The sequence below is a fragment of the Nesoenas mayeri genome, assembly GCF_963082525.1.
Source record: "Nesoenas mayeri genome assembly, chromosome: 6".
In the NCBI taxonomy this organism is placed as follows: domain Eukaryota; kingdom Metazoa; phylum Chordata; class Aves; order Columbiformes; family Columbidae; genus Nesoenas; species Nesoenas mayeri.
This window is the reverse complement of record NC_137545.1, coordinates 24,699,089-24,822,934: the sequence shown is the minus strand read 5'-3', so window position 1 is coordinate 24,822,934 and position 123,846 is coordinate 24,699,089. Positions and strand designations below refer to the sequence as shown.

At 38.0% G+C, this 123,846-nt stretch overlaps 2 protein-coding genes across 2 annotated transcripts in view; one reads left to right on the top strand and one right to left on the bottom strand.

Moving 5' to 3' along the window:
- Positions 1-18,225: 18,225 nt before the first annotated feature.
- Positions 18,226-102,474, top strand: CSRNP3 (cysteine and serine rich nuclear protein 3; the record flags this gene model as incomplete). Its single annotated transcript, XM_080346542.1, has 6 exons — positions 18,226-18,282; positions 31,448-31,618; positions 79,225-79,395; positions 92,662-92,921; positions 99,658-99,954; positions 101,431-102,474. Exons 2-6 carry the CDS (start codon positions 31,471-31,473, stop codon positions 102,472-102,474), a joined length of 1,920 nt encoding a protein of 639 aa, XP_080202668.1. The 5' UTR covers positions 18,226-18,282; positions 31,448-31,470.
- Positions 102,475-119,752: 17,278 nt separating this feature from the next.
- GALNT3 (polypeptide N-acetylgalactosaminyltransferase 3) overlaps positions 119,753-123,846 on the bottom strand; it is a gene marked incomplete at both ends in the record, with an annotated part of 11,228 nt that continues 7,134 nt past the window's right edge. The window contains 3 exons of the mRNA XM_080346541.1: positions 119,753-119,875; positions 120,573-120,725; positions 123,281-123,382. Of these exons, the coding sequence (XP_080202667.1) occupies positions 119,753-119,875; positions 120,573-120,725; positions 123,281-123,382 (378 nt within the window). The remainder of the gene's footprint in view (positions 119,876-120,572; positions 120,726-123,280; positions 123,383-123,846) is intronic.

Genomic DNA, 123,846 nt, shown 5'->3' with positions numbered 1-123,846 from the left:
TACCCATTCAGGGATGTGATGTGGAAGTCCTGGCTTTGGGTGTGGGCTCCACACCGGGAGAAACACTTCCAAATGGAGCATCTTTTTTCTCTTGAGTTTTCAGCTACTAGTGATCTGTTGAGATTATTTACTCCAAACAAGATTATTGCTATACCAGTGTAGCAAGCTCTAAGGCCACAGTGGTGCAATTAGATTTTTTACCTCTGCTTATGAGAAAGGAGTTGCCAGGGTAGGGTCTAAGATATAAAGAGATGAGAGAATCTGAAATTCTGTAATTACGGCTGGATGGTGCATTTTGTGGAGGGAAAGGTATTGAAGAAAACACAGATACGTATGTTTGTATGAATTAGACCATTTGGAAAGTATTTAATAGGCTTCTTGCAGGGATTTATACTTCACAGAAAACTAGTACAATAAAAAAAAAAAAAAACAAACACAAACCGACTCAAACCGGGCAAGCAGATATGTTTTTGCTTGCGTCTCCCTTCTCCCTTTTTTTTCTCTGTAGCCTTATTAAGAACACCTGCTAACACACTGAAAACCAATTACACACAAGTTTATTCACTACAGCAATCCCCTGCATTTTATCCACTTGGTTACAGCAAGATCCTGGCGTCCCCTCCATCCCTCCCCCCGCAGCAATCGCAGCTGGACGGAGGCGTGGGAGAAACAAGCGGCCAAGGAGCCCCGTACGCTTTCCCTGCGGCTGGTTCCCAGGCCGCAGCGAGCGCTCCCTGGGGCCGGGGCGGCACTGCGCGGGCGGCGGCCGCCCGGCTTTCCCCGCTGCCTGCCGGGAGGCAGCTGCCGCGGCGCCGCCAGCGCCGGCACAGCGCCGCTCCTCGGCCGCTCCGCGCCCGTGCGCCTCGGCCAGCGCCGCCCCATCCTCCGCTCGGGCGAGGCGCGGCATGGAGCGGCGGCTGCGGGCTGTCTCCCGGGCGGGCAGGTGGTGAGCGCCCGCTCCAAGCCCGGCGGCCGTCGTTTGGCTCAGGACGCGCCCGCGTCTGCAGCCGCCGGGGACAGGTAAGCGGCGCGCGAGGAACGGCGCGCGAGGAACGGCGTGCGGCGAGGGCGCCGCGAGCCGGCGTGCCGGGCGGCTGCCGGGGGCGCAGCGAGCGCCGGGCGCGAGGCGGGGCCCGCGCGGCGCGTCTGCAGGCGGCCCGGGAAGGCGGCGCGCGGCGGCCCCGGCCCAACGGCAGGTGAGGGCAGCGCGCGGCGGCCCCGGCCCAACGGCTGGCGAGGGCGGCCCGGGAAGGCGGCGCGCGGCCGCCCCGGCCGTTGGCAGGTGAGGCGGCGCGAGAGAGGCGGCGGCCTTCGGGAGCCGCGGGGTGTCACCCCGGCTCGGGAAGCGCCGCAGGCAGGTCTGTCCGCGGGCGATGGGGGGCCGGGAGACAAGTGTTCTGGTACTTGCGTTATTCCTAACTGCCAGCATAGCACTGGTAACCTCGGCGGTGGCAGGATTAGTTGAAACAACAGTTTTTCACGTGAGGACCCTTAGGCGCGTTGAGTGTCTGTAACCGCCGAGGAGACTGTGGAGCAAGGGTGCACCCGTTGCTAGCCCGGCAGCCGGGGGTGTCTTCGTGGGGAAGAGCACGAACTCTAGTCGTACCAGGGGTTTGTAAATGGTCCAGAGGGAGCAGCTGTGTGGAAATCGAAGGCGTTCCGGATCCTCGCCTGTAAACTGACCTTCCTGGTGTTTGTGATGCCCGAGGCATACAGGGACGAGGTGAGGTGGCCTGTGATACCCCTTTAGGGCTGCACGGGTTTTAGCTGTTCCCCAGGTGCTGCAGGTACTCCGCTTCCGGCTGTGCCGAGCGGCTCGGAGCCCTTGGTGAAGTGGCCGTGCTGTCCTGTGACAGGGCTGGGTGTAGGGGCTGCGCGGGCAGCAGGTCATGGCTGGTGTAGCCACAGCTGTCTGCTGGGATAGCGGCATAAATGGGGAATGTTGCATGGGCTTTCTATATACTTTGTGGTTCTGGGTAAATCCTGTGCTGCTGCAGGATTGTGCTAGCCCTCCCTGAGAAGCTGTATTCGGAACCTGCCTAGCACAGCAAGCTCTGGCTCTGGATTACCAGTTATTTTTTTTTCCTTCTGATTTAAGTAGGTGGGAAAGGCAAATTGTTGGCCAGGGGCTGGCACAGACTCGTAAAGCTAAATAGGTTGCTTCAGGATGCAGGACATGCTCAGTTTCCCACGTTCTTCCACTTTTACTGGTGAATTGTACCCACCTGATTTTGCAGTGTTCTGAATGAGGATGTATTTCACCAGAGGAAGACTTGTTAACTCACGTCCACCGTAAATGATCGCACATTCACATTTGTCACCTTGGTTTCATCTGTGTGCAAATTGAAGAATGGATTTTTTTACATAGTATGTGTGGGAAAAAATAAAGCTCTAAGAAGTTTGTGAATTTTAATATCTTTACTCTGAGAAATGGTAAAGTAAATAAAGACACAGGAGCACAGGTGCCAGAGTGGCAAACCCTAGGGTGACTTCAGGACAAATTTTGTGCTGTTTAGTCTTGTCAGAGGAAAGCAAGCTGTAATAATTGTTATTTCTAAAATAACGCTTTTAAAAATTTACTAAAAGGAAAGATCTGCCCTTTCTGCATGCCTGTTCTTAACTATGACTTTTAATATATTATTTTTGTGTTTGTTGTGTGAAGCATAGTTCAAGCTAGCCCAGCAACATACCTCATTAGTTAAAGGTGACTTAGTAAAAATCTCTTCTGTCATTTAGGACAGAGAATGCAGTAAAGAGTAGGAAAACTAGAGACCTCAGAGATTGTTTCTATTTATCTTTGTTTGTGACTAAGCATCCTATGTGAATATATTTTTAGATATTTTAGATGTAGCTTTTCAGATCTATCTAGCTTTTATGATAAAATAAGCAGAACTTCCTGCAGTGTGTAGTGTAAGTTTGGCTGAACCTAGAGAAATCTAATTATAATTTGGGTTAGGTTGCCTCAGATTTCTGGAATATAAACCACTTGAACGTAGGCTGGCTGCTTCTGATACTTCACTCTGTGGGATCCCTTCTTTGTGTAGTAGACTGAGAAGTATTAGCAGCATGCAGTGGTACCTTACTGTGAATTTATCATTGTTTTATGTCTTGTGCCTTACTGTTTAGATTTTGGATTGTCAGGTCGTTCTAATGACAATTTAGAATTATTTTCTGACTTTGTGATTGCATAGCAACGGCTGGTGCAGGGGGAGTGGAAATTAGCAATACGCAACTGCAAGAGGTTGTAATTGGGTTGTTGGAACACACATCCAGTATTGTAAATTGTTGCACTTCGTTAACAAATGGCCTTATAGAGAGGCTACAGATCAGAATACAGCCTGGTTTGGTATTTGTCACACTTATAGTGCAGTAGAAGTAGCAGCTCATTTTAACCACAGATAGATGATGCAGCACTCAGTAATACATCAATCTATTTGTTCAGAGTGGAGAAGGGGGTGAATGAAGCTGAATTGTGGTTTGGTTTCTTTTCTAAACAGGTAAATATAAAGAGAGTAATCTCCTACAGGCAGTTGATAGTGACTACTTTAGAGACACAGTGAGCTGGAGGTCTCTGGCAGCAAAGATGTCTGCCTAACAGCTGTATCAATCTGAGAAAAGCAGAGCATCCATATTACTGAAATAATTTGACTCATCGAATAAATGCAGTGTTAAATGAAGGACTGATACACAGAGGCAGAATTATCTAGAAGGTCAAACATTGTAATGCTTTTTTGCTATTTTTAGTATAATTTGTTGTATATTACCTGTGTTCTTATCCCGCAGCCCTTTTTCCTCACCAGTCATCTCTGAGGAAAAGACACTTTTGTTTTTGCAAACTGTAAAAACTTGTCAAATTAATAATGCCATACTATTACTAATATAAAATTTTACCTTGAAAAGTATTGCATACTTAACTGTTTCACTTTGTTGTAAATTGGTTGACTTCTTGCGAGCAATTTAAATACATTTGCAAGTTTCGCTTTGGTGCCTGTTGCATTTCCCAGGTGAGTACACTCTCCATTGGGAGTGACTTCCACTACTCTGAATATCCTGAGTTATGTGATGATTTGTCCAAGCATTTTGCGAGACCTGTGCGGTTCTGTGCCAGGGAATGCAGGCTAGGGCAAAAAAGGGAATGGGCATGGGTAACTTGTGGGCAGCTGCCCTAATCTGTGCTCTGGAGAGGGGGATGAAATGAAGAGTTAATCAAAACTAATTGGTTTCAGTGGTCCTACATTCTGTATAATGCCCTGTCTGATAAGCATGTGTTGTTGGAATAGATAAAAAAATATGTGTTTAAGAACAGATAAAAAAGAATATATTTCCTAATTAATGGTTCTGCAGAGCTACATGGAACTATGAACCAGTCTGCAGATAAGACTTGTATTTAGTTTCCAAGGCTTGTTTTTGAAGTAGTTTGCCATAATCTGATACTTAAGTAGTTATAATGTTAAAATATGTATTTTGTTAAAAGAAAAAATTATTTTAAAATATGAATTGAGACTGCTTCAACATGCAAAAGCAATTATTGTAGATACAGATCTGCAAAACTGCTTTCTTCAGGGTTCTTCCCAACTTCATTGTTATGTTACAAATCAGCATATCGACCAGAGGTCACATCATTTTACCAGCATTTCTGTGTAGTACTTTTAATGTGGTCTTCTTGAAACATTTTATATCGTATACATATCTGACAGGAAAATAAATCTAGCACCTCTATAAGATGATAATGGGGTGCTGAAAAGGGTATTTTTGATAGCATGAGTTTCATGTTATTACATGGATCCTTTGATCAATGTGTTGGATTTTTTTATTCATGCTTCTGGGAACAGTTTGTATTCAAGCGGGAGTTGCATGACTAGGTTTGACACTGATTTTTTTACTTTGCTTTGAAGTGTCAATATCTTTCTCAAAGGAATGATAGTCTGTTGTAGTAATCAAATGTTGCTGTTTGTTACCTGGGGAGAACAAAGATGCAAAGGGCAAATTGCATGTATAACTAACCTTGAAATATTGTTTTAAACAATTCCATTATAAATCTTGCTTTATACAGTCTATCTTATGCAGTATTCATTTTTGTGTGCTTCTTGTCAAATATTTTAGGTTTTGAGTTGTTGTGGGTTTTTTTGTGGTGGTTTTTTTTTTCATATGTGTGTTTTTTGGTTTTTTTTTTTTTGAAAGATCTTTTTATTGTGCTATGTATAGATGGACTGAACAATGTAAATCATTAGGGCATTCTTTGTAGCAAGTATATCTGGAAAAGACATATATACAAGTTGGTATTCTTGCATTGCATATAACTACATCTGAAACACTAATTTGTTTACCTTATTTTCTATTAAATATATATATATATATATATATAAAAGAGAGAAGGTTTTACTGAAAATATGCAAAATATTTGTGGAAGGAGTGTTTTGAAGTAAGATTTGAGGAAGTGTTTAATTTTCAGCTTGAAAATATGCAAGCTTTTTGACATGAAAACCTGGACTAATGGTAATTTCCCAGCAGACATGTTTCTGTTATAGCCTTGCTATGTCATGACTGGCTTTTTTTTTTTGTGCAGTTCCCATGGCAACAAGGATTTTTGATCTGCAAAGCAGAATACTGTATGTGGTTTGAGGGGATATACATTTTCTTTATTACAGAAGAAATCCTGGTCCATGAAAGCTGATCAGGCATCCTGCTTTCCCCCTGTCCCATCTCTCCCCTTAACAATCTTTGTTTTGCTCATAAGATTACATGTAAATATAAATTCCTATTTGACAAGAATACAGTTACTTGTTCTCATTTTTGACATAGGATAAGAAATGGTGGAAAACTTGTGAAGGCTTACTGTAGTGATAAGCATGGTAAATGTGTCATCTTTCAGGTGAAGTCTTTTTGTATGTATATATTTGTGAACATTGTATATGTATGTAAAAAGTAATGAGAGTTAAAGTTGCTCAGGATTTTCATTGGCTTCTGCTAATGTTTACTTTGGCTTGGACTTGTTTCCTGGATGCATTAATAATTTTTTTTTTTTTCTTTTTAATGGACCTATACATTTTAATGAAAGAATCTTAAAATAGGGTGCTTGATTCATGAAGTAAAATTTGTCATCAGTGGCAATTATCTTGTGTGGTTTAGTGTGTGTCTGTATCTCTCACATTCTCAGATGAATACACAGGTGATATGGGATGTAGTTACAGGAGAAGCCTATAATTATGTAACCATGCTTAGGGCATGGGTCATTTTCTGTAAATTAGGTATGTTTGCTGAGGTGGTGATGTTTTTCTAGTTGAGCACTTGTTCCAAAAATATAAGCCAATTGAAATTAGTCAAGTTCCCTCCACATCCCCATTAGTTTTTGGGTTTTTTGGGGGAACTGGTAAAAAAAGATAAAATGGGAGTGATGTAGTTACTGAAACCAACAGCATAGGTAAACTAGGCAGTTACTATTTACATTGTAAAAACCTCTGAATAGTACAACTAAGATAGATAATCTTCATGACATGAAAGGCAATGTAGAGATGCATTTAAAGCAAATTTCAAAAGTGAAGTCTGCTGCCAGTGACCTGCTGGTCTTCATGTGGTTTGGGCTGGGAGACCTCTGTCTTCCCCTGCCACTGTCACCACACATACATGTAGGATTATTGTGGAATCATGAAGATGAAAAACCACCACATTGATCTCTGCTGCTGAAGCTACTTATCCAAAGACATGCAGTTCTGCTGGAGAAGTACTGTACAGGATATTTCAGTGGTAATAACTTCATCCAAATACCTGTTTGTAAAAGATTTTTTCACTAGTGCTGTCATCACCTGTTTGTGTGTCATAGCTATGACAATATAATGTGTATATGAGAGGGAAGTTGAGCTTTGTACCCAGACCTAGGCATGAACACCCTGTATGTATTTAAGTGTGCAACAGTCCTGGATTTTTCAAGTGAAGGTAGAGGTTTTGAAATGACTGGTGTGTGGGGTTGGTTGGTTTGTTTTTTGTCTCTCCCCTGCAGTGGCCTTCTCAGAGGTGGATTAAGCACAGTAAGGTGCACGTAGTTGGGACCTCTGTGTCACCCTTCTCATGAAGATCAGCTTTCAAGTCAGTACAGTGCTAATGTTGAAAAAGTGCTTATAGCTTGCAGTAGTGTATCGTTCAGAATGCTGTATGTGATCCTGGAGCATCCTTACATTCGGGAATTCAAGAAAATAAGGGTATGAAAACTGGAATTTTGAACATGAGTCTGCAAAGATTTATGGCAACTAATAGCAAGCATCTGGCAGTGTACTGCATACTACCTCCTTCCCTGTCTCCCAAGCAACCTCAACCCATTTATAAGAGCTTGAAGGTTTATTTTGATATTGTTTTTTCTGGGTTTGCGTGTAATACTAGGCAGTACAGTTCTTCACTGACTAATTTGTCTAGTGCCACCTGAGAATTCAATAGAAAAGATAGTTACTATAGCTTGGGCTTTATGCTTGAGAACAAGAGTTGTGAGTTGCAATGTCAGATATTTTCCATTGTGTATGGAGAGGATGTGGGGCTGGTGATTCTGCATGAAGCTGGATCAATAGGTCAAACAGATAGCTTCTGTGTCTCTGAGATGCATTAGGAGGAGTGACAATGCGATGACATTATCACTGACCCTAGTCTGTTCTCGGCTATAAATCCTCTGGTTGCAGTCTTCGCTGTTCCTCAGCCTGTGCCGTTCACATTTAAGGGCTTTTCAGATAATCTCCATCTGCTACATAATGGAAACAAAACAATTGTGATCTGTGTGGAGCCAGCTGACTCCCTAAGTGGGGATGGAGGCTTGCAAAATACATCTTGTCTTTAAAGAACTTGTTTGTCTGGCTGATCTCATTGACATGCTATGTACTAGTCACTAGGCTGTCATGGATGAAAAATAAAATGAGGTACTGACTGGGACATACCCGTTTTTTGAGCATATCAGACACTGCATAGCGTGTATTTGTGTTCTGATGTTTGTATACCAGAAATACTGCCCATCCTAATGTCTCTCTAATTGGAAGAAGGGAAAAGCAGCTCATATGTGAAACATCTCATCAGTATTAAAATATTTTTAACGTTTATCCTGCATGGGTAATGAGAAGGTAAGCAGCAGGATTTCTTAACTGCAGGTATTCACTAGGTGTCAGTGCATGATCAGACTGATGTTCTCCCTGAGAAGTTCTTTGATTCCTGCACCTCCATTATGAATAGGGATTTTAAAGAAAATTCCTACATTTGTCTCCAGAATATAGCATGGATTAAATTTAAGAACAGCTAATGATGGGAAGTAATGAATTCGGTATGGTTTTCAGGAGTAGTCTGATAAAAATGCTGATTTAAAAAAATAAAACACATTTTGTGCTTGATAAAGGTAATTTAAATACTTGGAATAGCCCCTGTGTTGACCATTATCTAGATTTCTTGTCAATAACTGGCATATTACTCATTAAACACTCTACCCCATATTGCTACCTGCCTGGCCAGATTTTAAGACAAATGCTGATCAAGCTTGTCTAAGAACATCTGTAAAAGATAAGAGTAGGAAGACTGTAGAGATTAAAATGGACTATTGTCTAACATGTACCTCTCCTTTACACAGATTTACCGAATATAAACACAGCCAACAAGTTCTAAATCTAGGAAAGCTTAACTAGATTCCATTGTATATGACTCTCTGACTTTGTGTCTCTGAGAATGAAAGCCCATCCTTCAGCTTCAGTTGTCCATTGACTTCGCCAGAACAATAATCTATTCACAATGATGCAAAAGAGAGCAGATTTTGTCACTGTCTTAAAAATTGTTCCTAACCAAGGGTTAACAATTTATAAGAAATTATTATTTTTGTTTTTAAATGCAACTTCAGATTTCATCCAGGACTCCTTATAAGAAGTTGATCTGTCTGAAAAGAGAGATCTTTGCTCAGTGACAATATCTTTTATCTTCCATTGTTGGACATGTCTTAAAATGGTTTTTTGTTTTTTTTTGTGTGGTGGTGGTGTTGTTGTTATTGTGTTGGGGTTTTTTTTGTTGTTTTTTTGTTGTTGTTGTTGTTTGTTTTTAATAATTCCCTATGCTTGCTTTCTACTGTCCTGCTTTTCATTGCCAGCCGTGACATTCTGTTGGTATGGTTCCTTTGAAGTTCGTGATTCTGCTAAGCATTTTCTTGCAGGTCTGCTGCTGCACTGAAGGTGATTAAAAAGGCATTTGCAACTCAGGAAATCAATTTGATGGTTCTCTGCAGCAGTAACTTTTAGATTAATACATACAGTGGTTTTAGCATAGAAAGTAGAGCTTGTGTCCTTGCAAAATATTCAGAGAGAAATTCAGTTATCCCATATTTCACTGGGGTTACCACCTTGCTGAAATGGATATAGCACAGTAGGATGTCTGAATATCTGAGCTGCTTTAGAGTATAGGCAACTGCATGCACTGAGAATCCAAAGTACTGATCCCTCTTCTGTGGGCAGACTCTTAACATAATAGGATTTTCTCTTTTGTCAATGATAGACATGTACTTGTTTATTGTAGTTGAGAGCATGTCCGAAGAAAGTGAGAGACATGGTTACTGTTCTTTCCTCGGCCTGAACGTGTTCAAATCTATACCTGCGTCTTCCAGAAAGGTACCATAATTAACAGGCTATAAAGTAATTTCAGGAACATAGTGCTAAGGAGTGGTCTCTCTTTTCTTTTGAGTGATATTGAATGAAAAGGGGCATAACGCTAACCTAATTTTGGGCCATTCAATTGTGTGGAGGGGTATCTGGGCTTTCTTGTTCACAAGTTGTTTTGGAAATAGGGACTAGACTCCTGTTCCTTTCCAAGTGAGTGTTCTAGAAGGCTTTTGCAAATTTGTATGTGAAGATACAGGTGGATTGTTTGCAGAACACTTTTCTTTGGAATGGTTTCACATCACTTGGGGAGTGAGTACATTTTAATTTATCAGCAAAACTATGCACCCATGTTTTGAACTCCACCTTAGCTATGATAGAGCAAAAAGGTAAATAATGACCTTTCTTGTTGCAATGAGTATGACAAACCAAGCACCTGCTGAATTTATGAAAAGGCAACTGATCTTTCATATAAGTTCTTTAGGGTTTCCCCCACCTTGCTCCCCCCCCCAAAAAATATTTTTGTTTGTTTGTTTTAACAGCTCTGTTGCTTACAAGCTTTATATATATATATTTTTTTTAATTTAACAGCTTAATTTAATGGTGTACTGATAATTTTTAAGATTGAAGATCTTTATCCAGTGCCTATGTTATGTGTAAGTTCTTATCTCTGTGTGTACCATGGTGAATTTTACCTTAAAGAGCTAATTATGGTCTTAAAAAAATTCTATAAAAACCTAAATGGAACAGGTAAAGAGTGGCTACAAGAAAGCACCATTACTGAAAGACTGGTAAATACTGGTTAGTTACGTGTCCTTATGGACTGGACACGATTTACTCAAATGTTCTCTTTCCCTGTTTTGGTGAGTTGTGCATCAGCAGCACTGAGGATAGGCAATGAGTACTATCAGTGCCTTTCTTAGAAGTGTGCATGGGATAAAGGAGTAGCTCTTTCAGTGACTTCAGGAACTAAATTTTGCACAAGTGTGTTTTAAAATGTAGTAGTTGTATTGGTAGAAATGTAAAGCCACATTAGGGTTTTCTTGACCAGAAATTCGGTTATGAAAAAAATGTTTTATGCTTGTATAATGTACTTGAAGACCATATTCACCATTTGGTCCATTTTCTTTGATAACTGGTTGGCATACAGTTATGCAGAAAATACAAAATCTGATACAGAAGAACGGTGACTTTCAGATATTAGTATAGTCTCATGAGCTCTCTATTAAGGTATGTGGACTGATTGTGGGTGATCCCCTCTGTATTAACTGTGCAGGGATAGAAGGCTACTTTAAAATGAACGCGATCAATATGTGAGGCTGAGGACAGGGTGATTGTAGAATCATGCATGAAGCTGGGCTAGGTGGAGAGAGCAGAAAGGTGTAGGGAAAAACCAAATTAAGCAGACTAGGAGACTGTGCATATGGTTGAAATCAGGATGGTAGCACACGGCATAATTTCTCAAATATAAATTAAGCCATTTTTAAATTTTATCCCTTGAAAAATGAGAGATGCCTACAATGCTAACATGGGGCCAGCATCAGATATTTGGAGGAAGTGTATTTTGGTATTATCCCTTTCTTAATGTTTTTCTACCTTTCCTATCTAAATTAGATGTTTGTAGCTAACTGCAACATAGCTATTTAGGCTCAGAATATTCAGATTCCCACATTTATGTATTTGCGAGTTTTATTATGCTGTACCCTCTGCAATGAAGATTTCTGAAAGAACTACTAAAGACTGTCCAAAAACCCCCAAAATATTTATTATATCTGTTTATTATTTAATAAACTTCCAAGAACATTTGAATACACATACATGCACATACAATCTCAAATCAAATTTCAAGCATTTTCTCTAAATGCAGGTTCGGTAACAACATCTGTAGGAATCAGTTAACGTGAGCATTCCATGTAAACTGTGCTTGCTTTTGAATAGGAACTTTGATCCCATGACAGAAATGTAGATATTAAAGACTAATGTTGTAGTTCCTTCATGAATAAATCCCTTATTCATGATCTGGAAAAGAGAGGAGGGAATATATCTTATACTTTCCATGTATGGTCTTTAGTATTTATTAAAGTAATTATTAATAAAATAATTGAAATCTCCAGGCAACCTGGGACATGTGGAAGCTTTTTTTTTTTTTTTTTTTTTTTTTCTTCAGGCATTCTTATGCATAATTGCCAGCTAGGTCAGAACTGGATTGACTTAAGATCAGCATAAAGGTTTCATCAAGTCAGTGCATTAGTAAAGGAAGAAGGAATATAAATAAAAGAAGAAACTCATCTAACCTGCAAAATAAGCAGAAAGAAAAAGAACCCTTATTAATCTTTCAGGTGCTCAGCTGTGGTGACTAAGTAAAATCTCATAAGGTGCCTGTCATAGCTGTGAAAAATGGTATTCTTCCCTTAGCTAGCTGTCATTCTGTGTCTGTGTTTCTTCCAAAAGGGGTAATACCTCTTTTTTTTTTTTTTTTTTTTTTTTTTTTCCTGACAGTGCTGTGCCAGCATTATGCTTCTTACTGGAGCACATATGGCTGAAAACCAATAATATTTTTTATACAGCAAATAAAAACTGAATTAGTAAACTTCTTCAGGCTGGCTTAATTTTGTCTTTCAGTCATAAAGTCTACATTAAAAACAAGTTTCTTTTGAACCATGAAGTCTGATGTTTTAGGTTTGTGTACTATTATTTAGTTACAAGAAGTCAATATTTGATTTTGGGGAAGAACTTACTGACTTAGTTGTTGCTATTTAAGTAAGTGAAATTGGAAATGATTTCCATGCTAGAAATCTGCTTTATAAGATAGTTATATATGAATTAATGAAAATCTGTGTCTACTGTCGTACAGGAATTCTTTGCTTACCTTTTCTCTCTTTTGTGTCATGTATTATACCACTTTTGATCTCACTGAAGGCAGATGACTGTACTCTTGAGTTGATTGAAGGAGTATAAATGGATGTTGGTAAGTGGGTGGGAGTCTCAAGAAGTTGAAATTTATGTAACTTGCATTTCTAAGAGGTGAAAATTAGCCTGCCTTGAATATGTTTCACAATTTTGCCCTGAGATTTGTTCCCAACTGGCACTATTTTCATGGAGGTTTCTAGTTTGATTTTACACAAACTACATATATAAATACACATATTTAGGGGAAAGAGGAATTTGATTTGGTTTTGTTTATAAAGGAGTAAAGAAAAACTTACCTATTATAACAGAAGTGTTAAGTTCTATTAATGAGTAAAAATGTATGAATGCTGTGGTAAAGTAATCCTATTCTTTCCTGAAGCAATTTTGATTTTCAAACTATAGGGTGAGGTGTTTTCACTGTGCATAACCCATAATTATCCAGCTGCTTCTCCAACCCTAACAGTCATCCCTTAAGCTTTGTTAAATTTAGTCAGTAGGGCATTGTAGCCAATACAAATTGTTGTATGGCTTTTGCATTTTAATACGTTGCTATTTCTGACTATAGAATTCTAGTTTGTTCAGACACTCATGGAAACTGTATCACCCACATCCTATTTGATAGCTTCTCACTATTTAAACTTTGGACTACTGGAATCCTACATGAATTGAGAGATTTCTAAGGCTAGTAGGTGATGGCATCTGTCTCCCATTTGGGAGAAAGAAACCTCAGTTCTCCATTGATTTGCAGCCATAAATCATAAATAATTCCCTTGCAATGACAGCAGCTTCAAATTGAGGAAACCTTCACGTGGGTTTCATAATCAAACAACAGTGGGTTCCAGTTCTTTTGACCAGACAGGATTTTTCCAGGAACCACCCCTGAGTGCACACCAGCAAGTCATACATGGTTCCTTTGTCGCTTTCTTTTTTCTCTGTCAGCGTTTACTCTACTTCAGGACCATGCTGGCATGTGTCTTAATGACACTGAGCAAACAGGTAACGATCTCAAATGTCTGCCTGTAGTTTTCTATAAGTATCAAGCTCTGCCAATGTCTTCATTAAGCTGTATGTTAGAGCTGATTTCACACTTGATGGAAGAGATCTAGAGTAACTGGTTTCTAATGAAGAACTATGTGCTCAGCTGTCACACAGTTACATAACTTGAGGTTGGCTGCTGGGAGTCCCACGCTGTATGAATCTCCATGGAGTGCCTCTCCCCCTTTCTGCCTCTCCCCCCCCAAAAAACCCCAAAACAACAAAATAAAGGCCCCTAACAAAAAAACAGATGCAGGACTTAAAAATTGAGGATCCTCTTTGATGTAGAACACTGTTGCAAACAGTTTTTATTATCAGTATAGTGTAAAAGAATTTTACCTCTTCTGTCTTTAAGTGAATCCTTTGTGGTTCTAGGAAGGAAACTGGGATGTGCGCTAAAAAAGCAAGTCTGGACAAGATATGGGATAGAATAAAGGAGAAAGAGGAAACTAATCTAATAAAATAGAACAGCTGCAAATTTTTTTTTTTTTTAATTTAAAAAAAAAGGTAAAAAAGCATAAGATCTATGGAGAAAGATAACTGGACCACTGATAGAGCCTACCGAAGTGGGGGAGTGGAACAATTAGCTCTGCTAAAGGAAGAGGCTGGAAGTAGATATTGTGGGAAGGATTATGTTTAGTTTTACCAGTGTATGTTATGAAATACAAGAAATTTGTTTGAGGTTCTAATTATTTACTAAGCTCTGTCAGTTTATCTTTACAATTAGGGTTTTCTAAAGTGTAGGGCAACAAAGATGATGAAGGGAGTGGAGCACCTCCTGTATGAAGAAAGGCTGAGGGAGCTGGGTCTCTTTAGTTTGGAGAAGAGGAGACTGAGGGGTGACCTTATTAATGTTTATAAATATATAAAGGGTGAGTGCCACAAGGATGGAGCCAGGCTCTTCTCGGTGGCAAACAATGATAGGACAAGGGGTAATGGGATCAAGCTGGAACACAAGAGGTTCCACTTAAATTTGAGAAAAAACTTCTTCTCAGTGAGGATGACAGAGCACTGGAACAGGCTGCCCAGGGAGGTTGTGGAGTCTCCTTCTCTGGAGGCATTCAAAACCCACCTGGACATGTTCCTGTGTGACGTCACTTAGGCGTTCCTGCTCCAGCAGGGGGATTGGACAAGATGATCTTTTGAGGTCCCTTCCAATTCCAAACATACTGTGATACTGTGAAGTGTTAGGATAAACCTTTCTTTTTTTTTTTTTTTTTTTTTTCTTTCCCCAGCATCCACCAGTGTGTAGTTTAATCATCATCATAACTTGTATTATACTATATGAGTATCATTTTGCTCATCTTTTGTGGGTCTGTGCAGCACTTTTCAAATTTGTGTCTACTATACTTTATCATTAACTCTGGAGTGAGAAGTAAATATCTTGACTGATAAGCCTGGATGTTACAAAGAACTGTGAGTTGCTAGTGAAACCTGAAGTGAGATTAGTTTGTAATGAATCAACCCAAGTTAGGAACTGACTTCAGCCCTGATGGCACAGCTATATAGATTTAGCCAAAGGACCAGGGCAGTCTCGCAGTTTCTGATTTCAACTTACATTCTTTTATTTTACTCCATCAGTACCATTATATGGGAAAGCAGAGTGGATTACTGAGATGTAACTTACATATACTTTCTAATATTTTGCACTGAAGCTTTTTCAGGAAGAAGGTGATCTTGTAGTATATTATCCTTCATAACAGGATTGCCAAAAGAAGTGTCATTTTTTTTTGTGGAGTTAGAGAAAATTAAAGCAATTATTTTAGTAGCAATAGATGGAATCGGGGAAAGGAGACATTAAGAAAGTCATTGCAGGAATCTTCTTCCTGATGAAGCCTTCCTTTTGTGCAGTGTAATAGCTCTGGAGAAAAAAGAAACAAACACAAAAAAATGGTATGTTGTAAGGAGTATCAAGTATAGAGAAGTTTAAAAAAAAAAAAGTTTTGAAATAGCCAAATGAATATAAACACACCCACTAATTACTGGAGTCACAGCAGGGGCTAGTTACAAACCTGGATTCAAAAAGGGACCCAATTTCCCTTTCTCCATCTCTGTGTACATGTGATTAATTAGTCCAATAATAGCACTTTGGAGCTAGAAAGCATTGTGAAGGCTTTGCAGGTGCTGGCTCTGAGATGAATGATGGGGTTCAGGCTGCATGCCAGGGAGCAGCCAGGGCAGTGGGTGAGCCAGAAGCTGAGGGCAGCCCAGTAGGACCGAGTGGGTTGGCCTGGGCATGGCCATCAGCCTGAGCCAAGCCTGGTGTCCAGCCTGTAGTGAGCGATGAGTCTGAGGTCCCTGCCTCAGACTCTGGGTCAAGGCGGGGCCTGGCCAGGTCCAGACATGAATGCAGCAGAGGGGTAGCGTAGCTCAGGCAGGGGCTGGGGGCAAGAGGCCAAATTTCAAAGCAGTGCCCTGGGGAAGGGTGGGCAGGCTCACAGTGGGGCTGCTGCTCCCTTGGCCAGTGCCACCAGCTGGGCCCTCTGTAAGTTGGACTTGTGCCAAGGCAGCCAGAGCACCCCTTCTGGAACATGGTAATGTCCTCAGCCCTCTGACATACTATAATAGCAGAAGTGAATTTCATATATTTAACATGCATTTATCAAGTAAATGGCTTTACTTAATTTTTGATATACAAAGCGGGGAGAATTGCATAAGGGCTGTCTGAATGTTACATAGAATTCTGAAGAAAATGGCAACTGTGGTTTACAGAGATTGCACAGACACCGCTCTGCTGGTGAGGCTTGTGTGTGCAGTGCTTTGTAAAGTGCAGGGCCAACATCAGCCTCCTTAATCATTTTTTGTAGCAAGGCTATTTGTGTTTTATTCGAGAAACACTGGCTGTATTAGAGTTGCTTCATTCTGGGACTGTTTTAGGGGTGTTGGGATTTTTTTTGTTGTTAATAACCTCCTTTTTTCATAGCAGATTTTGCAAGGTTTTCTGATTTACTTGCTTGCGCTGCTTGTTTCTCTGTGATTAGCTATTCTAATAGTGCTTCAGGGCTGGAAGTGTTGCACCTTCCATCTGTATTGAAAAGATTTTTATTGAATCCAGTTATTAGACTACAATTCTATATGTCTGTGCATCTCCCTCAACAGTCAGGCTGGATGAGAAATGAAGCCTTGGTGCTCAACTTTAAATTTCTTTCTACAGATGAAAAAGTTGAAGATGTCTTCCAGCCACTTACTTACAGGGGCAAAATGTCCATTTAGATTTTCCTTGGTGTTCCTCACTGTTAATTCCCACTAAAGAAAACTGTATTGATTGTCTGGATTTGAAATCCTAATAGTTATTTTAGTTTTTCAATGCTTGCGGGAATGGATTTCCATTTTTCTGGGCATCTAGGAATAGGTTTCATGTTAAACTGAGGTAATTTGATTAAAAAAACACCTACTTGTTAAGATAGAATCTGAACGTTATGCACAGAATCCACTGGCAGTTCACTATTATAAGACTGACAGCTAATTTTTTCAGAAGCTAAAACGGCTATTACTTTGTAGTGAGAGTATGCTAATTGGTATAGTCTTGCTGTGGTTAAAGATCAATAACTTGGTGAAGAGAACAGATGCTCTTATTTAAAGGAATTCACAGTTAATTTTATTGGAAAACCATAGCTGAAGGTTGAAATTTGTAAACACAAAGGTATTTGTCAGCTTCTGCTGTGTAACATTTTACTTTGAAGGGGAAATCCCGGAGTACAAATGCTTTGATGTGGCAGTAAATGTTATCTTAGCTAAGGCTGAAGATTCGCTCTTGATTTTGATTTTAATTAAATTGTCACAGGATAAATCTGATGCTGTTGTCTTGAGCTGAGCTGATACCTGATTTATATGGATATATAGAAAACAAAAATTCCTTAATCTTGGAAAATATTTTTTCAACTAGATTTAAGAGGCTATAATAGACTTACTATACTTGAGGCCCACAAGTTGAAAATTGTTCATGCAGTTGTTTTTTTACATTTGAATTCTTATTTATGTAGAAAGTTTTGTGTAGACAAAGTTCACACAGCACATTGGATTTTGGCTACTGTATTATAAAGACAGTAAAATAAGTGCACGTGCTGATTACATGGGTAGAGCTTTACATATGTAGAACTTCAAGAAAAAACACCTGGTAATTATTTCAGGTATTTCATAAATACTGCCTCAAGCAGAAATAAAAGGTGGTGTAGTAGGAAATTACTGCTATCCATCCCTAAATTATTCTAATTTGCACTGAGATTTCAGATTCTTGCTTTTTATAAAAACACCACTGTTTTGATAATTACAACAATTTTTAAATACATAGCAGCTCATAGTCAGTCTCTAATAATGTATCCAGGCAATAACTATGTTCCTACAGCTCTTTGCTTGTTTTTTAACTTATAGAAAGGAGCTAAAAGGGAGAACTGCTATTCACTAGTGGAGCTGAAAGTTATTAATAGAGAGACTTAGATTTTTCTTGTCTTTATATTTTATTACTTTCCAGTACAGAGCGTCCTTGCTAATTACTAAGTAGCTTATTAAAGCTGGTTTTTAGATGTGATTTTTGTTTTGTGTTCTCCTTGCTGTTTTCCTATTTTGCCAGCATGCAGATGGGGGTGGGGAGTGGGAACTGAGGGAGAGAGCATGTTCCAGAGCATGCCAGGATGACTTCAGTTATTGGAAGACTGCTGTCTGATGGATGTAGAAAGGGGGAGTAAACCTCTCAGTCTGCACTGACGGAGCTGAAACACAGAAACCCAATTTACAGGTAAGGTGAAAAAAAAATTCCTGTTCTGAACAGTTATTCTTGATCCTTGCCACAACATTTATTGGCTGTAAAAAATGCATGTGCAAGCATCTTGCTGTTTGTTCCTCATTAATGACTTTGAAGCAGCTTTTCAGGTTATTATTTCTCCTGCCTAGGAGGTTTCAACCGATGTGAGATCTATAGGCGGTGAAATCACAGGCATGCCTGATGCTATCTGACAACTTTCACATGTGACACTATAGGCATTGCGTCTCCTGATGCTGAAGTTGTTCAGTAAGCTGTAGGGAGAGAGGTCTTTTGTGTGATGTATTTTGAACAGTGAGTATTTCCACTATATGCTACCAGCTGGAAAATAGTGCTGAAAGATCTAAAAATATTTTGAGTTTGGATAGGAAAAGGACTTAAACTGCTTCTAAAACTGTATGTGTTTTATTTAGTGTTGAACATACACTAAAATGGCTCCTCAGAGCAACTCTTAAAGGCTTTTTGTGGATTTTTGCATTATTTTTAGGTTTGTAATAAATTTAGTTTGTAATTTAGTCATGGTATTGTCTTCGTCAAAAAGAGAAAGCATGATGCATATAATTAAATTATGTGTACAAGACAGATAAATCTTGTAGTACCTACAGCAGTTATGTACGAATTTTGATCAACTTGAAATGGCTTGTATGGAAGCTGTTCTGCTGAGTTTACATGCTACTACCTGCAGCTCTTAGTTCAGAGATGCTGGGGATGGCAAGTAGAAAATAATTTGCTTGGTACAGAAAATAATGCATTTATCGAGCCACATTATTTGGGGATACAGGACTACAGGCAGAAGTCCTGGCCCCACTGAAAGGATTGGAGATTTTGATATTCGCCTACCTGGGGCAAGGATTTCAATGTGTCAGCTCTCTATTGACTTATTTCTACGTTTTACATGTAGCAAATGATTGTTAAGCTACAGGACCTTGTTTTGCTGGTTTGAAGCAGAAATCTTCTCTGAAATAAACATCGGAATTGTAAATTGTTGCCAGTGTATAGGGGTGTGTGTTTGTGGTGGGGTGTTTTTATATGGTTTTTTGTTTGGGTTTTTGTTTTTAAAGCAATTAGACATTTGTATTACTTCACAATAGTGATGGAAATAGCATCATGATGGGAAGTATTTTGGTTTAGATAATTATATATTTGATGAATTTAACCTCTTGAGTATATGATGTACCTCCTTTAAGATAATTAGGTAACCACTGTATATTTCTAACGTGACTTTTTTCTAGAATTTCTTGAAGTTAATGTATTATTAAAAAATATCCATCCTATAAGCAATTATCAGTATATACATTTTATGGAAAAGGTTCCTTTTTAAAGTAGTATAAAGCAGTTGTTAATTCCCATTACAGTTGTCCATATATTTTGAATACTGTATTCTAAATTAATCCATCGATAGAAAATCTGGGAATGTTATCCTGGGAGCAAGTAGTTTTTAAGTAGTTAATTGTTATTCTTTATACTGCACTGAAAATATAATAATGGGATTATTTAGTTGTCACAGTCCATTTATATAGCACTGAAATAAAGGAAAATATTAGAAGCTTTCTGCTCAGTTTGAGAGTGTATAGTCATAAAATACATTTATAAAGCTAAAACACTGAAATTTAGTTTTCATTTAAGTGATGTTATTAAAGAAAACCAGGACAAGGTCAATAAAACTCTGAGTACTACAGAGGACTGGAAGAAGCTTTGTCCTCTGTCTACTTATTTATACACCTTACTGGCTAAAAGCATCTGGAGTTTTCTCCTAGCTGTTTCTTCCGAGAATGGCACCTGACATATTTGCTAAACAAGTAGTCAATCAAAAAATTAATAATTTACAGTTAATGTCAGCAATTCACAAAATTATTCTAAAAGACTGAACTGTTTGTTTTGTTTTGTTTTGTTTTTTTGTTAAATACCGGAATGTGAACACTGCTGAATAATACTACCTGGAAAATAGATGAGTTGCATCCTAACATTTGTTGTTTGTAGGGAATGGATATCTACTTGAAAGCATAAGCACAACTGTTAAATTACAATCTCAAATCTATGTATTCCAGTCACTTTGATTTTTCTTCATCGAATGAGAAATCTGACTCAAAGCAGCTCCAGTAACAGAGAGGAGTTGATGAAAATGGAGATCTAGTTCCACGTGTATTTAAATTATTCTGTCTCCTTGGAAACACTGCTGCTGCAGATGGATTTGGCTTTTGGTGGCTAAAAATATCTGCCACTTAATAACAACAGCATGAAAGATACTGAATAAAACTACTGTGTTGTCACTAGTTTTAAAGTTCCCTAATGATTCAGGTATTCTGCATGAAGTAAAGATTTGCACTTTCTGTCCAGTATTCCCTATCAGCTGCTGCCAGCACTCACCAGCTTGCTGGAAATGAGAGAAACTCATTAGCCTGGGTTGCAGACCCTACTAAGAAGGGACCATGTGAGTGGGAGACAGGGTAGGTGAAGAATTTGAAAGCAGATAAAGTTGGAAAAAAAAGTTCATGGTGGTGGTGCAGGTATGTGTTGTGTAGTATTTGAGAATACAGGCTTATATTCTCAGTGAAGTCAACGGTATGAAGAGTATGCTTAAGCCCTACCTTTGTAAGTTAACAATTTGTAAGTAAAAGGTGGGTTTGTTTTGTTTTGTTTTTTAATTGCAGAATCTTTAGTGAATGTTTCCGTAGCAGTTTTATGTGTAGGTGATTTAAATATCCCACAAACCATCCTAAGTCAAATATTCAATTACCTTCAACAAAAGCCAAAACGTAAATTATTAAAGAACTCATTATAAGCAAGAAATAGCATTGCATTACTTAGCGTTATTAAGAAAATTAATCATTTAAAGAATTAGTTCCTTTCAGATAAGAGAGTGTAGGCACATTTTTTTCGGAGTTCTTTATTATTTATGCCCTCTACCTATCACAACTTCTTTTGTTGATAGCTGATATTCAGTATATATGAAAAATACCAAGACTGCTTTTCTGATCTCTCCGTTTCCATTGGATGGCTTCCTGCTTGTGCCCAGAGAACAGAACAAATGGCAGACATTTCCTCGATGCTGTGTGGTGGGCTAAATGTGCCTCTTTTATTCTTTCTTTTTGTTGGTATATATGTGATTTGTTGTAGCACAGATCAAAACTGGTGGTTGATTTTTCCATTATGGAATGAGGTATTTTTCCTATTCTGCAGTGTCTCATAGGAAATATTATAATATTACAAAATATTGTTACACATCTAATTAATCCTCTGCAAATTAATACTGAAATCCATTTGTAGATGAGAACACAAATACCAAAGGTAATTTAAAGTAAATGTTGAATACTTGCCTTTATTAATTGAAATAGGTAAGAGGAAAGAATCTGGTACCTGTATTTGTATATGAGACTATTTACATGTTAATAAGGCAGATTATTAAATGAATTATAGAAACTTTTTTGTGATGGCAATAAAATTTAATGAATAAACCTAGGTTGCTTTATTTTAAAAGACTCCTTTCCTATAGTATGTAATTTAAGATTTCATGGAGAAAATAAGTAAATCTAAACATTGTTTGAGGAAGTAAAGGTGGAAGTAGCATCTGTGTATTTTACAGTGATAGACAAGTTGTACCAATTTGACATGTATCCTTTGATTTCTGGATATAGAAGCAGAAGTTTTCATCTGCTGAAAATAGTAATGAGATTGTTTGTTGCACATTGCCTGTCATTATGTCTAGGTTGGGGAAGATGATGATGATAACGTAGAGACAGTACTGCATTTTTCGTGTGCGTGGTGGGTGTTTTGTGTGAGGTTGTTGTTGGGAATTTTTTTTATGTATGTTGGTGTTGTGGAGTGTTTTTGTTTTATTTTGTTTTACAAGTTGCAGGCAAATGAGCTGAGGTGTCTGCCAGGCTAGGTTTTTCCAGCAATTTTCAGCCTGCGCTATACAACTAATACCAGACCACGCAGGTGAAGACAGATTATCTTAACAGATTTGTCACTCTCCAAAAAACCCCCAAAGTGTCCATTCATCTTGTTTCTAAACTCCTAAAAGCAGACAGGATGGATGAATTTTTTAGGGATATGATTTAGAGGTGGACTTCGCAGTGGTAGGTTAACGGTTGGACTCAATCACCTGAAAAGTCTTTTCCAAACAAAATGATTTTGATTTTTAATCTTGTCACATACAAGTAGTACTGTTAATTTCAATAATTATGGCAAGAGCAAAAAGTATGAAGGATTTGGTCCTTTCTTAGATAAAATTTGCATGTATACTCCCCTGTCCTCCCTTGGACATGCACATAACCCTCCATACAGAAACTATTAAAGCTGGAAGGGTTCGCTCCTGTCTTTTCAGATAGAAGAGAAAAACCTAGCTGAGAGTTACTTTTGTAAATATGTTCCTGTATGTTTTTGTGTCACAAGGTCATATTGTACCTCTTGGAGTTCAGATGTTCTGGTTTTGGGGGTACTGTTTGTTTGTTTATTTTTGTGAGGTTTGTTGTTGTTGTATTTGTGTGCGTGTTGTGGTTTTTTTGTGTTTCTGAAACCCTAAACACTACATATTTCAGAGAATGGCAAACCCTGTGTCAAGATGCAGAGATCATGGGGCAGAATGGGAGAGCTCTTGAATTCATGATGGTTCTGCTGGCTTTGTTGACAACAGTGAATGAACAGCCAGGCTGTGTGTTAAATAGCAAGCTAAGAAGCATGTGTCAGGGCCGTAGAGGTGTGAAGGCCCCTTGGGCATATACCAATCTTCACCGTGCTTTACTTTGTCAGAGGCATGCTTAGATCTATAAGATATCCTACCATGTTGTGCAGCTTTTTTGCAGGCAGTGTACAAGATTTATGTTCATGACAGAGCAGTGTGGAAGATCAGTACTGACATAGTAAAAAGGCAGGTCACAGTGTGCCAGTTAACATTACTACTTGGCTAATTTGAGCAAAACTTGTATTAAAGACCACTTATTTCCAGCACTCTAAGTTGATGGTATTTCCAGTCTCCACTACAGAGCTGGACCCTACTGCCATGCTTGTAGCTTGGAGTAGCATAATGCAAAGCCACTGTGCCAAAAACATGCTGAAAACACTACTGCCAGTCTCAGCATCTAATTCCAGTTGCTGGGGAGGGGCTGAGCAAGCCAAACGTTCTCTGTTCTTTTGCAGAGGTGCAATAAGGATGTGTTCTTAGTGTGCTGTCTCCCATATAGCAACTGAACCAGTTCTTCACCTGCCTACTCACTTCTCTCAAAAAGGCTGTACATCTGTAGAAGTCAGTAGGACTGCTGGCAGTGTTTTTCTGTTTTCATATTTTAATTTTATGAAGAGTTGTGGCATCTCCTGGCCAGAGCTCTGCTGCAAGCAGTCCTGCAACACAGTTTAAAAAGTAGTAAGTCATTTCTGGGAGCACACATACAAACTTATTTTTTTTCTGGGATACAGATATTTCTGTAGTGCAGGTCAAATACATTGCACTGTGTGTGTGTATATGTGTGTATATATATATATATATATAAAATTCAAACAGTGAGATGAAAATCTTTCACAGAGGTTTTGGGTGAAGAGATTTTAATTTATGAAATTTAATCATCAAAGCTTAAAACCTAGAAGAGAAGTGGCCAATGCCAGGTCTTCAGGAGGTGTTACCTAAGACTTTGGAAAGTACTTCATGACAAGCCCAGCTAAAAGTGTTCTAGATGACTTGGAGGTTAGACATTGTGAACCTGAGTTTGTGACCCAGCTTTAGCATGATTTTTTTCCTGAATCTCCTGTTTGCCTCTAGGATTGTGTCATTTATGCAGTTCTTGCTTCAACAAGCTTAGAAAATTGTTCTAAATGAAAGACAAGCTCAAACTAAACAGTTTGTGTATACAAATCTCATCTTGACAGAAAAGACCTATTGCTGAATGTCTCTGAATCCCATTTTCCCAGGTTGTGCCTTTGTCACCGGAGACCTGAATACTAAGCTCCTGGATGCCTGGTTATATTATCATTGCATCTTACTCATTTTGCTCACTGGAGAGCGTGCTGAGAGAAGACTTACGAGAACTAGCCTAGGATTTTCTTCTATTGGCTGAATTATATCAGCATTTCATTTAACTGTTGACATCAGCTGATGTAGCTAAGAATTGTACTGAGGCATCAGAAGGCTATTTTGCTACTGCTGTATGCAGGAGTTTTATATTTGGATGATGGAGGGGACACATTTACATGCTTGGTGCATGTAGGACTTTGGGATGTTTCTGGAGATTTAAGGGAGCCAGATCACTACCATTGCATCTGTGCTGCATGTAGAGACAGGAGGTGAGCATATGCCAGCATCCTTTCTGCATTCTAAATTCATTGCCAGTGGAGGTAGTTGGCATGCGAGAGTGTACAACAGTGTGTAGGCAATCTAGAGATTAGTGGATTAGTACTCAAGTGTGAAATCAGGAGTGCTGTAAAGTGATGGTATAGAAACCCTGCAAAGAGCAGACTTGGTGGGAATTGGCTTGCAATGCCAGAACAGATTCCCCAGGTTGAATTGTGCAGCCTTATCTCGCAGGATTTACTTAGTGCTATGGACTTAGCTAGACTGAAGCAAACAAGCAGAGAAAGACTTTTCTTAGTTTGTGTCTGTGTAACTTGAACACCATTGTAAGCACAAGTTTATGAGTAAGATTATACTAATCATATTCCTTGTGCCTATACAGAGCAGTCTCTTAAGTGGAGTTAGCTTGCTATGTGTTTTTAATTTTTACATATTATAGTTGTGAAACTATCAGATCCTACCTCTGGCAAATGTACTTGTGATTAGAGCTGCCAAATACAAAAAAAAGTGTATTGCAAACATTACTTTGAATTCTGAACAGCTGTTTTATTCATGCTCATGTACCTCTGTTGTTCACTGTTTGCAAGCATTCATGCAAATGGATTTTTGTCTGCATTAATTCAGTCCTTTAGATGAATAGTCATTTTCACAAGCAAATGATATTCTTTGTGTGAGTGATGTTGTCTCTATAGATGCTTTTGGGGTTGACTCTTCTCACCCCTCCCTCCACTTAAAACTGTCAGTTACGCAAAGAGCAAAATATTTAAGTGCCATATGTGGAACCAAGCAAACACCTTGGTGTTCACAATGATCTCTGTTGCTGACATGTGTTCAGCAGGTAAGAAAAATGTCTTTAAAAAATGAAGCTTTGTTTGCAAGCTTATAAAAGGACCTAAATTCAAAAAAGAATATTAATCACAACAAATAATCCAAATATCTCTGCTTGTAAGTATGAATATTCATGATTTAACTGTGAAATTATTTGCCAGCTCTCCCTAGCATGTTACAGTAAGTGTGGACTGGCCAGTGGGTGGGAGTTGATTGTAATGACTACTTTGCAGTACTGTTTTATGTGTAGCATCTGTTTTCTGCATCTTCCTGTTCTGTTTTTAGTCATTTACATAGAAGTATTTTTTCTGAAGTGAATCTGTATTGCTACTACAAATTTTGTCTGAATTTTTCCTTTTGGGACAAGGCAAAATGCAGTGTGACTCATAGGTCAAGTCTTGCCTGCCTTAGTATTTTTATCTTTGTTCTTATTTTCAGATAGGAATTTCTGTCCAGGTAGATTTCATCATGATATGTGATCAGCTTTCAAGAAGGAAGTAGTACAAAATAAGGTTTCATAAATAAATGAAAGAAGAAATTAATATGATTTTTTTTTTTCCTTCTCTAAATGCCAGTGTGTTCTTGCACTTTTTCTCGTTTTTCCTGAGCTTTGGTCAATGACTGATTCCTGTATTAAGTCAATAACTGATTCGTATAGTGAGGTTTTGCTCTAAATAATGAGGAAATATAATCTGAGGCAGGGCCCTATTTTATTATTTCATATTGGTTTTGTTATGATTACTGCATACGGTATCACAGAATCACAGAATGTTAGGGCTTGGAAGCGACCTCAAAAGATCATCTAGTCCAATCCCCCTGCCGGAGCAGGAACACCTAGATGAGGTTACACAGGAATGTGTCCAGGTGGGTTTTGAATGTCTCCAGAGTAGGAGACTCCACAACCCCCCTGGGCAGCCTGTTCCAGTGCTCTGTCACCCTCACTGAGAAGAAGTTTCTTCTCATATTTAAGTGGAACCTCTTGTGTTCCAGTTTGCACCCATTACCCCTTGTCCTACCACTGATTGTATATTTGTGAACATTAATAAGGTCACCCCTCAGTCTCCTCCAAACTAGAGACCCAGCTCCCTCAGCCTTTCATCACAAGGGAGATGCTCCACCCTGCGCTGGACTCTCTCCAGCAGTTCCTTGTCCTTCTGGAACTTCATATACTTGATGTTTGTCTTCACAAGTATGTCATGTACCTGTTCAGTTTCCCATGTGATATGTTGTATGAGCTGTAGACTGTAGTGCTGAATTTTGTAAAACAGTCATTTATTTGAAGATTTTGACCACAATGAAAACGTCTTTGGATTTGTCTCTGTCACTGCACAGGATTTGGAGATACTTGCTTTCTAAAGGACTGCTGCGGTGAGATTGTTAATGGTTTTCTAAAATTTCCAGCCTTTTCAGGTACAAGAGAAAATCAATCTAGCCAGGCTTTTACGTTATTTTACTTTGTAGGTTCCAGGTAGTATTGTGACTGTTTGAAATATATCCCCTGCATTTACATGGGATTTTTGTCTTCTAGTAATAACATGTTGCCTCTGAACTTTTTAACTGTATAGTGCCTGACAATTATCTGGCATCATAGCAAGGCAAAGCTGGTTGCCATGGAGCTTTGAGGACTTGCTTTGCCAGTCAGCGTACCTGCAGCAACTGGTTAAATGATCTCTTTGTGGCAGTAGTTTCTTCAAGGTGGAGGAAAACTAGGAAAGAAAGGAGGAAATATGTGTGGGGGTGTTTAAGATAGGTATATTTTTCTCCCAGCCCACATCCATTGTGTGCTTTTGCTGTGGCAAGTTGCCATTTCCTTGAAGAATCCTTAACTGCGTCAGTCAATTGGCGTTTGACCTAGAGCTCACAACCATCTGTATAGCTGATTTTCCTTGCTTTAATACTATTCCTGCTGCTTCAACTTTGTTTTGCTTTGCTGTGGATTAATGCCACATTAGCATGGTGAGGAGCCTGGCAGAGGGTGATATATCACATCACTGTGTGGGGATTTTTTGTTCTGAAGGATCCATCAACAAACAGGGAAGCTTCCGGTGCCTGCTTGCTACTCAGTTGTGTGAATCAGCAGGATGCTGCTCCAAATCAATCTTAGCTACTAGACAGCTGTTTAATAATTATCCAGAAAGGTCTGTTTCTAATTGAACTTTGCAAGCCAACTTTCTCCCTTTTTCACCTGAACTGACAGTTTGATGTAGCAGTACTCTAACTATAGCTGGTGGCTGTTTTTCAGAGTTTGCCTCTGAAAGCTGGACCTCACTGGTATCCTACTGGAAGTCCAAGAATATTGATTTACCACTTCGTGCATTTGTTTTTCTCAGTTATGTGATGTTCTTTAGTTCCTGTAGTCAGTAATGGACTTTTGTGTACTGGATTCTATGCAGAAATACACATGCTTATTTTCTTCAGAATATACATATAGCTATAGTACTTCTGTGAGTTTGAGGTTATTCCCATCCTAAATAATGGTACTGTCTTGCATGCCACAAGTGCCTTTTGTGTTAGCAAAATTGTAGTGTAGTTATATTACCGTTATGATTCCTGTTATCAGTTATGAGGTTTATTTATAGTTTTAGTTTCCATTAATGTACTGAAAATTCAACTTGTGTAAGTCTTTGGTGCCTGGTCCCCCAAACCTGTAGAGTCTTTGGTTCAAATGAGGTTGGATTCAGGTTTCTTTATGACTGCAGTTGCTTCAGTTTGATTCTCCAAAATCTGAAATTACTAATTCAGTCATAGCTTTGATGCAGGAAAAAGAACAACAGTTCAGTTTGAGTTCTCTGTCCTGGTTCCCTGATTTTGAACTTAGCGAACCTTTAGAGATATCACCAACTTCGTGGCCTCATGGCGGTTAGAAATTTGACGGTTGCTTATTCCTGTTGACCTCTTGTCTTTCACTGGGATATATCACATCATCAACAGAGTGCAAAATAATGCTTTTATAAACAGTATCATGCTGTGTGTCACCACATTTATTATATCCTAGTTCCTGGAGATATGGGTCTAAGTCGGGTACTACTGGATGCCTGTGTAAACAAGGCGTGGGTTAGATGTATCAGATAGAACATACCTTGTGCTACTGTGCGCATGTGCCTCTTTCTGAAGAATATTGGCTTATGGAGCAGCAGCTGTTTATACAGATGTTATTCTAAAGCGATCTCCTGCTGATACATAGTGTGTACAAACAGTTTTAGGTTCTCCTTAGTCTATCTGTGTGATAGCCGAGCTCTTGAGTAATGGAAATGTCTCCTTTCCCTTGTGTACTGTTTTCCTGGGAGACTTGATAGCAGAGAGACTAGAGTCAACAAATCTAAAGCAAGTGGCAATGCCGAAATTTTATCGCTATTACTTTGTCAAACAACCTTCTTGATAGTGCTCCTGGAAGAGGTTCAGAAAAAAATTGGGCAACACTGATACTATAATGGATAGCTATGCTTTCTTTGTATTGTGGTGATAAGCAGGTTTTGTGGTATTCCCATACCTCCTGGCTTATCTTGATCAGCTAGCTGAGTGTGGAGCTAAGTGTATGCCACTTTCAAGGATCCTGGGAATCATTTGTTATGGTTTGTTACATAAATCTTAATGAAATGGTTTTACTGCTACCAGGTTGTGACACATAGTGCAAACAGACTATGCTAAATGCAAGGAAACTTAAAACCTTTTGGTGTAAAAAATATTTGTTTCTGCTACTAACTGTAAGCAGTTTGGTCTTGACACTCTCACTATCTGCAACAACTTTACTGATGTACAAGATGTATGTTAATCATTTAGTTGCTGTGTGGTATACTTGTAGAAGATGTCTGACAAAAAGGCTTTTGTCTGGAAATCACCTCAGCCTATGAAATTAGTTCTTGTGCTCAAAGTCTGCACACTAGTGATGGTTGCATCTGTTAGGTTTGCCTTGCAGTGGCAAGACTGATCCTGTAGCCACAATTTCAATGGGCTCAGACATGGATTTGACCTAGGTCTCACTTGTATGATAAACTATTTGTCAGCCCATTTCTCACTCTCTTCACTGTGATGTTTGAGTATAAGCATTTTCTTTCTCGTACTCCAGCTGCTTCTTTACCCTCTTCTGCAGTCAAGCTATAATCCTGTGGTTTTGATATTGCAGGCTGTTGCCATGGAAATAATGGTGATTTCACGATTTAAGTGCTGTAAGCACTGCAGGAGGCAATGCAAAAGGTGGTTGGCAAGAGATACAGCGAGGGGGGGGACAGTTCAGAGGAGTGGTTTCTGAACCTGTTTTTTAGGGGGGTTCTGCCCATTCTCTATTGTGTATTTTCGGTGTGCACATGTATTTTGTTCTTTTCAGCCTTTTTTTTTAAAATGTGATTTTTTATTAAAGGTTGCTCAACAATTTCATGTATTCTTACATTTTTTGCAAAGGTTATTACGAAATAATGTCCTCAAAATAAAAATACAATGTTTTCTTTGCAGTTTGTACTAATTCATTTTTGACAAAAGGGCAAAAGTTGAGATCTAAGCATGGTCTGTTTAAGCCATGTCTCTAGCCTGAAGAAAGCCCTTTTGGGGAAATAGTTTTTTCATAAATAGTAAAGCAAGCTGAGAACACCATGGCAGGCATGTACATTTAAAGCTGTCTGTGTGACTGACAGTGTTAAAACTCAGTATATTTATTTAATTTTTAGTGTGCTCTGCATACGGACAAGTTTGGTACTGAAGATGATCTTACGCAGCATCTGTTCTTAGCATTATGTTGTGATTCCACGTCCATACCGAAATCTTTTCTCTAAATTAGGTTCGTAAAGGTAGAAAGAAACTTACTAGAGGAAATCAGCTTTGTTTTAACAGGAATTGAATTGGCAGCTTAACAAGCTGAAGGCCAGTGGCATTCAGAAGAATGAGAAGTTTTGATACTGTGTGCTTGAAAGCATGAAACAGCAGCCTTTTTTCCCTAGCTATTTACAGCAACATTCTGCTGATTAGTGCAGTCAGAGGGTAGATATTATCTACAACTTTCAAATTAAGATCTTAGAATTAATTTTCAGTCTTCGGTAGAATGTAATCAGTAATGATGGTGACAGTGAAGTTTAAGCTTGGGTTGTTTTTTTTTTTCTTAAAGTTAGAGATAAAATTGTTTCAGCCTATCGGATGCATTAAAATGATCTAGAAATTGCTTTTAAAATATTTTGAACTTTTTCTGCTTGGTGGTCCATAAATGGAGATAAAAAGATCAGCTGTTACATATGAAAGGGAAATAATAAGGAATGTTCAACATGACTGTGGCTTTGTTGGGCAGTGTTATTAGGAAGCCAAGTTCATAAGGATAGGTTCAGTCCCTTGATACTTTACTTGTGTGCATGGAAATAGTCTACATGTGTGCCAGTACTCATATCTGAATTTCACAAAAGCTCTGCAAGAAACTTGTGCATAAATTAAAATGACAAAATGAGCCAGAACTGTGTCTGTAGGGCCTGGCCTGAAAAGATGCTAAGTATCTTATGTTCTCAAATCTAATTCAGAATGTGGGCATTTGATAGTACTGAGTTACATATAAATAAGACCTTTACAATAAATCAAAAGAGACTTTTTTTTTCTGAACTGTATTTTGTAGTAAATACTGATTTTTGTCATGTAATGTTTCTTAGTGCCAAATAACTTTTAAAGTGTTGCATAAAGGCACATTTCTACAGAATTATATTGAATTATATTTACTTTATGCTTGCTCCAAATTTGCTGCATAACTGAAATATTTCTATTTTTTTATGCGTGAGATTGGCTATAAAATTTTATACACTAGTACAATACAGGTAGCATTTACCTTCTGTCTTAAGAAGAAAAGACTGCCCATAAGAAAGTCAGTGAGATGATGAATATACTGATGAAAAATATGTTTTACTCCTTCCTGGAAAGTTGTTTAAAACTCTTGGCAAGGATCCATTTAGCTACAGGTAGTAGCACCTGATTTATGTACAAACTCGTCCATGATAAATGAAATTGAAGACCTGGACAGCAGGCAGGTGTTTCAGTGCCTTATTGTCTTGGTTCCTGTTACAGGTGCATGTGACAGCATTGCAGTGATGAGTGGAATTTTGAAGAGGAAGTTTGAAGAAGTTGATGGCTCCTCACCTTGTTCCTGTGTGTGGGAATCAGATGATGACATTTCTAGCAGTGAAAGTGCTGACAGCAGAAGTAATGTCCATCCATGCACTTCTGATCATTTTACTCGTAAGTACAAAAGTGGTGTGTCAGGCATGATGCCGCATTTTATACAAGCTCTTTACTTGGAAGAAGTGTACACTATCTGCTTTTATTTTGAAGCTTTTTCCTGTTTCATTATATTTAAATGCTGACAGTGTAAGGAAGAACTTATTTCCTCCAGTAGTTGTTGTTTATGTAAAAATTTGTATGTCAAAGTGAGCTTCAGAGGAAACTCCACTTTTATACTCTATTATTCACATCTAGATAGTGTAAAATGTTTTAAGTATATAGGAGAACATCTTCCCTTTTCACAGTATCACAGTATGTTTGGGATTGGAAGGGACCTCAAAAGATCATCTAGTCCAATCCTCCTGCTGGAGCAGGAATGCCTAGGTGAGGTCGCACAGGAACATGTCCAGGCGGGTTTTGAATGTCTCCAGAGAAGGAGACTCCACAACCTCCCTGGGCAGCCTGTTCCAGTGCTCTGTCACCCTCACTGAGAGGAAGTTTTTTCTCAAATTTAAGTGGAACCTCTTGTGTTCCAGCTTGATCCCATTACCCCTTGTCCTATCATTGTTTGCCACCAAGAAGAGCCTGGCTCCGTCCTCGTGGCACTTACCCTTTATATATTTATAAGCATTAATAAGGTCACCCCTCAGTCCCCTCCAAACTAAAGAGACCCAGCTCCCTCAGCCTTTCTTCATAAGGGAGATGCTCCACTCCCCTAATCATCTTTGTTGCCCTACGCTGGACCCTCTCCAGCAGTTCCCTGTCCTTCTTGAACTGAGGGGCCCAGGACTGGACACAATATTGCAGATGAGGTCTCACCAGGGCAGAGTAGAGGGGAAGGCAGACCTCTCTCGATCTACTAACCACCCCCCTTGTAATACACCCTAGGATGCCATTGGCCTTCCTGGCCACAAGGGCACAGTGCTGGCTCATGGTCATCCTGTTGTCCACCAGGACCCCCAGGCCCCTTTCCCCTACACTGCTCTCTAATACGCAGTTTCCCAACCTATACTGGAACCTGGGGTTGTTCCTGCCCAGATGCAGGACTCTACACTTTCCCTTTTGGGTGATGATTTTGGGGAAGAGGGAAAATCAGCTGTAACAAAGCTTGGAGGCCAGGGCTTCTGCTTGACTCTGCTCAGAGTTGAGAGTATCCTGTATGATCTGTGACAGAATAGCTGATCCCTCTGCTCATTCATCCTGCCACCTAAGGCAATGCAACCACACAGCCCGTAGTCCTTTTCTTTAAAATACTACAGAAGTAAACAGAGAAGAAATGTGTAATTCTACCTGAGAAGATGTTAAATTCATATTTGATGTCTCCATGCAACACTTGAAGAAGACAAATCATTTTCTCTTCCAACCATCTGAGCATGAGTAGTTAATTTACAGCATATTTTTCTTTCGACTTCTCAGATAAGGTTACTGGTTAATAAACTCGCATAATTTGTGGACTCTACATAAAGTCCTATATCTACAGTAAACCATGTGTATAAATGAGTAGCAGCTTCTGACTATTAGTATGTAGCAGCTAGAAGGGTGTCTTTCTCCCCCCAAATTGTCTGTCTAATAAAGCTAGGCTAGATCTATTTGTGAATTACAGTCAGCAATAGGGTTAGCATAGTTCCTTATGCGGACAGGAAAAAAGTTCCTCAGGTTATGGGACACTTCTGTACCACCTTCTCTTTGAGTGAACTTTTCAAAAGCACGCTGAGGACTTGGATGCTCAGCTGAGGGTGGTGGAGAAGGGGTTGTCCTCTGCTACAAGGGGACATCACAGGAGACTAACCTGGAACCTGTCCTGCTTAACATCTTTATCCTTCAGCTGAAGGAGGTGTCAGAGTGACTTGCATCAAGTTTGCAGAGAACCACACCAAGGGGAATAGTTGATGCCATTTAAGGAAAAGGTGTCATTCAGAGAGACCTAGGTAGGCTGGTGGAAGGAGCTGACAGGATACACATAAAATTTGCCCTGTGAGAAGAGGCTGAGGGACCTGACTTTGTTCAGCCTCCAGAAGGGAAGGCTGTGAGGGGACCCAGTGCTACCATAGGTACCATGTGGTACCTATGAGGAGCTTATGCAGAAGGTAGGCAGGCTCTGCACATTGGTCTGTGGTTGGAGGGTGACAGACAATGGATGTAGACTGAAATGAGAGATGTTCTGACAACATAGTGAGAAACTTTTTACTCTGAGGACAGCCAGGCACTGGGACAGGTTGCCCAGAGAGCCTGTATAGTGTCTGTCCTTGCAGGTTCTCAAGACCTGACTGGCTAAAGCTGTGAGCAGCCTGGTCTGATATCCTAGCTGACCTTGCTTTGAGCAAGAGGTTTGATTAGAGGCCTGCTGAAGTAATTTCCAACCTGAATTATTTTGTGGTTTTATGTGCATCAGAGATTCAGCAAGAGCTGGAGTAGCATAGCTTATTCTTATTCCAGAACTAGGTTCACTGGCAACCAGAGAGTAGTAGCAGCAACTGTGTGTCCAGAAACAGTTTGTACAGTGCTGTAAAGCCTCAACTAGACTGCATTTGGTCCTGTTCCAATAAATCTGTAAGGAACTTTGTTTTGCTTCATCAATTTACTAGCTCAGGTCTCTGCTAGCTCTAAGATCTATTTGCCACTTTCCACTGCCAATTTTGCATGTACATCCCATGTTCTGATTTGATACTTTCCATTTTGCTCCCTCACCTCTGTGCGTGCAGATGGCAGCCAGTACTGAGTGGTTTTGAGAAGCCTGGGTTTTCTCTAAGCTTCTTGCTGAATTAGAGTGCCGGTGGGAAGAACAAAGACTGGGATGATTTGAGACACAGGTAGATGTGAGATGTCCTCTCCCCCTCCCCAGCTCATTACTCTGCTTTGATTGTGTTTGAGTCTCTTGGTGTTGGCTCTTGAAGTCTCCAAATTTAGTGATAGGATTTTCAGCATGGAATTTCTTCTACTTGGCAGTCTGCCACTGCTTTTGTATACTGAATAGGCTTCAGAGCATGATGTAGATACATTTCTTTTGCTTAGCTTTCATTTGTTTTCCATTTTATGTGTTTTTTGGGGTTGGAGATTTGTTTTTCACTTCCATTGTTTCATTCTTGACAAAGCCACAACCTATTTGCTTATGTTTCTGTAGGAAATGGCAATATTTTTAAATGCAGCTCAGTCTAGGTAGGTGCTTTTTAAGATTTTTGGGGGAGGGGGGAAACCCAACATCCTAAAACTGCTCTGCTGCAACAGCAATCTTTATAAATCACAAAATAAAGAAACTGTCTTAAGTGCTTTCATGAAGCAGAAATAAACAAAGATTGAATTTAAGGAGCTTGGTTCTCCGTAGTTGAATCTTTTACAATTTAGTGGTGTCAAAATGAAGCCATATCTACCTCTTTTTACAGTGGTGTTTATATAGGGTGGTGAAGAATCAGACCTATAGCCCAATAAAATGTAATATTTCACATAAATTAGCTGAGGAACTTCTGGCTATTTCCTGTTTGTTACCTTAAGAAAATCTGGTAATTCCTATATAAGATTTATTTTTCCAGTTTTACTAGCATCTGTTGTGGTTTTGGAAGTGTACTTTTATATTTTTCTGGGGACAGTGGGTTTATTGAAGTGATTACTGCAACAGATTACTTACTAAAGGTTTTTCAGAGCACCTTGAATTGCATATTTTGTATCAGAATTCATTTCTTTTCAATCAGATACTGGTAGTAGTTGTTTTCAGATTCCTGTCTTCTGTTATTTTCTTCTAGTCATCAGCTTCTGTAAAATCCAAATGGCAAATGTATTAACAGGCCAAAATCTCTAGGTGTCAAATGGAAATCAATAAGAATAGTTGCAAAAACACACATTTGTGTGCTAAAGTTGCTGGATTGGATTGTATAGTGTTTGAATACAGGGCAAAACAAGAAAACATGCCTTACTTTTGCAGGCAGCTCTATTCTCACTAGCATACATTATACACATAGTAGCAGGCTTTTAGAATATGTAAGACATGTTTGCTCTAGCCTTGTCTGAAATCAGTGTCAAAGTCTTTCCTCTTCAGCCCACTTTATGCAGTAATGTTTTTATTCTGTACACACGTTGCCTGAAGTCTGGGCTCCTGCTGTGTGCCCAAAGCCACCCTACTGTTCAGAAAAAAATCTAAAAAGATTCATATAAATTCTTCTTACTCTTCTTTATCGGTATATGTGCAGATTCATTGCTTCTCCAATGGACTGCTTGAGACACAGAACAGCAATCTAAAAAGTCCTCTATTATACCATGAGCTCCAATAATACCTGTCAGTACACAGTAATTCTTTATGTAGTGGAATGTAATATTATAACATTATTTTACAAGATGCATGTAGATTAAGACTGTAGTTAATAATTCAATATTTTGCATTAATCTTTATTTTCCTGTGATAGCATGTTTTATTCAAAAATAAATGTTGGGCATAATCAAATCACTTAAATAATTACAGTAGTGTTATATTGCTTTTCATTTCCTCAGTGGCAGCATGGAAATGAACGTGACTGTTTCAGTAAAGAAAGATACAGATCTGTGTGCATGTGTACACATACCTGCATATATTTATAGTTTGAAGAAAACATGAGTGTATATATGTAATTTGAAAAAGCATATATATGTGTGTTTCTGTACATTTGTATGTGCAGTAAATGCATTTGATAATGGCATACAGAAATGTCAAGTGATATTTTTAAATGTAAAGCTTGTGACACAACGCCACATAACTGAAGAGTGAGAAGGGTTTTATACATATTGACGAGGTTTCTAATCATGGTAAATGAAGAAATATCTGTCTCACTCCTCCTAAGGCATAAGGATTTGTGTGAATCAGATGCTTGTTTTCTAGTAAGAAGCCTGCAGGCTTCTTACATGCAGGAAACAAATTAATTGATGTGCAATTCTTGTTAAGAAGAGGTGGTTTGTGGTTGGTTGGTTGGTTGAAGAAACTTTACTATTTCGCTCATGGATTGTTTGCTGGTCATTTTACTGAAATTGGGATTTCACTTTGTTGTAAATCAGAACTTTTTTCTGAACTCATGGTTAGGGAAGTTGACAGGTGGATTTGCACTGACCCAAACTTTTGCTCAGGTGCAATTTCTGATTTATGTCAGTTAACCTTCTGTGGATTGAAGTCTGTTACAGACCAACTGTGCACACTCCTGCCATTAAATATAATTCTTGAGCAAGATGAGAGAGGAGGTCAGTGAAGTGGTTTAACAGATCTGGAAAGTGCTAGATGCGATCATAAAACAGAGTTTTGTATTTAAGATAATTCTAGGAAAGCTCAGGGAACAGCAGTAGCTGTTTGCTTGCTATTTAAACTATGTATATCTATTTGAAAGAAGAAATTTAAGCTACAGGGTAAAAATACGTCTTAGGGAAACTATCTGTAAACCAAAAATAGTCCCCATAATTTGTCCATAAAACTCAATTCAAGGCTTCTGAGGTTTTGTTGTTGTGTTTTTGGTTTGGTTTGGTTTTGTTTTTTTTTTTTTTTTTTTTAAGATCTGAATACTTCCACATTCCCTTTGCTGTTTTTCATATTATTAATGCTGAAGCTACTCAGTTTGCTCACCTCCAGTGACTCCAGTCCAACAGTGTTCCTGTGCATTATGATTATTTTTTTTTCAGCAGGATGATCTCTGCTTAAAGGGCAAATGGTTGCAGTAATCCAGTCCTGTCAGTAATTATGAAGTGTCAAGTGCTTCCAGTAAAAGGCAGGAAGAACTCTGGTGTGTGGAGTTGGTCTGTGATTTGGCTCTGGGAGACATAGAATGAAAGGCTCTTGTAGCCTTTGTTAGTCAATGTAGAGTGTTATTTTACTGAGTTGCATTTTATGTCATAGGGAATGAACCTGAAATAATGTTTGGCATAGAGATGGACCACCTTGGGTTGGGGCAGAGGCCTGCAGATTATAATTATTTTTCTGAACAGCATATGTAAGAGGTAGAAACTAATGGCACTAGTTTTGTGGTTTGTTTTTTTTTTTTTTCCCCAAGTGATTTGCCTTCATTTGAAATGCCAAAAATTGGATCTTAGGAATGCTGAGAACACTGACCAAGAGTCCCTCCCATGGTTTCTCACACACATAATCAAATAAATTCAGTCCCCTTAAGCAGGGAGGCTTATATGGGATGTTCTGGGAACAGTCTGACTGCTGTTAATGTGGCCAATGTGTAAAGCAGGAGTAATAAATACTACTACTGTCCAGACTCCTCCTGGATTATTAAAAAACAATAATCATATTTGTTGTTATAAGACTCCGTGTTAGATTTGGGCAACTGCTTGATTTCCTAGTTAGATTCACTGAATCATTTTCAGCATGAAAACCTGAGCCACAAGGCATTTTCCATTATCTTCTTGTTACGTCATGACTGACTTCAGTTTTAACAGTTTCTATGACAACCGTGATTTTTGATTGGTGAAGGATAAAATGCCAACCGATTTTTCTTTTTGGACTGTACAGTATTTTTCTATCAAAGGAACAGAGTGAAAACATTAAGATGCTTTTTGCTAATCATTATTGTATTTGAATTGCTGCCTAGATGTGGATACCTGTTTGTAGCAGACTCCATGTACGCTAATATTTCAGATAGAACAGGTGAGAAAATAGCCCTGTTAATGTTGTGGAAGAACTTTCTGGAAAATTAATGATCATTTGTACTTACAATTTAAGACATTCTTATTTTTCAAATCATGTAGATATTTACATGGTAACACTTAAAAAAATGTACTTATCAAGACATGGCTCATAGCAACACACCAGTGCTTTCTGAGATTCTTTGGCAATTTTTGCGAGTCATCAGCAAAATGATACTTGGGGCCTAATGATGGGAAAAAAAGAGAGAGAGGAAGGAGCACATGACATGCTGGATTGTAAGAGAACAGAGGGGTCAGAACTCAGAGGTGAGTAATTAGTGGTTACTGGGGAAATACAGAGAGAAGCTAATCAAAAGCTGATCAGGGTGGGAAGGTAGCTTGTTGACTATGGCATGTATGAAGGAAAAGAGAGAAGGAGGTGCCCTGAGAGAAGAGGAGCTTGACAAGCAACAGAGTGCTTTTCAGTAAGAGCAAGGAAGCAGTGGTAACAGATTTTACTTGGTAAATACGTCAGTTTGCGGAAAGCTCTACAGATTGGCTGGCTCGTAACTGGGAAAAGAGGGACAGCTAATGAACAGAATGAGAATGAACCAGCTTATCAAGATCAAAGGAATTTAATGTTCCAGCAGTTTGCAAATTCTTAGTGAAAGTGACTTATCCTCTGTGACTACGTTGATGTGTGTGGAACATATTTCAAAAACACATTAGAAAATTACTGGGAACTACTGACTGGGATTTTGTAGCACTTCTTAATCTGTTCTGCATTTATTAGTTAGAGAAAAGCACCTTGCACTAAGAATGTATGTATAAATCCTGGTCCATATTCAAGAGCATGTACTGTAAGCAGGTCTGGAACCATCTTTTGCAGGCAAATCTGGGATCCCTAGTTCAAAATGATGCTCGCATTATGTATGAAATTATATATGCTGATTGACTCTGTGAGATTTGCTAAAAATTAAAGATGTTGGTTATATTTTGTCCTTGATTTGTGATGCAGAGTAAAAGTTAGATTCACAACTGGAGTAGTCTACCAGATTGAATCTTGGCCACTAGTTCTAGACTTTCTATAGCAGTTGTCTCTAGACCCTATCACAATATGCAAAACAATTTTAATAACTCTGCAGTCTAATTTATAGACCTAGAACGTGAAGTTTTTTTCTTACCTGTGACATGTGCGTGCAGTTTTAGAAACACAAAATCATGATGACCATGGTTTTCTTTATAAAGAGGAATGTACCTAAGCCCATGGTCTTTAAAGCCCTTTGAGAAGTTCTTATTTTCAGCTAACTTCTAGCTTGGATTTGAACTAGTCTTACCCAACATACTTTTTTGGAGATCTGTAAGATTGGGATATAGATGGGCTTTATTTTAGTAAAGACTTGCTTCATGGTCTTTGGCAAGTAATATCAGAATTTTAAAATGTGTTTCTAAGGGTAAAAACCTTAGATATCTTGAGTATTAAAAGTAGCTGTCCTGCTTTTCAGACATGAAGAAGCATTATGACAACTGTGAAAGCTGTATGTGGCCTGATATCATTCCATTAGCTTCTGTAGGGAGATCATTGAATCAAATTATAAAGGAGGGAAAAAAATATTTTTTCTCTTACCAGTTTATAATAAGTAGTAGTTTAATTTTTGCCTGAAAAATTTTCTTCATGTTTGCTTTCTAAAGACTGTGCTATCATAACACGAGCTTTTGTACCTAGTTAGAGTGTAACTGCCCCTTCAGCCGCTTTCTTTGAATTTGCTTTGTGCTCTTACAGAGAAGATAAAGCTTCAGAAAGACTCTTGCAATATCCTCTCTTTGTATCTAATGCCATGTTTATGTTTAGTGTATACTCTGCATTTTATACTGGTTTACAGCTTTTACCACCAGTCTTTAAAGACGGTTTTGAAATTTAAAGCCAAGTTAGAATTAGTGCTTCTAACAAATTATATTGTCTTATCTTACTGTCCATTACTGTAGACTTTATAAGTAATTTGAGTATATAAGTAATTTCAGTATGTACCACCCTCAATATGTGAGCCATTGGGGAGTTTTTTCTCCTTGCTGAACACTGCTCAGCTCTTCTTTGTTCTCACAAGCAATTGATTTAGCAGTAGGCACAACTGAGGGGAGTTAACACCAGCAGGACAGTGACATAAAGGTGTGGATCATCTTTAAGAGGTTCCTTCCATCCAGTGCCTTGTTCCTGCTGGAAAGTTTTTTCCCTATCGGTTGATACTGGCTTCCAAATCTGTTGTTTATGTTACCATGTTGTAAGAGATCTTAAGTTTCTAGCAGTGATTTGGAAACAGCCTTCTGTGTGTTTTGGGTTTTGGGTGGTTTTGGTTTGGTTGTGTTTGGGTTTTCTGGTTGTGTGTGTTGGTTGTTTCTTATAGACTAGCGGTTGTACTTGCAAATCAGAATTATCAAGCAGTTGTATGTTGGTACTTCGTGGTGAAACTGTACTCATGCTTACAGGAAAGATGCATCTATATCTTCTTATCTGTGTTTTCAGAATTAGCAACCTGCAGTAATCAAGAGTTTTATCTGTTGATTTTTTTTTTTTTTTTATTACGTCAACTACATTTTACTAGGACTTTTTGGCCCTATTTGGCCTAGCCTTGGACCTGCTTGAGATGAAAGCCTCCATCTGCATACTGAAAATACAGACAAACTTCCTCAGATAATTTACAGTCTTAGAAGACAGCAAGCTTTTTAGAGTGAATGTAGAACTGTAGAGAGGAACGGATCCATGGAAATTGCTGACCTGTGAGCAAAAAATTAAAGAACTTTGAAATATGAGGAAAAAAGGGTATTCTGCCTTCTGGAGCCTGTATTGGCTTATTGGCTTCTTGCTTTCTTCTTCCCCTGGAAACCAGCTTCATCTCCCACGTGTGTTACAGTCTTGCCATTTGCTGAGATGTCCTGCTACTCGCGGCAGTCCACTGGTGTGCACCAAGCATGAAGTGTGTTGAAGATCCTGATCCTTACAGGAATATAAAGAAACAGATTATCAATCCCCTTTAAATACCATAGTGACATTTTCAGCAGCTCCAGCTAGGAGAATATATACAAACTGTTATTTCTTTGGGATTCACCAATTCAGTGAAGTAAAAAGAGTTACATTGTTTTTCTTTTCTTTTTTCTTTCTTTTTTTTTTTTTTTCTAAAGCTCTGATGGAAACCAGGCAGCTTTCTTAAACTTTCGCTGTTCCATGATACCTTAGTCTGTTTGGGTTCCCAGCAATTTTGCTGTGGTGTCTTGTGTTCATCTACCAGTGGTTTTGAGCTTGCAAGAGTTTAAAGCAAGTGAGGGGACGTTAATCTTCATTGATATTATTCAAGACTACTGATTATAATTCTTCTGTTCACTAAATATGTAGCATTTTTTGTATTTTGATTGTGTATGTGAATACTGATGCTAATCAACTGCATTTTAGTTGTAGTTGTAATAGCATTTAGACATGTGGGTAGCATCCAGACCTCAAAGCTTGTGTTTCAGAGTTTTCATATCACCTGTAACCAACCAAACAAACCAAAATAATAAAAAATCAAAAAAACAACAACAAAAAAAAAAAACCAAAAAAACCACACACAAAACCAAAGAAAACCACACAGCCAAACAAAAACCAAGTAGCTGGTTTAGTCTGAATTCACATAATAGTGAAATGACTCTGTTCTGAAGGGAAAAATCAGTTAGCAGTTGTCAAGTACATTGACTTGTCCTGTTATTTTGCAGGTCGCTATCAAAGCCAATTACAGTATTATAGTCTTTTTGTAATGTGGAGTCTTTTGTATTTTACTGAATTCATAATCAATTCTGTATGCCCCAGAGTAAAAGTGGTGGGAAGGGGATTTTCACCATCAGACGTGACTGAAGACTCACTTTCTCCCAAGTGAGGCTTTAACTGTTATCCTTGGCTCCAGCCTTGTTACATGACTGGATTTCACTATGTGCTTGTGTGCAAAACAATACATCAGCACGTTAATTCCCACTTGCAATGAATATACTGAATGTCCTAGCACAGAACTCACTGTGTGCTTATCAAAGACAGTCTAACCTAATGCGTGCTTTCTGAACTCCTGTATTACTGACATTCAGTGGGTTGCTCTGTATAAATATTTTTTCTTATTTGCAACTTCTTGTAAAGTTGATTGTCTCCATTTGGAGACTCCAGGCTTGAGATGCAGATGAAGAGTAGATTTTTAGTACTGAAAATTAGGTGTTGTGTGTTGCTAAGTAGTTTATCTACATAAGGATATTAATAGAATAATAGAATCATTGTGGTTGGAAGAGACCCTCAAGATCATAGAGTCCAACCATTAACATAACACTGACACTAAACCATGTCCCTAAGAACCTCATCTATGAATCTTTTAAATGCTTCCAGGGATGGTGACTCAACCACTTCCCTGGGCAGCCTGTTCTAATGGCTGACAACCTTTTCCATTAAGAATTTTTTCCTAATATCCAATCTAAACCTCCTCTGGTGCAATTTGAGGTCATTTCCTCTTGTCCTGTCACTTGCTACTTGGGAGAAGAGACCAACACCCTCCATGCTACAACCTTGTTTCAGGTAGTTGCACAGAGTGATAAGGTCATCCTGAGCCTCCTTTTTTTGCAGGCTAAACAGCACCAGTTCCCTCAACTGCTCCTCATAAGACTTGTTCTTGAGACCCTTCATTCCAGCACCTCAATGTATTTCTTGTAGTGAGGAGCCCAAAACTGACACAGGATTCAAGGTGGGGCCTCACCAGCAATGAGTACAGTGGGATGATCACTTCTCTAGTCCTGCTGGCCACACTATTCCTGATAAAAGCCAGGATGCTGTTGGCCTTTTTGGCCACCTGGGCACACTTCTGGCTCATGTTCACCTGGCAGTCGACCAACACCCCCAGATGCTTTTCCTCCCGGTAGCTTTCCAGCCACTTTCCCCTGTTGTGACCCAGATGCAGGAACTGGCACTTGGCCTTGTTAAACCTCATACAATTGGCCTCAGCCCATTGATCCAGCTGGTACAGATCCCTCTCTAGAGCCTTCCTACCCTCCATAAGAACAACACTTCTACCTAATTTGGTGTCATCTGCAAACTTACTGAGGGTGCACTCAATCCCTTAATCCAGATCATTGATAAAGAGATTAAACAGAACTGACCCCAGTACTGAGCTGTGGGGAACACCGGCCAGCAACTGGATTTGACTCCATTTACCCCTACTCTTTGGGCCCTGTTATCCAGCCAGTTTTTTACCCAGCAGAGAGTATGCCAGTCCAAGGCAGTTTCTCCAGGACAATGCTGTGGGTAACAGTGTCAAAGGCTGTATTAATGTTTAGGTAGACAACATCAGCAGCATTTCCCTCATTCATTAAGCAGGTTACCTTGTCATAGAAGGAGACCAGATTAGTCAAGCAGAACCTGCCTTTCATAAACCATGCTGACTGGGCCTGATTGCTTCATTGTCCTGTATATGCCATGCGGTGGCACTCAGGATGATCCGTTCCATGACCCTGCCCAGCACTGAGGTCGCGCTGACAGGCTTATGATTCCCTGAGTCCTCCTTCCAGCCCTTCTTGTAGATGGGCATCACATTTGCCAACTTGCAGTCAACTGGGATCTCTCCAGTTAGCCAGGACTGCTTATAAATAATTGAAAGTGTCTTGGTGAGCACCTCTGCCAGTTCCCTCAGCACCCTGGGGTGGATCCCATCTGGCCCCATAGACTTGTGCTTGTCTAAGTGGTGTAGTAGGTCACTGACAATTTCCCCTTGGATTATTGGGGCTTCATTTTGCTCCCCACCCCTGTCTTATAGTTCAGGGAGGTGTGTACCTGGAGCACAACTGGTCTTACTATTAAAGACTGAGGCAAAGGTGGCATTTATTTAGTACCTCAGCCTTTCCCTTGGCCTCTGTCACTGTTTCCCTCCCTCATCCACTAGAGGGTGGAGATTCTCCTTAGCCCTCCTTTTGTTGCTAATTTATTTATAGAAGCATTTTTTCATGCCTTTTATAGCAGTAGCTAGGCTCAGCTGTAATTGGATGTTGGGCTTTCTGACTTTCTCCCTGCATAACTTCACAGCATCCTTGTAGTTCTTCTGAGTTGCCTGCCCCTTCTTCCAAGGGTTACAAATTCTCCTTTTATTCCTGATTTCCAGCTGAAGCTCTCTGTTCAACCAGATATTAGGGGATGCTTTTGAAAATATTAAAGCAGGAGTTATGTTTGAAAGTAACCTAATGACAATTGCAAGCGCTTCTTTAGGTCTTTCTTATTTTAACTGAGGCATGGCTGTATTTGTACATCACTTACTAGCAAAGAAAGCAGCCATAGGCACAGTGGTCATCTGTAGAGCTATAGTTCAGCAGTGGTTACTATGGAAACTGTAGGTGACCTACATTTACTGATAAGTGTTAAAGTTTCTGTGACTTTTTTTTTTTTTTTTTCAAGGAAGCACACCTATTGATTTCTACTGTTGTTTTCCATCCTTTACTCATTGTTTTACTTAAGTAGCGTTCTTACTTTTGAGTGTGGAATGAACTCAATACTATTTAAAATTGGTAGAAATTGTTACCTTTGTCATGCCCGATTGTATGTTTTTAGGGAGAAGGTAACGCAACTTAATTACAGTGTGCATTATAATGTATTATTTTTATAGCTACCAGTGTGTGGTCTGTAATGGCTTGTAATGGAAAGGCTCATTCTTGTAAATTTATGTGTTGCACTAACATTATTCATACAGTAGCCTAGTGACTTGTAAAGTTACTCAAATTTTTGACTTTTAAGTAAGCATCAAAAATGCTTCTGGCTTTAGTAAATTCAGCTTGTTGTCACCCTTAAGGAAGTGAGAATCTTCTCAAAAATTGAGACTATACTGCAGACACAGTTGGAGAAAAGAGCAGCCAGAAGAGAGGACAATGTGTGACACTTGAAATAAAGGTTGAGCTGGCATTTTAAATATTGATTTCTTATAGTGAGGTTAACACAGAAGGGCAAGTGCTGGGCTAGAGCATGTGCCTAATGAAGTCGTCAATTTTGTGATTTGTCTAGAACTTTAGTTTATAGATGAGCCAGGTGTCCGTTTTCAGAAAATTTTGTTGAATCACTTCTATGAGAACCTGTTTTACATTTCACATTTTTTATTTGGGTGGCTTTGTTGGTATTTAGATAAAAACCCTGTTCTAGTTGGAATTGTTTATTGTACTTTGTAGTGTGAATGAATCTTCAGTTTCACAGAAATTAAAGATGGAAAAGCTAAAATATGGACTTGTTTGGGACTAGACATATTTTTCCACATTACTTTATGGGCCATCTGCTAATTACTGAAACCTTTGCATGTAGCCATCAGTCTCTTTATGATGACATTTGGTGGGCCTACTAGAGGCAGAGGTGGGACTGTACAGATCCATAATTGCCCTTATTTGCGGTGCTTCCTCACTGTTCACATATATGAGATGATGTGCATTCTGCAGTTGATAAGGGAACCATGTCCTAATTTCTTGTATATTTCCCACTTTCTCTTCTCTGCCCACACGTCTTTTGTAGCCCTGTTTATTGCTCTGAAGTTCGTACAGCCTGCTCAGTTTGATCTATACTGCGTGGCATGCTACACCCCATTACTTCAGGCGTGTTGTTAGATTAGCTACCAACTCATTTGTTTGCATACCTCAAAAAAAAGAAATAGTATTTGTTTGTTACCTCCTTACTTGCTCCAGAAAGCTTGAGTTGTATGCACTGTGTACATCTGCCTACACTGTGATACATGAAAACAGCAGCAGCAGTAGTATTGGCAAGAGATATTAATTACTTGTATGATACAGCCTGTACTAAGTGCTTTTGGGAGTTGATCTAGTTTGCCTTCATTATGCAGATTTTGTCACCTAAACTTCCCGTTTCATGATCAATAACTTTGTTTTCCCAAGTTACTTTGATTCTAAAAAAACCTTAAGCATGTCTTAAATTGAGAATGGCACAATAGCAAGCATTGCACCACTGATGCTTAAGATCATAGCAAAGACTGAGTGTAGGAGTTGTATGCCCAGAGATTCATCACCTGTGTGAGAGGAGGATATGAAAATTGCCAGAGGTCTAACTGGAGTCTGTACCAAAGCTGCTTCGTAATTGCGTTGTTATGAACTAGCTGTGAGCACAAAATACCTTCCAGGCTCTACTCTGCTGCTTCTGGCCATAAGCCTATCTCTAGCTGTGCTCAATTGTCAGTACCACAGAAGGTGAAAAATGATCAGTCAAGCCACAGAAACCAGGTTCTGCATTCAGACATGTTGAAATGAATATTCCTTTCTGATCCTCTGCAAGGTGAGCTGAAATACTGAACCAAGATTAGACTTTGATGTTATTTTAAAGCAGGATTTTAAGTGTCAGGGGCCAAAATGGTAAGTGGCATGAACAGGCGTTTCTAATGGCAAAGCCAGAATTGTCACTGGCTTATGACACCAGTCCCTTTTCCCTTTACCATAGCCATGTCCACAAGTGTGCGGTATGGATCAAATATTTTTTGTGGGGTTTTTTTGTTGTTTTTTTTTTTTTTTCAAAGCCTATATAAAAAAAATATCTTTCAGAAAGATATCAAACCTTGCTTTAAGGACTTCAACAGATGGCAAGTCTGTCACCTGCCTTGGTAAGCAGGATTAATGTTTAATTGTCCTTGCTGTTACTGAGTTTTGTTCTGCTCAGTGGAAGAGAGGTTTTCAGATTCCCTGTTGTGTCAGAGCAGAAGTAGCTCGAGTGTACCAGAAACCAAATGTGCATACTGGCTATGTGCTCAGGGGTTGCATGATGATTTATACTGAACTCAGGTCTGCTCTTCTGAAATATAAAATATTTTAGAAGTTAGTAATTGTTTGTAGTCATTACATGTTTTGGTAAAATAACTTCTGTTGCTTACTCATACATGTGACTCACATGTTGTTTTAACTTTTTTTCTCCCTAATATGGTAATAGTTTTCATGTCAAATAAACTGAATTTTCTGTTTATTCTGTGAGCGTGCATAAGGCATTGCTAATACTTTGATAGCAATTCTAGAAGTGTGTTGGTATAATTTTAACAGTAATGAGACATAAATTTCATTTTTTAAGGACAGACAGGAAATGTCTACAGACTGAAAACATTATTTCAGAGGTCTAAAAATCTCCTGAGAGAAACTGCCATTCTTTGAGATCACAAGGTCAGTAGTACAGCAGCAGTTATTTACATGCATATATCTATACAGTTGTGCAGGCCCAATTTCAATTTTGTACCATTTGGTGGTACATGATACTTTACATGTCTTTAGAGATTTTTATTATCAATTTTAGAACAACATTAGAAAAAAATTCCAATTTACAGCTGAAAATTTGTTTTAAAATGATTAAAATTAATACTAAAAGCTATTGGATCGTTGTACATCAACAGCTTCCAATGTAATTAGATTTACACAGGAAAAAATGTTCCTAACTTGTTGCCTGTATTTGTAAATCAGTTAATCTTTGCATATTTGTGTCTTTCTTCACTTGATTGCAAAAATATAAGCTGTTTAATATTTTGGAAAAGGAAACACAAAAGTTACCTGAAGAGGTGCTTTAAAAGCTTGTATTTTAATTTGTCACCTCATAATATGTTTTATTTTTTCCAAAGACTGGAAGTAATGGATATGATTTATTCAGCCACAAACAGGGAGCAAACACATCTCAAATAGTAAATGTGTTCAGAAAACTGTGTAATCAGTATAGTAGTTTAATAACATCACAAAGTAATTTAAAATGCTTGATAGCAAGAAAAGGATGATAGCATCTTCTCTTGGATGAGGTGTTCATAATTTCTTGTAAGCTTTGCTCCAATACTGGAAAATGTGTAAAATGGTTATCTTTCAGGTGTTATTGTTATTAGAATGTTATTTTTAAATGCTATGTGTGCTGATGAAGGGAAAATCAGAAAGCACAAGTGTAGTTAACCCTTATCCTGAAGGGTCTGTTTGGATTATGGGTTAACCATGATATGAGTGCAGACATTAAACCTGACTTTTCATGAATGACCGTGGGTCTAAATATCGTAGCATGCTGCTTTTGTACAGCATCATGTGGACATGTACATGTAGGGCAATAGTCTGTGATCACAGTTACTGATCTCCTTTTCCTGTTTACCTTGTTGCACGTCTTTATAGCCTGACTCAAATGAATTTCATATATGATCTCTTTTTACCTTATCTGGATTATCCTTATCACACGTTACTGAAGGCAGTTAGCAGTTGATTCTTTTTCAGTAGCTTAAGCCATATATTATGTCCAATTTTGATTATTGGATGAATTTCTACAGTGGAGGACGCACACTGCTTAGTGAAGGCTCACTTGGCCCAACTTTCCTCATCTTTAGTACATAAGTGAAGATGAATTCATCAGAATTTTTGCATAATATTCATTTGAGGAAGAGTGACACTTTCAATATAGAAATATTTTTCTTTTACTGTACTCAGTTGATCTGAGATGTGTTCCTCTTATTTGTGTGCTTATCGTGCAGTAATGTGGAACTATAGTGAAGAAAACCTGGAAAACAATACTGCTGACTTAAGAGGTGCTCCAGTGAGTTAGATGGGTAAATGCTGCAGGAAGACTTTCCAAATTAGCCTTGGTATTACCATTGCGCTGCTGCTGAGTGCAATTAAAAATGTGATTTAGAAAGGTAATATACCAATAGTCCTTTAGTGGCTGCATCAGAGAGGGAGGGTTGTGGGACGTTTTCAAGTACCAAGTAATTTACATTAAAGCAAACTGAATAGTTCACTGTTCATTTGTGCCCTTCTCTAGACAGATATGATAAATAATAAATACGTAAAATGTTAGGAAAATCTTCAGACACGTGTTGAGTTTATGTTGCAGTATAATAATAACTTCAACTGTTTGAAATATGGTATATAACTAAATCTTGCAACATAAGGCTTAATCATACAGTTATTCTTGAGAAAAACTTGAAAATGAGACTTAGTATCTACATATTAATGCTGTTATGTGTAATTTTAAGGCTTCTGGTGAGTGTGGGGGTTTTTTCCTTTTTTTTTTTTTTTTTTTCTTCCCCCCCCTTCCCTTCCTTGACTTCATTAACTCTTAATGGGTTTTAGAGATCAGAGGAGGCTTTGCCAGGACTCACTAGCAATAACAAATCTGTAAAGAGGCTTGGCCATTAATAGATGTATAAACTATAGAATCCTTTGCATTGTTCCTCCAGAGCATAACACTGATGATGGCCAAAACCAATGCCCTAAGGTCTGTTCTGTCAACAAACTGTAACATAACTTTAACATTCATTTTAATTCAAATATTTACTATTTATATAAAATAAAAAATTCTTAAAAGCACATGGTTTAGGAATCAGACTCATTTTTGATAGAATGAAGGCTTGTCATTCAGTTGTGTACTTTAATCAAATTTCAGTAAAATAATGTCCTGTTCAGCGTTTTCTTGGTACGAGTAATATTTAGATCTCAAATGTACTGCATCAGAACCTATGTCTAACATAACCTCAGTTTACTAGGTAATACTTGCCATTGTCTTGCTTATTGTATTTTACTATTTATTGTTTTGCTGAAAATGGAAATAAGAAAAAAAAAATCCTGCAAAACAACTTAAATCAAATGCAAGCAGTGGCATTGTTTGTGAAGTGCAGTTGTACATGATATGTGCTGTAAATGCCCCATGTTCCCGTTTTACTCAGAAGATCTGTATTGCAGAATCAGTGTGTTAAACTTTTGGAGTCACTTGCAACACATTTGCAAAGAAGAAAGATTGTTATTTGTTTCTGTACAGGTAACATCCAAGACAGCCTTGCACTCATGGCCAAATCTGTGGGTAAAGAAAATAACCTTAAACAGCCTCCACAGAGGACCCCCCAATTCTTGTAGCAATGTCTACTCGTAGTCCTCCTGCCTGCTAGTAATGCATAGCCACTGAGTATAGGAGTTTATGTTTTCATTCATTGCAATGAATAAATATTTAGGTAAGAAGACCTCCTGTTTTTCTAATTCTCACAAAAATGGATATGAGGAGAGCATGTGATCCTTGACTTACCATGTGATTTGATGAGAATCATAGACTTGTTTAAAAATTGTCTGTTTGCTAAAAAAATTCTTCATTTATTTCAGTAAGCATGAAAATGTGTCAAATTTCTTGAATTATTTTCTTGGATGCCTAAATGTTACTGGACTTGCAAAAGCTGTTGATATAGTTGTACCTAAAATTCTGGGTCATCATCAGGTGCTGGAACACATTTACTGTCTGCTACTAATTCCTGATTATGTCTGCTGTCATAACCCTGCAGTGTGAAGCCAAGCTTTTGTCATATTGTTCTGATTTGAGACATGGAGAAAGGATAAGAATTCCCAGCCCCTTCCTGCTTCACAGGAATAAGCAAATTCCAAAATGAAGGACAACCTGGGAAAATGAAAAATTTAACCTCAGGTGAGGTCTGCACAGAATTACAATGAGTTTTTGCAAAGGCTTTTGTGTTAACCAGTGAAGTTTTAAATCACTTTAGATGTGCTTATTCTGCAATTATTTAATGGCAGAGTCTGTCAGCTCAAGCATCTTGTCACTTCTGTGCCTTCTTCCTTGCACAGTAGCTGATCTTTTCCATGCTTTGCAGGCACCCCCTCTACAGTCCCTTCCCATGCATTGTCACAACAGTGTCCACTTCATTTCTCTCTGTGGATTTGCCCTCCTCAGAATTGTCAACAGTCATCACAGCCTCAAAAGAGCAAGTGTATTAAGGCATACACTTTGATCCATCAAGCAAAGCCATTTTTCCATTTCAGAAGTGGTTTCTTCTCTCTGTACGTTACTGGATTTGAATTTCTTTCAGTTACATCACAGACAAGTGATAGAAATTTCTGCATACCTGTAAGATGACAAATACAATTTTGCTGAAACAGGTTTTGCCTCTACTATACGTAATAGGGAGGAATTGCTAGCTGATAACAATTCTATTTCTGGTTGGTTGGTTGGGTTCTTTTCCCCCATGTCCAAACACAAGGTTCCTGTCTACCATGTATCTCCACACCTCAATCTCTGGCTAACAACAAAGGAGAAAAAACCCCACCAACCAAACAAAAAACAAAACAAAACAAAACAAACAAAAAAAACCCCAAAAAAACAAAAAAAACAAAAAAAAACCCAAAAAACCAACCAACTAACCCTCCCACAAAACCAAACAAAAAAAATCCCACAAACAAACAAAACCCAACAAACACAAACAAACCAAACCCCATCTAACCCAACTGCACCTCTTTAAATGACTTTGCATTTACAAGGTCTGAATGGTGATGGACATTAAAAATGTACGTATTCAAATCTCAGTCCACTGTCTTAAATGGGGGGGAGTGGAGAGGCAGCGTAAATCACTGATTGTGCTGGAACAGCTCCCCAGATATAGTAACTGTGAAATCTGTAGTAGAAACTTGATTAAGTTGTTTTTTAACTATCTAACTTGGCTCTATGTTGTATCACAGCATCTGGAACCAGTGGCTGCTTTAAGACATTTTAGATGGTGGGGATAAACCCTGGTGAGAGTCACTGCACAAATGCAGTATATACATCCCTTTTAGTGGTGCTGGCTTGATGCTAGCATGTGTGCTTGCTTAGCACAGGAGAGATGTAAGACATGCAGAGATTTACCAAGAGCTATAAATTTCTGAAGATGATGATCCCTTCTATCACAAATGCAACAGTTTTCTCATGCCAGGATTTATAAAATGGCAGGACAACTGAAAAGAGGGTATTTCATGAACAAATGGCATAGTCTTATTTTTAAAAAGGATATAATTTATTTTTATGTGATGGTTGTCTGCATTTTAATGCATAGCATAATAAAGCCTGAACCCTTTGGCTGAGGTCAGCCCATCTGTTAGTGTCTTCTTTCAGGAGTAGTTAAGCATATAAACAAAAATTCTTCTCTTCAACATTTCCAGTAGTTCAGTACAAGAGTTTCTAATCAGAAATCACAATATATGGGAACTTGGAAGATTTATGTAACTATAACTTCCCTCAGAGCACTTTCCTCCCTAGAAGTTAGAAATGCAGAATAAAAAGATAAAAAAGCATTTGTCACGTGTTCCATCTCTGAGAACAACTGCTACAAAATTATTCTTGTAGTACTAGGGACTTGTGTTGTAGGTTGTGAGGCTGTGCTTTCCTTTCTGAGAGTTTTGCTCAAATACCAGTATTAGATTAAAAAACAAATAAAATCATTTACTGGGGATGGCAAACCCTAATATTTAGAGAGTAAAACTGATTTATATATTCTATACTTATTAAGTAAGCTATAAAAGTGCATGAGTTGTCCATTTCAGGACTGGGAACTAGTTTAAAAATCCTGAGTAATTCCACTGGAGAATGTGTATATTATGTAGGGAATAAACACTTTCATACTATCTCTACCCTTTTGTCTGTGGGGGTACAGATTTTGTTGCTAATGTGATGTAGTGTTTGAAATGAGACACAGGGACATCAGAGCCTTGTGTTCTAAGCTCTAGAGTTTCTTTCCTTTAGGAATTTAAAGAATTAATTAAATCTGGCCATGAGAGGTTAAAGCCCTCTTTTAGCAAGGTGCTGAAGTTACATTGTACTTAATGAGAATAACTGTGCTTGGACCATTGTTTTTTAATATCTGTTCTCAATCAAATGAGTCATTAAAAATTCAACCATCTAAAATTACCACAGAATAAATGGTTAAGGATAGTGATGAACAATTTCAAAAAAGCGTATTATTCACACTTAAATATTTTAACAATGTTTCTCTCTACTGTTGTTTCTTCATCATTATCTGTATTATCATTTTGATTGTTTGAAAAGCATTATAGTTCAGTGGTCCACTTCAGTACTTAAGTAAGTCCTAGATGCATTCTTGTTATTTCTAATCCATCAAGAGTGCCCAACAGCTCCTTTATTTTCTTTATAGCAGTCTAATGAGGTCAGAAAGGTCAGAAGAAACCAGCAAGAAAGGTCAGAATGGCTTATGCATGGGTCCTTTTCTGTAGGCTGATATTCAGCATGCTGGGAATGGGTCAGGCTGTACTGTTTGGATTGTGCAGCGAAATGATGACATCACCAGTCTGACAAGTAGTCTTTATTATTCTTTCCCACAGAATGTATTTCCCTGACTAGAGCAATTAGTAGGGATTATCTCTGAGAAGAAAACCAAGTGACTTGTAGCTGCTTTATGTCTACTAAAATAATGTTAGATGATTAAGATTTCTCCTATCTGAAGAATTTTTTTAATAAATTCAAGTGATAAAATATCACACCATATAAGAAAAAAAAAAAAACAAAAAACCCCCAAAAAACACAGCAGTACTTTCCCATTCACTTATTCCTGTTACTTAGAAATAGAATTGTAAAGTTCATATCAGGCCTAAATTTTCAGACTTGCCACTATAATGTTCCTTTTTTTTTTAGTTTGTTGTTGAAAATAGTGCCAAACAACTCCTGATTGATTTTCTTCTAATTATTTTGACTTGTTCAATGAGACAGATTGTCTCTAAATGGTGATCTTGAAGTATACCTTTTAACGACTGAGAGCACAATTGTGTGATAAGTAACAATAAGATGTTGTTTGAATTTTTTTTTTTTTTTAATATGAAGAAGCTAGGAATGGAATAGTTAAACTGCTTGAGGTCTTACAAAATTACTTATTAAAAATGGCTTTTAGGTTTTTAACTGTTTATGGAAACTGATTTCAGGACTCTGCCACCAGTCCAATGCTAGCAGTTAGATAGGTTCTCTATTTTACAATACAGATAAAACTTTTGAAATGTAACCAGTGGTTAAAGTATTAATAATACCTGTGTAGTGAAAATAAGTTATATAACAATTAATAAGTGCTTGGCAGTTTCTTCATAATGTTTATTTAATAAGAATGTGTGCTACTTGTTGTTTTTATTCCTACTATTGAATTGTACACAGGCAGGCTGTGGCTTGAGTCCTTGTTGGTTACTCACTGTCTAATAAACATTTCTGTACATTGTATTTGACATTTAATGTACACATGGACCTCTCAATTTTGGCTTTGTTTTCTGAAGATTTGGCTTTGGCTGATGACAGAGTGTTGGATAGAGGGTTCCAGTGCTCCTACCACTAGCAGAGTCACCTCGTTTATATGCTTAGATTGAACAAAATATGGCATGTGTGGACAGTGAGGAATTTTCATTCCAGTTCCAGTTCAGGCAAGATTTGACTCAACTGTCAGCTTGTTTAATAGTTTAGGTTTTGGCTTTCCCCATCCCCACCCATAGTAGTCTGAGATTACTTACCAATAATATTTTCACCAAATTCTCTGATTTTTGTGTAGCAACAATACCTTTCATATCTTCTACTTTTTGCTCAGCACACATTACAGTTTTTTTTTTTTTTACAGTGATTTTTCCTTCCGAGTTTGCTGGAAGGTTTGGATGCAAGGGAATTACTTTTTATTACTTTTTCTCTTTTAATGGATAGAATTATGTTCCTAGCAAATGTTGGCAGTCCGTGTCACAGTGTGATATTTTTGGTGTTCTTACTTATTTACTTTATTCTCTCATTCAGTTACTTTAGGACTTGAGTGCTTTATTTTCTGCATATATATAACAGATAAAAATGTATTTCCTAGTTCTCAAAGATTTTGGCCTCATCTTCCACAACCCATCTTCAGAAGTTCACTGTATTTAATCTTCTGAAATGTTGGCTTGCCTTTGCTTTTTTCCACTCTTGGTTCTTTTATTCCTCTAATTGCTACTCAGTTTCTGTTTGAAAAAAGTACTTAGTTTTCTCCTTCCCCATCCTACAACTTTCTATACAGTTGTATTTTTAGTGGTCTTTTTAATTCCACCTATGCTTTTTTGGGCTAATAAAAAAAATACATTTATTATGTCTGTGCTAACAATAGATGTATCCCTCTCAGTTTTTACTATAAGATTTTTTTTGAGTGAGCAGTTTGTTTCTCCTTCAAGGTAGCTAAGCAAACTCAGCTGTTAAGCAAAAAAATCTTTTGCAGACTTGTTAGAACTTTCAATTGCAAGTATCATTAAGTCCTGGCCTTAACAAATGCTTTCTTACAGTGTTCTCACGTGTATCTAACAACACTTCAAAGGGGATGTTACTTTGACCTGTTGATGCATGTCTTTGTATCCTCTTTAGCATCACACTTAATTTACTGTCATGAATGTATATTCTTTGCCTCTGCCTCTTGAAATAGAGACATGTTCTTTCTGTCTTTTCCTCTCTGCTTTCATGTCAGTATTCATTAATATTGATAACTTTTAAAATTTTCAACTCCCATGCTGTTTCTAATGTTTTGAAGCAGTCCCTGCAAAAGTATTTCATTGGGTTTTAAACTCTTTTGTAAAACTCACCTTTATCATAATGTGTATCAATTTTTCAGCTGGCATGTAAAAATAACTGTTATGAGATGACAAGTGGTATCTCTTTGTTTTCTCTGCAATCCTAGCTGTTTGAATCCACCTTTGTTTCCTGCTTGACATTTAAGATATTTAGCTTCTAAGGCTATATATCAGAGAGCCTTTTAAAGCTATCCATAAGGCTATATATACCTTTAAGGCTGTTAATGCTGTCGTTATTGTGGTATGATAATGTAGGGATAACCAGCAGGCAAGGTTTGTGGGTATATTAGTATTTTTTAATTAGATTAACTTTTACAGTTAGAAAAATAGACAGGCTTTTGTGTGTATAAACCCTTTCTCATGTCCTCAAAGGGTTCAGTTCTCCTAGTCATCTCAGCTTGCCTACTTAAAGATGTGCTTTTCTCTGCTAACTCTGCCTCTGTCATTGCTTGACACGCTGAATGTCATGGCAAGGCTAGCAGCTGTTGATCTGGATCTGTTCCAGTATGATTAGGAATGTAATTTTTTTAAGAGTTGTTAGCAACTGCAGGAAATGAATAAGATCAGCAGAGAGTATGTACCAATTTGCTGGTTTAAGTATGTTACAAGCTAAATATGACAACTTTTCAGGAATTCTCACAGTACTGGAGATAATAAGAAAACTGCAGGATATGCAGTGCACAGTTATGAACTCATTACTATTGTAAATGATGTGAAATATGTTTTCTGCATGTAAATGGAGCCACTTCTGTCTCTCAGTCCAAGATATCCAGGGCAGGGAGAATGTCTTTTGCTCTGGACAAGTAGAATACTTGGCCCTGGCAAATCTTTATACTTCTTGAAATCTTAAATGGCTGAAGTCTGCATTTATGATGCTGAATCTTGGAGACTTACAGAACTACTGCTGACAGCTGACTTAGGGCAGGACGAGAGCGGTTCCAGGGATGGAGCTAGAGCAGTGGTCAGGTCACTGAAATCTGCCCCTACCAGGAGATAAACATGACAGTCCAGGACCTCAATGTCCTGCTCTGCAGTCACAGAACTGGTGAGTTCCTCTGTGAGCTTGAAGCTGTTGATGTGGTAGAAGTCTGTTAACAGCAAGTGACAGCTGGTGCTGTCAGCTTGCAGCTTTACTCTAAACCGGTAGGTCAGAACAGACACCTCGACTACACTCAATGTATCTGATAAGACTAGTATTATCTTCACTTATTGTAGCAGAAATAAACAGGGTCTTCATGTTCCTAAAACAAAAAACGTGACTGAGACAATGTTACCCTTAGTGCTTAAAGATGCTGGGCCAAAGGGATAAATGTGGTTGAGAAACACTTTTGATGCAGGGATGCAAAAAATCACACTGAGGTTGTAATCTCTTCTTTTCTGCAACCTAGGAAACTGTCAGATGATGCAAATTCCTATCAGGTGGTATCAGTGGTCCCTACAGTCCAGGATTTTCTGTGCTGTAAATTGATGAGCCTTACTCAAAGTATTTGAATATAATATTGGTTGGAAGCCATATTTATTTTTTTAAGCTGGTCACTGGTACAAAGTGTTGAATAATGATTTAAAAAAAAAAAAAAGCCTTCCACTGAAAGTGCACCAACACAATGTAACAGGCTGAAAAAACTGCAGTCTATACAGACTATAGCCTGACATACTCAACCCATGGCTATTGTACTTCAGTCAGGGTGATAAGTTTGTCTACGTAACACTGTGAACAAAAATCTAATTGTAACATAAGTCCCACAGTTGGTAGGTATTAAGCAGTTTAATTAAAAAAAAATAAAAAAATAAAAAAATCAAGGTTTCTGAAATGCTCAAAGACATTTGGGCTATAAAAATGCTCTAATGAAAGTCTTTATATTTATTCCTGATGCCTTTTAGGTAAAACTCGTAGATGTAAAACAGACACGTGATTACTGCTTCTACAAAACAACTTCCAAACTTGAGCATGTTGCAGAAAAGTTGATCCTTGCACAGTTTCAGGGCATGTGACTACTGCAGTTATCCTTTGTACTCTCAGAAAGCTAGACAAAAAACACAGTGTGTCTTTGAACACTGTTTGAAAATTGTGTAATCAAATTGCACCAGCGCATCCTAGAACTGTCCATTAACTTTCCAATGTGAATGTGGTTATTTAAATATTGCTAACTGATCTTCTTCCTAAATGAAAGAAATGGCAGTCAGTGTTCCTTAGAAAGCATATTTCTTAATTGGAGGGGTTTACTTTCTGAAGCTTTTAGAACATTAGAATGATATAATAACAAGTTTGTGATGAAACCATAGTGGTTCAGGTTATAACTTGATTAAAAACTTGTATATATGCTCTGAAATTTATTTTGGATGCTAAAATATATGACAGAATTTTTCATTAAATTTTTTAACACTGATTTTTAGGGGAGGTGAAATCATTGCCGTGATTTTAGGGTATGAGGGAGGGAAATCTCCTGCAAAATACTTTTACTTTCTTCATGTAGTCTGCTGTCATTCAACATGTGGGGAAAGAATGTCTTGTGTTGTGTTCTGCTGGTAGAGGAGACTCAACATAAGCAATAAAATTCCCAGTGCTGTGCTGATGTTATCAGTGATGCTGGTACACAAAGAAACAAGTAAATAAAAATTATTTTCACACTCTGTTGGGATACACATAAGGGAAATAAATCAATGCTGGCCAAATGGAAATGGACAGAGTTATTAAAGAAGAAACAGTTTCTAGGCTTTAAAGGTTATTTGAAACAGTGAAAAGTTACTATACAACCCAGAATTCATTGTCCTTTTAAGCTTTAAATGACAGATCTAAGTTGGTATATGGGATGTACAAAAGTGGAAAGACGTGTTGCAGCAGATTCACTTCCTGTGGCATGTGCTCCTAAACTGATGTTTAGCAATTCCAGACACCTTATTTTAGAATTTAGATATCTTCAGGTCTGTAAGCATGAAAGTGCACTATGTATTTTATTCTAAGTAGTACATTGAAAATATGTTGTAAGCTGGATGCTTCATAAACTACCAACTGCTATAAAAGGTAAAAAAAAAAAAAAAAAAGTTTGTTGCTCCTTAGATTTGTCTGTATGTCTATTATATTTTTGTCTCTCCTGCTTGAATTAAAATACTTGTGTAGACAGGAACAAATTCAAAGATTATGACAATGAAAGATTCATCTTCCAGTGGATGATAAAAACTGAGGAGTTTGTCTGCTCCACCATGGAAGCCATGAAAGCAAGGAGTGAGGCAATGTTGCTGGTTATGCTGGTGCTTTAGAAAGTTCTGTTGACAAGTCCAGTAAGGAAGGATGGTTTGCTTTCTCCTGACTGGATTTTACTACTGTTTCAACTGTCTTGACTCAGTAAACTTCTTTTTGGTTTACTGTGGTATAAGGGAGACTAGAAGACCTAAATAGTTGGAGAAAAACAGAAAATACTGACTATCCTGCTTGCTTTAAATATCTCTTAATTTTATTTATTTTTTAGCTTTTTGCTGGTCAACAACCAAGTGAAATTTGTAAACTGGAAAATGGTACTATGAGAAAAGGTGCGTTAGTAACCAAGCAAGAGAAAAAGGATGGAATAGGGAGTTTGTCAGTTAATTATAAAGGAAAAATACCTTTGTTTCTTCTGCTTATGTCTTGCAATTTCAAACTGCGCCAAGCATAGCTCTGTGTAGGTCTGAATTACTCCCCGGCATGGATGATGTTGCCATGTCTGAACTGTCATGGAAACTGGCTGGAGCAAATCTGGCTCATGAGGTACATACAAGACAGCACAGCCAATCTCTCTTAAAGTGTCTGACTTCAAAGTATTTTTTTCTTTTTCCTTTAACAAGATAAGCAGCAGTTTGTTCTTTAAAATAGAACCTTGTTTCATTGGAGAAACTCCATGCTCTGCTGACATTTGGGACCTTGCATAAGGCAAATAAATGATGGCTGTGTCAAGCATCACAACAACACAAAATTAATTGCTTTCATTGGTCACACCATCTAATGCAACAGTAGTCAAGAGATTCTTTTGTTGCTTGCTATATACTTCTCAATACCTTAATCTGTGTGCCAAAATTAAGATGTTCTTTGGTTTTGATAGTTAACCAGCAGTTTAGAGAAAGGTTGGGAAAGAAGAAACCCTGTGTGTTTACTATGGAGAAGGTATTTTTCTTTGCATTCTTTAACTCTTCTAATGCATAGTAGCATTCAGTGGTATTGTCTGAAAGGAAGTGCACTTTGCTCTGAGATATCACCAAAAATGAGGTTGTTTTCAAGAGCTGCTGTAGTAAAAATCATTAGTTGTACACCTCATATTATGGGTAAAGAGAATTCACTGTTAAGCTGTGGCTGCTCTATACCACATGATTTAGCAAGTTGCGGCTGGTCAAGGAGATACTTTTCAAGAGTCAGAAAGAAAGGAAACTATACATGGTGTCCTTCAAATTGACACAACAGGGCAAATGTGCCAGATGTAGGAGTAAAGGGTGGCACTGTCATGCTAGGGGTCACTGCATGAAGTTTGGAGGTGAGCTTGCTAAGGCGCCAGAAATCAAACCAGCTTCTCACAGGCCTGTCCTTCAGTTATAAGCTGCTTTCTCTGTTGATCTGAGGATGTCTTCTTGCCTTTCAAATAGATTTTGTGTTTTCCTGCGTTTCACTGACTAGACTCTTATTTCAAAATATGGTTGTACTTCTTTGTTGAAAATGTCATTTAGGAATGAGTAAGTTTTTAGTATTTGTGTAATACAGGGACCCAAAGTATGTCATTCTTTTTGGCAGGCTATTGAATTTCATCAAGCACCAGTATTTGGAACTGAGTAGTGAATGTGACACTATTTGGAGATAGTTTAGCTATGGCTGTGATGTATCCAGAGAAAGCAAGACATTTGAGGTCAGTGTGAGGAAATTTATTTGATTAAATTATATTTGGTCTGGAAAGAAATATGTGGAATTTATACTGTAAGGTTATCCTACCACAGTGTTACTGACAGTAACTTGAGATAGAGAGCTTTCATTAATATTGCACTGTTTTCTCTCATAGATGTGCATTTTTCAATTCTGTAGAACCTCTTCTGCAATGGTAGAGTTCCATGGGAAGTTTGCAGTTATGCTGCATCCTGAGCTTAAATTAGAGGAGTTTGCGTGGACAGGGTTTATAGATCTAACCAAAGGAGTGATCACAAACCATCTACTATCAAACCTGAAAGCCAGTGCTGAGGCATTTGGAGTTGCTGCTGCTGTAGCTCATAAAATGCAAACCATGCCATGAGAACCTTCCTGTCTCTAAGAGCTGGAGTAGAGCATGTATGGTCCACTGAACACATTTTATAAATCCTGGACTTCAGATCTTTTTTGTTACTAGGCTGCAAAAGAGAGTTTCAGCAGTTTATTTTTCTCAGCTGGTGTGGAAGTTGTTGCATTTCTGGTGTACCTGGAGAAACAGGGGCTCTTGCGTTTTAGTGGAAGGTACGGGATTCAGCCCTTCAAGGCACTGAGTAGTGCAAGTTACTTCTTTTTGTTACATGTAATTGAATGGTGCTGCCCCAGTAATGGTTTTGATTCACGTCTGATTCATCCGACTGTGATAGAGGATGCTGAACAGCAGATTAAGCGCAATACCTACCAAAACAATTTGGTTATAGAAGGTGGGAATGACTTAAAGTTCAGATCATAGGCTTAGACTGTTTTGCGATATGTGGCTGGTTTTGGGTGGTTGTTGGGGGGGGGCTGACGTGTTTTTGTTTTTTAATCCTGTGCAAGATCTGTATTTCACTGCATATAACTTGTGTAAAAGTACTGAAGTATAAATGCATATAGGGTAGAATAAATTAGGCTTTATGTAATTATTCCTTACTAATAATGGAGATGATTTGGAGTCAGAATTTCCTTAGCAGTGCCCTTTTGCCCATACCTTCTGTGGAATGGGAAGGCATAACAATGTTCCTCTGAGTTGCTTTTCCTACAAAGCAGATGTGGGATCTGACAGTTTACCGTTACCTACAATTTCTCAGCAGGTTCTTGACTTTGTTCTCATTTGGATTCATAAGGAACCTTTCATTTGAGTAGAGCGCCCTCACCTTGATGCCCATGGGAGACCTTGGGTGGAAGAGACTGCTGAGCATTTGCATCCATTGTTCTCCCACTATTGTTTCAAAGAGAGGTAAATTTGGGTTCTTCTGAAGTACTCCTGCCTGTTACAGGAGGGGTACCAGAAAGTATAGTCTCATTTGGAGCTCTTCCTACTATGGAGTGACTAGGGACGTCTGGGTTCTGGCTACTGTGAAATTCTTGGGTGATCTTTAACTCCTTTCATGGTGACAAAAAGGCACTTTGGTAACAGTATGTTTGGGCAGAAATTCAACAAAATGGCTCCGACAAAGACTACTTTCTATTTTATAAACCCATAAGAAGAGAGTGTGGGTTGTAATATAATTTAGCTACCGAAAAAATGTCAAATTAGAATTAGGAAATCCCAAATTCTGCTATGGAGGATTGAAGCTTCCTTCCCACTGCCCCCTCCCCTGCTAGCCTTGAAGAACTGATTAACGGAGGCTGCCTTTCGTACAACATGAAGACAGCTCGCTGCTATTGTCTCCTGCAGGAACAGCACTTCCCTGCTAACTGGTTTAACTGTATCGTGTCCTTGAGTATGTTTTTCTCTAATGTCCTTTCAGCATTTGAGAAGTGCTCCATGGTGTATATAATTACAATAGTACTGTTTTCCTGATCAGTTTTTGTTCTTTCCATCTGTCAAACATTTGCTGTTTTGTTTTTTGTTTTTTGGGTTTTTTTTTCCCTACTGCTACTGCAGCAAAAATGCCTGCCTTTTGTTTATGTCTTCCTACACTAGCATCGTGACATCATCAATGATATCGCCAGGGGACAAAAAATATGCATAGCTGTAGCTAAACCAGCTGTTCGTTAGCAACTCATCTAGTCTGCTTTCATTTCTTCTCATTAATGTATATGTGGCAGCATTTCCTGTTTAAGAGATGTAGAAGGTTCTCAGCCACGAACCATCTGCTCGGTCCGTGTCTTTCAGTAGATAAAAATGGTGGCACTTATTCTTGATAATGGAGTTATTTAATAAACAAAATTAATATGAGAGTTTAGAAGGTATTCATCACTGGATTTAGTTATGGGTAATTCTGAATCCTTTACTACCCATCTTTTATAATTCAGTGTAATCATAAGAACTGTGTATCAACTGCTAGAAAACCTTACTAATACATGATGAGGAAGATTCCGAGAACAATAAAGAATCGGGGAGTTCTGTCATTGATTTGCGTGACGACACACTAAAGTGCATTAATCAGTGTTTGTCACGCTTGTCCCTTGTTCCATGCAAATCAGTGGCAAAACTTGCCCTGACTTCCATAGGACCAGAATAATGCCAACAATGAGCAACAAGCTGTCATTTATTCTAATGAGGGAGAGCTTAAGTAGAATAAGTAGGTATTTCATTTGTGGAATGTTAATGAGAAAACAGATTCTTTTTAGCATTTTATATTCTCGAAATGCTATGAATTATTGCAGAGATCACTGAGTTATTGAATAGCTGTATCTTTGCAATGTTAACATTATGGTTAATTATTTGTTCAGTACCAGTTTTTGGGCTGGAGATATTAATTTATCATCACTAATTGCATGTTAAGTGTTTGAAATTAGAATATTCTGGGAATTCACTTTGCAGTAGAAGTTAAGCTATCTCCAAATATTAAAAAATGGATCCCTGATACTGATAGTGTATCAGTGAAGAAAAACATGAAATATTTATATTTTTATGTAAGTGCTTCGGTAATTCTGAATGTAGATATTCACTTACTCCAGTGTAAAATACTTAAGTAAATTTTTTTTTAACCATAATAAAATGTTATTTAAATTTTTAATTGTGTTTAAAAAAACACAACAGAACCAAAGCCTAAACGAAACAAACAACACCACCCCAAAAATCTTATCACCAGCTATTATCAAGAAGAGATTAAACTTCATTGTACTACATAATTTGTCATTTGTAGTTGAGACTAATCCTTGCTCAAATGGCCAATTCTTACTCACTTGAGCAGTCTCACTGAAACCAGCAAAACTAATTTTATGATCAAAGATTACAGGATAAAGCCCTTGACTGATGAGACAAATTTAAGTCAAGGGGCTGCTATTTAGGAACAATTTTTTATTCAGAAGCTCGTCCTCTATGTAAAAGATAAACATTGGCAGATTAAGTGTTGGCAAAATATTATCTCTTCAGAATATTAATTTCAGTGCACGCTGTGTGGAGCAATGCAGACAATGCACAGATTTTGCCCCTCCCAGCAAAAAAAAAAACACCTTACTTTTAACAACTCTTGAATTTCTACTTGAGACTGTGTTACAAGGGAGTAATAATAATTAAAAAGAAAAAAAAAGTTGAGGGGATTTCCATAATGATTGCTGTCTTAATGAGCTAAAGAAGCTTTAGAATTTGTTATTCCTTCCTCATAGTAAACCTCAGCTGATAAAAATATCTGTAGCCGGTGAAATCAGTAGCATGCCTGGCTTCCTCGGAGAAAACTCCCATGTGATCCCACAGGCAGGCTCAGTGAGCCTGAAGCTGCTCAGCAAGCAGTAGGTAATGAGTCTTTGTGCAGAGCAAAGCTCTTGTGCCTGAACAATAAAGCATATGGTACCAGCAATAAAACACAGGGCTGGGAAACGTAAGAAGATGCTGCTGGAACTAGGAAGACAGTGAATATGTCAAACGTTATAAAATGATGATCAATCTGGTTTGGTTCCTAATTAATAAAAACAGTGCATGGATTGGAAAAACAACTATTTGAACAGGTCAGTTGTTTTATAGCTTCTTCACACACTTCAGTATTTTAAATATAAGTGGGGTTTTTGTTATTTCCTTATTATTATTAAAGCTACGTTTTTTTTGCATTTTGTAAGGTGGGACTGGAAGGACGTGCATCAATGTGATACCAAGCTAAATGAATTATGTAAGTTCTGTGATCAGATTAATTGTAAAAAAAAATGTTTTTACTATTATTTCTATGCAATTCAAACGTCAATTGTGCATTAAAAAATAGACAGGAAGTAAAATTAAATTTATCCTAGATGGATCATTTACCAATATCATAAAACATTTAATAACAGCAATCTATTATTCTGCTATGTGTTTGAGACTAATTCTATGTCTGTGTTTGGTTAAAAATATGACATTGGAGCAGAGCACTTTTTTTTTTCTGCCACATTTTTCTTGTATAATTTTGAAAGTGGTGTTTCATGGGTTTTTTTGATGCAATTGTATACACACAGAAATGATACGTTTAACTCTCTGTATTTATGTCACTAATATTAATGGAAAATGTTCTCAGTTCTTAGTTCATTTTTTTTCCAAACTGCTCCCAAAATTTTTCATGGCCTGTGTTTGTCTTACAGAGGATAGACATTTAATTTCTCCTTAGCAGATCACATAAAAATTAATCATGCAAAAGTTTTTATCTATACATCTCTTTTTTTGTAGTGTTTTTCTTCTCTAGCACTCAAAAATCATGAACTAGATGTGCTGGCAATGTCTCGAAAGAAATAGGTCTGCTGATTATCTGTTGATTTTTGGAGAATATTTCAGCATTATGGAGATGGAGCCCTTGAAAAGCGATTGAGAAATAAAACAGGATGTCATTTTCCTGTGGACTTAAACTGAGAAATGCTCTTTGTAAATACCACTTTGAATAGTTTAGAAACATTTGTTTTGTTCCTTTGTAAATTCGGGTACCAAACCCGAGTGCAGCCCGAGGCGCCGGGCGCAGGTTTGGGTGAGTTGCCTGTGGCTGCCGCGGCCGCTGCCGGGCAGGCACCGCGCACTGCCGCTGGGCTCCCCTGTGCTCCCGCCCTGCTCCTGTTGTGTCTGTGCGTGATGCTAATTCACGTGGGTGAGCTGAAACTGGCTCTGCATAAATTTAGACCCATCGCTTCCCCCCGCACTCTCTGCCCTCTTTGATTGGAAAAAGGGAAAAAAGGAAAAGGAAGCCCGGGCTCTGGCTGCAGAGCCGGCGCGGGGTGAGGGGGTGGTGGTGGGGGGGGGGCGGTGGTGGAAGTGTGGGTCTCCTTGGAAACCGCGGCGGGCGTGCTTGCTCTGGCCCTTTTTCGGGCGGGGGGACGGCGGTACGAGCGGGCGTGGAAAACCACGACCCCGCCCCGCAAGCCTCCCTCCCGGAGGGCTGTGCCCGGCATGCCCTGCGGCGCGGGCGGGACCATGTAAATGAAGGGGCGGAGCGGACGCTGCTCTCGGCTGGCGCTGTCCGCAGGTGCGGGACCGCGGGGCTTGCGCAGGGACCGCGGAAATGCTCCGCTTTGTTGTTCCCCGGCTGGAGCGCTGTGCGGGCGCAGAATGGCGGGGGGCGGACCTTGCGCTTTGCTCGCTCCTTCTTGGGCACTCCGGGGAGCGGTGCGTATCCGCGCCTTGCTGCATGCTGTGCGGAACAAGAATTAGCCTCGCTCATATCTGTGTGCGGCTCTTCGGCGGGAGGCTGTTTAGCCCACGCTCTTTGAGATTCAGAAATGTAGTGTGTTTTTAAGTGCAAAATATTCCAGTTATAAGTATTAGTAAAACCCAAGCAAAAGTACTTCACAATCATTGTATTGAACCATTTTTTCCTATTAAAAGTAATTTTATGTTAAAAACAAACAACCCCAAATCTAGACTGGCATCTCTCTGAAAACAGGCTTGTTTGTGGTTTAGACAATAGATTTGAAATGATGTGTTAAAGTATTTGTTTCATCATACTTCTCATATGCAACTAGTAATCCATTTAATGGAGAGCACTGGTAAAATTCTAGTAACACCTGCAGTATTTACCATCAGATTAGATGAGATACACCAAATGTGTCATTCTATGCTAATTTAAATGAAGAAAATAAAGCAGCATATAGTCATGCAATTATCATTTAATTACCATATTTGTCTAAAATGAATACAGCAAGTTTTAAATTTAGATTTATGAGGCAGGTACATACAGTAAGTATGTACAGAGAATTAGCAGTGTAACAAATAAAAATAGGCACATCCCTGTGGAGCAGTATTCCTACTGTTAAAGTGGAATCACAGCTTTGAAATACACCTGCACACAGGAAACGAAGATACGAATGTTTTTTTCTGTGGATCAGGCATTTCATGTTCTGAAGCGCTCATAGTATGAAGTTAATTAATGAACTTTAAATAAAAAAATCCAAAGAGTTCCTGAAGCAAACAGGTGTTCTGTGCTGCTGCTGAGTTATGGGAATTCTGAAATACACTTTTTTCCTCATCTAGACTCCATTTAAACTATGGTTTGTGTAGATGTTTTGTGCTGTAATTTGCATGTTGGATGTTGAGCTCCTTTAAGCATCATAAATAGAACCAAATCTTTTTGCATGCATGAGATGTTTTGGAGACAGAGACATGATTCTGATCTCCTGTGTTCCTGAAATTCAGTGTTAATTCTAGTAGTTGTAATTTATTTTTAGATCTGAGAAGCCTGAGTGTGGTATGTAATGTTTCAGTCTGTGCATGCAAGGTGTTTAATGTATATCTTAGATATTTGGTCTCATTTGTTTATTGGAGGGAGGAATTTACTTTTGTTGCAAAACAATGATTTGGACAGATGCAATCATTGAATAATAAAATATAAGTTTATTATTAATTGCAGACATGTAAGTCATGGTTTAGGGTACATAATGGTAAGTGTTTGGAAGTTCATTCTTAAGCTTAAATATTTTCCTCAGAACAGCAATGGGTGATTCTGCCATCTAAAACTCTTACTTGCTCTTAAAGGGTACTTACAGTAACTGAACCTTGAAGTTTAGGATTTTTTTCTCCATGAACAGGTAGATGGAAGGTTATGCTGAAGCAAGGCAGGTATAATCTTTTGCAAGATTGGTGAAGCTGGCTGAAAGATATATTTACGTGTAGTTTGTCAGTGTGTGTCTTTGTCCTTGATCTGAATCAGTTGCGATGCTGAGAAAAAATGGATTATAAACATGCTCTTATTTCAGTAAAACATCACCAAACACCATCGCATCTTTAAAATGTTGATGACATTTGAGGTCCTACCAGTAAGTTTTGATTGCTATTGCTTCGTTGCTCTTTTTTGGGTTTTTTTGACCCTGAAAAAGAGATTGAATGTAGATAAAAGACAGATATGACTCATCTACAAATACACACAAGACAAAAATTCTTACTTGGTTGAAACAGCTCTGGGATAAATATCATGGCTTTAATTTCTCCTTCTCGACAAATATGGATACAATATTCTAATAAAACCTGTGAAAATGGGAGTTGTGAATAATTGCTAAGGAAAAAAAATAGAAAATTGTGGGCTCTTTCCTCTTTCAGTTTTATGTGTAATTCTCTCCAACAACTCCCCTGCCTCTGGGCTTATCCCAGACTCTCCAAATAACTTCGCATTTCTAAGACCTCTGCTTCAGTTTTCCATTATGTCATATCTTTTCCACAATGAAACAGGGGAAACGGGAAAAGGAACCATAAGTGTGTATCATCATAAAATATGATGGAAAATCTGCTTGATATGTAAGTTGTGTAAAAGTAAAATTAAGGATAAAAGGAAGCAGAGCTGCTTCAGTTTTTCAGCTTTTTATATGTTCAAATGCAAAAATATAAGCAAAGATACTTATTTAACTTAACATGGAAATGCAATGGACCACTTGCATTTAGGCTTTCTAATGAAAAGATAGGTGGCTTTTGGTTACTACTTGATAAATTATTACATGAAATACTTAACTTGATGTCCTGATTCAGTTTAGTGCTCGTTACTATCCTGCTCCCTACTCTTTCATAAGCAAATAGGGATTTGCATATTTATTTTATTGTCTAGTGTGAAGTAGGAAATATGAGCTACATGGTATGGAGCCTGACCCTTATCAGTCTTTCTAAGGGATGCAGGTAGCAAATGGAACACCGTTTAGTGATTTAGCTTTGCCATGCTGTGTAGTCCTTGGATTTTGATGTGGAAGTGCAATCAAGTGACACTGTTACATAGGGTAAGGTTGCAGAGTAAGTCAGTCTCCATGCTAATTGCAGCTTTCATTAGCTTGCTGCCCCTTCAAGGGTAGCGAGGGGAATTTGGGGTCATGTTACATGTATTTGTTTCTTATGGGTAAGTCATTTCTGTGCATGCTAATAAATAAGTTGTATTTTTTATCTGTGCTGCAAATCAGAATAAATTGGTCTGTGCTGAGCCCTCCTCTGCTGCAGCTCATCTGGTGTCAGTGCTTAAGCTAGCTGGTCTGAAGCTGGCCCAGGGACCATTAGTACCCTGCAACCAAAGTGCTGTCTGCTGAAAGCAGCAGGAACTGCTGTGGTGTCTCTGCAGCTGCTGTTGCACCACCAACGCAGCTGGGGAAGGGAAAGCTGACAGACCTGGCAGACCAGCACCCAGGGCTCATGGCTTCTCTGCTGGGGGTCGCAGCTGGGAGAGATTGGGGGGGCTGCTTTTTCAAACCCATCTCCTGGGCTGCCTGTGCATGGGGACCAGAGCTCCTCCAGTGCTTCTGGCTGTCTCCCACCTGAGGAGCAGGTGGCTGGTACTTCTGGGAGGATGGAATAGGCTGGCATTGTGGTGACTTCTGGAGGAAGTCAGGTTTTTTTGAACAGGGATCTGAATTTGATAATGAACCTTTTGGTGATTTAAAATGAGTTCTTTATCAGGTTGCCCTGAGAGGTGGTGAATGCCCCATCCCTGGAGACATTCAGGGCCAGGCTGGACAGGGCTCTGAGCAACCTGATCTAGTTGAAGATGCCCCTGCTTATGGCACAGGGCCTGGACTAGGTAAGCTTTGAAGGTCTCATCCAACCCAAACTGTTCTATGACTCTAATTGAACAAAGTCTCCTTTTAATGTAGCACGAATATGTTAAAAAATGAGAAAAAAAAATGCTGGAAGCCACAGAATGTATTTATTCATTGTTTTTAGTGTGGATAACAAATCATAGCCCTGCCTATTTCTGACATGAACTGTGACTGCTGAGCAGGCTATACTCAAGTAAACATTTTTGTCTTTAAGTGTTTTATTATGGGGGGAGGGGGCAGGGAAGCCCCATGACTCTGGGGGAACTTGGAGTGCTTGCAGAGCTGCCATTGTTTTGCTCTCTTGTAGTACCAGAGTCTTTATTGAACCATTCACTTTCAGAGTAGCTGAAGGTTTAACTTTGTAACTTTCAATTAAGTTGCTTAGTTGTTTACTATTGTACCCTGCTCACCCACTCTTATTGCTAAACAAACATCTTTTAACAATAAAATAGAAAAGTGAAAATTTCAGAGTATTAAAATTTTCATCTCTGCTCTCCTGGAAAAGACAGAACAATTAGAGATTTGATAAGGCAAAATATCATTATAGAAAATAAAAAGATGCCTCAGCTTGCAAGTGGGAGCCCCATACATTCACAGCAGTGCTTTTTCAGAGAGCATAGGGCAGATAATTAATTGTATCCCAGCAGAGTCCTCTGGCCAAGATGTTGTTGAATGGTCACAAGGTGCTTACAAGTCAGGCAATGCTCTGGGAATGGGCTGGCTGCTCAGTTTCTGTTAGTTGCTGTCTCCTTGACAAGAGTGCCTTGGGAATTGGATGGTTACATACTTGTTATTAGACCTGCAGTTCTTCTCTCAGCCTCTGGAAGAGTTTTCAGCTTTGAATTACAAAGTGAACTGAAAGGAATTTTCAGACGTTTATTATGATGTCAAGTCACTATAGCCATAAACTCCAGATTTTCTTTAGTATTATGAAAAAGAGAAGAGAGTCAATGTTCAATTTTAACACAGTCAGGATCTGATTTACGTCAGTCTTATTGTGGTCTGAAGCTTTACACATTCAGGTTGTGAAAACTCCATATACCCTTCCTTTGTGTGCCTTTGTGTACAGTATGCAAAGGTACACGTGCACAGGTAAGGACCTATGTGTAATTTTTGATGGAAAAAGTATGACACTACTATTGGAAAGATTTGCTGTAATTCAATATGTGCTTTAAAAATCCTACCTTTCTGAGCTTGTTAATTGTTTACTGAGAAGACTACTGGCTTACAGGGAAGTAGTTCATTGATTATGCATGTTTTGCATCTCTTCATAAAAATCAACCATCTCATTCTGTGATACTGTGGTCACTAAATTTGGGAATTTGAAGTCTTAATATAGGTGACTTTTTTTGACTGGTTTCTTAAGGAAATTAAGGTTATGCAGTTATGCTTTCTCTGTGGTCCGATATGTCTATCATATTCTCCTTTTTAGTTTTTTTAACCTGAGTCAGCTGAATTTGAGAGAAGTAGCAGATCTTCAAGTATTGTACAAACGGATAGTGAGATGGAAAAGAGAGAGACTGTTAGTTCACACAGTGAAAAAAATAAAATTGCGCTGTGACAAAATCTCTGATTATTAAAGTAATCACACAAAGGAATGCTTAAACACCGCAACCATGGGGAAGACGATTGGTGAACCAGCCTCCCTTCTATGCCTCGGGTAATCCCATCCAGAAAACACAAATCTCTAAAAGAATCAAGTTCTGTTAGTTTCTTAGAATATTTTTATTTTTGTAAACTTGAAATTAAATTCTACTTGTATTTTTTCGCTGATAACTGAGTAGCTTATTTTTACTTTGTGCTGTTCTTAGAAAAGGTGAATTATCCACACTCTACATATGTGCCAGTGGCAGAAGGAATCTTATCCATTGCCATGTTGTATAAATGCACTGTTTCCCGCATTCAGTAATTTGTTGTGCATGATATGGGTTTTTTAGGGGGTAGATTTTCCCATCAGTGTTTATTGTTGAAATAATAATATTGCTGAAAACCTTCATTTTTTTTTTAAATAAGCATATTGGTTTTCCTGGTTGAATAGATACACCATGTATGATCAAAAGTCAAAAAGCAAATAATAGAAAGAAATATTAATTTTTAGTCTTTTATTTTTAAGTGTCATTTTTTTCTAGGCCTGAATGCCTACTTAGGACTGCCTTGGGTGTGCATTAAACCTGCAGTTTGTAACGTTATATGTTGGTTGTGCATTGTCTGATTTAGATAGAAAGCTTGAATTATTATAGCCATAAAGCTATTCTTGAATATAGGACTTTCAAAATATTGCAGCCTTCCAGCAGATATTAATAATTTACATTTTCCGGTACAAATAGTTTTATTGACTCTATTCTTCAGGGAGAAAGATGTAGTTAAACATATTTTTGCTGATTTTGGCTTCACTTGAGGCCAAGCCTTGAATGAAGTCATGATTCAGCTCTTGTGTCATGGAGCTATATTCATGTCAATGGTGGCAACTGAATGTTGGCTCCGGCTGACCAAAATTGTTTTTGTTTATAGAGGTCTGTTTTATACACTCTTCCTCAAATATTTCTGCTAAAGAAAATAATAGGTTTTCTGGTAATTTTGAGCTGCTGTTTATTTTCTACCATTTTCTTTCAGTTTCCTAGTATAAAGAGGCCAGAGAGTAACCTATTCGAGAAGTGTTTTGGGCTATCCGAGGTGCTATCTATAACCAAGGTGCTGCCAGTAGTTATGCTAAATATATGTTTGGTGTCTTAAAAATGTACCTGTGAAGGTATTGCAGAATTGAGTTATTTATGTTCTTTCTAATTTTAACATTTATTACAAAGATTAAAACAAGATGTTATAGCAGGTTTTTATGGTTTTGGTGTTTAAAAAAAGAGAAAAGAAAAAAAATAAAAAGCCCATCAACCCCAATCTTTTGATTCATTGCTTATAAGTTATCAGAGGCAAAGAACCAAGCTCATACTGTAAGTTTTAAATTACTTGTTATTGAAGTTGGAAGAACATGATCTGACCATTGTAGTATCACGGGCTCCACACCAGTTTCCATGTTCTTCCTCACTGGAAACACGGGGACTCCCGGAGCTCCCAGAGCTGTGTCAGTGCTTGCACAGGCACAGGAGATATTCCTGCAGCTGTGCCTTTTCTTGGGTGGATGTAACAAGACAAAGGCAGCGGGTTGGGCAAAGTCATCTGCCAAGCTGGAATTCGAATACTGAATTAAGGAAAGTTGAAACAGCCTAGGGAACGTGCTGAGCAGCCTATTGTGTAACACTGCAGCAATACTGAAACGGAAATGGCTGCTGCCTGTGCGCAGGATTTGGTGCATAATAAGCTAAGGCCATTTTTCCATGCTACCTATGTGATGAATTCTTATTAACAATATTTGTTAAGGTATATTAAACATGTATACATAATTAAACTTTACCAGTGTGTGACAGAAGGAAACCTGTGTTAGACTAACAAGATTTGCAGAGCTAAGCAATGAATAATTGGCAAATAGCATTATTTTTGCAATCGTATGACCCTTTACTGTGTATTTATTTTGATATCCAAAGCAATGTATATTTACAATTCAGAGTTGCCTGTTGACGCTAAGAATACACTTCACAGGGTTACTGCAAATGGTGTAAGTGTATTAGGGCAGCATTCTGCTTCACAAATTAGTTCTGCTGAGAATCTGGGTGTATTCATACAGCTGATCTGCTTCTGCTGATCATACTGGCTTGTTCAAAGTGAGCTGAGCTAAAGCAAATCCTTAGCTATGTGTTCAGATACACAGCATAGATGTGTATCCCTGCTGCATGGGAACATTCAGCTTCAAGGACACCTGTGGGTATTTTATATCTGCTTTGTTTACCTTCTCCTTTATAGCTGCCATCCAGTTATCATGAGAGGACATGGCTTTGCTATTTCATTTATATTTCTTTTAAACAGTGAAGCAAACTTGCAACTTGCTGGTTTTGGATGACAGTCCAACTAATGTAGGAAAAGGAGGGGTTGTAGTTGGTTTCGGTTTTTGTTTGTTTGTTTTTCTCTCCAGTTTTATTCCACTGTGCTGTTATTCAGTCCTTACTGTCATTCTCAAAAACTAATTTAGTCAAATTTTCATGTGCTCAGGCACATGTTTGATATTTGAGAGAAGTCTCCACTAAAAATTTCAAGCTGTTTCCTTTAAATTTATTGGGAGTGAGAGTGTTTTCAAACACTGTAGTTGCAAGGTTTTTTTAAATTGTTATTATTTTTTAACACAGATAAAACAGTTTGTCACTTTTCATTTTTAAAATATTTTTTGCCAAGTTTAAATATACGTGAAGGTATGTATGAAATTTGCAAAGGAGGTGAGAGAAAGTGAGCAAAAAGTGAGAGAATAAGAACAAGCTCTTCATGTTCCCCTTTCTAAAAGAACATATTTAGAGGTCAGAATAACCAGCATAATTGATTCCTGCCAGAGGCAGTATGAATTTATATCTTTACCCTTAGCTTGACTTTTAGCCTATATTTATTTAGCCATTTAAATTGTTGTAACAATTTCTTTTGACCATCCCCTTGGCAATCTCACTGTTCACACTTAACACTTCGCTTCCTCTGCATTTGAAGTCATAATGGCTGGAAATCTTTTTGAAAGAAAGCATGTAGGCTACAACTAAATACTATGTCACTCTAATTCCAAGTGTTAAAATTTTGACAATTAAAGCAAACCTTGTGTAGTATAAGGTATATTTCCTCATAGGGAAGTTCTGGCTAAATATTTAAATTGTAATCTTGACATTATGTTAGCTGTGGTATGCAAACCTAAAATGTTTTAAGGATGTGATTAAAGGTGTTGAGAGAGCAGAGTTGATTTTAAGGTGACCAGAAGATAAATTAAAGCAATCTAATTGTCTTTTATTGAAGGGGGGATCAATGTTCAGAAAAATTATTATGAAAATGAACAGGCCAAGCTATCATTCCCCCAGAGATCCTGTTATTTAATACATCTGCTTTGTTTTTTTCAAACATTTCCTTTTAAAGTGTCTGACAATTGATCAGAATCCTATTGTGTTTGAAGGTAAGGAAAATTACAGTGCCAGTAGAGCTCATTTACTGATGCAGAGGTCAAGTAGGGAGGAGTACGTGTTCCCTAGCAGTGTCGAGATGGCTGTAAAACGCTCTGTCTTCCAATGACTCTTTTTGAGCAGAAATACCATTTTTTAATGTAGTAAGGATAGGCTGTGGTCATTGAAGACCTCGGGTCTTTTACTTCTGAGTAAGGTGTCAGGACTAGTCCCTAAGTCATGTTCGCTTTATGAAATAAAAAGCAAGGAAATTAGTTTAGATGCTTCAAAGTGTTTTAATCCCCTGTGTCTGGGTAGTTACCTTCAGTGTGGCACCACAGCTCAGCTGTTTGCTGTGGAAGCTCGCTGTGCTCCACAGTCACAGCCCAGTGAAGGCTGGCATTCCTGAAGGCTGGCACATAAACCTTCCTTTTCAAGAACAGAGCATAGGTCACTCTTCGTCTTAGAACATTTTTCTTGTAAAGATCTGGTGCTGGATGAGTTTCCTGTAATTTACACAGTAGTTTAACAGCTGAGGAGCTCACTGGGATGCTGGAAAGCTAAATCTGTTGTTCAGTAATTGGTGCCTCTAAGCTATAGCCTAGTGGAGAGCACCCTATTCCTTTGCTTAGGTGGAGACTGTTTCACTGTACAGAAAATAGTGCCAAGATTCATAGTTCGGAGAAAGTGTGCACAGGTAGCATGCCAGGTGCTGTACTATATTAATCAGCCTTCAGGTATATAAACAGTCACTCATGGGCTCGGGCCTGGCCCAGTCTTTCCATCCCTTTTCCTTCTCAGCATGCTCTGCACTCATATTCTATTTTCCTTTTGCTCTTAGACATCTTGCTTGGAAGAACACCAAGTTTCAGGCTCCCAGGGAGACCTGGACATGAAGTTACTCAGGCATTTCAAATCTCTTAACTTCTGTGTATGTGCAGAATTGGCCTTTATGCTAGGGGAACTTTGAAGTGAGAAAGGGAGACCCTGAAAAAGCTCAGATGCCTTTAAAGAAGGCAGTTTGGTGACAGATGGGCAGAGCCTTCTAGGAAAGGGGGTTTCATTTGAGAACCACTCAAAGACAAGAGCATTGGAGTCATTTAAAAGTTACTGGTTTCTCAACTGACAGCAGCTGTTTCTCAGTCAACACACAGCAATGAACCACTTGTATGTCCCTGTGCCTTTGCAGGGTGTGGACTGAGCAGGGGTCACTGCCACTGGTGGTGGCCATACTGTGTCGTACGGCAACATGGACCTGTTAGGATGGCACGTCACACGCCCTGCTTTTGTTTTCTTACCCGCGGGAATGTGGCACCAGTTCCCAGAGCAGACTCAAGATGGCTGTATCAGGGACCAGTGTTTCCTGCATGTTGCTCTCAAGAGTTGGATACCTTTTAATGGAAATCCATGTCTTGTTCTGGGAATCGTTAACTCAGAATTGGGAAGAATCTGAATATTAATTGAGTGCAGAAGTGTTTTCAGACGTAAGCATTTTTTTTCTCACTTTCTCTTCCTCGTTCTGGCTGATGAACACTTGAGTTACCTCATTGAAAGTGGAATAGTGTCAACAAGAGGCTGTGCTGCTTTATGGGCTTCCCCAGAAGCAGCTGTTAAGGGTTGTCCAGCTGTGAGATTTGAGAGTGTAGGCAGTAACAAGCCATGTGCTCTCTGGCAACTGCAGCAGTCAGACAGACCCCTTAGCTTTGGGATGAGTAACGCACTGCTGCACTTCCATGCAATGAAGATGATTAAGGGAGTGGAGCACCTCCCTTATGAGGAAAGGCTGAGGGAGCTGCGTCTCTTTAGTTTTGAGGAGACTGAGGGGTGACCTTACTAATGTTTATAAATAAAGGGTGCGTGTCACGAGGCTCTTCTCAGTGACAACCAATGGTAAGACAAGGGGTAATGGGTTCAAACTGGAACACAAAAGATTCCACTTAAATATGAGAAGAAACTTCTTCTCAGTGAGGGTGACAGAGCACTGGAACAGGCTGCCCAGGGGGGTTGTGGAGTCTCCTACTCTGGAGACATTCAAAACCAGCCTGGACACATTCCTGTGTACCCTCATCTGGGTGTTCCTGCTCCGGCAGGGGGATTGGACTAGATGATCTTTTGAGGTCCCTTCCAATCCCTAACATTCTGTGATTCTGTCTCTATCACTGTTCCCTTCAAGCACACACCCCCAAATACAAAGGCATTTCCAAATTCCGCACACAATCAGCAAATGGATAGCACCACGTCCCTTGCATTATCATCACTGTTGACAATTGTAATGGAAATGCCACTATAAACAGCAAGAAGATCTCAGTGACCTCTCTTCAGCTATTCCCCCTTAGTGGGGAGTACCCGTATGTTTGGAGTACTATCTAGTACAGCATGCTGCTAGACACTGGTGCATTTCTGAATTGTGTACTGTCCAGAATATCATAAAAACTGAAACTGCTGTGATCCTGAAGGGTCTGTGGCTGTACTTTCGGGAGATGTGTTTTGTCATATTTTTTTTTTCCACCAATAAACTAATATGAAACTTGTTGCCTCAGGAGAGCATGTCAAATGAATTGATAAGAGGCTGTGCACTACCATATAGCGACATTTCAGCCTTGTGCTTAGGGGAAATTGACTGCAAGGATGAGGAAGCAGAGCCACGTATCTGCAGTGGTTGTTGCTGGATTTCTTATTCCATTGGTTTCTGCTGAAGCGTTAAATACCGACCACTGCTGGAGACAGAATATTGAACGTGGTGTAGTTGTGTACGTGCTTCTCAGAGCTTCTGCTTCCAAAGAGCTGAATGAACTACCTTATTACAAAACTTCTGTTCTGGTCCTTGTAATTAAATAATATAATAAAAATGTTTCATAATTTATCCATAAGTTCTAGTTTTTACTTACAAAGACAAGTTTAAACCTGCTCATAATTCCCTGCTGCTGTGCTTAGGAGCTGGCAGACAACGTAAAATGCTTTGTCACCAAAGCAAAACAAGTGATTAGAACTAAATTTCTGTTGCACTGGAATGAAACCATTGTATTCTTACTACCTCCATTCCAGGATTTCCTATAGACAGACTTCAGTGTTTGCTGAACTATGATTTGAAATAGGCCTTTTTTTTAGCTCTCAGCTTCATGTTATTTATCCTGTTCTAGCTTCATATCAGGCTAGAAGTTGGTTGCAAACCTCTTCATACTGTCACGTTGTTCTTTCCAGGAAGCAAACTGGTGTTGGGGCTTGAAGGGATCTACAGGATGTCTAGGAGATATTGAAGCTACTTGGTACTAGACCAACTGTGAGCAAGATACCAGAGGATCTACTCAAGTGCTGTGCTTACAGGGTCAGAACATAGCAGCTACATCACTGAGACTACCTCTGTGTCAGTTTAACAGATAAAAAAGTGCAGGCTAAGGACAGCATTCTCTGTTTTCTGCTGCAAAGTGGTAGGGAATGGTTCTTGTCCACTGTGGCTAAGCTGTCAGCCCTCTGCGAAAACCCAGGTGCCCCCATTCAGTCTGCCTGCTATGAACAGTTCTGGCACCTGTGTTTTCCAGGAGAGTGTGAGGTGGCCTGGGCCAAAACTTTGAAATGTGCTAATTGTTAAACAGTATGGCCAGTACTGGAGTCTCTGCCTCAACTGGGTCTTACTAGTAGCTGTTTAGCCCAGCATATGTTAGCTTCCTGATGGATTTATTTTTTTTTAAACATGCAACCAAACGGTGGTTAGAAGGGGGCTCTGGAGATTATCTAGTCCAGCTTCTGGGTGGAGCACAATGCAGCTGATTTGGAATTAATGAGTCCTAAAGGTAGCTGTAGGGATTCAAAAGGTTCTGTTTCAGAGATTAATGTGTTTTTTGTGTTTTTGTTTGTTTGTTTGTTTTGTTTCGTTCTCCTTGCTTTCAGTGGGATTTGGTAGAACCCTGTCGTAGGTCCGTAGCACTAGGTTGTGTGTCCTAGTCAGTCAGCCTAGCATGTCAGCAATCCTAGAGAAACTTTTTGCGTGGGTAAGTATCAGCAGCGCTTGCCTCTGCAGTGCTGCAGGCTGCATGGTGGCAGCTGTGTGTCCTCTGAGCAAGCTCCAGCTGTCCTTGGTCTCTCCTCAATTAGTTAAGGGTACACTTTCTCATTAATCACATGCAATTCATGTTATATTTCTACCTCTGATGCTAAATTTCTGCTTGAATACTTTGCTTTATAATCTACTCAACCCCAGGAGCATATTGGGCATCTAATTTCTTAATGTGGGAAGGAGAGAGTTTGGGAAGCAATTGGTGTCTCTGGCTGGAGTGGAGAGTTTCTGAATTTGAGGCATTTATTGAGCACTAAATTCGTATATGGTCTTTGTGACTTCGTTGTCTTTTATCTGTCTGTAATATTGGAATTACTAGATGGATTTCTTATAGGGGTGATGTGAACACTGATTAGGTCACATATATTTGGCAATGGGAACTGTAGTGTTCAGAGTGGTTTCTTCTTATTTAATTTCATCCCTGATTATGAACATTTCTTCCTCCTGTCGCAGCCAAGGGAGGGTGTTTGAAAAGAAACTCCCATTTTTTTCCTTGTGGGAAATTTCACAACATAACCTAGAAATCAGGGATGCTATTGACATCAAAATAGGAAAAATACTTCCTGGAACCAAGGTGTTACACATTATTCTAGCAAAATAACCATCTCCGTACAATGTCAAGTTAGAGTATGACTTTGCTGGTTTTTTCAGTTCTTGTGTCCTCACTGTTTTCTGATTAATTATATCCTATTTCATACTAAATGGTTATTCAAGACCAGAAGTGGCAACTTATTGATACTTCTAATTAAAAATGTCTTTGGATATTATGACTGAATATTCTGCAGTTGGATGTTTCAGTGCCTTGTTGTCTCTGTTCCTGTTACAGGTGCATGTGACAGCATTGCAGTGATGAGTGGAATTTTGAAGAGGAAATTTGAAGAAGTTGATGGCTCCTCACCTTGTTCCTCTGTGAGGGAGTCAGATGATGACATTTCTAGCAGTGAAAGTGCTGACAGTGGTGATAGTGTTAATCCATCCACTTCTAATCATTTTACTCGTAAGTACTAAAGTTGTGTATCTAAATAATTCTTTCTGTTGCTCAAAATGAATTTTGTGGTTAGATAAATATGATGCTTTTAAATTGAACAGGGGATAAAATGGACTTTTTGTGGTATTCAGTTTGTGACGTGCTCAAAACAACTTAGCAAACTTGCACACTTTTGTCTCCTTGTTAACTATATAAAGCTATTTGTCATTGTAAAAATTTGAAGTCACTTGGAAGCCCCTGCCTATTGCTGTTTGAATTATGTAGCTGTTTGTAGTTAACACTGGGAATTGTGCTTGAGGTATTTTAAACAGGTACTGTAGAGAAGTGTTTTAGGTAAATTTGTTTATTTTCCTCAGATAAGTGTAGTGTAGCTGTCAGCTGTCTGCAGTATTGTATTGTGAGAGTTCTTCTCCAAAGAAAATAATACGCTTTCTTTTATTTGGAATTGAGGAACATGGTGTATAGCCACATTAATACAATAGCTTCTATTCTTCATGTAGGGGACGGTATCTCTGTACCAGGCAATGGTTTCCTGTGCAGATAAGAATTTGTTTTTAAGTTAGTAAAGCTAGGTATATTATGTGCAGCATATATATGTAGGAAGAATGAATTTATGTCTTATATTTGCAGTTTATGGTATTTGTTTTAGGTGGTTTTATAGTTTTAATAGTGAACATCATGTTTTAAAAAGCAGTGGTTTGCCGCCTTCAACTCTGCTGCACATAGATCTCCCCACTGGAGTCAGTGGCTGTAAAGCTGTTTTCTTAAGACTATGGGCTAAGGAGTAGGTGATCTTTATAACAGTGTGGTTTAGACTGTGCCTAGAAATCATGTTTGTAGCATGCGAAATGAATGTTCGTATAATGGATTTATTTGCCAAATGCTGCTGTGCAGTTTGAATTAGGATTTGGATGTGAGGGTCCAGATCATCTTGGCTCTAGTATGGAACCCTCCGTTACGCAGGCACAACTTTTCAAATGTGTTTACATGTGACAGTCTTGATGTGGTGTATCATATTTATGATGCAGTACTATTTTATTGAAATGCCACAAAGGAGTAAGTGACCTGGTAAATGTCTTTAGTACTATTAAGAAATAGCTTGGTGGCAATGTGATCTTTTAACTTCTGCAGCTGTTTAAGGACCTAGAAAGATGCAGCAGCCTAAATTCCAAGAAATCAATACAGAATCATCCCAGTATTATATGAGGCTAGTTTGGGAAGAAAAGAATTGAACAGGTGGCCTTGGTGCTACATTTGAATAGGCAAATCTCAAGGTCCTCAAGGAGAAGACTTCCAGAGACAGTTTTCTGTGCCACTGAAATGCAGCGTATAACATTCTGCTTTGCTCTTACTGTAATGCAGCGTACTTGCAGGAGCTTGATAAAGGTGATACTTTTTTATTGGTAAGAAAATAGAGGATGTCGATGCTCAGATGAAGTGTAGAATAGAAAGGGAGTTTGATCCCTACCTAATTATTTGCATCTTGCATCCAGATTCTCTTCCAGCATGCACCATTATTTTGTAACTTTACCAAGGACACTCCATGTTGCACATGATAGGGAAGTCAGATTTGTTAATTTATTGTTAAAATGCTGCAAGTGAGATTTTCCACCTTCTTCTTCTTTCTTAATATTAAAGCATCCCAGTTACTTATATGTGTACACAATCAGCATCTACCAATTGAGCAGTGTTAGAAAAATCACTAGTTAGCCTTAAGCACATCTGCTATATATAAGAGCTACTGCACTAAAAAGGTGAGTCTCAGTGATGATGTATGATAAGAAAAGTTAATATGTGTTTGCAATAAAAATTAATCATGTTGATATTTAAAATGAAATGAGTAAAGATACTTGACAAACACTGAAAGATGTTTCTAACTTGATAACCGACTAGCTCTAGAAAAAACAGGGGTTTTTGAGATTGGATTTTTATTTTGTTATATCCTCACATTTTTTTTGAGTCTGTGTGCACTGATTCCAGAAAGCATGTTTTAAATAGGCAACTGGTGAATTTTTTATATGCACAGGATTTGTTTTTATTTTGGTTTGTATCAGTTGGTTGACATCACTTGTGTGTGTGATGTTGGATGCTCTTTGGGGCAGGAGCACTTTTCAATGTATGTACTTCATTTTTTGTTTTTAACTTCTATTTTTATTTACCTATTATTTGAAAAAAGCGTATTTTCAGTTTTAGGAGGTGTTAAAAATGAATTGATCCTACTGAGGTTCTCAGCCCTGTCTTGTCAAAGCAGAATACATGGAAACTGTCAGTGTTCGTATCTCGTGAGTACAGGTGACTTACAGAGCTACTAAGTGACGCTCACTGGAAAACTACATGCAGATGTGTTGTACAATAATGAAACTGTTAACAGTGTACATTGAAAGGTGCTTTGTTCATTTTTTAAACACATTAATCTCCCAAAATAAAAGATGGAAGCTTTCCTATGTTGAATATTTGAATCTGCACTTTTAAGTGCCTATGGAAAGGAAGAGTTCTGTGAGACTTTTTCAGTAAACAGAGTGAAAAGAGCCAGTGCAGAAAAAAAGCTGGCTAGATTCTTTGCTTGTGTTAAATGCGTGAGTACCTCGTTGATGATGGAGGATATCTTTCTAAACCATTTCCTGGCACATTTTACCATTTCTAGTTTGTGAGACACTGTCAGATCTTGTGTAGTGTCTTCCTTCTGGTCTGTTTTCATATAAGTAAATCTGAAGTTCAGTATAAACTCTCTTTTATTGACTGGAAATGTGCAGGTCGTGGGTGACCTGTAGTCACCACTGAGATCTGTATGTTAGCTCTTTAACTGAGCTTTTGAAAAAGCCTAACGTGGCCCTCTAAGTCTCTCCAATTGACTTGACAAAGATTTTTTTAATCACTTGTAGCTACAGCTCTTTCAGTGCTTCAGCAAGCAGGCAGTTTGCATATAAATCTATCTAGAATAGCTGATGCATCTCAGTATTTACACAACCCTTGAAACAATACGTATTGGGTCTGATAAACAAGAATCTTTCAGCTGTCCTGCTCCATTAGCTTAAGGTCAGTTTAACCTGCCAGCTAATGAGGCACAGAGCTGCTGTGGATCATTCAGGTGCAGCAGAACCACCAGAAGACAAATTTGATCTCAGCAATTAACCCTGTAGCATGATGGCAGAAAATACATGATTGAGATGTCCCTGAGGGCTCTCCGTTGTGACTACTACACAGGGATAAGTACAGAATTTCTGTAACAATATATTCATTTAAATCAAGACAGCAACAAAAATCCCAAATAAATCCCTAACCTACATTACAGGTGTCTTCTTCTGAGTCAGGAAATGAAATTACAGTCTGTAAAGCATAAGCAAATGCTACCAGGTTCATAACAAAAAAATAAATAAAGGTAGTATTTGGTCAGGTATGTGTGTATATAGATCTGCACATATTTCATTCTCTCATTAAATGGTGATGGAGTATCTTCATTACCACTGGCAGATATAATACCTGCCATCTTTTTTACTTACTTTTCTCAGTCTATTGAGGTCATTTCCGTTTGATTCAGCAGGCTGTTAGTCACACTACAGATGTACCTCAATAGATGCTAAAGCATATTACTAAATAGTCCACTTACCTGTCCCATTTCACAGCCCCTCTTCCATATCAGAAAGAGAGATGCTCATCCTCAAGTAGCAGTCCAAGCATGCATATGCCATATCAGTCAGGACTAAGAGTATTTATTATATTTTTCTGTAGAGGTTCATGGCATACAGGGTAGGAGGACACCCAATGCCGTTTCAGCTCCTTTAAAGGGCCCCAGGGAGCTAGGGCACCCCGCTGCCGTGTTTCGTCGGCTCCACAGCAAGCTGTCTTTGGAATTGCCCTTCAGGATGTCAGTACAGTGCCCTGACAGCTTCTGCATCTGTGTGCTGAGGGACACTGGGTTCTACACTCCAGCTCAGGTGTGGGAGATTCTTCCTGCCTTGCGGAGGTACCTGCCCCTAAATCCTTGATCTGTTTTTCTGATAAAGACAAATATCCAAGTTTAAGTTGCAGAATTGCATGCAATTGAAAGACCTGGGAAGACATCATTAAGTCCTGTCTCTTGAACTTCGGTGCTGGTAAAATCTCCCCATACCACGTGATCACAGATGCACGTTTTAAGAAACATACTTTGAGGAGCTGTGGCTTTCATCACAGTATCACAGTATGTTTGGGATTGGAAGGGACCTCAAAAGATCATCTAGTCCAATCCCCCTGCTGGAGCAGGAAAGCCTAGGTGAGGTTGCACAGGAACATGTCCAGGCAGGTTTTGAATGTCTCCAGAGAAGGAGACTCCACAACCTCCCTGGGCAGCCTGTTCCAGTGCTCTGTCACCCTCACTGAGAATTTTTTCTCAAATTTAAGTTGCTGTTTTAGCTTCAGTGTGGTTTAGCTGAAACTTTCAGATTAATGCCTTTATTGCAAAGGCTTCTCCACTTGCAAAGATAGATGAATCTCCAGCACCAGCTCATCTGATAAGGTGATCTTCACCAACTGGAGGTAGAACCATCACACAGTCTAGTTGCTATCTTCCATTGGTTGTCTGTGTCTTGCCATTGACATTATCACTGTCCAGCAAGGTTGTCCTGCAGACAGCTGTAATCAGGTCCTGTTGTTCTGCTAATTAAGGTGCTGTCTTTAAGAGTACTGGATGCCTTACGTGCATTATGAATGTGGCTGGTCAGTAAGGGTCTCTAAATGCTGCCACCATCTTTTTATTTTGTCGTTAAAGATAATGAGGAATGTTGGAATATTCTGGAGTCACTAACATACTGAGATTGCCTCATCTATGTGGCTGTGCAGAGCTTGGAAGAGGGTATCAAATCCTTTGAAATCTTCATGAAGGTCTAGCTTCTCTTAAAATATCTTTATGTGAAGGATGAAGTTTTATTTGGTGTGAGGTCAATAGCACAAGACATTGCATGAGCTTTGAGCTTAAGCTGTGTGTTAATTGCTGATTAATGGTAGAAATGTAAAGGAGTTAGAAGTGGTGATGCTGGTTTATTATGGGAAAACACTTAGAAGATGTAGGTAAATACAGACATTCTTTTTTTCATGCAATTATTTATATTGCCTGAAACCAGGCTTGGAATTTCCTTGTTAATGAGGAGCGCGTTCTTGTCATTATTTGTCAGTTTGCGTTATGAAATGCAAACAGGTTGAGAGATTCTCAGTTTTGATTTTCAAATCAGTCAGATCATCTGAGCAGTAAAAACTAAGAAATGCAAAGAAATTCAGTGTGATGTAGTGCAATATTTTCGTTCAAATACTTATACAGAATGACAGGGCAGAGTATGCCATGACAAGGTTTTACCTGCTGACTTTCATCTTGAATAATGACTATTGTAGAGAGAGATTTTTAAAAACGTAAAGAGGGGTGAGGAGGCAGGCTCCCCCTGGTTTTCAGAAGGTTTTGTGCAACTAATTCTATTTCTATAGTTTTGCAAAGTTCTCTCCTATAAATTAGTGCATTTCATGTACTCTACAAACAGAGAGACAGTGTTTACCTTACATGATATTTTTGTTGGCTTAGAGAACCAATTCTTTTTGTTGAAGGTGTTCATGACAAAAAAAGCGAAGTCAGGACAGATGAATGAGTAGTTGAATTTGTATCAAATGACTGTTCACAGACGTCACCCACAAGATGGGAAAAAGGATTGCCTGTAGTGTCCTAGGAGAATTCAGCAAATACAATTATTATGCACGGGTGTCCTGCAAGGATCCATGGTAGCGGCTTTCCTCATCACACTGTTTGAATCTGGGGCCAAGGTCAGGAATAATCATCTACGAAACAGCAGCTGGTATGTAGAGTAAATGGCGAGGCAGAGAGCAGTTAACCATCTCCACTTCTCCCTGCAGCCTGATTATGTTTGCTGAGGAAGTAAAATTAAAGCTTTCACTGAAATTTTAGCAGTAAAATTCCAGCTTTTAGCATGCATCCCAAGAATTTAACATTTCTGTGAGATTGTAGGCAAAACTCTGACAGGTTAAATGTTTAACAAAGTACAAATGAAAAACCTCTCCTATTCATGTCAAACGTGTCTGTGAGCTGGTATTTTTCAAAAACGGTTTTAAATGTGACATAAATAAATCTAGCATTAGGCAAGTATTCCCATTAAGCCTCTCCTGTGAGGTGAATTTAGCTGTGGCTTTACTAAAGAGGAAGGTACCCAAAGGATGGAGCAGTGAAATGCTGCTACAATAGGTGTTGCTGTTCCACAGCGTGGTCCCTGTCCTGTCCAATTTCCAATACTCAATTTACACCGGAGTATGCAGTTCTCTTCAACGTTTCCAGGTTCAAATGTATTTTAGAAAATACTTCCCTGTCCTCAAGTCCACGTGTTTCTTTGGGAGGGCATATTGTATGTCACAGCATTTCCTCTTAATGTGGATTTCTAGGCATGTAGGAAAAATGTTTCTTCATTAAGCATTTAAAATCTGTAAATTTAGAGTATGGAGACTCTTAGAAAAGCATCTTTTGGGAGGCAGTTTGGGGTAGAAAGAGAGATAGGAGACAGAAGTAGTTTCTGGAATATGACCTCTTCCCGGGTTTTTGTTTTCTATGAAAGGTGCGAAGTGAGCTGCTTTTGTAAGTGATGTTCTGACCTGGATTACCGTGATGGATTAGGCTTTGCTGTTCTGTGGTGTTAAACCTGATGAAACACCGTGTGGGAAAGTCACGGAGCAGGGGGAAAGTGGTGTTAATCCGTCTTGCCATAGTGGTTTATATGGCACTAAGAGTATGTAAAAAGCAGACAAATGTGTAGTGGAGTATAAGAAAAGCAGCATTTCCTCTTGTCTGAAATAGAGCCTTAGTCCAAAAGGCTGCTTCATACACATTTTTTCCATCGTTTTGAAGTTTTCATGTGTTGAAGATATTTTTGCACTGGTGACAATGAATTGCTTTGCCCTCACGGATGCAAGAGCGCTAGTAATCTGCTGGCTGGCCATATGGTTCACATTTATTTTAATGTGTCTTTAACATCAGGAGAATAGCTGAGGCAGCAGAAGAAAATGCTTATGTTTTGGAGTTCAGCCAGAACTGAGATTGTTTATGTTTCATAATCAAAGAACTACCAGTTTTGTCAGGAAAAAATGTTTGAAAAACATGATGGGTTTAAAATGTCATTCTTATCAGGATTTTGTAAAATTAGGAAGTAGTCTTTGCATTTCCCTGACGAATACAATCACAGTGGGATCTCTTCCCAGGTAGGGGGGTTCAGATTGTTTTGGCCAGAAATGCCCAGAGGGAAACGCTCTGTCTTTCACCAGTGTCACACTGCTGCAGCTGCACAGCCTGGAGAGCAAAAAGAGGATGTTCGAAAGGGAATGAGAAGTGCAGCTGTCTAGTGCATTATGTGTATGTTAGAGCAATTCAGGAAAACTTTGTTTCAGTCTGCCAGCGCCTCATTACTGTTGCTTACCTATTTCATCAGTTATAATTTATTTATGTATAAATGAGACTTGGATGTTTCTCATAACAATACAGTGGACTGCTGGTGTAAATATTTTGGTTTTCTTCTTTGGAGAATTACTTTTCTTGGAATTTGGGAGCTGGGTGGGCCCATGATGACATGGTTACCAAAACATGAGAAATATATTATAAATAAATAAATACAATAAACCTGAATTTGACAAATGTGGAAATAATTGGGGGGGTTGTGTCTTTAATTTTTCCTAAGTTCACAAGTAGATAAACAATGGTTATGCTCAGGGGAGAGAGCAGAAAATACAGCTTGAGGTGGAAAAGGAAGGGGCACCAGAAGCACCTGCAGAACTTTAGCACAGCTGTGGCAGGAGGCAGTGGCTGGGGATGTTGGGTGCAGGTGCTACCCACCAGTGTCCTCCCTCTTTGTCCCTGTGCTGGGGCCGTCCTAGCTCGGCTGCTTGCGGAGGGTGGGAGGGCCAGCAAATAGACAGACAGACAGCTCAGCCCTGTCCGCAGGGCTCAGTTGGGACCCCGCTGCTGCCGGCTTTCCAGTCAATGCTTTGAAAACATCTTGGTAGGGGGAAGGGACAGGAAAGAAGGGCACACAACTTGAGAAGTTAGAGAGCTGCTGATACCTAGCTTTGAATAACTTGTGAAAAATGAGCTAGTAATAAAATTCTTCAGTTTCCCAATAATACATAAAATAAAAAATAAATTTTATTTGCAGTATGGTAAGGTAAGGTAAGATGGCTTTGAGCAAACCTGGCCTACTGGAAGGTGTCCCTGCCCATGGGAGGGGGGTTGGAACTAGATGATCTTGCAAAAAATCTTGTAATTATGAGCCTGTTGGTAGGAATAAGGTGATGGCAACCATTGTTTGAAACTAACTTAGCAGAAGGACTGGATGGTTTCTTCCATATAACTTCCATATAACTACAACGCTAAGGAGACAATCTCTAACCATATATTATGATATTATGATACAAATACATTACTAATATATTACAAAAATTACAAATCTGTGTATTGCTACAGCTTTCTTCACCCTTATCTATTCACATATTCCTCTAGACATACATTTAAGCTTTTCTCCCATATAAATTGCTTCATTCCCTTTTATATTAGCTGTTGATGAACAAAGGCCCCTCTTTATTCTCTAACCTCACATGACTGGAATGGCTCTCATTTTTTTTTTTTTACCTTCTTTGTTGAGGAGTCATTTTCCAAACCCAGAAAGTGTTTTCTCACTTGCTGTGTTTGGTGACAGAATTCCAGCAGAGATCAATGCTTTGTACAATGTACTTTAGCCAGGATGAATCTGACAGGGAAGTTTTATTGTCAAACCGCTATTTGTAATATTTGCCCATCTCCCATTAATTGTCATTGTGATGGAGATCTATGTGACACAGCAGCCTAAGTGAGAAAGAACAGCAGCCATGGAAGCTATTTTGCAGAACAGGTTTATTTCTTTAAGGCTGTTGTTTTTTTCATGAAAGCTGTATTATTATTATTATTTTTTTTTACATTGCTACTTTCTTCAGTTTTGACTTTTAAGTTTTATTTTTAGAATATCTTTGAAAAATGAATTACTGGGGCCTCCTGCTTCATGTAGACATACAGGATGCACTGTATCTGGAAAAATCCATTTAATGCACTTGATCAAGTACCTACTAGTACTAGCTTAAAAAAAACCAAAACAACAACTGAGGAACAATTAGTCTTCGATGCCATTACTGTTAGCCACTGGGCGATAAAAATAGTACTTTTTGTTTTGACAGATGAAATATTACCATTTTAAATTGCAACCATTTTAATAAAAATGATGGTAGTAAAAGTTATGACTTAGTGGCCCAATTCAGGAAGTTGTTCTGAACTATGTATATCATTTACCACTTACGCAAACAACCATCATGGTGTTTGTTCTATTTCTATTCTTTCGACAGTTGGTCTCACTGTGTCTAGTAAACCACAGGCTGGCTAAGACAGGTTTACTGAGTCAAGCCTTAGTCGGTGTAATTTGGAGGGGGAGGGGGACTAGGGTTAGGGTAATGTGTAGAAAAAGGTTGTCTTGAATTAGGCAAAGCTTGTTCCATGTCAATGTGCAATGTTATTAATAAATCACTGAAATCTCAATTTTTTGAATGACTGCTGAACAATTATATCTATTCTGTTCTACAGTTAATGACTGAAAAAAGACCGTACTGAAATACTGAAAGATGAAGGGCTGTGATTAAAAAAAAAGGTGATATCTGCCATTCTGCGGGTTTCTGGCTCACCGTACAGGCGTTCTTTAATTTTGGAAACCTTAAGAGATTCATTGTATGTTCAATAGCCAGAGAAGTGTGTAAACCAGGAATTGTGCTTAAAGAGAAATGGCAGAAATATCATAGGTAGTCATGAAATAAACTATAACTGCTGTGGATAATGAGGATTGTTGTGAGGGAGAGGGGTTAGTAACTGAGAAAAAGATCAATAAATGTATTCTACTGTGTATGTGTGCAAGCACATGATGAAGAAGATAGCAAAAGGGTAAGCACAAAGAGCAGGTTGTGTTTCCAGGATGGGTTAACCATGCTTGGGTTAAACAATTGTTTGCTATTTCCTTTAATTCTTTTGGTCTTACCTTTAGAAGTTTTGTTTACAGACAATTGCCAGTTTTGCCATAAATGGTCTGTGGTGCATTTGACATGTGCTATGGCTGTTAGTTGGGGTGAAGTGCTGCTTGATGGGCCTGTGCTGCATCCAGGAACAGCCCTGGAGCTGCAGCAGCTGCTTCTGCATGGCAGGGAGCTGATGATCCCACAGGGCCTGACGTGGCTCCCTGAGGGGGATGCCAGTTGCAAGTAGCTTATTAACTTGGGCTCTGCTCTGCCAAACCCAGAAACTGAGCCACTCAAAAGTCAAATGCCAAAAATCAGCATTTCTGCAGCTGATATTATTTCAGATGAGTAATTCTGACGGTGCTGTTTGAAGATGTCTGTGTCTGAAGACCTTTTTCAGATCTAAGAGATGATTCTGTAGCAGTAATGTTCTTAACAGTATCATCCTTTCTTCTGATAATTGATATATTTTATGCATTCCAATACTTAAAGTATCCGTCAAAAATATTTAATTCCATATAATCCTGAAACATGGAACTAAAAATTGTATTAATTGTTTAAATACATGAGAATGCAGTATATTTTTCCTTGCATGGAATATATCAGACTTGTATATAAATGTGTTAAAGATCACGTGTGATGCATAGGACAGTTTTAGGTGATGATGAATATTCCTGTTCCCTCTGGCACACTCACTTGCCATGAACTGCTAGACCCAAGATGATGGTGTTAATTTCCAAAAAACACCTAGTTTCTGTTGCCAGTGTGTGTCCAGCAGATGCTCAAACACCACATCTCAGCCTCACAGACGGTGCCTGGAGTCAATATTGCCCTTTTTGTGCAGAACAGATGCCAGTGGCATCCACTGATATCACTTGTTGCTCAGGCAGATGGCATGTAAGCACTTTTTTAAGACTGGACCAGAAAGGAAGCTGTTACTAGATCTCTTCAGGATAAGTGTGGTGTTTGCACTCTCTTTGGATACGTTTTTAGATTACAAGCTTTTGCTTCCTGGGAAAACCTTTGGCACTGGCTCCAAAGAGGCCTGCAAGCCTTGCAGTGCCCCTCATTCTGAACGGAGCTTGCTAGTTGTGTAATGTTGGTAAATTTTGTCTGGGCATATGTTTGTGCTTTCTGATATATCAGAATATATGTATTTTGTATGTCCTTCTGTCTTGAGTTAAGCAGTGTCCTTAGCAGTAATTACAACTTATTTGAACATGCTATTTAAGGTACAGTGCATGCAAAATAACGTATGTCCCTGACTGTCGATAAGATGGTCTGAGAATCTAAGTTTTGGTTGGCTTGGAGCAAAAGGACTGAATGAGTTATAGAGCACTTTGTACCTGATGTTGGAAAATGTTCAACATTTCCATTCAATATCTAATAACAATTTTTTTGAGATTACATTTAGGCAGCCCTCTGCTCAGAGATTATATGAAGTATAGGAGGGCAAGAACATAGTGCCTTTGTGGTGCCAACTGTGCTTCCTTTGTGTCCTTTGTTACTGAGGTGGTTGCAATTCTCCAGTCCCCTCACTGACATCCCTAATCTATGTTTTTAGGTAATCAACTAAAATCCTGTAATCTTTGCCTGATCTGCTCTTGTAAACATCATTCTCATAATTATGAATATATTCTGACTACTTCCTAGCAGTAATGCAGAAGAGATGACTATAGAGTTATTCACAGTATTGAGGAAAAATAACACTGCTTCAAGCTTTTATGATTATGTCAGTAGGGCATATTGTCTGTAATTTGGTTACAGGACTATATTTTCTAATATACTTTTTTTTAAATATAGTTAGGTAGATTATGCTGGGTTTTGGACTGAATTACTTCATGTAAAAGTTTGGGGCTTTTACATTTGTGCTGATTAACATTTCACTACATAGTAATATTAGAGAATTAACTATGTTTTAATTGTGTCAATAAACCAGACCTGTTACAAAACCAGTGCTGAAGACAAAGCACTTCCAAACTCTAGAGACAGTGCAACGTTAGATGAACAGTGTACATCATGTTGCTCTTACTGCTTTTACAGAATGGTTCCAAGTCTCTCAAGCGTGGTCAGACACCTTTTAAATCATTTTACTACCTGAATTCTGGCAATTAGGTCTTTCATTCACACCTGTCCAATTGTAACCTGTAAACTGCAAAGCAATTAGGAATTAGTCTCAACATCCTATTGTCATTTTGCAATAAAGCAAGTAAATCAGGCTGCTCATCTTAAAAATCAAATCTCTTTCTCTAATGCTTGTGGGTTTTCTGGTTTGGTTTGGTTTGTTTTTTTCTCTAAAGGCTCACCACTGTTACCAGTGAGAAACAACAGACCAGTGTTGTTGGAAGGGGTTATTAAATGTCTGTAGAAATAAGAACAACATTTAACAGTTAAATTTTGGCATTTGTTTTTAAACAAATCCATTTCATATGCTACTGCATATATGCATAAGAAAAACTGAGTACAAGTGGAAGGGAAATCAGAAAATAATAAGACAGGACTAGATTAAATTTCTTGTCAAAATTTGACACATTAGAATATATATACACACGTATTCAGTGCATAGCAGCAGAAAGGATGAAGGTGAAGAAAAAGGAAGTGGATCTGATTGTTAATCACATTATTCCAATATTATTCTCCGATTATGGTGGTATGAATTTCTGAGACAGTCTGTAACACTAAAAATATTGCCTTTATAGTTTTTCTAATGCTAATTTATCACACTTCAGATTACAAGAGATAGAAATCTTTTCTGCCAATGTGATCCTATGCCTAAAGATGTATTTATGGATCTCTACAGCTAAGCCTTGCTGACGGAATAGTAATGGGTACAGAGACCTATGAGAGACACGGTCTGCTGTTCTCACTGCTGTCATACGCAACGCTGTTTTCTTCACAGGGGTTTGAGGAGGAGAAGTCAGTGGATCACTGTCTTGGAGATGACACTGTGAAAAGAGTTTCTTTTGCTAGGACTTATTTGCTTCCTTGGTAAAAGGATAAAATATTTTTATAATGTTCTAAATTTCTGTTCTGTTTATTATTATAGCAGTTTATAATGGCTTCTAGGTTTCCATAGATGGTAAATATTTCTAATGTTATTTCCTCATTTAGACTGCAGACCTCTGAACTTCAGTCTGTACATAGGTGCCATTAAGGTAAATAGAACTACACAAGTGACAAATTTGCTGTATGACTGGAAGTTCTTCATACTGTAATCTGCATCTGTTCTAGCTTCTTCAATCCTGAAGAGAGAGAAGCGGAAGAGAACAAAAAATGTCCACTTTAACTGTGTTACTGTGTATTACTTCACGAGAAGACAAGGCTTCACCAGTGTTCCCAGCCAAGGAGGAAGCACACTGGGAATGTCCACCCGCCACAACAGTGTGCGCCAGTACACGCTTGGAGAATTTGCGCTGGAACAGGAGAGGCTTCACCGAGAGATGTTAAGAGAACACCTAAGGGAGGAAAAACTTAATTCTCTAAAATTAAAGGTAAAAATTTTTCGGGACTTTGATCCCTGCCTTATTTATTTAAACAAGCAGTGTCAGAGCTATATGTGCCCCATGTGTGTATTTTGAACAAAACCATTTCCTTTCCGTCAACTACATTTTCAACAGAAACAACAGCATTTTTCTTTCTTCTTTTTTTTTTTTAGTTTTACTGAAGACATTTTTGTTTGAAATTTCCAAGCGCTGCTGTAGCTCTCATTGATGTGTAACTCAAAGTGCTTTACAGGGAGGTTATTTAATTCCTGTTTTCTACAGAGAGGAAAACAGAGGCAGAGAGTTGTGGAAGTTGCTCTTACCAGGGTGTCCAGCAGAAGTTTGGATGTGCCAGGAAGAGAATGAGTCTCCTGAGCCCTTGCACAGTGCCCTGTTAGACAAGGGCATGGTAACATCCTAAGTACAGCAAGTGAAACAGCTTATTTTCTTGACCAACTTGAGCAAATTTAGCAAAAAAGAACAGTAATACTAAACATGTTCTCCTTTTTCAGTGTGCTGATTTATATGATTGTGCGCCTTTAATGTTTCACCAAAGGATATCTGTGTTAAAGAAGAAATGTGTCAAACAAATTAACCAGCTGTATCACTTTAACTAGTCAGAACAAATCTTGGCTTTGGTTTTGAAGCTGTATTTTTAAATATAGCATAGGAGGGGAAAGAAACCGTTTATTTAGTAGAGGAGAACAGAGGAGGAGATTGTGTTCTTGGAAGTGGCCCTTCTGCTGCTTTAAAACTGTTGGTAAAATTTCTCTTCTGTTATGTTTTTTATAGTGGTTGAAACACTTCCTGTATAATAGCTTGTATTATATATATTTTGGGCTATGTATTAAAAGTGCACAGTTTTTAGAATTGTAACCAAACTGCTGTGCTCCATAGCCCCTTCTCTTGTGATATTATATCTCTGTTCCAGATACTACCACAGTTGTCCAGAGTAAATTGGCACCCTCCAAGTTGCAGAAATGCCTTTAGCTTATTCCCATAGATAGAACTATCTTCACAAGTTCCATGTCTGAACTCCTGAAGAACTGTGTATGACCTTTACTGTTGTAATTACTTTTTTCAGTCTCCTAATTGTTTTTTATTTGAATAGCTAAATATATTCTTAAATAGTTCATAAAATTTGAACTGTCATAATAAAAACAAACATAAAACCCCTCAGGGCAAAGGCAAATTAAAGACAGGTATTTGGACAGGTTGGAAACCAAAGTGTGTTAGTGACTTATCACTAGAGAGAGATTACACCTCTGAACATTTCGCATCGCAGGATCTTCAGAGCATCAAGTGCAAACTGAGCTGTGTCACTGTAACCAATGACTCTGTGTAGACCCCTTGGCTGACTTCCAGGAATCAGCTCAAAGAGATGAATCCCCAGTGGAGTGAGTACAGAATAGTAAGGCATGCAAATATTTCACTTTTCCTTTTTATAGCTAGAAAGTAAATAAAGGAAAATCACAGATCCTATTTAGCACTAAAGACTGGATGAGGCTTTTTTGCTTTCATCTGTATAGAGTAGAGCTTGGCTCCTTGTGCTTTCATAATTCTCCTCTTGGCTGGGATGGATCTCCTTTCTTCATTAACTTAACTCCAGGCCACTCTTTTTTTTTGGGACATAGACTCTAGTATCTGCTCCTCTTCCAAATACAACACATTCTTCTGTCTCCCCAAACACTTTTTTGAGTGGGTGATAATCTTTCCTTTGCCTATTAAGTTACTGCAAAATCTCTTCATAAGTATTGAGTGAATAAGGAAAGCTTGTTTTGCATTCCTCCCTCTGTCCTAATTTTAATTGTTTCCTTTTACCAAATAGAAAAGTCCTTTCCCCTACACTTAATTCAGCACTGGTGGGATTCTTTCTTCACTGATTCCGAGCAGTTGATGTGGGAATAGTTTACTGACATGTTCTCAGGCTGGTAAGCTGGCTCCAACGTTTCAATTCAAATATTAAGAAATTGTGGTTAGGGCTTCAGAATCCTGAGAGTGGCTTAAAAATGCTAATATCTTACTAATGTTAATTTTTTTTACTAGAGTAAAATATTTCTCTTCACTCTAGATCATGTATAAACACATAGAGAACAGAAAACTTCCTTTTTGAACTAGTCCATTAAACTCAGCTTAGTTGATTGCCTGATGATACACTTGAGGTAAAAAAATACAACAAAACCCACTTTCCCTGGCAAAAGGAAACCCAGGACTCACTGAAATAGCGAAGACTCGCTGTAAAGCACCGAGCATGTTATGTTTGCTTAAGACAACTGGGCCTTGCTGATTTCCCATTATAGAGATGGAAGAGCAGCTTGGTCATTCGCATCGTTTCTAAATGAACACAAAACCAAAATGATGTAGCATTCTAAGGTGACATCAGCAGTTATGATCTTTAATGAAAACTTACTAAGCAGGATTTGGATCAGAGTGACTGTGCATCTGCACAGAAAACTGAAGAAAATGAGAAAACTAGGTAGGGCAAAGTTTGTTCAAAAAGGTGTTTCTATTTTAAAACCATTATGCAAACAGAAGGTAGCATTTTCAGTGTAGTTTTTAATTTCAGTTTCCCCATTTTTTGCATTAGATTAAAATATGCAAGTCTGTAGGTAGAAAGAATTCTGTCTTGTAGAATTTTTTAAAAAATAGAAACGTAGGAATATATTGGAATTGAATCTCCATAAGATTGGCTAATAGTTATTATTTTACTTGCTAAAAGTGAAGAGCCAAATAAGAAATTTCTTTTAATTAAAAGCAGATAAAGACTTTAAAATAATCTTCAAGTGGCTTTAGCCATTTACCACCAACACTTTGGTGTAAACATGGCTGACAGCGGCATAAACACTTGTAGCAGCAGAGTGTGAAAACTCTGATGGCAACCTGGACATAAAAGCCGTCTTGTCAAGAAGGCACAAGGTAGGCTTTACTACAGCTTGTTGTCGTTTGAGAAAACATTATGAGAGATCACAATAAATTCGCTGGAATAGGTCTTATTGTTTACTCATAATGGCTGGCAAAGGTTTCTAAGCTAAATTTTTCACGTTTCACAGAGTTGAAGTGAATTTCACCCAAAGACTTCACGTTCATTGGCCCTTGCGTTGTTCTGTTGTTATATTAACCTTTAGCTTTATGAGAGAAACTTTACCCATCCACATATCAAGTTTAATTCAGATGAGCAGTATTATGGCCATCAAGATAACTTAATGTTCCCCTGAAGTTCTGTATTAGAAAATGGATTTGATGGCTCTTGATAATCTTCCTCCCTCTGTAGTTACCCAGCTATGCTGAGAAATGTTCAGATAATTCATTTCATTAATTCATTTGTTCTTTGTGTGACAAAATTGAGAAAAAAAGCAGAGGAGACAACAAAGAGGTTGCCCAGCAAAGGAGTCAGGAACTGAGGTGCTTTGGAATGGCAAACTGCTGTCTAATCCCGCTGGATGCCCAGGCCTGTGACTTCACAGCCTGCTGGATGCGTACGGTGTTCAGCACGGCACGGATTCCATTCCTTAGCGCTCTGCCTTTGTGTGGCAAAGCTGTTAAGAGTTGCAGGAGGAGGAGCAGAAATGCATGACAGGTTTGGTATGGTGCTATAGTTGACTTTGTAAGCTGAACAGTTACAGCATTCACCTCATGGGTAAGAGCCCTGAAACAGTGTTTTTATTAAATACTAACTGAATAAAATGCTAAAATAGTTACAGAAGCAGGGATTAGTATTCTTCCCCTTCCCCAGTTTCAAATTTAAATTCTGACAGGCAATTGAGTAACAGTGCTTAAGGAGCGGTTTGAGCCTCGTATATTTAAAATTAGAGCATTCAGAATTCCTAGGTAGGTCATTCACCTATTATATTAAAAAAAAAAAAAAAAATCCATCCTGGATTTGAACATTCCGGTGGAGTTGTATGTACAGTAGAGTATTCCCTCCCACTAGCTTCAGATAGCTAATTCAAGATGTGTTTAATTAGTCCGTGGATATACCTGTCTCTCCCTGTATCTACAGGGAAAAATGATGACTTCAAATGTTGTCTCTCCTACCTTACTGAACTAATACATTGAAATACTCAATGTAAGTCATCTCTCCTTTGCCCCAGGGCCAGCAGAACTGATTAGGGAACTATTACCCCCTGTTTTCGTAGCCACTGTAGAGTGAAATGAATCATAGAAAACAGAATAAGAAAGCAATCTGAAGGAAGTTTTGAGAGGACATTTTGAACATGCTTGCATTTAAGATAAAGAAAGAGCTAGGAGTGTATTCATGTAAAGGGATTTGAATGTTATAGGGATAACAGACATGGTAAGTAAACTGAAACATGAAATAAAATGAAGGCACTAAACCGCAAAGGGTGCAGTTGCAGAGAAGGACTGAGAATACAGAGCAGAGTTGTGGAAGTGACAGAGTGCATCTGCATGAACTAAATATGGTGCTGAATTGCTAAGAAGAGACGATTACTGATCTCAGGAGAATTTTTCTTTGAGCAGTGTAACGTGTACACATACACCATATGTAAGGACTACTACTCAGGACACTGAGGCTCTTCTTTTTCACAGGGAAGAGTATCACTTTTAACATGGCTGTATAAGTGAGGATTTTATTTTCTTTGATTGCCTTACACAGTTGTTATAAACACAAAACTGCACAATTACAAAAAGAGTAATCAGCAGGAGTTCACCATCGCGTAATTCAGTAATGCCATAAATGACAGTTAGAATCCAAATGATTGTGGAAAAGACAAACTGTTAATTTAAAAGGAAAAATGAAGCAGCTGGGAATATAATAAAAGATAGTGGAATGGGTAGGATTCAGAACTGCTTTATTACATATAAGAAACATAGCTATATCAGCATCACAGGATTTAGCAGCAGAAAAATGAAGAGTTGTTACCTTTACAGTGATAATTGTTAAATGTCTAAACATTGAAATGCACAAAAACCAGGCAATGATAGTTATGACTTCAGTAACTTATCTGTATTTAAAACTGGTGTCTAAAAATGTATTTGGGCGAACAGGCCAAGCTGAAATATTCTGCAAGTAAATAAGGCAAAACAGATAAAGAATTTGGCTATAGGTAAGAAACATTCGAATTCCATTCACTGGGGGCTCTTTTTCTGAGGTCATGGTGCTGTTAATGCAACTGTTAATGCAAATGCAACTTCAGACTTCACTGGTGTATAATTATCACTTAGTTGCACCATGTTTTTTTTTCACAGAAGTGTGAGACCAGGTGCTTGGTTAGTGTAAGTCAGCAACCTCACCAGTTGAGAACATTACACAGAGCAGGGTGAACACTGGGAATCTGTTTTTATTTTTCCATTTTAAGCAGAATTATTTCATAGAACAATAATAAAAGAAAAATAATTTATTATATCACAAAATACATCATATAACTGCATGTGCTTGACATTTGCTATGCAGTACAATGCTCAATCTGCATAATTTGAGATTGAGAAAATATATTGTTTGTAGCAAATGTCATCATCTTTCTGAACTGTGTTCTAACAATGGATATTCTTTTGATTCTTAAGCAATTTTAGCTGTAGAAGAACTGGCAGATATAACTGGCGAGCTCTACCATGGATGGGAAAATTAACCTTCCTTCAGTGCAGTAATTTTTTTTTTTCTTTTCTCCTTGAATATATAGACCCCTTTGTATATGAGATGAGTTGCCCGAGTATGGCACGGAATGTGCTGTCTTACGAAAGTGGCACTGGATGTTTGAGGTTGATGCTCATGGCCGTTTAATTTTGAAACAATTTTTGAAGGCTGTGGGAGCTAGACTGTACATAGGTAATAATAACAGTGCCAGAATACTTGTATCTAGAGGCTAAAAAATTCATATCCTTAGGAAAGGAGCAAGAATCTTTTCTCAAGATCCTCCAGAAGAGGTTAACAACTTATTTCCTTTTTACTAAGAATATTGATTCAGTAACTACCCAGGAATAAACTGGGCTGGTTAGTGAAGTACTTAAGTATATGACAACACAAAGATAAATGGGTTATTTTGGGGACCAAAGAGGGCTAGGAAGAACTTCAGAAGAGCTGTATGCCTCAGTGCTGGGAAATGCCTTGCAAATAAACATGAAGCAATGTAAGTAGAAAAGGGGAAAATTAAGTGACTTCCAAGCTTAAAATTGTCAACTCAAAAAGCAAATATAGGCATCTTCTCAAATGATGACATGGAAATATTGCTTTGTGACCTCAGCTGTACAAACATCAAACAAACTTGTCAGGCTAAAGAGGAACAGGATAGCAAATAGTACATAGACGTTACCATTTTACAAATATGTGGTGCATTGTAATCTGAACCAGTGTTGGTAGTATAATTACTGTCTCAAAAGGGATATTGAATTTCAAAGAGCCTAGAGACAGGAACTAGAATAAATTAAGGCCTCAAAAATTATCTTATGAAACAATACAGAAAACACTAGAATTTTAGAAAGACCCAAGACCTAGCAAACAATGACAAGTGATAAAGAATGTAAGAACAAATAAGAAATTAGAAACTTAGGAAAAAATTAGCTTCATGACTAATATGAAACTAAAAAAGTATATTTAATTCACATGTTAAATGTGAAAGAACTGCCTTTTCACCCCATCTGTAATCACGTTCTGGAACTTTGTGGCAGTCATGCAGCATTTTTACATACAGCTTTCCACATTTATAATGCATTACACATATTTACATCTATGGCACATACATATGTGTGAGTATAGTTTAAGGACTTAGTTAATTGTTCTGTGCAACAGATGACAAAGAATGGTACGGTGGAATCCGAAGAAGCCAACACCCTGACGCTGGATGACATTTCCGATGATGATATTGATCTAGACAACACTGAAGTAGATGAGTACTTTTTTCTACAACCCCTGCCGACAAAAAAGCGAAGGGCGTTGCTGCGAGCTTCTGGAGTGAAGAAGATTGATGTGGAAGAAAAACACGAGCTGCGGGCCATCCGCCTGTCCAGAGAGGATTGTGGCTGTGACTGCCGTGTGTTCTGTGATCCAGAAACTTGCACTTGCAGTCTTGCAGGCATAAAATGTCAGGTAAACATCTGTATTATTGTTGTTATTTACCTATCCAGGGGGATGGGCAGGTGGGGTGTGCATGCACGTGTACTTTTTTGTTGTTAAAGTTATAACTACTAGAAGTTAATTATTAATCTATAACACTTGCGGATCTCAAAACAGTTTTTTAAGGCCAAGATTTAAGAGTACAAAGTGTGCAATACAACCAATCTCCTCAAAATTCTATGTTTATTTTATGATTGGGTATTTTTTTTGTTCTTTTGTTCAAACAGTCAACTCCTCATATTACTCTTTGGCCTTTATGTAAATGCAGACAACAGAACAATCAGTAGCCTGCAGATTTCAGTAGGGATATTTCCTTTTATTTTAGAGACAATTCACATACTGTCCAAATGTGAAGTACAATCCAGATTCAATGAGAAACAATAGATGAAACTCTGTGGCACCGTCCATAATTTAAAATGCATGATACTTAAAATGCACGCGTGTAGGCAACAAAAAATACATCTGCTAATATAGCAGGTAGTTTTTTCCTCTGCAGACTGAAAAGGTAGTTTGCACTGTACATTTACATGGTGTCCTGTGTACACCTGTAAAAGTCCCAAAATGTTCCCTAAACGATGTTTCCACTAATTCTCGCGAGTTGCTGTTATGCAGCTAAGTTGATTTCTTCCTGAATGCATTTTTCACTATCTCTTAAATCCAAGCTAAACTTTCTCTGCTTTTTGAAATAATATATTCTCTTTGCTGTTCCTGCTTTCACCTTCACATGTGGGAAAGATGTACTAGATTGTATTACATGGTTCTCCTCTGCATCATATTTTATGTTTAAGTATTATAGTGTAGATGAAAATCATAGACCTTAAACCACCTGATCAAACTCTCCATTTTGTGGATTCAGTCACATTTTTAGAAATTTAAGATGGCTATTATTAGATAAATAAGTTCAGCCCCCAGTGTTTTGAGTGCAAAATGTTGCATCTATAATTCACTGAAATATCTTTTTAATTGTACTTGAGGTTTTATTCCTACTTGCTGCAGTCAGGTGTCCCCATTGGTGACCTTATAGAGGTTTTCGTGTATAATTCATTTTGTTTCAATAGGTTTATAGTTTCCATGATGTCTACCGAATTTTAAGAGTCTGGTAATGCTTTTGGCCTGGATTTGAGCACAACATGAAGTAAATCTGTAGCAGATCCATAAATAGAAAAACTACCTGTTTTTTGTTCCACTGTATAATGTTTTCACGTATGGAACAGAATCATATTTTTCCTACTCTGCGGCGTTGTTGCATGTATGGGTCCCCTACTGTTCCTGTCATAAGTGCTGAATTCCAGGGCTAACCTTCCAAGTGACTGTTAGCTTTGACTATTCTTACAAGTAGTTCTCACAGTGAATCCTGTTTTGCTGATGTATTTCTCTAGGCTGTCTAGGCTCTGTCATATCACCAGGCTTATGCTACGTATCATTAATTTGTATTCTTTTTTTTAAAAGGTGGATCGTATGTCTTTTCCATGCGGTTGCACTAAAGAAGGGTGTAGCAATACGGCAGGTAGAATTGAATTTAATCCTATCCGTGTACGGACTCACTTTTTGCACACAATAATGAAACTTGAATTGGAGAAAAACAGAGAGCAGCAAGTTCCGGCACTAAATGGCTGCCACAGTGAGATAAGCGCACACACTAGTTCTATGAGCCCAGGACCCCATCCAGTTGAATATTCAATTGCAGAAAATTTTGAGATTGAAACGGAACCTCCGGCTGCAGTTATGCATCCTCAGGCAGCCGAGGACTTGAACTGCCCAGGGGAAGAGGAGGAAGAGGAAGATGGGAGTAGCTTTTGTAGTGGAGTTACAGATTCTAGCACACAGAGTTTAGCCCCTAGTGAATCAGATGATGATGAAGAGGAAGAGGAAGATGAGGAGGAAGATGATGAGGAAGAAAAAGCAGATGATTTTGTAGAAAGTATGGGCTCCCATGCTGATATGGTGCCTCTTCCTTCTGTCCTTTGCTACTCTGATGGAACTGCTGTGCATGAAAACCATTCTAAAAATGCCTCGTACTATACTAACTCTTCAAATCTGTATTACCAAATAGAGAACCATGTTGCTGGCACTGCTAACCAGGTCGGTGAGACTTACTCAGAAAGGGATGCTGTCAAGAACGGTAGTCTTTCTCTGGTGCCTTACAACATGACTTCTGAACAGTTTGTTGACTACACACGGCAATCAGAGGAAACTTTTAGCAGCCCTCATTATCCTTCTGCAAACCCCTCAGTGATTGTTTGCTGCTCATCTTCTGAAGGAGAGAGCAGTGCTCCGTGTAACAGTTTATACCCTGAGCACAGGCCAAGTCACCCTCAAGTGGAATTCCACTCATACTTGAAAGGTCCTGCTCCAGATGGCTTTGTTTCAGCTTTGAATGGCAACAGTTGTGTACAAGAGCACCCTGCTGAGAATTCACTAAACCTCCCAGAAAAGAGCAGACTGCACGAAGAGTGCATCAAATCACCAGTGGTAGAAACGGTACCTGTTTAATATTAAAATTATTCTAGGACTGACTTTCTGTATTAAAATGCACTCACATTGGATTTCCTAGAATCTTACTTTTTTTAAGAGCTAGGCAACACTTGGACTATAGTCAATGTTCCAGACACATTTTGTTTTCTCAAGCTACACTGGCAGTGGTATTGCACAAAAACAGCTCATGTAAAGATTGAAATAAAAATAATCAAACTATCTTTTGATAAAAATAAAACACCTAAGTAAAAAACCACACCCAACATATTTCAAAGTAGCCTACCTATCAAAGTATGTGAAACCTGCCAAGCTATCTGAATCAAAGCTTTGTGTTTTTGATTGTCGGGCCTGTGCAAGGTTGTTAAAAATGATACTTTGAAATTATCATGTTTAGAGTCCTAATTTTCAACATACCTGAAAAGATGGTAAGTTTAATGTAAAAGTAACTGCTGTACAAAAAAGTTTTAATTGTTCTGTACTGTATGTATTTTATTCATGGTAGTTTAGTACTCATGTTTTGATAAAAATGAACAGCATGTTCATTTGAGCAGAAGATCCATAGTTAGTTACAAAGCGCATGTCCACATTTCAGCTAGAGTACCATGTATTTTTCCTTTTTTTCTTAAAAAAAAAAAAAAACCATTTCTGGTAAATTATCTTGAAATTTTTAGAATGTACTATTTTCTCTTTTACTGTTCTTGACAACCAGAAGAGTCAGAAAGGGGGCGTTTACATCTTCTAGAAAGGTAAAAGGTAGACAATCCTCCATTAAAATTAAAATCAGTGGCATTCGAGAACTAGTATCCCCTCCCCAAAGAAAAATGATCTTGTGTATAATAGCAAAGCAGTAGCTTAAGCTTGCACAGCACCTTTTTTAGCCCAACAAATGTTCAGATACTTATGCACTTTAGTGCCATTTTGCAGGAATGGATTAACTGCAGAAACTGTGAATTATTTTGGAGAAATGCCATAGCTCCAGACTCTGAGGTATACGTAAGGTCTTAAAATTCCTTGTAACAAAACCTGTATGTGTTTTCCAAGCCAGTTTATCAATGTCAGTAGGTAATTCATAAAAGCAGAGTCTTGCTGATCAAAGTTTAAATGAAGCATGGAGAAAAACATGGAAGTGTCTAGATTTCCTAAATATTTAGCAGTTTTTATGAAATACGAGACTGGCTTTTGTGGACTTCTGACCGGATCTCAAATTTACAGAGGCATTTGGTCTAATGAGGAATGAGTAGATTCAGTGAGAAAACACAGCTTCAGAAATTCTATATCTGCTAAAGTTTGCAAGCAAAATAGCACATGTGGATATCTGTTACTTTATACACCATTGTTTTTTTAATGAAAGGGGAATTAAAATACGGGCTGTATCTCAACCTTTAATTGATTAGCCAACCTTGCTTTTATCTAGAAAAGGAGGTATAGGAACCTGATTTTCTCTACACTGATGATTCTGCACTCCTTATTTTTATTTCAAAAGCTATTTTAACATTTCTGGTCTTCTAGTATTGAAATTTTATTTATTATACATCAATTGGGTTGAAATGTAGACCTGTCTTCTTTGACAAAATAAGATTCAGCATCTTAGTTTTTATCTGTGTCAAATCTAGATGGTTAACAGCATGTATGTAAACACAGCATGAATTTTAGCTAACAGTGACTCTTCTGGTTAAAAGCTCTTTAAAACATGTACAGTACTCCAATAGAAAAACTGCCCTATTTAAAATATGCTTGAAAAAAAAGCGCCAACTCAATTGTTTTTATATGAAATCTGGGCAAAGTGATTTCTCAGTTTTATGCTAAATTAGCAAAATGTTTTTACTCCATGTAGTAGCTGGAAAGGTGAGGTTTTTTTAATTTACTTATTTCCATAAGAATTCCTACGTGTTTTATATGAACTGCATTGAAAAGTCCAGTTCTCTAGGGACTGGATTCTGCACTTGCAACATGTTCCATCTCCTGGGAAAATGCAGGGGTGTTGGTTACCTGGCACAGCGGTTCCTTTGCTTCTGCTCCTCTTGGTCACAGAACACTCTCGTCTCTTTCCCCAAAGGCTGAGTAGCCAGGTAAGCACAAGTATCCTCCAGTTCCATAGCAAATACCCATCTTTATTTTCAAAGAAAAATATATTCATTCATAAAAAAGTTCTGCATCTAAGAATAATATTATTCTATTCAAGACATGGGCAAGTGTAACAAGTCTCTGTATATACAAGCATCTTGCATTAGCAGCGAGCTGAAATCTGGCACTCACTCAGCACCAGCACCAAAAGCACAAATCCTTTCTACCTGAGCTGGGACAGGAGCTGTGAATCAGTAGCAGCTTTTTAACCTCAGAGGGTGTTGGCTACTGAAGGATCATGCAAACCTTACCAGGGTATTTCTCTCAGGGGAAAATTAAATGAAATATTTTGTTTCATTAATCACCTCCTTACTGAGCAATAAGAAATTATTTTCTTGGCCCCTGTGCTTTCACATGAAAAATATCTTTAATAATATTAGCAAGCACAGTAAGTGATTAACTCTATAAAATACATCTCAGCTGGCTTAATAATATTGAGATGATGGTTATTTAATGTTTTCATTGGCACAGGCTTCAGATCCCAGACCTCCTTAACATTAGTATCTGTATAAATTTCTGAATACTTAGATATATATGATGTTCCATGCCATTGGGGCATCAGGGGTGAACACAGCTATTAATAAATTCTCTAAAGCTTGCAGCATAGGATAACAAGCAGTAATAGGGTAGAGACAGCAGTGACTATATAAAAAACTTAGGCAACACTATTTTCCCTTGCTTAAAATAGCTAATTCCTGGGAGTCACATAGTAAAATGTGCAGAATAAAGATTATGTTGAATAAACATTCCTAACTAGCTGGTGATAATGCAGATAGTAATACCTTTCTTTTGAGCCCGTTTGGGATTTTGTGGTCAAGATTTGATCTCAGGATACAAAGTATACCAATCTTGTTTAGTTCTTGCAACAAGTTACAAGTCAAGTCTGTTTATAATTCACTGAGATTTCCTGGTAGTTATACTAACAATATCAGCAAGCCTTCCAACAGAGATAAACTCATACTGCAGAAAAAAAACCCAGAAACCTCTTTTTTCACTATAGGCTAAACCTGTTGCCCAAACAACTCCACACCAGCAAAAAACAAAGCTAAGGCCTTTCTAGCATTTGTATGTTGACCAGAGTGAGAAAAAACTGTGAAATCACTAAAAGTCAAGATTCCCACCCCTTGATTAGACTTCCATGTTTTTATTAGAAGGAAAAAAAAGTACTTTTCATATAAAGAAAAATAAATCACAGGATGGAAAATGTTTTAATGTTATTTTCTGGGCTAGTATATATTATAACACAAAGTGTCCCATTTTCCAGTTGGTTAATATTCATGTTGAAAACCAGTCCTTTCATTTTGGGTAAGCTTATTTCCACAGGCTAAAAGTATTATGTTAGTAAACAGCAGTATCTGCTTCTGTATCGACACAGTATATCATTTGCGGAAATGTTTACTGGTAGCTGTATCAGCTTTATTTCACGAGAATAGCTGGCTACTGATAATCACACTCCTAAAAAGCCAAGTAATAAATTGGTAGTTAGTTTATGATTACGCTATGTAGTTCAGAAAAGTGAGTAGTAACAAAAGCATTTCCCTTTGACACAGAAGGTCCCTAGAACAGCACCTAAATTGGATACCATTTTGCCTATACTATGAACTTTGCCTCTCTTGGAGAAAATGCTGTTAAAGTTTAAATGTAAAGTTTTAACTTGAGATTAGACATAAAATTTTAACTGGTCAGTAATAAGTTTCTAATATTTCTTTCCTTTTCTTGGGAAAAAAAAAAAACCAACAACTCTTTGATGAGCTCTACACCATTTAGGTCAGAAAGTTCCTGCTAGTAAATCATAATTTGAGTTGACATATATTAAGGCCATTGATTATACTGTCATAGTAACCATCACTTGCTATCAAATGGTTCGGCGGGCTCACCAATCTGTCAGCAGAGTCAATTAACAGTGCAGTCCTGCCTTTTGTCTAAGTTCTGCAGAAATGGCAGGTAGTGTTCCTGCTTGTGTTACTCACTGGATTGCTAAGTGACCCAGGTCCAGTTTCTCATCTTACCTGGGTGTTGTATTTCAGTAAACGTGCTAACAAACTGTTCATGTAGCATTCTGTGCCTCACAATCCAGAGGACATAGTCACAAAAACCAGCTAGTGTGTTAAGGATTGTGCACATACATTTGTATGCAAACAAGAACATGTATTATGTTTTTTTTAATATTTCAGTGGTTCCTGACTCTCTGATAGAAATGTGATTCACTGCATAGAGAGTACTGGGCTCAGAGACAGCGGAGACCTGGGCTCTGTTGCTTTGCCTTTGTCCTGCTGTGTCACTTCCATTCTCTGTGCTCTGGTTTGTAAGATACTTGGAGATATTGTCATAACAAAATAATTCTACAGAACAGGCAAAATAACTTTTTTTTTTTTTCCTCTTTTTTTTCAAATCATAACTAAATTTTGTACTGCAAACTACGTCACTTTTCAATAAAGCCCAGTCTAGCTCAGAAGAAATTTTGTCACTAACATAAACACCGCAAAAGCAAGCTCTCCTTTTCATGGACTGGATTAATGAGCAAAAGTTTAACAATAAATTTCATACTGAAAATTAGAATAAAAGCTGTGTTGAATATACAATATTTACCTGTCGAGTGCTTAACAGTCGAGCAGCAAGATTGTAGTTTTCCTGTGACACAATACTTGGCAGCAAGGGGCAATCTTATTCCCCTGCATGTTGTCTTCTTTTGCCAGCTGAATTCTCTCAGTTGAAACTCCTTGTGTAGGCTGCTCCTGTGGCAAAGCAGGTGCCGTTACTCAGAACTCAAGCAAGAGAGACCCATGATACTGTTTTAAAAGGCATTTCCTAAATAAGAAACTCCAGTACTACAGCTCATGAGTTGTAGAAACTCATGTTTATTGTGCCAGTTGTTTCATTGCCTGAGGCAGCCAGGAACAGGGACAAAAGAGGATGACATGGGAAATCCTTAAGTGTTTAGGGGAGTTAAGTTTTCCCACTGGGGCTAAAGAGTAATTCTGTCATCCACTTTATTATAGACACAGAACATTTGATGTAAAATACTTAGAAAAACTAGAATTAACTCAGAGAATATAGTCTATAGAATTTATTTCTAAAATATTAAAACTGATTACTATTTTTTTAAAATGGTAGAAAGCTACTGTTATTTTCAAAACAGAGTCTACTTCATTAACGTGTCCCTTGGTATGAGACATGTCAACACTTGCCTTTTCAATGTTTCCAAATTTGTTTAAAATACTCCTTAATTTTGCTGTTCTCTGTAATTGCTGTCCATATGCAAATTATTAATTGTCCACTTTCTCCAAGAAGTATGAAATGCAAAGCACGATCATTGTGGAATGATGAACAAGTGCTATTTAGTTGTAAAGATGTTGGAGTGAACATGCTTGAGTTCTTCCTAAGTGCTTCCTGTTGACTGTCTCTTCCCACTCCTAAATCAGAGGCAGCTTTTAATTTTGCTGCTAATAAATGTGCGAGAGTATTGTTTTCACTTAAGGAGAAAAGTTATACCATCCTTGAGGACTTTCTGCTACCATAGTAGCTGATACCAAGAATTTTACTTTTTATAAGAACATCCAATTCATAAAACATCTGTCTTGCAGCCTTAGTCTTTTCTTTTTTTCTTCCTTCCACCCTCCATCTTAAGAGTCTGGGAAAGGCCTGTTGTACAGTAAGACTTTTCATTAAAATTGAGCACGAGGGCAACTCTAGTATCCTTTGTGCTAGCTATCTTTGTTTTGCTGAAAGGGTTCATTTTATTTTTCACTTAACATTAGCGTGTAGATTGGAACTGTGGTGAAAAATAGTCCCCCCATGGGTTCTAAATATGAGAGTCCCAAGGGAATGTCCCCAGGGGGGCTATAGACTCTCCCTTCCCATACACATGAACAAACCTACCCTAGCGGCTGCAGAGATGTGACAGGAATCCTTGTCCTCTGAGGGATGTAGATCCACAGGCAGTGTGTCAGTCTTGATACAGCACAGCCTAGTACAGGATGAAAATCCAAGACAAAGAGAAGCAGAAAACCATCACCTAGGGGAACAAAAAGTTTCCTTCAAACTACTGTTAGATTTTGTTAAATATTTTTTTCTAACATAGGTAATAAATAGTACATTAAAACACCCTTTTATAAAAGGGAAGGGAATTAGATCTTACAAAGGAAAAGTTAAAACGTATACTGCTCTACTGCTGTATAGTCCTTATGGTTAGGATGATACACACGAGACAAGGTCCCGCTGACTGATGTCATATCCATGATGCTCTGTATTGCTACTTCTCAGCTGAGAAGATGATAGTACAAAAAAAGTCAGGAGATAAACTTTATTTATTTACTGAATTGTTTTAATTTGGTTCTTAGCAATGACACTTTTGATTTACTAAGCCATTTTATCAATTAATGTCAAATAGAACCAAGTCAAAAGAAGTTTGCCTGATGTGCACTTCTCTAACTGTGCGCTTTTCCAACAAGCCATGAAGACTGGTTTAGCTTTTCTCAACAGGAAAAATGGTGGAAGATACAAATTAACACTACTGTTCTAACAATAAAAGACTTATCCAAAAGCATGGGGTACAAAGCAAAGCAACACCCTAGAAACAATGCTACTGTCTCTTTTCTTTGCCTGTGTCAACTGCAATACCATTTTAGTTAACTCTGCTTCCAGGCACATGTAATATAAAGTGTTTCTTGCATAACAAGAGACACTAAAAGGAAGCAAGAAATAGGCATCCTTTTTATTAGCATTTTAGCTTGGGATTTTCAAATAAGACATTATGGCAGCTAATTCTTCTAGTTTTCTCCATCATAATCTCTTTAAAGACGTTCTTAGGAATGAACTTTTGGGTTGGATTATGGGTGAAGGTCAATCTTGCTGGGCTGCTGGGGGAACACTGCAAAGAAACAGCCATCCATTTGTGAGCCTCTGATACACAGATTGAGAAGGAGTTTTCACCTCTTGAAAAGATTCCACCATCGTGTGCTGGTTCTCTTAAAACCAGAAGCAAGCAGGCTGGTTTTTTTCAAACCATTTCACACAAATACCACCACTTCAGTTCTCACAGAACAATGCCCATGTAAACAATGCTTAACAACTGGGCCCTTTTTAATTGACTGATCGTAGGCACTTCTATGGAAATACGTCTGAAGTGTAGTTTGTGAAACATGTTAAAAAAGTGTTTGATGTAAAATAAGTGCTAGACATTTAACAGTGCAAAAATAGTCAAAATCTGTAGATTACAAATCCATTCCTAAGAGCCTCTGCCTGTAATATTGTCTTAGTAAAGTTGATATTTTTAGTTAAATTGCATTCTGGTGTAATAACCTTTTACAAATAAAATTATTAATACAAATGTACTGGTTAATGCCTGTTAGCATAAAACATGGCAATTGGTTATTTTTGTTTGTTTCCATCTACAGCTAATAGATAGCAATTTTGTAAAAAAAACACAAAATCAACACTTATTACATTTCTTTATGTTTAAAGTGTTTTCCTTGTTTTAACAAGCTATGTAACATTTAGACTGTCTAGTCCAGCCGTCTTTTAGAAGGTTCATCTCTGTGTATATATATATATATATATATTTCCCCATAAGAATATAAAATTGCTTTTGAAATTTTTGTTGGCAAGTGGTAAATAATACACCACGGCATGGATTCAAAGGCACTTAAGTTGATGGTCTTTCAGACATGTAATCCATTCAAATGGAGCTCGTAAAATTGTGGTGTAATTGCAGACATTTGTTTTAAATTTGTGCATTACTTCTAACCTTACTAATTTTTGAGGAAAATAATTATGTTAAATACTTAACATAATTTTCCATTACAGTTGATCTTGCATACTAAAATTTGTGGAGATCTCAACAGTAAAGCATCATATTTAGTTTGACTGTTGCTTTTAAACTGTTTGAAGAAGCAAAGGAAAGTTCACCTTAAAATTTGTACATGGAAATAATTTTAAGTTTCATGAACTACACATTTCCTTAATTTCCTTTCTTTTTTTAAACAACTTGTAACGTCAAAGATGCCAAAGGGTAATATAAGCTACAATAATATTCAACAGAACTTAACCTAGACCTTATGTTGTAATAATTTATTCAAATTTACTGTATTCTTCTGTATTTATATTTTCAGTATTTATTAAGATTGACATGGAATTTGATGTATCTATTGTGGCTTATTACTGCAGTGTATATATATTACAAAATGAGCATTTTTAAGTCTTATCATTAGTTTTTTTGTTAATTAGTGGCACTTGTATCGGCTGTATTTTTATTATATATTGTACAATATTGTCCATTTGTTTGCAATGAAGTAAAACAGGTTTCTACGTTACCTCATGGCTGCCAGTGCACTGTGCATCTTATTTCTACTATGCAGTTACTAGACATTCCTTTTTTTTTCTTTAATTTAATCAGCATATAAATATGTAAGAAATGAACAGAAATGCCTTGTTAGGTATGTCCATTTGCCCTTTAATTATACTACTGCCTACACTTTTCTTTGGCCAATTGAATAAACTACACAATTCATGTACATCTATCATGGTGAATTTAATAATTGTAGTTCTAAGTTAATGAAAGAATGGTTTTCAACAGCCATTGGAAAAAAATAATTGCAAGAGCTCTCTCTGGTGGACAATTTGCAGTAATGTCACACAACAAATCATTTCAATGGCTACAATGGCAGATAAAGCATACCGTTAAATTTCAGGACAACTGCTTAATTATTTTGAAAACTGCTGATCAACATTGCTTCATTATGAAAATAATTAACAATCACAGTTCCCTGCCATCTTTTTATTCTGATACTTAGTAAAATTGAGCTGTACATTTATAAAAGGCAAATTGTCCTTAAGTGTGCTAAATAATTTTTATTTACAGAAACTGATAAATATCAGGTGTTGTTCTCTAGGTGATGTTTTTGTTAGGTGTTACACAGAATGGAATAGATGAATGCCTGCTATCAGACTGGTTTTTGCATTACTATGAACAACGTGCTGCTATAGAACTTGCTAAGCCTCACAAAAAATTTCGTAAATCAACTTTCAACACTAGTGTTCTTCTAATTCAAGGCATCACAGTGTCAGCTCAGAAGTAAGACGACAACACTAACATTCAGTTATAAATTAAGCTATGAATAGTACTTACCTAATGCTGTACTCATACTAGTGTAACTCAGTGATGACACAAAATCCTCAGGTACAGTGAGCTGGTCAAGTCCCACTGCAGTGGGGCCTCTTGTCCATGGGTGGGAGTGGCCCAGAGCCACAGGCCCTGGAGTCCAAGAATATTTAGGATCTGCTTTGTCCTGCTGGCAGTAAGGCTGAGCTGCCCTTGCCTGAAAACAAGCCTTCCTCAGCAGTTGTGATTACCTTCCTGTATATGTAAGAAAGCATGGCCACATGGAGGTTAACACTGATGTTGCTTTTCTGGTAAGCTTCAGTAGTTTACATAGACTAGGAATTTTTACATACTGTATATGTAATAGTATTTTTCTCCTCCCTTGATGAGGGAAGGGGGGCAGGGGGAAAGGGAGCACAATATAATTGCTGTAAGTGCTTTAAATTTGAAACAAGGCAATAAAAGAGCCAGAGAACACCCTGCAACAAACTCTGATTTTTCAGCATGCCATTTATTTGAACATTAATGATATCCAGAAGAGCTGTAGGTAATGAGGCACTTAAAGATATTTTTAGTTGATTTTCAGATATATAATCCAGCATTAAAAATGTTGAAATGTTTCTCCATCTACACATTCCCCAGCACTTAGGTGCTAGTTGCAGTGGTGTCAGGCCTCAATCATACTGACTGAACCCGGATGGAAATTTGACTACATATAGCTGTAGCACTGCTAAGTTTCACCAACCACAAATTCACCTAAGTAGATAATTCTTTCTGCAACTGAGTTGCCAAGAAATTACCAAGCGTAATACTGGTTGATACTAGACACACTGGCTTGTATGTCTCTTACACTGCATTTCAGATTGCTGGAGACTTCCACCTTTCTGCTTACTTTGAGCCAAAACCAAACCAAACCAAAAGCTACCAAAAAAAACCTAAGAAAATAAGAGAAATGGAATGGGTGGTAACAGAAGACCAAGGAGGACAGTTCACTACTTCAGGACCTGAGGTATTTTTCCACTTGTCCTCTTTGCTAGACAAATTCTCTTCTCTTTGCTGTTATTCTTTCAGTCACACAGTCCTTAATATTACTGCAGGCATTCCCTTCTCACACCAGACACTACCATATGTACTTCTCCTTCATGAACCCAAGCTTCAGATATTCCTTCCTGGAAGTTCAACATCTACTAACTTTATCCACTATATTTAAGACATTACTGGCAAGACAGGATTTACCTTTGGCTGTCTTTAGAGTCTAGGATTATTAGGTACACAAAATTATAACTTAGTACATAAAGTATTCCATTCTGTAGACTTGAAAAAAATACAATGATCATGACTGATTAGGAAGCTGCAAAATATTTAGTCTTATCTCTACATGATAGCTAGAGTTGGTCATGAAAAATGAGAGAGAAAGAATAATGATTTGCTACGCATTTTTATGGAGATTGTACTGGCTTTAGAGAACATTCAGTGAAACATCAGTAGAAAGCAGCGTTTCTTGCTAATTCACCATATATGTTTATTAGAAGATAGATAAGATTTTTAGGATCTGCAGAGCAATCCCACTGTAACTATGCTAAATAGGGACACTGAGGTCTTGGTACCTTTCACGACTTCAGGAAAGGATCCAGACCCCCACCAAATGCAAAAGTCAGGTCAAGGAATCATCCTGGGGCACCGGAAACAGAGCAGATGCCTGATTGAGTCCAGTTAAGAAAAAAAAAAAAAAAGGGCATTTTCCAGCAGAAATTTTATGAAAAACAGTCAGAAAAGCAATATCATGAAAATGTAAATTCTAACAAGCCAGAAAAGCCTCAGACTGTTACATATGCATTAACCTACAGCTGCCAAATCATGTCTGACTGTCTTACCTTCCATAGACTCCTATTTTTGCAAAAACAATGCACTTACTTAAGTCTTTGAAATTATGCATATGTCCAGTGGCACCAACATACTGGCTGAGCTCCTAAACAGAGTAAAGGAGAAAACAAGATATTGAGAATCTAAAAATCAGGTTATCATCTTAGCATCTAAATTGACATAAGCCAGCATGAAAACCAACCTGGTTATAGCAGTGGCTTGGTCTTGCCCTGAAATAGGTGGATGATTAAGATTGCTCATGGTAAAGAGAAGAAGGCAGAAACAGTGATGTCCACTTAAAAGCTGGGAGGTTAAAGGGACTATCAGGAGGAAGGAATAAAAAGCTAGTGGGACAATCACATTCAAAAGAGTAACCACTTGATTCTCTTCCCTCTCAACACACATTGGAGCAGTCTAACAGTAATGACATACTAGTAGTAGTAGTTTGTGTCACTGCTTTTGAATTGTGCTGAATCAGCCTATCACACTCATTTAATGGAGACCGTTCTCCAGTCACCCTGTTGTTTATACTTCAATGAGTTCTACCTGAAAGACTGAGAGGATCCTTTTGAAATTCACAGACCCAGAATGGACATGACATCCACTTTTTAGGAGATTTTACTTCTGTTTTCTGAGCCTGGGAACACCAGTGTGTAATTTTAGTCTCTATATGGAATGCTCTACAGTTTTCAATCTTTGCATCCATGCCCACCAAAAAAATGAATGGCACCCAGTCTAGACAGTGGTATTTCCAATATAGTTTTTCCCCCATCCATTTAGCCCCTTCCTATTCCAATTTTCTTTTCCTCTTCTGGCTTCCAATCCCTTGCTAATGCTTTACTTTTGAAAGATTTTATCTTCCTTTAAAAATTATAATCTTCTATTAATTTCTTCCTCAGACTGTGAAGAAACTGCACAAGACATGCTAACGTTATTACTGCTACCCTTTACAGAATGGAAATGTTAGCTTGACTTTATAGTACATAGGACAGAACCAGATATTGTAAATTTAACTTGAAAAATATACTTTTCAAAACCTTTTAAGAGGGCAACCTAAAGTGAAGAGTTAATGTTTGTCATGCAGCAAAGCTTATTAAAAAAAAATCCTTTTTTTTTTTTTTTTCACATCATAGTATTAAACTATTATTACACTATTGACACAACTGCACTTTTGGACTGTATATTTTAGCAATTAAATCCCTACTTGAAGAATTCAGGAGGTACAATAAAATACAGAAAAGGAAAGATTACATGTCAATTCCTTGGAACATTTGATAGAAAGTACAATTCTAAAGGAGATCTGTGCACAAAAAGCTCAAAGGACTGGCTACAGTTCTGGCAACTAAGCCACTGAAAACAATGCCCCTAAATCTCAATATGATGTTATAATCTTGATCAGATACATAAGATTATATAAGGTTAATTCCCAAAATGTGGGAGATTATTCTTTACAAGGAAAGTGTTCCATAAGTTCCTTCAATCTCATGTATTTCTCTGTCAGAGTAATTCAATATATTTAAAGAAATGTATACAGCAAACCACAAAGTACAGAGAAGTTAGTACTGCATAGTAGAATGTACAATAATTACTCAAGAGAAACATGCTGGTGGAATAAATTATGCAAAGGAGAACATCTGCTTCTACCCTCTAAAAAAACCCTGCAAAATAGTTTACTTTTCAGGAAAATTTGAAGACTGATGCTAGAAAAGCACAGAGAAGATGCACAATAATATTTGAACTGCTTGCAATTTTTCTTACTGCTGCTTTATTGTTAATTTTGAAAAAGGATTTTTTTAAAAACTATATAATCAATGTTTTAAAAAAATATTTTTTAAACCCCCAATCATATTTATAGATATGTGATTGCTCTTCTAAAATTGTATGATACCTATATATTTATATATACACAAACATATACGTGCATATTTTGAAATGTGATGATACTCAGTGTACAAACAGAAGTTAATTTCAGATCTTCAAACAGAATAGAACAAAATAAGTCACTTAACATCTTCCTGTGTTTATAGACCTGCCCTTTTTTCTGGCAGGTACTAGGGAGTCCAAATAAGACTGAATTGCTATTGTACTAATTACTGCAAAAATACAGACTAAAATGTCATTCATAGTTTAAAGAACAGAGAGCAAACATATTTTTTAAAAAAAATATTAAGACTATTTGCAATAGTAGCAATGGTTAAAAAGCCTATGTGCAAGTGTCTTATGGATTTTGGACTATGGACCTATGTTAGGCCAGAAAAGAAGTCCCAAAAAATAAAAGAAAACTATTAAAGACAATTTTAAATCACAGGATAAATTTTCCTCTTCCACAGCTAGAACTGAACACAAAATATAATAACTAGGTGTCCTGCTATACTGATTCTTCAGAGAAAACAGAGTGACAAGTGCATATATTGCTACATCTGCTATAATATCATCTTAGATTACCAACTAGAAAAACAAAAAGGACAGAGTGGATCTCCTCTAGCACTGAACTCCTGCTCTTTAAGAGATTCCTCCCTGCAAGTGCAAGAGAATCCATGTTTCCTTGTAGTTTAAATTCTATGCAAGTGTTGAAGTTTACCTCTAAAAAGAAGAACTGGTAATGAGTAGATAAATGATGCTTCATATATGCAAATTCCAATCTGACAAATTTTTAAGAGAAAGAGGTTGCATGAAGAAATCACCCTTTAGTGGTATTAGAAATAATCTAATGCATTTGCTGTATAACACAAACTGGGAACTAAAAGAACTCAAGTCCTTTTAAACAGTTATGCTAAATACCTTGTCTTCTAGAACAGGTTCCTTGAGCACCTGGTTTCCATTTCATACCAGTGAGTCAACATGGCATAGCTGCTCTCTAGGTAATCTCCCATCTTCTATTTGTATTTGCTGAACAATTTTCTCATTGACCTGCATCCTGTTTTTTCCCCAACTCATCCAGTTTGTCAAGAGCATTTGTTGCCATTCCGATACTCATTTGACCTGTGAAAGTAACAAGAATACTTTGTATTCCATTACTGAATTATGGAAATATGTATCACAGGGCACAGCAAATTTTGGTGCAATACCATTCAATACAGCCCTCTGGTTTCCACAGTAGCATTAATAACCCTTCCCAGTACCGTCTTTTCAACAAGTTATGTCCATACTGTAGCAAATTATTTTAAGTCATACGGGTTTAACTTCATACTCACAGGTGTCACCAAAAGCCTTACAGAAGCCAAGACATGACTCAAAGGCATGAGTATCAAGTCAGAAAAAGAAATTAGCTTAAGTTAGTGCTACTGACAAATTCTTGCTGGTCTTGCTTATTTTCACCTGTCTTTTAGATAACTTAGAACTAGTGATATGATTTCTTGCTTTTCTTCAGGAGCTGAACTTGTTAGTCAGATACTGTTAAAGTGACCGGAGACAGCTGCCTCCCCACATTAGAGAAAAAGAAGTCCACATCATCCATCCATCCATCCATCCATCCATCCATCCATCTGCCAGACTCTATAGATAAATTAATAATTATCACACAGATAAATGCTAATACCAGGATAAAAGGACAAACTTAATCTAAATATATTTCGTCCTATTAAACCTTTAATACTCACCAATTGAAACTTATTCTCAGCTTTATATGTGATCATGCAGCCAATTACTTTCCTTTGCCTTCACTTCAAAAATTTGAATTTTCTTTCCTTTTGGCAGCCATGACTTTCCTTCATCTCCTTCTTCTTTTAAGTACAGTACTGAAAGGAAATACTAAGCATTTCCTAAAATACTAATACTAGCTGCATTTTTCTAGGTCTGAACTTATTGCTCAACTTTGCCCTGTTATGTGCACCTTTCTTGAGATTCAGATCATTAAACAGTTCATTATTAAGCTGGTTACTATTACACCTCCTATTTTCTTCCATTTGAATAGATATTGCAGATGTTCAGCACAATTCTTTCAACAAACTGCAAAGTCTAAATACCTTTTTACCTGTGATATTTCCCACCCCTGCTTAATAACATCACTGGCACTTCTAGACAACAGTAGGCCTTTTCCTTGTCTTTATTCTGCCATTTCCTTCCCTTCCTAGATGTTTATTATTTTAATTTCATAGCCATTTTCCTCCTATATCATAACACATGCAAATGTAAGGTTATTTTCAAACATCCATAATTTGCATAAACCAATTGAGTCTTGTCCAAATCAAAATATAAAATTTTATTATGAAACAGAGTTTACCTTATTAAAGTGCAATTGTACGTGACGAGAGATGCTTTAAAGGTGGGATGGTCATTAATGTTTCATTCATACCCTGAAGGAGACATTTTCAAGTAAGTGTACCTCTGTGTTCCTAGAGGACATTTCTTGTGCAGAAGAGTGACCTTCATTAAAGAAGGCCTGAAATAATCACAGTCAGAAAATGAGCATGATCAGTGATTGCAATGGAAGACTAACTGGAGGATGCTCAAGAATGGTGCATCCAGTAAAATAAGCAAAGAAAAAGCCAACCGTATCTTGGGCTGCATCAAGAAGTGCGGCCAGCAGGTCGAAGGAGGCAATTCTGGCTCTCTAGTCTGCTCTCATGAGACCCCACCTGGAGTCCTGTGTCCAGCTCTGGAGCCCTCAGTGCAGGACAGAAACGGACCTGTTTGAGAGGGGCCAGAGGAGGCCACAAAAATGATCAGACGGCTGAACATCTTCTGCATGAGGAAAGGCTGAGAGAGTTGGGGTTGTTCAGCCCAGAGAAGGCTCTGGGAAGACCTTACTGTGGCCTTAAATGTACTTAAATGGGGCTTATAAAAAAGATGAGGACAGATTTTTTTATAGGCCTGTTGTGATAGAACAAGGGGTAATTATTTTAAATTAAAATATGGTAGATTTAGACTATATATAAGGAAGACATTTTTTACAATGAGGGTGGTGAAACACTGGCCTTGGTTGCTCAGAGAGGTGGTAGATGCCCCACCACTGGAGACATTCAAGGCCAGGATGGACAGGGCTCTGAGCAACCTGATCTAGTTGAACATGTTCCTGCTCATGGCAGGGGGTAGGATTAGATGACCTTTTGAGGTCCTTTACAACCCAAACTATACTATGATTCTATGATATATTTTTAAATAATCAAATGAAGTCTATGTACGAAGTCATAGCTCTACACAATCTATTGAAGTATACTTGTGGATGCTTACAAGAACACAATATTTCATTAAAAGAGCTAGCAGAATAGTTAGCAAGGCCAAGGTCTCACTTGGACTGATAAAACTGAGGTCAGTCTTTGTTAAAGGGGAAGTGTCAGAAAGAAAATTAACATGCAAGTGTTTACACAAGGAATTAGGTACAGATAACATTAGAAACCTGTTAGGTAAAAATTGTATCAATCACTACAAGGTAGAAAAAAAAGTGGGTTTAGAAGATAACATCTAATTTAAAAGCAATAATGAACAAAATGCTGAAAAAACATGTTCATGTTAAGCAGCTCAGAAACCTGTTAAAATATAACTGTCATGAATTTTAAAGTTCGTGAAATATAAAAACAACTATAGAAAGTTTGGGCTAAATAAAAGAAAATTAAAATCAGAATAAGCACATTTTCCATTAAAATAATCACACATACATACTTCAGTGAGAATTATTTTTTTCTTCTACAGAAAAAGAATTGACTTGTTACAAGCTGAGCACGGTGTGGTAGCCTATTTGGCTTGAACCTGAAGATCAAATATTAAATTTTTCAAGTGAGGGAAATTAAAAAAAAATGAGAAAGGTTCACTGAGTAAAGTAAATTATTTTTAAAAAAGTAAATGAAGTCAACCAATTGAGCATAAAAATATAAAGTGTCTTGGTTTTTAGACAGTATACAATAATTTCTTGTAACTTTACAGAGAAAATTAGTCTTCTTCTGAAGTACCTACAATACATGGACAAACAATATACATATGGTCCTGAAGGAGGACTACAGGATCCATGTATCAGTGGCCAACATATGAAATCTTATCATAGAAATATTGTAAACATTTTTCTTAATTGGGACCTCAGTGATCTTTGGTATAACAGACTCCTATGGAATCTCTGATGACACATTTTATATACAACTTAAATAAGAAGAAAAAGAAACTGTTTAACCATTTTGCATTTAAAGTATGCATCACTTAAAAATGCAGTATACATATATGATCACAGTCTGGAATGGATCTTCTAATAAAATGCTCCTGGCATATAAATATAAAATCTTAATTGTTCTGGCCAAAGATCCACTTCTGGAAGGGGTCTGATGGATTACAGGACGCCAAACTTGGATGCTCTCCATTTCCTGTAAGGCACATATGTAGTGCTGCATTGTACAGAGTTTGATCCTAAAGTGGGTAAAAAAGGAGGGGAAAAAAAAAAAAGTGAACAAACAATGAGCATGCTATTTCCCCCCCTCTTTGTTTTTTTCCCCAAGTTCATTGTTATCAAAAAGAGTAAGGCCATAGAGCTGGTGCAGGGGCTAGCAAATGAATGTAATATGCAAGTACTAACTTGTTTTGTTACAAATATTTTTTAAAAATTTCCTGAAGATACAAAACATTTAGCTTAACTTCCATGTGGTTGTCCAGACACGTACACTAAAGCAGGGGTGTCAAACTCATTCTCACTGGCGGGCACATCAGCCTGTCAGTTGCCTTCAAAGGGCTGAGTGTAATTTTAGGACAGTATAAATACAACTACTCCTGCATTTATACAGTTCTAAAACTACATTTGGCCCTTTGAAGGCAACCGCCAGGCTGATATGGCCCTCAGTGAAAATGAGTTTGACAACCCTGCACTAGAGGATATCAACTGGTTTTGTAAGTGACATTTCTACTTCACATTTAAAATAGTGAAATTATCAAGTTTTGGCCTGGTAACTGAAAAGCTGAAATTATCCACATTTTCTTCCCACAAATAAACTTACTCCTTTTTGACTTCAGAATTTTGTTTCTTTGAGATTTTCTCTTTTACTGGAAATCAAAATATAATGCATGTCAAATATCACTGATAAGATGCCTATTCGCTCTGCAGTCTAGATACCTTTTGATGCAGCCATTGCTCTTCTCCAACAGCAAAAGTTTTCTGGCCTTTGTAGTGACATTCACGAAGCTGCACAGGTCCTTTACAAGCATGCAGACAAAGCTCTTTCTGAATGTTATGTCGAATTTCATGGTGTGCAGAATATTCAAAGTACTATTCAAATAATTTTTAAAAATTCAGTAAATAAATACAAACAAGAGCATAAAACTAAATTAACTCTTTGAAATTCCAAAACACAAATAGATTTCGTTAGTCAACAATTTGAGACTACAGAATCAGTTATCTGATTTTTAGCATACGCACTGTAAATGTGTTTACAAAACTAAAAACATTTCTTTTAATACTAATGCGATTTAGACATACTTAATTGTATAAATTGCAATTGACACTCACTGCATTATGATGCAAGATATCATTGCTTTCTCCTCCAGGAATTTTAAGTGATTCAAGGAGACAAACTGAAGAGTAGAGATGGTTGCATGGAAAATATTTGGGCATTTCTTAAATTTAAATGAAAAAAAAAAAAAGTTGCTGAATTTTGGTTTTGTCACATGGAACAACACTGACTGCTGTACATCAGCTTTTGCTGCTTGATATAAAAAGTACATGCTAACAACAGAATGCTGTTATGTTCTCTTGTGAGGTAGTCATCAGAAAAGTAATATAAGCATGTATTTTATGAGTGAATTTTACCATTATTTCCCGACAGTACAGTACTCTTAAGGGTCAGGAATCCTATGTTATGATTCAGGTCTTAACAGAGATTTAATTCTAACAAGCTACAGACACAGTTGTCCTTTTATACCTTGCCTGCTACCCTACCATCCTGGTCTCTTCTTTTTCTCTCTCATTAAACAGCATTACATCCTATTACCACAGTTTCCTGGCTCCATATGTCAGCCTTCTTCACCATATCTTTCCTTTGACTTTTAAGCCCAGGCTCACTTAGCTCCCTGTGGCTTTCAAGTATCTGTCCAATCGGTTAGCGTCTGTCTCCTCACTCTCTCGGCCTCAATGGGAACAGCACTGAGAAACAAACAGGCATCTCACTCTGAAGTCTCTGTGCCCAATATTACTCCCTGAAATAGGTACTGATGGAAGTGACCTGCTTTGTCACATAGTTCTCAGACATAATACTTTACTCTAAATGTGTTACTCTTACTTAACCTGTTCTGATTTATCTTTTGAACTCCAAAATCTCTGCAAGCCTTGAAAATACAACTCAAAAGCTAGGTTTAAAACTTCAGTGATTTTGGATATTGAGATGGGCATGTTCCCAGCCCCAGCATGTTCTAAAAAGGAAGAATGATAAACAACTGATGCATAACTCTGTAGAGTAGGTTCTCTCTTCTAGCCCCCTATGCACAAAGATGACAGCATGAAAAATTTTAATCTACACTGTTAGAGTCTGGCAAAGAATATAATACAACTGAAAACAGAGTATTATAATGAGAAGGGTTAAGTAAGCAAATATACACATCTCTTCAGCATTACCAGCTCAACCTGTGTTAAAATTGCTGGTATTGAAAGGGATTCTGACTGTTATTTTATGGCAGGAGGATAACCAAAAACTGCAACACTTGAAAGCGCAGTTATAGTGCAGTCCATGAAAACTTAGAGAGAGATGACAATAGAAGCATACAGCAGACCTCTTAATACAATGTGTTGGTACAATGCTCTTGCATTAATGACTGTGACAATGCCAATAGGCTAATATAATCTTAATCCACAACAGAATAAAAAAAAAAAAGTTCAATACCGTAAGACGCTAACGTAACAGGATAGTTGTTAATCTAGACAGCATTCCATGTCCCATAAAAATTGATTAGGAAAACACCAGCTAACTAGGGCTGAGCTTTCACAGTGCCATGAATGTATGCCTTTTAAGACTGAATATTTTATTTAAAAAAATTAATTACAACTGTATGCTAACAAAAACTTTTAAATATTTGTTGACCTTTAGTTATTAACGATCAACAGTTAAACTTTATTCCCCAAATAACTCTTTAAGGCAATGGAAAAGCGTTCATTTCTGGTCAGGAAAGGAGGTGGCACTTTTATTACTATTACAGTAGTGCCCAAAGGATTTAGTATCTGGTATCTATTGCAAGTCATACTGAAGAAAAAACTGAGCACCATTGCTGCCTCCAAGAGCTATTCAAAGAGAACTCTTCTTGGATAAATTCAATCATATTATTCACTTGCATTAGCCAGTACAGGACAGACCGCTTTGACCTCACACTATGAGGCTGCAAGCATGACAGGGAAGGTGGCTCAGGCCTGGCCACTTGGTGTCCCATTGGCCGGATTCCCGCCAACATCTTCCTTGACAGTGCGAGTCCTGGCAGCAGAGAAAGAAGCAACAGAAGGAAGCATAAGGAAAGGAAGAATTAAGAAGACAACAGTTACAAGAAAGTAGTATGGATAGGATTAAAAGGTTTTGCACAGAAAGGAGCGATCAAGTGAGGCAGAGCAATTGTGTTAAAAATCTGAATCTGCATGCTGAACATAAAATGTTAGAAGTGGGACATGGCATGAAGAGCAGTATGAAATTTTCCTTGAACAACACAGATACAATTTAAGTCTTAAAAAAAGAGAGAAAAATTGCATATTAAAAATTAGTCCATTTATCTAAAACAAATGAAAAGCTTTAATACGGTAAAGTCACAGCTGAACAGATGATAAAAATCAGGTATCAAATATTTTACCTGATTTCCTCCAAGTCCATGACAAGAATACATAATCAATGGTTTGCCACCATGGTTATTTTCACCAACATCCAGACACATGCGGTTACCTGTGTTTTTTAACTAAAGAAAGGGTGTTATCAGAAAAAAATTTAAAAAAAAAAGCTCAGTGGGGATTTCAAACAATTACAGTCTCACTAGCGTACAAAACTAACCTTTGGCTTAACAACAATTACAGCTGTTAATTTTTACTTTCTGCTATGCTCAAATGTAAAAACCCTGGTCTCTCAGAGTTAATCTTTTCTAACCAAAAGCCTAGTAGCTATGTTATGGTTGTCTCCAGCCACACACTGTGAATTATTAGGCTACTGAAATACAAGGTTACTGTTATTCAAATTACAATTTGAACAGACACATACAAAAATACACATAAAATATTCTAAATTGGAGGAAGTGGAAGTGCCAAACTTTGCTAAATATTCATATGCACTTCAAGCAAAGAATTCTTAGTTGTTTAATATTTGGTTGGTTTTAGCAATGCAATGTCTAAGAAGTTATTTAGCAGAGGAAATGCAATGGTCTTTTAA